Source organism: Bos indicus x Bos taurus, chromosome 14 (assembly GCF_003369695.1).
Source record: "Bos indicus x Bos taurus breed Angus x Brahman F1 hybrid chromosome 14, Bos_hybrid_MaternalHap_v2.0, whole genome shotgun sequence".
Taxonomy (NCBI): domain Eukaryota; kingdom Metazoa; phylum Chordata; class Mammalia; order Artiodactyla; family Bovidae; genus Bos; species Bos indicus x Bos taurus.
The window spans coordinates 21,769,023-21,913,201 of NC_040089.1; the positions used below are offsets into that span (position 1 = coordinate 21,769,023).

General features: G+C 42.9%; 3 protein-coding genes, 1 long non-coding RNA gene and 1 other non-coding gene across 6 annotated transcripts in view; 3 read left to right on the top strand and 2 right to left on the bottom strand.

The window, feature by feature from the left end:
- Nucleotides 1–2,176, bottom strand: part of ALKAL1 (ALK and LTK ligand 1) — a 12,601-nt gene extending 10,425 nt beyond the window's left edge. The window contains exon 1 of the mRNA XM_027560619.1: nt 2,017–2,176. Coding sequence (XP_027416420.1) covers nt 2,017–2,176 — 160 coding nt within the window. The remainder of the gene's footprint in view (nt 1–2,016) is intronic.
- A 31,896-nt stretch (nt 2,177–34,072) lies between these two features.
- On the bottom strand, nt 34,073–74,328 carry RB1CC1 (RB1 inducible coiled-coil 1). Of its 2 annotated transcripts, XM_027560970.1 has the most exons (24): nt 73,995–74,328; nt 64,366–64,472; nt 63,321–63,441; nt 62,269–62,395; nt 61,953–62,123; nt 59,470–59,672; nt 57,662–58,088; nt 54,482–54,652; nt 51,643–51,827; nt 51,294–51,480; nt 51,131–51,212; nt 50,947–51,008; nt 49,591–49,694; nt 49,072–49,198; nt 47,083–48,983; nt 43,490–43,655; nt 42,825–42,933; nt 42,515–42,743; nt 41,898–41,952; nt 40,988–41,035; nt 39,761–39,819; nt 38,035–38,171; nt 36,187–36,257; nt 34,073–35,468 (listed from the first exon to the last, which is right to left on the bottom strand). In XM_027560970.1, exons 3-24 carry the CDS (start codon nt 63,389–63,391, stop codon nt 35,391–35,393), a joined length of 4,770 nt encoding a protein of 1,589 aa, XP_027416771.1. In that variant the 5' UTR covers nt 63,392–63,441; nt 64,366–64,472; nt 73,995–74,328; the 3' UTR covers nt 34,073–35,390. The 2 variants fall into 2 exon arrangements, with proteins under 2 accessions (XP_027416771.1, XP_027416773.1); XM_027560972.1 differs by lacking the exons at nt 64,366–64,472; nt 73,995–74,328 and having other exon boundaries at nt 35,192–35,468; nt 63,266–63,331.
- LOC113903996 (serine/arginine repetitive matrix protein 1-like) lies at nt 72,283–74,266 on the top strand. The gene is made up of 2 exons (XM_027560644.1): nt 72,283–72,342; nt 73,310–74,266. Exons 1-2 carry the CDS (start codon nt 72,283–72,285, stop codon nt 74,264–74,266), a joined length of 1,017 nt encoding a protein of 338 aa, XP_027416445.1.
- Nucleotides 74,321–94,935, top strand: LOC113904166. Its single transcript, XR_003514431.1, has 2 exons — nt 74,321–74,562; nt 94,748–94,935. It is a non-coding gene; the product is annotated as an uncharacterized LOC113904166 (long non-coding RNA).
- Nucleotides 94,936–141,208: 46,273 nt separating this feature from the next.
- Nucleotides 141,209–141,315, top strand: LOC113904525. Its single transcript, XR_003514545.1, has one exon. It is a non-coding gene; the product is annotated as a U6 spliceosomal RNA (small nuclear RNA).
- Nucleotides 141,316–144,179: the final 2,864 nt, after the last annotated feature.

Genomic DNA, 144,179 nt, shown 5'->3' on the forward strand with positions numbered 1-144,179 from the left:
GACATCACAGAGGAAAAGGGCCTGTGAGAGGAGGTGAATTCTGACAGTCAGAGGCAAGAGAAGTGTTTCCTGGGGCTGGTGGCAAGGCAGAGGCAGCAGCTGCCAGTCTGTGAGGAGCAGGACCAACCCATGCAACCTGAATCCTGTGAGAACCCCAGAAAGGAAGAGAGGGCAGGTCACAGGGGACTTAATGTCCTGCCATCAAGAGAAGTTAGGACTTCCCTGGAAAACCCAGAGAAACCGCTGCTTATCTGTGACAGGAGGAAATAGTCTGGTGCTACAAAGAATATTCATTTGTAATTGTTCATAAATGGCCTTTACATCCCTGCTGTAAGCCTCATGCCAGCAAGGTTTTATACTAAAAAAAAAGTAGTAACACAAATCTGGTTCCATCAGTCTGCAGAAGAATGTACTGTCACCTCTTGAAAAGGCAAAGCCTTTCTATCAAACTCTCAAAAAGCCCCTCATACTTCTGTTTCCCGTGTGTGTGCATGTATGCATGCATACTAAGTCGCTTCAGTCGTGTCCGACTCTTATACGACCCTGTGGCCTGTAGCCCACCAGGCTCCTCTCTCCATGGGATTCTCCAGGCAAGAACACTGGAGTGGGTTGCCATGCCCTCCTCCAGGGGATCTTCCTGACCCAGGGATCGAACCTTTGTCTCTTATGTCTCCTGCCTTGGCAGGTGGGCTCTTTACCACTAGCGCCACCTGTTACACATTGCACACCAATTCCTTCTCCCAAGTTCCTCCAAACTCCCTCTAGTCCCACAACTGCCCACTTTCTCAGTCAGCCAACCCTGTCTTTATTTCAGTAGAGGATACCCCAGTGCTCCCCTTCTCCTGCAGAATTCTGGGCATGATGCTTTGCTCCATTCTGCTGGTGTGATGGTGGAACAGTGGAGAAGCCAGGATGCCAGTAATGAAAGCCCACCGTCTATTCTGAGGCCCCAGCAGGGGGCACTCCTGGCGCTAGGCAGACAGCCTGTCTTGAACCAGGGTGACTGATGGGCAGGACAAGACAAAGGCAGGACCAGACTGCTGAGACATTCGGGGTGGACAAGTCTAACACGAGTTCCTTCAGCACGAGAACCAATCATGTTGGTTCATTGTGTTCCCACACCCATCAAAGTACGTCCGGTGTGTGCTGAGCGGCTAAATGACAGCAAGACTGCCGCCCTGTGCTCCGACCTCTCAGGGGGTACAACCCCCAGGGGCGCCTCTGCTCCCAGCCTAGGCGGGCATCTCCACGTGCGCACAGGCTCCAGAGACACCTCTGAGGGGCTTCCTCTTCCTCCCCAACCCCCCACCTACCCCCTCACTCCCACACACCCCCGCCTTCCTGCCCTGCGCGCGCCCTGCACCCCAGCGCCCGGTCAGTCCTCCTAGTCTCAGGCTTCTCACGTCTCCTGCTCTTTCACCCGCCATCCTCTCCACCTCGGTGTCCCCCGACGTTGGCTGCTACTTCTCCTTCCCCATCCACCCCTTCTACTCCATCACTCGTTGGGCAACTAAGTGGTCAGGATCCTGAGCGCCCAGAGCTGATTCGGGAGCCGTGGGCAGCGTGGGAGCCGGGAGGGGGACTCAGCTAAGCATCCCCAACCAGCCCCCTCGCCAGCTCCAAGGGGCTCAGAAGAGCGTCGGGGCTCCAGACGCCGGTGATCTGACTTTATTCCCAAACTCGGAGAGGCCGGCACGAGGCACTGCGAGGTGCTGACCTGTCCTCCGGCCTCTGCCTCTGGGACGCAAAGGCAGGTCCTCAGGCTGCGAGCCCGCACCCCCAAGGCCTCCCACACCGGGAAGGGCAGCTTCGGGCTGGTTCTTCTGCCAGATGGGTTTCTGGTCACTAAAGTCTCGGCTGCGGTACATCTAATAATCTCATGACCTCCTTCCCTGAGCGCCAGGTACCGGCAGCGACGCCTATTCTCCGAGGTGCACTATCAGGCTGCCCCAACCCAGCGCCGCTCGGGGTCGTCGGAGCCCCCCCGCCCCAGGCTCGGCGCGCGGGGCTACTCACCTGCGCTTCGAGAGGCCGCGGGGAGGGACGGCTTCGGCTCCTCGCCCGCGACGTGCGCGCCCCTGCTGCCCCCGGGCCTCCCCTGCGTCCCTCGCAGGGCCAGGACGAGCGCCAGCAGGAGCAGCGCCGGCACCGGGGCGCCTGGCCTCGCCGGTCGCATGGGCGCGCGGGAGCGGCCGGAGAGCAGGCGGGTGCCGGGCGGAGGGTCCGCTCCCAGAGGACAGACGGCGGGCGACACCTGCGCGCCTCGGGGAGGGACGCAGGGCGCCGACGCAGGACGAGGACTCGGGGCTGCCGAGGGGAACAGGGCAAGTCCCAGAGCGCGGATGCTCACGGGTACGCGCAGCCTCTCCGACGACCCAGCCTTGGCTCTGCGGGTGTCCGGGCTCCCTGCGCAAGGCCCACTCTGTCTACCGCCGCGTCCAGCCCACCCGGCTCGGGACAACCGGCAACTTCCCGGTCTGGACCGCGGAGAGTAGCGCGGGAGCGGAGCGCGGCGGCAGAGACGCGGCTCCCAGTCTGAAAGGTGTGGGTCCCCGGAGCTTGAGCCCCGCCCCCAGCCCCGCCCCCAGCCCGGAGCCCCGCCCGCTCCCCCGACCTGGGCCTGGGTTGTGAGAGGGTGGAGGACAGCGGCTCCTTCCCGCCCACCGCAGACCCGGGCCCTCGGCCCAGCATGGTACCCCTTGCCGCCACCTAACCGTGCGCTCGGGAGCGCAGTCCGCCGGGGTGGTCTCCTTAAGACAAAGACCTCCTTTCCAGCCTCTGGTGGATGCCCACGAGAGAGAATGAGATTAAGTCCAGCTGTTTTTATTAAAATAAAATGGGCATCTCTCATCAAGGCGTGTCCCGTGAATTATAGAGGTTCTAGACATTTCATTAGCCCTCTTTATTGCTTTATATTATGTATGTTAAAAAGTTTTGAAATCGCTGGCTAATTAGTTGGTTGCTTATTGTCTCCTCAGACGCAAAGTGCACACAACTGGTGGAAGAGGGGAAGAGTAACATTAAACATTCCTACAAAGACATCTTGTCACTCACAAATCCCCAAAAGTAATCCCAACTTTTTCAAGTGGTTTTTCTAGACTTGGTGTTGCCAAAATGTCCGGAAAATCATGAAAACAAAGCAAGCCTTACAGTTCAGTTCAGTTTAGTCCAGTTCAGTTGCTCAGTCGTGTCCGACTCTTTGCGACCCCATGAATCGCAGCACACCAGGCCCCCCTGTCCATCACCAACTCCCGGAGTTCACCCAGACTCTCTATAAAATCGTGGCTTTGAGTGAAACTCTTGAGAGCACAGTGTGTTTTCCACTGGGCTCCATCTCTGGATGGGGAAGATCCCCTGGAGGAGGAAAGGGCAACCCACTCCAGTATTCTTGCCTGGAAAATCCCTTGGACAGAGGAGTCTGGTGGGCTACAGTCCACGGGGTGGCAAAGATTTGAACACGACTGAGTGACTGAGCAGGCATGCACACACGTGTTCCAGGTGACGACTGATGCTTCCTGTCACTTTACTAGTAAAGAGGCACAAGAATCTGGTATTTTCACAGCAAACACAGCAGCGAGAGAATCCACCGTGGGACACATGGCCACAGGATCTCAGTGAAAAAAAAAAAAAAGAAAAAACAGGGTGTGGTCAGGCCCTGGTGAAGAGGAATAAACTCACAGCTCTACTCAAGGGAAATAAGACAACATTAGCAGTGCAGAGATATTGACAGGTGTTAATATTGCAAAAATTAATTTTAATCAGAAATACAAGTTGAGAATGACTGTGAAAATAGTGGGAAAACTACAGTGTGAAATGACGCTGGTGGAAGAAGGGACACAGAACCAACAGTGAGACAGGGAACCCATCACCTATTTGTCAGTGTAAAATCACTCTCCAACCTGGTTCATCTTGTAGCTGAAAGTTTGTACCCTTTTCCCCAACCTGTCTCTATTTCCCCCAGCCCCCAACCCCTGGCAACAACTTTTCTACTCCCTGTTTTATGTGTTTGACTTTTTAAAAAATTCCACATGTAAGTGATATCATGCAATTTTATCTTTCTCTGCCTGGCTTATCTGACCTAGTGTAATGCCCTGCAGATCCATCTATGTTGTCATAAATGACAGGGTTTCCTGCTTTTTCATCTTCCTTATCCGTTCATCTGTTGTTGATGGACACTTAGGAGGCTCCAGATCTTGGCTATTGTGATTAATGCTGCAGTGAATATGGCAGTGCAGACCTGTCTTTGAGATACAGCTTCATTTCCTTTGAGCGTATACCCAGAAGCGAGACTGCTGCGTCACATGGTAGTTCCATTTTCCATGCTGGCTGCACTTATTTTGAACCAACTGTGAACCAACGGTGCACAAGGATTCCCTTTTCTTCATATCCTCACCGACACAGTTTATTGCCCTTCTTCCCTGATAGCTCAGTTGGTAAAGAATCCGCCTGCAATGCAAGAGACCCCGGTTCGATTCCTGGGTTGGGAAGATCCCCTGGAGAAGGGAAAGGCTACCCACTCCAGTATTCTGGCCTGGATAATTCCATGAACTGTATAGTACATGGGGTCACAAAGAGTCGGACACAACTGAGCAACTTTCACTCACCCTATCACAGCCATACTCACAGCTGTGAGATGATCTTTCACTGTGGTTGTGATGTTAAAATTTTCCCTGATGATCAACAATGAGCATCTTTTCATGTATGTGCTGACCATTTGTATGTCTTCTTTGAAAAATGTCTATTCAGTTCCTCTGCCCATTTTTAAATCAGGTTGTTTGGGGAGCAGGGGGCGTTGGTATTGAATCATGTGAATTTTTAATGTATTATGGATATTAACCCCTTACCAGATATATAGTTTGCAAGTGTTTTCTCCCATTCCATAGATTGCCTTTTCATTTGGGGGGTGGTTTCCTTTGCTGTGCAGAGCTTTTATATTTATATAGTCCCATTTGCTTAATTTCCTATTTTGTTGCACTTCCTTTTGGTGTCAAATCTAAAAAATCATTGCAAAGACCAATGTCAAGAGATTTTTTTGCTATGCTTTCTTTTAGGAGTTTTATGCTTCCAGATCTTACATTCAGGTCTTCAATCCATTCTGAACTGATTTTTGTATATGGTGTAAGACGGTAATCTAATTTCATTCTTTTTGAACATGGCTGTCCAGTTTTCCCAACACTATTTATTGGAGAGAACATCCTTTCCCTAGTGTATATTTTTTGCCTCTGTACCATAAATTAACTGACCACATATTACTAACGACCCTTTATTTATAGGTTCTCTATTCTGTTTCATTGACTTGTGTGTCTGTTTTTATGTCACCACACACTGTTCTGATGACTATAGCTCATAATAAAGTTTTACATCACATCAGGAAATGCGATGCTTCCATTTTGTTTTCCTTTCTTTATCTTGTTTTGGCTATTCATGCTCTCAAACATTTTTAAAAGATAGATTTCTAAAGGCACTAGTTGTCCAGTGGTTAGGACTCAGAGCTTTCACTGCCAAGGGTCCAGGTTCAATCTCTAGTTAGGGAAGTAAGATCCCACCTGCAAGCCATACACTATGACCAAAATAAAAGAAAAAAGATTAAGTAAAAGGCACAATTGAAAAACTCATTGCTACACTTTCCCAAAATGATCAATAATGTAAACTTAAAATCATCATCTCTATATGTATTTTGTACCTTCTTTTATAACAAGGTTGTTTTTTTGACCAAAGTGAATAGAAGTCCTACTTCTGGTCAGCTGACATTACCGATTCAGGGTTGTCTGTTAGAAATTCAGGACCTCAATTCAGTTTTGAATTCAGGGAACACAAAAATCTGGGAGAACTTCCAAGACAAAGCATGTCATGGAGTTTGTGGACCCAGTGAAGTGAAAGTCGCTAAGTCATATCCAACTCTTTGCAATCCCATGGACTATACAATCCATGGAATTCTCTAGGCCAGAATACTGGAGTGGGTAGCCTATCCTTCCCCAGGAAATCTTCCCAACCCAGGAATTGAACCAGAGTCTCTTGTATTGCAGGCAGATTCTTTACCAGCTGAAAAGAAAAGGCTACTAGGGAAGCCTTATGGACCCAAGCCCCTTCCTATAGAAATAAAAGCTTTCAAGCTCATTTCTCTCTAGAACGAGGTGTATTACATTTCATACTCACCTTTCTCTTTTTAACTATAATCCCTTATACAACTCAATTTCTTTCATAGCTTTTTTTCCTGCCTATATTAATGGAATTCTGTACACACACATACTCTAGACTTTAAGACTGTTACATAATATTTTACTGTCTGACTTGACCTAAACTTCATTCAATATAAATATAGTTTGAATTGAGTAATAGCATATTCTGTAAATATGATGGAAGTATGCTCCTGCAATGCAGGAGACCCAGGTTTGATCCCTGGCTTGGGAAAATCCCCTGGAGAAGGGAATGGCAATCCACTCTAGTATTCTTGCCTGGAAGATTCCTTGGACAGTGGAGCCTGGTGGGCTACAGTCCATGGAGTTGCAAAGAATCAGACATGACTGAGAGAATAACACATACACACACGCACACGTGCACTTTTGCCTATCTGTGTGAGCAACATTAAGAATTCACGATAATCTTCACAAAATGATTGATTTATTTATCTGATGCTCGAACAACACAACTTGGTCAGCTGCAAGTATGTCAGCAGTCTCCTTTCCCCTCACTCTCCACGAACACCTGTGACAGCACTGAGCATCCTTGTTTACCAGCACCAGCGAAGGTGCCCTGACACATCTTAAGTTCTCTGATCCTTCTGTGTCAGGGAGAGACCTGGAACCAGCTGTTTCCCAGGAGGCTTTGATGGACATGAGCCATCTTGCTCCACATGAGCAAGCATGGCGGGTGGGATGACACAAGCTGAGTATCAAAAACCTAAGTTTCAGAGGTCAGAAGTTCAGGTTGTTGTTTCCACTCTAGCTATAGTAACTTTAATAAGTTCCTTAAACTTATTCTTCAAATGTGTGCTTAATTTTGACTTTTCATCTACCAACCCTTCAGAGTTTTTGCTGTGGTTCATGCAATTATATAACAGGACAAGGAAGACAAAAAGGAGAATATCAGTAAGGTGATTTATACCAAATGAGTAAGTAAGAGGCATATTTATGACTAAATTTCCTGTAACAAACTAGTCTTGTGACAACATGCAGTTTCTATCAACCATTTAAGCAATGTTTATAATTAACAAGCTTTGGCATTAATGAGTTAAATTATGGACAAAGACTCTCCCTTCAGTTCAGTTCAGTTGCTCAGTCGTGTCCGACTCTGCGATCCCATGGACTGCAGCATGCCAGGCTTCCCTGTCCATCACCAACTCCCGGAGTTCACCCAAACTCATGTGCATTGAGTCGGTGATGCCATCCAGCCATCTCATCCTCTGTCGTCCCCTTCTCCTCCCTCCTTATCTCTACACAAAATATCAGGAAAGTAAGACAAAGAATCCATAGCCTGTGATAACTGTGACAGCCAATCTCATTTACCATCACAGAGTCAGATGAGCAGACAGGTAACAGCAGGCTTTTTGTCCATCTGCTGAGTGGCAAGTATTCCGTATTTCTTATCATCTTTGGAACAAAAACAACTTACAGCCTAGCACATAGCACAGCAACAAAATAAAGAAAAGACATATAGGTCTAGGGATATTGGAAAATTGCTTTCTCTCTGTGATTTCTCTCAGGTCTCTCTACATACCTTGCCCATACATACCTTTATTTTTATTATTACTAATTTTTTTGTTGCGCTCACTCTCTGTTGCTCCACACAGCATTCTCTAAGGGCTACTCTTCCTTGCAGTGTGCGGGCTTCTCAATGCTGTGGCTTCCTAGTTGCAGAACACAGGTTCTATGTGTGCGGGCTTCAGTAGTTGTGGCTCTCAGGCTCTAGAGCACAGGCTCAGTAGCTGTGGTACATGGGCTTTGTTGCTGCACGGCATGTGGGATCTTCCCGGACCAGAAATCGAACCATGTCCCCTGCATTGCAAGGTGGATTCTTAACCACTGGACCCCCATGGAAGTCCCATGCTGCTGCCGCTGCTGCTAAGTCACTTCAGTCGTGTCCGACTCTGTGCGACCCCATAGACGGCAGCCCATCAGGCTCCCTCGTCCCTGGGATTCTCCAGGCAAGAATACTGGAGTGGGTTGCCATTTCCTTCTCCAATGATTAAAGTGAAAAGTGAAAGCAAAGTTGCTCAGTCGTGTCCAACCCTTAGCGACCCCATGGACTGCAGCCCACCAAGCTCCTCTGTCCATGGGATTTTCCAGGCAAGAGTACTGGAGTGGGGTGCCATTGCCTTCTCCGGGAAGTCCCCATACATACCTTTAAAATCAAGGCAAGGCCAGAAGAGAATTATCCAGTATATTGGTACCACGTGATTCTCCTGGGTGATATAGGCTTCCTGACTGCCCGCAAATGGTCTCCACTGAAGAGTGGACCTCACAAGATGTTGCTTTGAGGACATACAAACACATGTGACTGTGCTGTCCTAAGTGGCCACCACTCTGGACACATGGGGCTCTTTAAAGATGTTACTAAATGATGTCAGAATTATGAAAAGCTTAATTTGTGTGACTCCTCTCACAAGTGTTTAGTCTGAGCCACCTTTATGTCACTTTTATGATTCTGAATCAGCTAAGTGGCATACTTAAATAAAGTGGGAGGACAAAGATAGTACTTGTAATTCTCTAGCAAGGGCATCATCATGAGCTCTGTTCATACTTTTGAGCTGAGATACACAGATACAAAGACACAGAAACAAACTGCGATGCTCTTAGGCGAACATTTGAAGCATTACAAACTCTGAAACTGTTTATGTCCTGTGCTGCGTGCACATAAACCATCCAAGTGATTGGGGATAATTCAAACCAAGTAAAAGATTGGAATTTGAAAGCATTTAATAAACTTTTATAATGTGCAATGTCACACAGAGCAAAATGAATTACAAGACAGTGCTCTGATCGTGAAGGAGAAGCAACATAGTATCTGTTAGACTGGACTTGAAGCAATAAACATTAGTCACGGGTCATGCATGGTACCAGCAGGGAGTAGCTGCAGTTAACTGAAGTAAAACTTAGTTGGTGGAACGGTGGATAAGACTCCACCAGCCAATGTGGGATGACAGGTCTGATCCCTGATCTGGGAAGATCCCACATACCTCAGAGCAGCTAAGCCCCGCAGGCCACAACTACTGAGCCTGTGTTCTAGGGCCCAGGAGTGACAACTACCGAGCCTACACACTGTAGGCTCAGCCCACACACAGTAAGCTCAGCCCACACGCCCTAGGGCCCGTAATCTGCAACTAGAGAAGCCTGCACACTGCAGCAAAGAGCAGCCCCCACGTGCCACAACTAGAGAAACCCGTGCAGCAACAAAGACCTAGTGCGACCAAAAATAAATAGAAAAAATTTTAAAAACTGTTAGAGCTTAAAAAAAAAAAAAAAAGAAGAAGTAGACTATAAGATAGAGTCTAACGTGGCATTTCTAGGAAATGGGCTCCCCAGGGAATCTACCTGGATGTATATCCCAGCTCTACACTTCATAGCCGGGTGACCTTTAGGGTACCTCACTCTCTCCAAGCCTCTGGTTCCTCCCTGCATAACAGGAACAACCCACTCACACACTCACCCACCCACAATTAACTCAATTTAATTTTAGTCTCCTTTAAAATAAATACAAATGTAGAAATCCCAGGATGGCCAGAGGCCAGCTGCCACGTGATCCTGTAGTTCAGCAAGAACAATTTTCAGTCCTCTGCTGGCGATGTGAACGATGTTTTCATTTCTTTGGATGAGACTGATCTCCTTTTGAGGAAGTGGCCATAGCAGGCTCTTGACGGCAAATAATGTCTGCTGGGCTTCCCAGGTGGCTCAGACAGTAAAGAATCTGCCTGCAATGTGGGAGACCCAGGTTCAATCCCTGGGCCTGGAAGATCCCCTGGAGAAGGAAATGGCAACGCACTTCAGTATTCTTGCCTGGAAAATCCCATGGACGGGAACCATGGTGGGTTACAGTCAAGGGGGTCACAAAGGGTCGGAAATAACTGAGCGACTGACACTTTACAGAAGGGAGAGGTTGGTTCCTCTCCTTAAGATTCCTCAATTAACTCTCAAACCTGTGTGTTAGAAATGCCACTGACATGTGAGGCTGACGGCTGTCTTGGGCACACTGGACCTGGGAGCCCCTCTTCAGACCCCGTGTAAAGCTTCCTCTGTGTGTGTGTCATTTTTGTGTGGACCACCTACCACCACCATCTCAGCCAGTGACAAGCTAAATTCAGTTCAGTTCAGTTCAGTTCAGTCGCTCAGTCCTGTCCGACTCTTTGCGACCCCATGAATCGCAGCACGCCAGGCCTCCCTGTCTATCACCAACTCCCAGAGTTCACCCAAACTCATGTCCATTGACACAGTGATGCCACCCAGCCATCTCATCCTCTGTCGTCCCCTTCTCCTCTTGCCCCCAATCCCTACCAGCATCACAGTCTTTTCCAATGAGTCAACTCTTCACATGAGGTGGCCAAAGTACTGGAGTTTCAGCTTTAGCATCATTCCTTCCAAAGAACACCCAGGACCGATGTCATTTAGAATGGACAGGTTGGATCTCCTTGCAGTCCAAGGGACTCTCAAGAGTCTTCTCCAACACCACAGTTCAAAAACATCAATTCTTCGGTACTCAACTTTCTTCACAGTCCAACTCTCACATCCATACATGACCAATGGAAAAACCATAGCCTTGACTAGACAGACCTTTGTTGGCAAAGTAATGTCTCTGCTTTTGAATATGCTATCTAAGTTGGTCATAACTTTCCTTCCAAGGAATAAGCATCTTTTAATTTAATGGCTGCAGTCACCACCTGCAGTGATTTTGGAGCCCAAAAAAATAAAGTCTGACACTGTTTCCACTGTTTCCCCATCTATTTCCCATGAAGTGATGGGACCAGATGCCATGATCTTCGTTTTCTGAATATTGAGCTTTAAGCCAACTTTTTCACTCTCCTCTTTCACTTTCATTAACAGGCTTTTTCGGAGAAGGCAATGGCATCCCACTCCAGTACTCTTGCCTGGAAAATCCCATGGATGGAGGACCCTGGTAGGCTGCAGTCATGGGGTCGCTAAGAGTCGGAAACGACTGAGCGACTTCACTTTCACTTTTGGCTTTCATGCATTGGAGAAGGAAATGGCAACCCACTCCAGTGTTCTTGCCTGGAGAATCCCAGGGACGAGGGAGCCTGGTGGGCTGCTGTCTATGGGGTCGCACAGAGTCGGACACGACTGAAGCGACTTAGCAGCAGCAGCAGCAGCAACAGGCTTTATAGTTCCTCTTCACTTTCTGCCATAAGGGTGGTCTCATCTGCATATCTGAGGTTGATTCCAGCTTGTGCTTGATTCCAGCTTGTGCTTCTTCCAGCCCAGCATTTCTCATGATGTACTCTGCATATAAGTTAAATAAGCAGACAAGCTAAATTAGTCCCTTCCAATTCTCCTCCTAGGACCTCACGTTGCATTGAAACAGGTGAGCAGTCAGCTGTCTTGCGTATAGTATCTTTTAAACCATATCTTCAATTTTTCCAGCCTGAAGACAGGGCATTTACTTTTTACTCCCCTGGTTACTCTGAATGGAGCTCAATACATATTTGGGGGTGGGCTGATTGGAGCAAGTGAGAAAGATCAACAGGATTCCTCCCAGTCTGTTTCTGTGCAGGACGAGGTTAGAATGGGCAGCTTATTCACCATTAGGTGGCAGTGGTGACTTAATTTCTGGACAGATGATTAGACCAGAAAGGCAATAAATTGCCAAAAATGCCTGATTTCACTTTTCATCCCTTTATTGTGTTTTCCTTCAGCCTCCAAGGCCCTCCCCAGCTCTCTGAGCTCTCTATGCCGCTTTCACAACTGTTGTAGTTGAAGGAGCTCCCTCAGCTAGAATTCTCTGACTCTTCCAACTCTGGGGTTTCTCCGAAATCATGTCCATCAGGACTTCAGTGGTGGCTGAGACGTTAAAGAAACTGCCTGCAATGAGGGAGACTGGGTTTGATCCCTGGGTCAGGAAGAACCCCTGGAGAAGGGAATGGCAACCCACTCCAGTATTCTTGCCTGGGAAATCCCGTGGACAGAGGAGCCTGGTGGGCTACAGTCCATAGAGTCGCAAAGAGTCAAACACAGCTGAGCGACTAACATGTCACACTTTCACATTCATAGAGGCTATAAACTGGAAGAGGTCTCTGAAATCAAGATACAGGGGAGCAATTTTATTTCAACCAAAAGAATTCATATAAATTCTCTTTGTTATTACGAGTCATAAACAAACTCATTGATTGTCATCCTTAGCAATGAAGGAGATTCATTCTTGTTACTTGAGTCTCCTGAAGAAAATACTACCTTCTATTTAAATTAAAATGCTTAAAAATGACAGGAACAATGGGGGAAATGACTTTTACTGCCTCAAAGGACTATCAATTTACTTGCTGTTTCTAGTTTTATTCTATTTCGCAGCAGAAAGAATACTCATTTACCTTAAAAAAACTGAAAAATATTATTTGTGGTATATAGATAGAAATATTATTTATGGCTTTAAATAAACCATTCACGGGATGGTTTATTTCTTATGAATGGACTCAGTGCCACCAGTTAAATTAATGAATGTTTTCTGAGTGAGGTCGATGGTTGGGCTGAGAACACGCTTAGGGGGAAAATCTCCAGCCCTCCGGGGATGCTGTGCTCGTTAAACCTACTGTAAAAGTTTGTTTAAAGTTCCATCTTCTATCTTCTTAAGCAGTCTTAACTATAAAACCAATCCAAACCCTTTAAGGAAAAAAGGGACCTTATGTATCTGCTAATCTCCATGTAAATCTCACAAGGGTGATTAATATGATTACTTAAACCCAACTGTCCCAAAAAGGGGTTTTTGACAGTTTTACGAGGGAATTAGTTACTCTCTATTTTACAGCCAGTCTTGTCCTCCCAGCTGCTCAGTGTCTTTCTGGGGTGTCTGCGGGCTGGTCCTTCCCTCCCAGCCCGGGGCCAGAACCTGAGCTGCAAGTCCCCCACAGAGGACACCTTCACCCCAGCCTCGTCTCCCAAGGTCATGCCAGGGACATCTCACCTGAGAAGAATTTCCTTCTCTGCTCTGCTTCTCATCTGCAATTCTCTGGGCAGATAAAACATGTATGGAGTGAGGACAGTGTTTCTGTCCCTTGCGCTGTGTTACTGCTGAAGAGCCTTATTCCTTTCATCACCCTGGACAGGTGTTCCTGCATCTCTCACCCTGCCTGGAAGCCTCAGCACTGAGGGTTGAGACATTCATTCCTCTGATCTGTTCAGACATCACTTTCAGAGTAAAGATTTACACATTTTCAACTCTGTCCTGAGTGGTAGTAACTTTTTCCTTCTCTGGAGCAATCCAAACATCAGGTTGATAGCCCTAGGAAATTCGTATACACTACAGAAAAGAAGCATTGTTTCAGGTTTTCATGATGATGGCTATGGCAACCTCTGATAGCTTATGATTTTATACAACTCTATGGATGCTTTTGAACTGTGGTGTTTGAGAAGACTCTTGAGAGTGCCTTGGACTACAAGGAGATCAGACCAGTCAATCCTAAAGGAAATCAACCCTGAATATTCATTGGAGGGACTGTTGCTGAAGCTGAAGCTCCAATACTTTGGCCACCTGATGTGAAAAGTGGACTAATTGGAAAAGACCCTGATGCTGGGAAAGATTGAGGACAGGAGGAGAAGGGGGTGATGGAGGATGAGATGGTTGGATGGCATCACCGACTCAATGGACATGAATTTAAGCAAATTGCGGGAGATAGTGAAGGACAGAGGAGACTGGTCTGCTGCAGTCCATGAGGTCACAAAGAGTTGGACGTGACTGAGCCACTGAACAACAACATTGATGATTAATAATAGGCTTGAATTTTAGAACACTGGAGCCAAGCAAATGTTTGAATTCATGCTTTGTATCCAAATCACAATGGAAAAACTTATATGCTATTCAAAGAAATCATCTATTAAATTTTGACTTTCCGAGGAAGTGGCCTGCTAATGAAGAGAATAGATTTTAAGTCATTCATTGCAGGAAGAACTCTGTCAAATATCTATTGCATGAATAAAATCTGCAGAGTTGAAAAAATTACGTGTTTGTATTAGATTTTTCATACATTATTCCTCAGGTCAAAGAGATTTGAATTTAGATGTAGGATAGAGGCTTGCTGCACTCTGCATGTAAATAGTAGCCAAATTCAAAGAAACAAGGTTAATTTCGTATGCTCTTTTGGTGACCTAATTATTAAAGCAATTGCTACCTTTGTAACCGGTACTCATTGATATCAAGCAGATGATAGGAAACAGCATCTTCAACTTGGTTACCCATCATGGAAACACCACACTCACTTTGGCAAGATGGTGATTGTTGTTTTCAGTGGGACCATCCCTGACAATTCTGAGACTGTGCCTAGTCTCACCTTCTGCCACTAGGAAACACGTCCAGGCATATTTTACAGGAGCAGATGGTCAGTAGTAATATTCGTTTCCTAAGTGTGTCACTCAAAATCGAAATGTCCTTTCACTTATCTGTGCCCTTATTGTACGATTAGAGGAGTTTAGACTGCTGGGTTAGGGCTAGGGTTAGGGTTTGGGTGTGAAATCCATCATTGAAAGCACCTCTCAGTCATGGGATATTGTTTCCCCTGCTAATACCTGAGCTTTTTATTTTTTCTGACATCGTCAGCAATTTGTGTTGAGGCCTTTTTGTACCTCCAGATTAACACACCTCAGAATGTTAATAATGTTAATAAGGCCTTTTTTATAAATTGATCTCCAGGCATTTAGGAGAAATTAGAATTTTTAAAAAAAAACACCAGTCTTGGAACTAAATATAATCTTCTTGTATGAAAATATCATCCAACTGTGATGTTATCCTTGTACACTAGATGTTTAGCCATTATTACTACTACCATTACAACTAAGCCCATGCGCTACAGCTACAGAAGCCCGCGCACCCTAGAGCTTGCGCTCCAAAACAAGAAAGCGCCCCACTCACTGAAACTACGGAAAAGCCCTCGCAGCAACAGAGACCCAGCACAGCCAGAAATAAGAAAAATAATAAATAAAATTACTTTATAAGGAACTTTAGTCTTAAACATAAGGTAATTTAAAAATTGCTCATGAACAACACAGGACATGTAGAAAACAGACGTTCCTTGGATGCGTTCAATGTTAGCCTTGCACACACACGGCCTGCTTTGGCCACAGAAGATAAGCGCAGGCGTCTGTGATGTTTAAACTCAGGGACCCCTTTCTGGAGGTGCGGCCCATGGCCACAGTGAGCTGGACCATAGGAAAAGTGAAAGAAAGTGAAGTCGCTCAGTTGTGTCTGACTCTTTTGAGACCCATGGACTGTAACCCACCAGGCTCCTCCATCCATGGGATTCTCCAGGCAAGAATACTGGAGTGGGTTGCCATTTCTTCTCCAGGGCATCTTCCCAATCCAGGGATTGAATCTGGGTCTCCTGCATTGCAGGCAGATGCTTTATCATCTGAGCCACCAGGGAAGTCCTAGACCATAGGGGCAGGCTGCAAACCATCTCTGCCTTCCAGGCTTCCTTCCTCAGGGAGGTGGCAGCCAGTGAGCTCACGGAGACAAGATGAATTTGGAAGAAGACACCGAGGACTAAATTTCCAAGGACAGAGCAAACAGGGCAGCCTGGGCGGAGTCACCCAGGACATCTACTACAGTGCCTGACACCCGGGAGAGTCAGTCACAGGAGCTCAGCACACAGGCCTGCAATGGCTGTTCCTGTAAGTTCAGAACATTGGATGCTTGAAAAAGGCTAGTTTCCCGAAACTCCTCAAGGGCTCTGCCCAAACAACTGGTCCTGGACAGATTAATCCAAATTTGAGGAGGAAATTCCCTGACGATCCTGTGGTTAGGATGCCATGCTTCCACTCATGGGAAGTGGGTTCGATTCCTGGTTGGGAAACTAAGATTCCTCGTGCCATATCATGTGGCCAAAAAAAAAGAAAAGAAAGAAACCCAAGTTTGACAATATTGACCCAAAACTATTGAATTTATTAAGATACTTAATTATACTTTTTTTAATATAAAGAAGGCTGAGCATCAAAGAACTGATGCTTTCGAACTGTGGTGTTGGAGAAGACTCTTGAGAGTCCCTTGGATAGCAAGGAGATCAAACCAGTCAATCCTAAAGAAAAATCTACCCTGAATATTCATTCGAAGGACTGATGCTGAAGTTCCAATACTTTGGCTACCTGATGCAAAGAGCCGACTCATTGTAAAAGACTCTGATGCTGGGAAAGATTGAGGGCAGGAGGAGAAAAGGGTGACAAATGATGAGATGATTGGATGGCATCACCGACTCAATGGACATGAGTTTGAGCAAACTCTGGAAGATAGTGAAGGACAGGGAAGCCTGGTATGCTGCAGTCCATGAGGTCACAAAGGGTCAGACATGACTGAGTGACTGAATAACAGCAGTTACACTTTTTGCTCTCCAAATTCAGGGTTGGAGCCCTGAGAGTTCCCACAAGCATCCACATGTGATGTGACTACCATGTTCATGCAGTAGGTAGCTCTAAAACACTAAACACTAAACAGAAACACACAGAGCAGAAGGAGGAAATGAGAAAGAAAATGGTAGGTGAAGGGCAGGCTTGGATCCATCTATAACAAAGAATGATTATCAAAGGTTTCAAAGTCACAAGCAGAAATAAAACTAAACTTTGTGATAGAACAATTTCAATGCTTCTGAAAAGCTGAATTCTCCTGGAAGACAAATTAAAATCCACCAAGAAGTGGATGGAATTAAACTATTAAGTAGGTGGAATTAAACTATTAAGGCAACTGGTAGAGGCCGTCTATGGGGTCACACAGAGTCGGACATCATTGAAGTGACTTAGCAAGCAGCAGCAGCAAAGGAAATAATCTGTAATTTAGGCCAGAGAATAAACAGCCTGCCTGCCAATGCAGGCACATAATGAGATGTGGGTTCAATCCCTGACTTGGGAAGATCCCCTGGAGAAGGGAATGGCTACCCACTCCAGTATTCTTGCCTCAAAAATCCCATGGAGAGAGAAGCCTGGTGGGCTATCATGCATAGGGTTGTAAAGAGTTGGACACGAATGAAGCAACTTAGCATACACACGAACAGTTTTAGTTTCACCTTTCTCATTTAATACCCTCTTTGCAAAACTTAAAAAATAAAACAGGTTCCAATTTGTTTAAAAAATTTCTTGGCATCTGTTGTAGTAATTGAGCTCAGTCATGTGATGATCTTAGAAACTTTCTTATTAATTTGTAATTATTTTTAATTGTATAAAATAGTAAGCCTTCATCATAGTTGTAGAAATATTTCTTTGTGAGCTGTTGGCCATTTTATTTTGGTTATTCCATTCACTGAAGAGACTTTTTCATTAGCACAGACAAGTTTATCTTTTTCTCTTCCTTTTATAATTTCTTTTTTGTAAGATTAGAAAGTCTCCCCCTTCTGGGTGGTGACAAACATTTAACTGCTTCACTGGGCTTGTTTTTAAATGGCATTTGCATTTTCTATTGGAGAAGGAAATGGCAACCCACTCCAGTGTTCTTGCCTGGAGAATCCCAGGGACAGAGGAGCCTGGTGGGCTGCCGTCTATGGGGTTGCACAGAGTCGGACACGACTGAAGCGACTTAACAGCAGCACATTTTCTATCCTCAGTTCATCTAGATGTTATTTTGGGTGAGAAACAAGGTTGATTTTTTTTTTTTTCAAGCAAGCTAGCTGTCTCCTCTGACTACATGTATGAAGTGTGTTGGTTTGGCTAAACTGGCCTGTTTCCTCTGCTGCTTTAGAAAGATCTGGGATTCCGCTCGTCCCTGGGGTGTGTTGCGGGCTTGGGTGATGGGTTTAGCTGAGGGCAGGGAGAGATGCTAGAGGTCTTGTCCAGGGTTGAGACAGGAGATGCCAGCGAGGGGCACTTTGTGGGCTTCCAACAGTGCTACCAGGCACCCGGACAGTGACCAAGGAGGCCCCTCAATGTGGGGAGGGGGCTGCTTTAAAAATGCAGATTAAACCACCCCAACTTCTTGTCCTTTCTCCATCATCAAAGACATGGATCTGCCGTTCTCTTTCATGCACACACCTCCTAGGCTACACACTACATCATTTAAGTTTCAAAATTGGACAGATCATCTGTCCTGAACCCCAAGTTTTTCTGGCATGTTGTTAACCACGGGCTGCACACTTTAAAGTGCCAGCAATAAGAAAGCAGAGCCTTCCCATTTTCTTGCTTTGAGTTCCCCTCTTCAAGCATGTTTATCTTGTAAGAAGACAGGGACCAAGAGTTCTGTTGTCTAAAACTGCATCAGACTTCATACCAAAGGCCAACAGGCACATGAAAAGATGTTCTACATCGCTAATAAATAGCAAAGTGTGAATCAAAACTACAACGAAGTATCAGTTTGCACCAGTCAGAATGGCCAGGAACACTTCTACACTGTAGGTGGGAATGTAAACCAATGTAGGTGGTACAACCACAGTGGAGAATAGTATGGAGGTTCCTTAAAAACTAAAAATACAGTTACCACAGGATCCAGCAATCCCACTCCAGGGCATATATCCAGAGATACACGGTCATCCCATCCCTTTTAAATAAAACAGTGTATGCCGGGAGCCGGCAGATTGCATATTGAGTCGCATATTGCATATTGAGTGCAGCACTTTGCACAGCATCATCTTTCAGGATCTGGAATAGCTCAACTGGAATTCTATCACTGCCAGCGTGAGGAACTCCGCCCGCGTGGCAAAGGTCATGAGGAAGGAGGCTCGTCATACGCAAAGGCGGGATCGAGCCTCAGGAGTCCCCCTGGAAATTCTCGAGTATCTACCCCCCCAAACCAGAGTCTACCTACTTTCTGCTTTGTGCTCTCACCTGCACCTCTGACTTTACGGGGGGCTGTCCCCCACTACCTCTCTCTGAAAAAAGTTAGCTTACAGCTCCAGTTAATAATTCCTGGGTGTGACAGTGTTTCAACCTACAAACTCCTTTGGAAATCCTCTAGCCTGCCTGAATAGGTTTTTCCGGCCACATGTGATTGTTCAGAGCCTCCCAACTGTGAGAGGCAGATGTTCTAAACTGTCTAAACACAGATTCCTTTGAGTAGTTAAAAGACTGATTAGAAATTGTATTGGTGAAGGGTTTTTCACTTATTGGGCCAATGTTTGCTGCTAAGTCTCCATACTCCTTACCTACTGTGTCCTTGGCAGTGTATTGATTGATATAATGGGTGTATAGAAATGTAAATAGTAGCCTCAATGTTTGTAACCTTGGACCCTTGAGTTAATTCTTTTCTTGATTGAGCCCACCACATCTTTGCCCTATAAGAATGCAGCTTTGTCCAATGCTTTTTTGGAGGCTGGTGCCTGACTTTGGAATAATCACCTTTAGAGAAAAATAAGTTTCTTAAAATGTTAACAGGCCTCCTGGCCAGAAGATGATGTAAATCACCTGAACTTTTGCATACGATAAGTTTGAAAGTCTGGCTTCGATTAGAACCAGGAACTGCCATCCTTGCATGACTCCACCCCTTCCCCCATTATCCTCTATGCATAACTTAAGCTATAAAAACTACTTTGGAGTGTGGGCCTTGTTCACCGAAACTTGGTCTCCCCATGTCGCGCTCTCTGTCTCACTCTGGCTGTCTCCATCTGGAGCGCGGAACCCACCATGCTTACTAATTATGCCTGGGCTTCTAAGATCCGACTGGGGAGGCCTCAGTGTCTCCCCTCCTTCGGGACAACGGAAGGACACCTGCGGCCTACGTAAGTGGTGCAAACTTCTTGTCTTGAAGTTTTATTGGTCTCCCGCGTAAACCAAGCTACTCAGCCTCTTTTCTCCACTGAAATTCCTCACTGAGCTATCCTCATTCTATTACTCTTTATATCCTTAATTAATGTTTAATTAAGCAGTTGTTTCCTGATCCTCGCCGATGCTGTCTCTCCTTCGAATACCCTGGATCAGCCGGGGCTGGTCCCCGGCAAGTGTGTATATTTTAATTTGGTCATACTTGAACTTCATTTAAATGGAATCACTCATATGTAATCTTTTATATCTGTTGTTTTAATTCATTGTTATTTCTATGATATTTCTTTATGTTATGTGTACCAACAGCTCATTCTTTTAAGATGCTATGTAATATACCACTGTGGGCTTCTTGGGTAACTCAGCTGATAAAGAATCTGTCTGCAATGCAGGAGACCCTGGTTCAATTTCTGGGTCAGGAAGTTCCCCTGGAGAAGGGATAGGCTACCCAATGCAGTATTCTTGAGCTTCTCTGGGGCTCAGACAGTAAAGAATCCACTTGCAATGAGAGAGACCTGGGTTCAATCTCCAGGTTGGGAAAACCCCCTGGAGGAGAGCATGGCAACCCACTTCAGTACTGTTGCCTGGAGAATCCCCTGGGACAGAGGACCCTGCTGGGCACATACCACTGTGTGAATATACCTTGATTGATTTATCCATTTTTTATTGAAAAATAGGTAAATGTTGAAAAATGTTTATGGAAAAACATTTTGATTGTTTCCAGGTTTTATCTATTTACATTATCTTGTGCATCTTTGAATAAATGTACACACTCATTATTCTTGGATAAATCCTAAGGGTGAGATTGGGCTTCCCTGGTGGCTCAGACAGTAATATCAGCCTGCCAATGCAGGAGACCCAGGTTCAATCCCTCAGTCACAAAGATCCCAGGAGTAGGAAATGGCAACCCACTTCAGTATTCTTGCCTCGGAAATCCCATGGACAGAGGAACCAGGTGGGCTACAGTCCATGGGGTTTCAGAGTCAGACATGACTGAGCGACTAACACACACAAGGGTGAGATTGCTATGCCAGTAAGGAAGAGTGTACTTTCAAAGGATCCTGCCATGTTTTCAAACCCCTTCCCCACTTCTCCCCCCAACAGGGTTGTTGCTGTTGTTCAGTTGTGACCCCATGGACTGAAGCATACCAGGATTCCCTGTCCTTCACCATCTCCCAGAGCTTTCTGAGACTCATATCCATTGAGTTGGTGATGTCCTCCAACCATTTTGTCCTCTGTTGTCCCCTTCTCCTCCTGCCTTTAATCTTTCCCAGCATCAGGGTCTTCTCCAATGAGTTGGCTCTTCTTTTCAAATCAGGTGGCCAAAGTATTGGAGCTTCAGCTTCAGCATCAGTCCCTCCAATGAATATTCAGGACTGATTTCCTTTAGGACTGACTGGTTTGATCTCCTTGAAGTCCAAGGGACTCTCAAGAGTTTTCTTCAACACCACAGTTCAAAAAGCACCAATTCTTCAGTGCTCAGCTTTCTTTATGGTCCAACTCTCACATTCATACATGACTTCTGGAAAAACCATAGATTTGACTAGATGAACATTTGTCCACAAAGTAATGTCTCTGTTTTTTAATATGCTGTCTAGGTGGGTCATAACTTTTCTTTCAAGGAGCCTGCAGTCACCATCTGCAGTGATTTTGGAGCCCAAGAAAATAAATGATCTTACTGTTTCCATTATTTCCCCATCTGTTTGCCATGAAGTGATGGGACTGGCTGCCATGATCTTCGTTGTTTGAATGTTGAGTTTTAAGATGGCTCTTCCACTCTCCTCTTTCATCAAGAGACTCTTTAGTTCCTCTTTGCTTTCTGCCATAAGAGTGGTATCATCTGCATATCTGAGGTTATTGATATTTCTCTTGGCAATCTTGATTCCAGCTTGTGCTTCATCCAGCCCAGCATTTCTCATGATGCACTCTGCATAGAAGTTAAATAAGCAGGGCAACAATATACAGCCTTGATGTACTCCTTTCCCAATTTGGAACCAGTTCGTTGTTCCATGTCCAGTTTTAACTGTTGCTTCTTGACCTGCATACAAGTTTCTCAGGAGGCGGATAAGGTGGTCTGGTATTCCCATCTCTTGAAGAATTTTCCACAGTTTGTTGTGATCCACAGTCAAAGGCTTGGCATAATCAATAAAGCAGAAGTAGATGCTTTTCTGGAGCTCTCTTGCTTTTTCTATGATCCAATGGATGCTCACAATTTGATCTCTGGTTCCTCTGCCTTTTCTAAAATCCAGCTTGAACATCTGGAAGTTCACGGTTCTTGTATTGTTGAAGCCTGGCTTGGAGAATTTTAAGCGTTACCTTGCTAGAGTGTGAGATGAGTGCAATTGTGCGGTAGTTTGAACATTTTTTGTCATTGTTTTCTTGGGACTGGAATGAAAACTGACCTTTTCAAGTCCTATGGCTACTGCTGAGTTTCCCAGATTTGCTGGCATACTGAGTGCAGCACTTTAACAGCTCAGCCGGAATTCCATCACCTCCACTAGCTTTGTTCATAGTGATGCTTCCTAAGGCCCACTTGACTTTGGATTCCAGGATGTCTGGCGTTAGTGAGTGATCACACCATTGTGGTTATCTGGGTCATTAAGATTTTTTTGTATAGCTCTTCTGTGTATTCTTGCCACCTCTTCTTAATTTCTTCTGCTTCTGTTAGGCCCATACCATTTCTGTCCTTTATTGTGCCCATCTTTGCATGAAACGTTCCCTTGGTATCTCTAATTTTCTTGAAGAGATCTCTAGTCTTCCCCATTCTATTGTTTTCCATCTATTTCTTGCATTATTGGCAAGATGGTAAAGTAGAAGGATGTGTGCTCATCTTCTGTGAAAACTCCAAAATTACAACTCGCTGATAAACAACCATCAACAGGATAATGTTGGATCCCACCAAAAAAAGATACCTGACATCCAAGCCCAAAGGAGAAGCCCCAGCAAGACAGTAGAAGGGGAAAAATCATATTTAGAATCAAACTCATACCTGCCAGAGATGCTTGGAAGGCTCAAACAAAACCTTGTGCACACCAGGACACAGAGACCACACAGAGACTGAGTCAGACCTGTGTTTGAGTCTCCTGTGAAGAAGTTTAAGCATCAGCAGTGGCCTGCCGCAGGGGCAGGGGCTCTGGGTGAAGGTATCTGGCCACACAGCCTGTGGCATAAGCCCTCTTGGAGGTCGCCATTAACCCCACCATAGAGCTGCCGAGCAGATGATCCAGAAACTGCAGAACAATTATACTAAAGAAATTCTTGCACTGTTAAGAAAGTTCTAGGACCCATAACAAATTTCCCAACCTGGGAATCTGGCAAAAGGACTGTGAACTCCCAGAGAATTTGACTTTGGAGGCCAATGGGATTTGATTACAGAACTTATACAGGACTGGGGAAACAGACTCTTGGAGGGCACAAACAAAACCTTGTGAGCACCAGGACCCAGGAGAAAGGAGCAGTGACCCCACAAGAGACTAACCCAAACTTGCCTGTGAATGTCCAGGAGTCTCTGGTGGAGGCGTGGGTCGGTGGTGGCCTACTGCTGGGTCAGGAGCACTGAGTATGGCAGTGCATGCAGGGGGCCTTTTGAAGGAGGTCCTCATTATCTTCATTAACTCAACCATAGTTTGGTCTCAGGTCAAACAACAGGGAGGGAACAGACTCCACCCATCAACAGAAACTTGGACTAAAGATTTACCGAGCATAACCTTGCCCATCAAAACAAGACCCGGGTTCCCCCACAGTCAGTCTCTCCCATCAGGAAGCTTCCATAAGCCTCTTATCCTTCTCCATCAGAGGGCAGACAGACTGAAAACCACAATCACAGAAAACTAACCAATCTGATTACATGGACCACAGCCTTGTCTAACTCAGTGAAACTATGAGCCATGCTGTGTAAGGCCACCCAAGACAGACAGGTCATGGTGGAGAGTTCTGAAAAAACATGGAGAAGGGAATGGCAAACCACTTCAGTATTCTTGCCTTGAGAACTCCATGAACAGTATGAAAAGGCAAAAAGATATGACACTGAAAGATGAACTCCCCCAGCCGGTAGGTGCCCAATATGCTACTGGAGAAAAGTGGAGAAATAACTCCAGAAAGAATGAAGAGGTGGAGCCAAAGTGAAAACAATGCCCAGTTGTGGATGTGACGGGTGATGGAAGTAAAGTCCGATGCTGTAAATAGCAATATTGCATAGGAACCCAGAATGTTAGGTCCATGAATCAAGGTAAACTAGAAGTAGTCAAACAAGAGACGGCAAGAATGAACATCGCCATTTTAGTAATTACTGAACTAAAATGGACTGGAATGGGTGAATTTAATTCAGATGACTATGATATCTACTACTGTGGCCAAGCATCCCTTAAAAGAAACGGAGTAGCCCTCATAGTCAAAAAAGAGTCTGAAATGCAATCTTGGTGCAATCTCAAAAATGACAGAATGATCTCTGTTCGTTTCCAAGGCAAACCATTCAATATCACAGTAATCCCAGTCTATAACCCAACCAGAAATGCTGAAGAAGCTGAACAGTTCTATGAAGATCTACAAGACCTTCTAGAACTAACACCCCCAAAAAGATGTCCTTTTCATTATAGGGGGCTGGAATGCAAAAGTAGGAAGTCAAGAGATACAGTAACAGGCAAATTTGGCCCTGGAGTACAAAATGAAGCAGGGCAAAGACTAACAGAGTTTTGCCTAGAGAAACGCACTGGTCATAGCAAATACCCTCTTCCAACAACATAAAAGAAGACTCTACACATGGACATTACCAGATGGTCAATACTGAAATCAGATTGATTATATACTTTGCAGCCAAAGATGGAGAAGTGGTAACTCCAGTCATGAAATTAAAAGAATGCTTGCTCCTTGGAAGGAAAGCTGACAAACCTAGACAGCATATTAAAAAGCAGAGACATTACTTTGTTGACAAAGGTCCATCTAGTCAAGGCTATGGCTTTTCCAGTGGTCAGGTATGGATGTGAGAGTTGGACCATAAAGAAAGCTGAGTGCTAAAGAATCAATGCTTTTGAACTGTGGTGTTGAAGAAGACTCTTGAGAGTCCCTTGGACTGCAGGGAGATCAAATCAGTCAGTCCTAAAGGAAATCAGTCCTGAATATTCATCAGAAGGACTGATGCTGAAGCTGAAGCCCCAATACTTTGGCCACCTGACCCAAAGAACTGACTCACTAGAAAATACCCTGATGCTGGGAAAGACTAAAGGCAGGAGGAGAAGGGGGCGACAGAGGATGAGACGGTTGGATGGCATCACCAACTCTATGGACATGAGTTTGAGCAAGCTCCGGAAGTTGGTGATGGACAGGGAAGCCTGGCGTGTTGCAGTCCATGGTGTTGCAAAGAGTAGGACACGACTGAGTGACTGAACTGATTTCTTTGCATTGATTACTGAGGAAGGTTTTCTTATCATCTCCTTGCTATTCCCTGGAACTCTGCATTCAGATGGGTATATCTTTCCTTTTCTCCTTTGCCTTTCACTTCTCTTTTCTCAGCTATTTGTTAGGCCTCCTCAGACAACCATTTTGCCTTTTTGCATTCCTTTTTCTTGGGGATGGTTTTGATCACCGCCTCCTGTACAATGTTAGGAATCTCCGTCCATAGTTCTTCAGACACTCTATCAGATCTAATCCCTTGAATCTATCTGTCACTTCCACTGTGTAATCATAAGGGATTTGATTTAGGTCATATCTGAATGGTCCAGTAGTTTTCCCTACTTTCTTCAATTTAAGTCTGAATTTTGCAATAAGGAGTTCATGATCTGAGCCAGGGTATGAGTTCCAATTGTCCCACTTCTTTGTAAACACTTCTTAGTCTTTTGAATTTAAGCCAGTGGACTGGGTGTGCAGTGGCACTTCATTGTGGTTTTGGCTTGCATTTTCCTGATAGTTAATAATTTAAGCACTTTTTTAGTCACTTATTGGCCACTGGTTATCCTCTTTTTATTTTTTATTTATTTTTTTGTTTTTATTTTTTTTGGTTATCCTCTTGTGATGATCCCATCTAGTCTTTTGTTAACTTTTACATCAGTTTTTTTTTAATTGCTCTGTAGTTCTTTATATAATTTAGATATGAGTCTTTTGTTAGATGTAGGTATTGTAAATACCTTCTCCCAGTCTATGACTTGCCTTTTTACTCTAATTAAGAGTTTTGTTTGTTTTTTCATGAACAGTAGTTCTTAGTTTCAATGAAATCCAATGTCTCAGTCTCTTAATTGGTTTTTTTCAGTCCTTCCCCAGAGGAGATAAGATATTTTTCTATAGTGTTTTTCCTAAAAGTTTTATTGTTTTGCCTTTTACATTTATGATCCATTTCAAATATGTTTTTTATGCTTCAAATAAATTTTGTGCATCATCTGCAGTCAAGGCCATGATGCATCTATTTTCCATGCAGGATCTTTTGTTAAGAAGACCACGCACAACTGTAAGAAGGAACTTACAGTGACCTGGGATAGTTAGGGAGTTTGGGGTGGATATGTACACACTGCTGTATTTAAACTGAATAACCAATAAAGACCTACTGTACAGCACGGGGAACTCTGCTCAGTGTTGTGTGGCCACCTGGATGGGAGGGGCGTTTGGGAGAGAATGGATGCATGTGTGTGTGTGGCTGAGTCCCTTTGCTGTGCACCTGAAACATCGCAACACTGTTAATCAGCTGCAATCCAATACGAAACCAACAGCCTAAAAAAGAAGACCGTCCTTTCCGCACTGAGCGGCAACGGCGCCTTTGTTGTAAATCAGGTGACTGTATACATGTGCGTCTATTTCTGGGCTCTGTTTCTTTTCCACTTTATCCTGTGAGCAGAAACCAGGACTAAATTTGTGAGGCCAGAGACAGGCATTTCCCAAGATGCTATTTTTAGGAGAAGACGTGAATGCTTTTGCTTTGGTAGAATTCTTTGGATTCTTTTCCCCAACTTACTTTCCATCTCTTTATAAGGACAAAGGTGGCAGTGAGCTCCAGGCCAGGCACTGGCAGGCATTTTTTATTATGAATTTTATTACGTCTACTTTTTCTAACAGAAAAAAAAAATTAACAATATAAAGTTTAATATGTCCCTTAACCCAATATCCAGAAAGCAAAATGAAATTACACAAATGCCTGTGGAACTTGTATTTTGCATTATTCATAACTCATTTTCTATATTCCTGATAGCGGTGGATCAGACGTTAAAGAAATCTGCCTGCAATGCAGGAGACCTGGGTTCCATCCCTGGGTTGGGAAGATCCCCTGGAGAAGGAAATGGCAACCCACTCCAGTATTCTAGCCTGGAGAATCCCATGGACAGAAGGGCCTGGTGGGCTACAGTCCATGGGGTTGCAGAGTCAGACATGCCAGACTAACCGTTTCACTAGAAATGCTGTAAAAATGTCTTGAAACCTCAGAGAGAAAACAGCTAGTGCTATAACCTGGGATTTAAACTTTTCCTGTTTTTTTATGAGTAAAAATATCACTACATCAGTTTATCTTTAATCCTGGCATTTAATACAGTGTTATAGACAGTCACGCTATCTCTGTTTGCAAATTATCTTTTAATGAGAAAAGCACACTTTAAGCTCTTGCTTGTGAATGGCAACATTAGCTACAAGAAATATTTGTATGTATTTTGATTGTGACATATATATTTTGTGAAATATTTGTAAGAAATAAAATTCCATGCACTTTGTAAGATGAAAATTAAAAAAAAAATTGCATGATGCTCACAATTTCTCTGGTGCACCCAGTGGAACTAGTCTATCAAGTTCAATTTTCTACAAGTTGTGGGTCACTCACACTTCATATCTCGTGAAAATGTCCAAGTCCTTCTCAGAATGTGCCAAGTTCCAGAGTAGGTTCAGCAGTATGCGCAGCTTTAATGGAGAAATGACGGATTTCTTTTTTCCTCCTCTCCCTGTGTTTAATTGAGACTCCCTGTAGCAGGACAGTTCTTCCTGTTAGAAGAGGCTCACTAAGCAGGCAACAGTGAACACACTCCTTGCCTGACAATCCCTACGCTCACACATGGTCTGCCTGCACTGTCTCTTACACAGATCAAAATCCAGGATTCAAAATATGGCTTTTACTGAATCACAGGGGAGTCCAAAAGTTGAACCATTGTAAATCAAGGCCCATCTGTATACTCTGCCACTACAAATCAGCATGGGTTTTGCTTTATACCAGAACCACATCTGCTCTCTGCCTTTATTTATGAACATGGAAGAACCGTGACTATGGATTTTTTTTTTTTTTTTTTTGCCATACCTCGAGGCTTTCAAGATTTTAGTTCCCCAGCCAAGGATTGAACCCACATTCTTGGCAGTGAAAGCGTGGAGTCCTAACCACTGGACCACCAGGGACTTCCCTTAGGAAAAAGCTTTGTGAGAAGTTATTTAGAAAACAGAGCAGCACTGACACACCTGTATTAAACAGAAGGAAAGTGACAGTTCAATAAGAAGGCGGCATTTATGCTTGAAAGTTGAGAAGCTTTTTCAACATTTGTTATATCCACAAGTCTGCTCCTTGTGGGTGTGCTCAGTAGTGTGCGACTCTGCAACCCCATGGACTGTAGCCCACCAGGCTCCTCTGATCGTGGGATTGCCCAGGCAAGAATACTGGACTGAGCTGCCATTTCCTTCTCCAGGGGACCTTCCTGACCCAGGGATTGAACATGCGTCTCGCATTTCCTGCTTGGCACCACATGGGAATTCCCACTCTACTCACTAGGAATTATCATTTCATTCATGTTGTGAAGTCTCAGCTATCTCAGCTAATACTCTGATCACTGATGACAGTAAACGGCCTGTTAGTTTTTCAAGAAATCAAAACTTTGTAAGTTTGAAAGCCTTCTGCTGTTACAAGGAGTGCGTGGTGTCTTGTGTTATAATGCGTCAATGTAGAAATGCTTTGTGGAATATCAGGTACTACAGTTAGAAGGTGACCTCTAATGTTCTTACTTATTACATGATGATACTTATTTATAAGGCATCTCAAAGTATTTTTAAATTATGCACAATTGCTTTTAGTTCTAATTGGTAACAAAAAGAACCATCTGTCTGGTAAGATTTTGAGTGTCACAGAAGACAATGGCTCATTGCTCTTCCATGTTCCCATGTACTCCTCAATGTTACAAGCTAAATCTGAGGGATATTCATGACAATGTTATTATTTTTTTAAAAAAAGGATCTAATTAAGTGTACGGTGGCATGAAAATAAAGGGGAAAGTATGCACTTTTGCTGACCATGAGTTGTCATCGCTAAGTTGTATCTTACTCTTTGCAACCACATGGGCTGCAGCATGACAGGCTTCCCTGTCCTTCACCATCTCCCAGAGTTTGCTCAAACTCATGTCCATTGAGTCAGTAATACCATCCAATCGTCTCATCCTCTGTCACCCTCTTCTCCTCCTGCCTTCAATCTTTCCCAGCGTCAGCGTCTTTTCCAATGAGTTGGCTCATCGCATCAAGTGGCCAAAGTATCAGAGCTTCAGCTTCAGATGAGTCCTTCCAATGAATATTCAGGTTTGATTTCCTTTAGGATTGACTGGTTTAGATAGACGATGTACAACTTGTTTTAAAAGTGATACCTATTAATACATAGGTGGTGACATCTCCATACTTCCCAAACAGTGAGGAAGAAGAGAGAAGCCTGGAGCTTAAAATTTTGACTGAAATTGCGGAAAACTCAGGCATCACATAAGATTGTGAGATTAGGCTTTCCAGTTCCATAAGAGTTCACTTTAAGAACTCATTCTTTAGGAAACCAAACTCATGGAAGATGCCTGGGCTGGTTAAGGAGACACCTACTGGCCAAACAGAATTCCAAAGAGATTACAAATGACAGCCAAATTAATTATCCACTATGGCCAGTACAGGAGTTAGTTGGGGGCATTTCTAAACTAGCCTGAGAGAAAAGCATTACAATATGGGTTTGGAATCAGACCATCAGAGAAGCATCTGTACCATTAGGGTCCACAACACTGCAGAGACCCCTCTGAAGCAACACTTGACATTTGTCAAAGTGAAGTGAAGTCGCTCAGTCTGACTCTTTGTGACTCCATGGACTGTAGCCCACCACACTCCTCCATCCATGGAATTTTCTAGGCAAGAGTACTGGAGTGGGTTGCCATTTCCTTCTCTAGGGGATCTTCCCAATCCAGGGATCGAACCCGGGTCTCCTGCATTGCAGGCAGACGCTTTACTGGAGTTCCCCAAAGTACTGACACTTCCTAAACTGCCTTAAACCCTAGTGATGGTGAAAACCCTAGGACTTCCCTGGTGGCTCAGACGGTAAAGCATCTGCCTACAATGTGGGAGATCTGGGTACATTAGAGAGGACTGGTTGTGTATATGTGTATATGTACATGTCATATGGAGGTTTGTTTCCGCCAACACTGGAAGTGATGCTGCTATGAAGCCTCACCTATTTTAAAGTGAGACACAAACAGGTGGGGCTCAACCTCCCTGGCATCAGAAGCACCTAAGAAGTCTATAAACCACATAGCTTCTAGCTGATAGCGTGTCTCACCAGTGATACGCCAGGAACCATTTGAATTTCCATTTTACCCATGAACACTGTAAACTGTGTAAAGTGTTCTCACAAATTGGCCAAAGATGGCTGGTTTATATTCTAAGAGGATGGCTAACATAAAAGCTGTCAATTAATGGACATTAGTAACAGTTTAAACTGCTTCCCAGTTATTAATAGTAAGTAAAAGGGCACATTTATGAAAATTAGATTTTAAAATCATGTGCTTTAAAAAAAATCAAGGATATTTACACCTAAACATTAATGGCCAATAGCTACTTCAGTCCTAACTTCAAAAATACATGTGATGCTTTAAAGATTGTATGTAAAATACATGCATAGAGAAAAAATATATATATATCTCCAAGTCACTGAGCCAACTTGAAGCACAGGAGTAGCTACACACACACACACAACTTCCTGATGGCTCAGCAGGCAACGAATCAGCTTGCAACTTGAAGCACAGGAGTAGCTACACACACATACACACACACACCTTGAAGCACAGGAGTAGCTACACACACACACACAAACTTGAAGCACAGGAGTAGCTACACACACACACACACACAAACTTGAAGCACAGAAGTAGCTACACACACACACACACACACACACACTTCCCGATGGCTCAGCATGTAACGAATCTGCTTGCAACTTGAAGCACACACACACACACACACACACACACAACTTGAAGCACAGGAGTAGCTACACACATACACACACACATTTTGGGCTTCCCGATGTTTCAGCAGGTAACGAATCTGCTTACAATGCAGGAACCACAGATTTGTGTTCAATCCCTGGGTCAGAAAAACCTCCTGGAGAAGGAAATGGCAATCCACTCCAGTATTCTTGCCTGGAAAATCTCAAGGACAGAGCAACTGTTAAGCCAACGGTTCACAAAGAGTTGGACATGACTGAGTGACTATTATTAATGTATGTGGACATATATTTACATATAAACTTATTTTTGTAGTATATATATTTTGCATATTACAAAATAGTTATATACTATACTAATTTTGAAGTATATAAATATATAAGTACATACTTTGAATTTACACTTAGTTACATATATATGTACTTATTTTATACTTAAGTATACATACACTTACTTACATAAATATATATTCATACTTGTTTTTAAAGCATACATGTGGCGCTTTAAAGAGTGTATATAAAAATATTTTTATTAAATTTAATTGGAGGTTAATTACAATATTGTATTGATTTTGCCATACATCAACATGAATCCACCACGGGTGTACACGTTCTCCCCATCCTGAACCCCCCTCCCACCTTCCTCCCCGTACCATCCCTCTGGGTCATTTATATATGTCATTGGCCCAACTTGAAGCACAGGACTAGCTGTGCACGTGCACACACACACACACACACACACACATATATATATATCAAATATCTATAAACATACATGGATATTATATCTATGCAGCTACTTCTGTGTTGATTGGCTCAGTGACTCAGGGTGACCAAAAGACTGGTAGAAGTGATGTGAAGTCTTCTAAGCCTCTGACTCTGCTGCCTGCCCCCTGCCACTTTTAGGAATTCTGTGGCCACTGCTCAGAAACAAGGGTACTCTGACAGGACATATAAGGAAGTAAAGCACCTGGAGGGCCTGAGCAATGTCATGGAGCTCCCAACCCAAGGTGAGCTGACAGATGAGCACACCCACGTGAAGCAAATCAATGTTATCATAAGCCACTGTTCTGGGTGAGCGGTCACCAAATACTTGACACAGCAACCAGCAGCCAGAGTGAGGGGCAGAGCACTTGGCACTGCTGCCTGACGAGGCTGGGAGAACAGGGAAGTGCCTGAGAAGGCTGGAAAAGAAAAACTGCTACTGGAACAGAAGATGGAAAGATGCTGACTGACGTCTTTTAGCAGCAAGGTAACTGGCAAAACTAACAAACACGTTTTTGGCTAGGAAAGCTTTCCAAGAAACGTTTGCAAGTGTCCACTGATTTCCTTCAGTTGTGCCCTGGAAGAGAGATGAAATAGAGAAGCAGTTCCTTTGCAGGAACAGTTCAACAGAGATACAGGCAACTCAGGCTCTGTAAGGGGTGGTGGTGGTGGTGGGTTCCACTTTCTCCAGAGCTCAAAAGTCTCAAAGTGAGAACAGGTTTCAGAGCCATTCTAGCTGTGCATCAAAGGAGATTTTCAAGAAACTGACAAGATGACCTACCAAATGGGAGAAAATATTTATAAATCATCTAAATGTAGAATCCAGTATATATGAAGAACTCTTACAATAATAAAAAGAAAACAAACAAACAAAAATGGACAAGAGTGCTTGAACTGGTATTTCTTCAACAAAAACACAGAAATTCCCCACAAGCACATAAAACACCCACTTAGAATGGCTACTTAAAAAGAAGTCATGATAACGTAAATGCTAACCAACTAAAAAGTAATGTACTACACAGGAATGACAGCAGAAAAGGTTCTTGTAAAGTAACTACATCTTCCTTTCATATGAGAAAGTAAACTGACATTATAAAAATGCTTTATCCAGAAATACCAATTTAGTCATATAGCTTAGCACATCAAAGTGGCCAAACAAGCAAAATTACCTCTACCTGGCAAAGTTGGGAAACAGAACTTAAGGGCTTCCCTAGTGTCTCAGACAGTAAAGAATCAATCTGGAATGTGGGAGATCCAGGTTCGATCCCTAGGTCAGGAGGATCTCCTGGAGAAGGGAACAGTAACCCACTCCAGTATTCGTGGCTGAGAAATCCCATGGACAGAGGACTTGCCTAGCAGGCTACACAGTCCATGGTGTCACAGACAGTCAGACATGAGTAAGCGACTTTCACTTTTTTCACTTTAAGGGCATATTAATTTTTTTTGAAAGCATGTGCATGTTTTACACCATGATGATTTTTAATAAAAATAAAATTTGTGTAATTTTTGCTCATTCTGGTCTTAGTATATCCAGGTACCTTTGCAAAAATAAAACCATCCACATAATTCTTATGTGCTTGAAATATACTGGCATCTAAATGTGACTTAAACTTTCATTCTTACAATAAAGCTACATTTCTATTCAAGTTTGCATAGTGAATTTGCAGGTTCTGATTAGACAAAGAAGAAATCTTTATAATAGCTAACATATATAAGTACTTAGTCTGTTTATGTGAAATTGTTCAAAGCCCTTTACATTTATCATTTTCACCACTTAATTTTCTAAAATAACCCTCTGAGGCAGGTTCAGAGTTTATGCAGCTTGCCTAGATAAAGTCAGACCTGGGACAGAAGCTTGGGCACTCTGATGTCATGGCTGGCCTCACCCACCCAAAGAGGGTGGAAACCCAACCAGGCTTCATTTCTCTTCTTTGTAACTAAGAAAACCATACTTTCTTTTTGTTTGCTTTATGAAGGCATAGGTAACCGCTGATAGCATGGATAAAGAATAGGATGTAAGAAAAATGATAAGCAACAAAAGTTGACATTAAAGAGTGCCACTCAGGAGAGATCAGGTTCAGCCCGCATTCCACAGCAAGACTCTGAAATTTGAAGTCAAAAAAGCCCACCGGGCAGATTCACTCAGACCCAAGAACACCTTGCTCAGCAGACCCACCCTTACACAGAGCTCTTTGCTGGTGATGCTGTCTGCGTGAGGATGCAATGGAAGGACTGAAGAGAAACGTGAAATCATTTGTCCATTTATTCATTAATATGTTGTCAAATTCAGTTTTCTATACACTATGGTGTTTATTCCATTTTCTGTACTATTAGATATACATATTTAAAAAAATATTTAACTTATTTTTATGAAGAAATTAAATACTTTCTGGAAAAAAAAAAAAAGCCATTTTATTATTGTTCTCTAGCAACAAACCTGAAACAAGTCCCAATCCACTCAGGCAGCTCACTTAGATGCCTCTGTTCGCGGCATTTATCTGAAGACCGGGTTTACACAATTCTACTCTACAGAAGGCTGTTTGACCCTGTTACATAGCATACAGTTAAAGAACATTTTTGTAATAAACATGTTTCTCTTCGATATGATACAGAACAAGTTTTTCACACTTCCCAGCAGTCACTCAAATATATTAAAAATGTTTCCATCTTTAAAAGGCACACACATTTACAGGTTCAAATCTTTATTGTTTTAAAATTCTACATGTCTTTTACAATACAACATTTTGTTATTTAAATGACCTCTAAATGGTTAATGTACAATGACTATGCTTTTTCTGAAACTGAACCATGAATTACGACCTCGTCGATATGATTCTTCTAAACAGAGTACAAAAGTGTTGGGAGGGGCTGTGTGCCACTTGGAGACCACCCCCAGCACACACCTCCTTGGAAAACCCAGGCGACCATCTGCTCAAAGTGCTTCTCAAGACTGTAGATATGCCTGATCTTAAAGTCAGTCAATTGAATTAGAGTTCCTTTTTGTTTTGAAACATCAAAGGGCATTTAAAAAAATAAATGAAACAATTTGCTTTAGTAATCTACAGAGGCAAACAAAACCATGATTATCTGCATGCAGGAACACTCCTCTTTAAATAGTTCTGAAGGATGTATACATTTTATAAAGAATGTGTTAAAGAGTGCAAGTCTTCTGATATTGGCTTCACAAAAAGACAAATGCTGGTACAGTAACTAACACGGACTATCTAAGTTCAAGCTAATGTATATGTAACAGGCAATTAGCATGGCTAATCGTAGGCCACAATGCACAGGGTATGCCCTTTGAGATAATGAACTAGTTTGGTCCCCATTTCTAGAGTTACTTGGGTAGAAAAAAACAAAACCATTTTAATTCAGCTCAGAGTTTTGATGAATTTATTGTTCCTAAAGTGTAGCCAGGTAAAAAGTAAATGATATACACCAATGAAGTACATTGTCCTGTTGACTTTTATATAAAAAGATGGCCTGCTGTTTTTGGAGTGATGAAAGAGCACTGTTGGACAAACCAGGAAAACGTCACAGAAGGTCTCAATTTCTTCCGCAAATTATACTTTCTTATTCCATGACACAGCTTTCACTCTGTAAAACTTTGTCCCCAAAGGAACTTTAAATCTGTTTTGTGCCTAAGACAGAAAGAAAAGGGTGATTAAACCAAAGTGCCTAAGTTCCGTCCCATCACACTACTCAAAGCTGAATTACTGGGGGGGTCTTTATTAGAGGACACCTGCCTCCTCCCCATATGAGTGGAGACTCAGCCACTAATACTGAGGCAAGAGTCAGTGATCACTGATAAAGATACGGTGCCAAGTGAGCCGTATGTTATTACTATGAGCATCAAAGAGAAGTCCAGCACCACCCGGCTCGAGCCCTGCTGGTACACGGGGCACAGAGGAGGGTCGGGAAGCTGCTCACTGGAGGTCACTGAGCCCACAGCACCGACACTGCCCACATCACAGTCAGGCACATGCTGAGCCAGCAACACTTCACTTGTCTCTCCTCAGTGAGGGGCACTGAGAGTCAAGACGCATCAGCTCTGCCGGCAGACAGATTTCATCACCAGCTCCTTTACTGCACAAGAAGCACCAGCAACTCAACACAGAACAGTAACTTGCTGTAGTTTTCCTATACAGGTTGACCGTTTGTTGGTAATCTAGCTCTATTTTCAGAAGGCAACTAACACAAATATTCATAAAACTGCTGGTGCAAACTCACATTCACGAAATTCAAGGCCTGACTCAAGTGAACTAAAAGGCCAGGACTAGCACTGCTCCTGACTTCTACATGACACAGCCAGAGAACCTTCTTTCAACTCCAGGGTCTGCATCCCACCAAGAAGCTTACCTTTTTGGCCTGGCAGTACTCCTTTTCCATCACTTTCCCAAGGACCCATGGTCTTCGAGACGCACCTGAAGCTATGGAATCAAATCATTAATTTCTTTTTGAAAGTACTATTATAATTACTCATGAAAAACCAAACTGCCAGAATTATAACAGACTAAGGACCTTCTCCCAAGTGAAATCACAGAAATGCAAAATGACTTATAAAACAAAACTGGATTCATTTTCCTTTAAGTGCAGATGGTAAGTAAATCAGAAGCAAACAATCTGAGTACAAACCAGGAACAAATAAATCCAGGTATTCTAAGCAGCTCAGCAGTGCCACCTACTGTAAGTGCAGACACATGACCTGTTCTGCTGCTGAAAAGAAAACTGATTTTCTAGCTTCAAAGCAAAGCACTGCATTTTTATTTCTGGCACCACAACACAAACAGTCAGTGCAAAATAAATACCTAAGAATGAAAGAACATCTGAAGGGACTACTTTTGTGAAGGGAAGGAAAAAAATGTGGAAGGAAACAGGATGAAAAAACTCATGTCACAAGCTGAGAGATGCAAGCTCATTCTCTTAAAATTCATCAGAAGTTGTCATTAAAAAAGTTGATTCCAAAAATATTTGACCAATAATTTATCTGTTTAGAGTAAAACCTCTGAAATTCCCAAGAGAAGATAAAACTGATTTTATTCTATAAACATTACTTGGCAAGACGTAAATTAACAGATCTCCTGAATAAACCATCAGAAACAAACACAGACACAGGGACTGGTTTACTGGAAGACAATTTTTCCACAGACAGCGGTGCAGATGGTTTCGGATGATTCAAGCACGTTACATTTACTGTGCACTTTATTTCTATTATTACTGTACCAGCTCCACCTCAGATCAACAGGCATTAGATCCCAGAGGCTGGGGACCCCTGGTCTGACACTAAAGTCCAAGGAGTGACAAGTACCCCTGGTCAAGGCCATAATACCCTGGTCAAAAACCACAAAAAAAAAAAAAAAAAAAAAGAAAGAAAGAAAAAACGTAAGTTCACGGTTTTCCACGTATAAAACTAGTAAACTAAACTGCAACTGCCTTGTCTCACTTTCTGTGGTTACACTCTATATAACCCACCAACAACAGGCACAGAGGCAGTGGCCAAGTTAGAGAACTGACATCTGACCGCTCCAAACAGGAAGGGAAGGGAAGTGAAGTGAAAGTTGCTCAGTCCTGTCTGACTTTTTGTGACCCCATGAACTATACAGTCCATGGAATTCTCCAGGCCAAACAGGAACATCAAACCAAATGGATACAGTCTTTCTATTCAGGCAAAGTATTTCAGGGTGTCTATTATGTTCTTTTTGAGTTCTTTTAAAGGCCAATGTACCAGATAATTGTACATTATACCAGACGATGTACCAGATACTAACTGCAACTTGGTATGTTTTAACAAAGCTCATTGCTTTGAAAAGAAAATGAAAGTACTGACAATAACGAAAAAGAAGGTAGAAACACAGAATGATATATTGCACAGAAGAGACATTTTATAATTTAAAAGAATTTATTGTCGCCAAAACAAGCAAAGTGCCCTTATAAACCAATGAACACGTTATATTCAAGCTCACATAGGTATGAGCATTTTAACAGTACAATCCTGCTGTCGCCAGGGCATGAGATAACTGACCCGACTGCGTTAGCTGCACTCAGGCTGAACTGTCAACAGAACCCAGAAAAATAATCTGGATAATGCAGACCGAATACAAACAAACAAACAAAAAAGCAGATGGAAGCAGAGCTCTGTCTTGCCTGTGTAACTCGGACACAGTTAGACAAGCACACACTGGGTTTATGTCTCAGTGTGACACTTACCGCCCTCTCCCGGCCTGAGGTCCAGGGCGGGCAGGGACTCCGCGTGCAGGAAGTACAGGGTGGGGCTCACCGTGAAGAGCACATAGTTGTCGTGGCGCTCGTCCAGGATGATGAGCACCAGGTCGCCCACCTGGAAACTGAGCAGAGGAAAGCTTCAGTCACCTGAGAAGCCACCACCTCCCCCTCAATGCTCTGCTCGCGGACTCTGCAGGGCCCAACCAGTTCAGCTATCAATGCAACAGCAGATGTCTCAGCTACATGACTGCTCACACAGCTGCTCACAGGAGTGCTGGACATACACATATGTTCAAAGGGTAACACGAGCAACTGTCAGAGACCAACATAATCTACTGGTTAAGAAAACAGCCACACACCCACCCACACACACACACACACACTCTCTCACACACACACACACACACACACACACACACACACACAGCTTGGGTGAGGAGGAAAAAAAATACCCAAGTTCACCTAGTTATAGGAAGAAGGTACTCATCCAAACCCACCATTTTACAACAACGCACACAAATAGAGGGAGCAAACGCACAGTCACGTAAGGAGGGAAGCGCAACTTGTCCAGCAGTGCTGCTCCAGGCTCTGAGGAGAGTCCCCTCAGTCTGGAAGGAGAGGCAAGGAAACCAGGTGTGACGGCCTGAGGTTTCAGATGGCTTCTGTCTGTCTCCTCAGGGTCCTTCAGAATTGTCTTCGCAATACCAGTTCAAAGTTAATCTGGATCTCAGACAATAGTGGTCCTGAACCTGATAAATCATTAACATCACTAGGGAAACTCTACAAAGATAACAGTCTCTCCTTCATTAACTGTTTATCTCACAATTAACTGCCTGCCTAAAAGAATAGGACCAGATACGTTCTGGACAAACATCAGAAGACAACGCCTCAAAAGGGAAGGTGGGCTTCTCGGAGATGGTTTTTGTGTTAAGCTCATCTCTCTCATTTTTGAAAGACTGTAAGTTGATTTGACTTGACATACAGCTGGTAGGGAAAGACAGATACACCCAGCCCTTTCAAATCACTCGGTTTAATGTCAGTAACCCAGACACTTGGTTGATAGATCCATTACAGAGAAAGTCTTGTTTATTTTTTAAGTCAATGCTGATAAGCAGTGCATTATTGATGTGTAGCATATCAATAAAACAAAGTCTGAGAAATAAGCAGAAGAAGAAACACCGCAACTTAAAAAATCAAGAGTTTCCCATCTAAAATGAAAAAGATGAAGGTGGTAAAAGGGATTTAAAAGAGGTGGCAGCAACTGAAGAGGCTTCAGGAATGCAATGTAAGTGACAATTAAAGCTAGGACAGGAAGGACTTCCAATACGATCCCAATGTCCTCAAATCCCAATGCAGGAGACACAGGAGACCCAGGTTTGATCCCTGGGTGGGGATGATCCCCTGGAGATGGAATCCAATATTCTTGTCTTGGGAAAGCCCATGGACAGAGGAGCTTGGTGGACTACAGTCCAAAGGATCAAGAAGTGTTGGACATGACTGGGCACAACAACATCCCCAAAATAACACAGAAAAACCTTGCTTTTCAATTAAAAAAATATTAATTATGAATGAATGTATAACACTCTGCTGACTAAAACTGAGGTTGAAGGGCTACAGTCACTGAAACACATTTTCATGAACAATTCAGTACTATTCAATTTGGCAATTTTTTTCACAGAAAAAAATCATAAAAAACAAAAACAATACTTACTCTCTAATGGCTATCTTCTCAGAATGCCTCGAGGATACGGAAGACATGCTCTGAGACATCTGGAAGAGAACAGTTCAAAGGTTATATGAGTCATGTGCTCTCTCCGGGCACTTTCTAGGCCTGACTGCAGACACTTCTTCCACTATGATGTGTGGTCACGTCTGCATCCCAGCTTTCAGGGCCCAAACTCCCACGCTTCATTAACGTAATGCCTTTCCTTTAACAGTTACTCTCAGTGTACAAATTTATCTACACTTCTACTTATGCTATTCTTAATCAAATTTGGCTGGATTAAAAACTGGATATAGAATTATTTTATCAATAAACAGACACTTAACCCTAACAAATATCAGAAGGAAGGAGCTGATGATTTCAGTAAGAGTTTACAGCCCACGATTCTGAGCGACCAGCAGCCCAGGAAGGGCTGCCGACCATCCTCCCCTGCAAGCATCCAGGTGGGAGAGGGCGGGGCTAACCGGTCTCAGTCAGGCTTCAGCCCACTTCTCACACTGTTACTTGATACAGGGGATGTGGGTCCCAAGGTCTGGGGGCCAGAAAGGATGGCAGGGATACCTAACTCTCCCAAGCAGAGTGACCCAACTCTAGTCACACAAACCAAGGACAGATAAATGGCTTTCCGTCTTAAACACGTAACAGCACCTACAGTGTCCTATGCACTGCCGACTGCTCTGGGAGCACAGTGCACGGTGACAACGCCCTCCAAGCAGAGCGTCCTCCCCCAGGGAGGCAGCCCAGAGCACATGGGGAGCCACTGTGGCAGCAACTTCTCCATGTCTTCCTGAAAGGATGTGCTTCACTTACAAACAGCAAATAGCCTTAGAGCTGCTGTGGTCATAAGTTCAGGACTGACAGTTTGCAAGTTGTGGAAATAACGTGGAAGTTTTGCTGCTCAAGTTAAGATAGGCACATGCAAGAAACTGGATGCCTCCTTACAAGACACTTTACTTTAAAATAACTCCACTCTAATCAGTGCCTTAAGGTTTTCAACACAGGCCTCAAAACTGCTCCCACTTCCTCATAAATCGTAATCATTAGAGTATGAAAAATGAAGCAACTGGTTTATGAAAGCATGTAAGACTGACATGTAAAACTGATTAGTCAACAAAACCTACCAGGCATGAATTAATAAACCACACAACTTTCTGATCTTCTTAATGAAATGTGACCCAGTTTAAATGTCAAGATCAACTGGGCGAGAAACCTTACCAGTCTCTGATTTAACCGCTTGTTCTCTTCTTCTTTCAACTGTAGTGTCTGCAGAGAAGAGAAAAAGAGATGATGGTTTATGCTCATAAATACTCAAATCCAAACATAATGGACTAACGCTGATCTCTAGTATAAAAAGATCTTGGGGACATTCTTTTCTAGGGAATCTCTCCAACTGTTTTATTTACTGGCATAAAAGACAATTGGAATAATTTTTAGGTATACTTCCTTAAGTCAGGTGTTCTCAAAGCTTAATCTGCATTAGAAGCCCTTGAGGACTTGCAAATACACACTATCGAGATCTGTCCCCAGAGGCTGTGTTAGGAGGTGTGGCCCAGGAGGTGGGACCCACAGTTACTACACACAGGCAAGCAGACGTGATGGCCCTTCACTAACAATAGCACAGGGGAGACCCGAGCAGCAAGAGTACATGTCTGTACAGTTCAGACTCCGAATCCTCAGCAGTTATCTTGTGGAGAGCAAAAGAGACTGTAAAAATCTTCAAAGCCTAAGCAATGAAAAGTGCTCTATGAACAAAGAAAGGCAAGTCTGCAATTAAGAAGGAACCCCTATTGCCATTTTTTTTTCTCTTCACCTCAATCAATCCCTATAAAAAACCTAACTTTTCTTCATTATTCACATATTCTATTTTTGCCCCATTTTGGAAAATACTTAATTTTTGAAAATTAGTATGCAGAATTCACACTTAAACTTTGTTGCTGAATCCTGAACTGTTACCAGCCACTAGGATCAGAGATGACAGAGCTTCTCAAAAATAACCACAAAATAACCATTAAAAAGATCTAATATATAAACACAACAAATCCTGTTCTCATGTAAGGTTGCTTCACTGCGATCCAGAGTGAAGGCCTTTACCCACTATGCTTCAACACAGACAAAATGCACTTACTCGTTCCAACAGCATTATCCGCTGTCTTTCTTCAGAGAGCACGTGGACGTTTTCTCTAAGAGAAAATGACTTACTTTAGCCATATTGACAAATAAAACTGTAACATACTTAGAATGCACAATGAGGTGGTCTGAGACACGTGTACTGTGCACCGCTAATCCACACCCCCCTCACCTCACATGACTACCTCCTCCCTGCGCCCACAGTCCTGGGGAAACCATGCTCTTCCTCTCCACTTCTACCTGTATGACTTTCATTTCAGATTTTGTGTGTTAAGTGACCACTCCATCTACCACGGCCTCAGCCCCATGAACACACCTGAGCCTCTGGTAACCCCTGCTCCCCGAGGCCATGGGCTCAACCCTGGAACCCCTGCAGACACCAGTCCAGCAGCCCTTCCTGGCTACCCGTGGACGCTGCAGGGACACCAAGGCACCTCATGAAACACGCCCATATGGGCTCCCACAGATAACCAGTGATGTTAACACTCACTGTGCTATAAACAATCCACCGGGTCCAGCTCTCAGGTCCGTGGGCTGCAGTCACCACCGGGGCTGCCCAGCCCTCCCACCCTCAGTGCTGGCTGGCCATTCTGAACAGGAGGATGGAGCACTCACTGGACAGACATCGTGCTGGTCTCCATGGCTGAGTCTGGCCTCCCCTCGGCAAAGGTGTCCAGGGCCTCCACCGGGGGCTCGGGTGCACAGGCCCCATATAACTCCGGGGCTGCAGCCACGCCCGGGGAGGGCACGAAGGCGCCGCCCCGCAGCCGGCTGACTTCCTCCTCCAGTCGCTTCTTCTCCTCCAGCAGACGCGCGCGGTCCTCAGACAGAGACTCGATCAAATCTGCAGCCGGGGTTGGGACAGAGTTAGCCATGGCGCGCGTCGGTCAGAGCCAAAGGTGCCGCACTCCTGAGGCCCGCTCACCTTTGTCCCGCTCCTGCTGCTGCATTGTGCTCTTGAGCTTATCACTGAGATCATTGATTATGTTTTCTTTCCTCATTTTCTCTCTCGTTAAAACAGTGTTAAAATTGGTCTGGAACAACAGAACAAGAACCACTCACATGATCTGTACACACAGCGCAGTGGCAGACACAAAAAACACACTGCATCTATTTCTGGTGGTACGTCTCAACATGGAGAAGAAAAGTATCATACACAAGGTGACATTTACTTTTAAATAAAAATGCCAGCTCATCACATGGATAAGAATTAACAGCACATAAATTAGAAGAAAATTTCACAGCTTAGAGAAAAGAAACTCAAATGTTACCCATGTAGTAGTATCAACACTTTCATTTGCAAAAATTAATGTGATGTGAAGACATTAAATGATTTTGACAAGATCAGGGAGGAAGCTAGGAAGTCAGGAACAGAATTTACATTTCTTCATTTCTAAACTAGGACTGTTTTCTTTTTGAAGTACTCATGTGAAATAATGACTATGACTGTTAAAAAGAACATGCTTTTAAATATGAAGATACGTAGCAAATACTACCAGGATCAATGTAGGAAAAGTCACACTTAAAACAGCAAAAACCTCAGCTACACAGACACACTTGTTAACCTTCTCAGTCCGGGAACCCACACACCTGCTGCTCAGCGATCAAAGATGTTCGAACATTCTGCATCTCCTCATTCTTCCTTTTCTCCTGCTCTTCAAGTTGTTCTAGAAACTTAGCTTTTTCTTCCTGGAGCTTTTCTTGAAGTTCAGCAACTAGGCTTGAAGAATCTTCTCTGGCAGATTCCATGGCATGACTTTAAAAATTAAATACAGTATTACATTTTCCCCCCAGTATTACAGATATAATCACAAGTATACCAAGTATCATAATTAGATGACACCAGAAATGCTAAACATCTTCCTTTAACCTAACAGTAGTTAACTGGTGTTAAAAGATCTTTCTATGTCAACTCTCGCTTTTTATCCACCAGCAAAAGAGAAACAAGTGCCAGGGAAAAGCCTAATACAGACCACATCCTCCCAGCAGTGGGGTTGAGTGGTTATAATCCGATATTCAAGATAATCAGTTTCTACAGCAAAAGGCAACATTGTCAATATAAAAATCAATATACTTCAAGAGCTCAGCTTCAAATTCTAGTTTTACCTTTCCTGTAACTGCCAGACACAGGACTGAGAGTTGAATTAAAAATACACCTGCAGAACACATCTGTTGAAGAGCTTTCATTTTTTAAACAGGCTTTGGTTCATTTTGTTAGCTAATGAATAGGTAACCTTAAACTAAAGTGAAACTTAAATGTGTACACAGCAAACTGACATACGCCTAAATTCAGGTTCACTTCTCTCAGAACCTGCTCACCTCCAAGGGGTGCTGAGGGGCTGAGAGGCGAGGTCAACGAGAAAGCACAAGCCCAGGCTGCTGCTTATTTTATCTGCTTTCAACCTCACAATCCTCTACATCCGAATGCTTGTCAAGAAGTAGATAATCTCATCCAAGGTGTTAAAATATCCCCAGCTCAGGAGAAAGACTGTAAACATTCCCACACTATCTGAGCAACCAAGTCAGTGAAGGGTTTTAAATGTACATTTATTCAATTTAAAAGGACACTTCAATGTTTTTCAATGTTTCTCCTTCGGGGCTGGGGAGGGGGGGATTAAAAATCACAGGCAGCGTCATTTCAAGGTCACTGAGGAACCAGGATGAAGCCAGGGACTTTGCTCACTAAGAAAACGGACTTAGGATAAAATAAGCCGAACGCAGGGCTTACATGTGAGCAACTCTTCATACTGTCTGCCTAATGTCTACTTTGTGCAGGTTTAAGTGACACGCCTTGAAGAAGTACCCCCTACAGTTACAGGGTAAGCCAACTACTGTGGGGAAAACAAAAAGCCAAGTTCCAGGCAAGTAGGCAGGGCAGAGGGAAGAGAATGAGGTTACAGGCGAGGGGGCAGCAGGTCACAAAAGTCTAACTGGACTACTGTAATATACAAGATGAAGAAGCAATAAGGTCCTGTTGTACAGGGAACTCTATTCAATATCCTGGGAAATGCCTTAATGGAGAAGAATATACATATGTTTAACTGCATCACTTTGCCACACAGCAGAAATTAGGATAACAATGTACATCAACTATTAAAATGCTAACTGTGTCCGACTCTTTGTGACTCCATGGACTGCAGCCTGCCAGGCTCCTCTATCCATGGAATTCTCCAGGCAAGAATACTAGAGTGGGTAGCCAATCCCTTCTCCAGGGGATCTTCCCGTTACTGTAGGCAGATCCTTTACGGTCTGAGCCATGGGGCTTCAGATTATACTTGTGTCAATGAAATACATTTTTTAAAGTTAAAAACAAAGTAAGTCCCTGGCAATCCAGTGGTTAAAACGCCATGCTTCCAAAGTAGGGAGCATAGGTTTGATCCTTGATTAGAGAACTAAGATCTCACATGTGCTGGCATGACCAAAAATAAATTTATTTTTAAAATTAAAAAAAAAAAAAAGGAATTAGCAACTACTTGAGCTATCAGGGCAAGACACAGTGGGTGAGCTATCAGGGGCATGAGCCATGATAACCCACAGCTTGTCTGTCAGTACAATAAGATTTCTAAGTGTACAGCAGTTCAGGCACACGGGACAGCCTGTCCAAGGTGAGGGTCAGGATTTCTGAGACCCAGAGGCAGGACAGAGCATATCTGAGTTGCTGCTCCAGCTACTCCACCGAATACCTGTGCAGCCCCTGCTGTGGGAGCACTCCCCGCCTACCCTACCCCACCACCACCCCCCACCGTGAACCCATGCAGCTGCTCTACCAAAATGGACACTGAATGGAGCTTTGGCAAGTCCTACGGGAGAACCATGGTTAAGGCCCTTCGGATTCTGAAGCAGGGAACCTGGCTTTAGGCTTTTGTACCTGGTCTGTGGAGACTTGACCCCTGCCATGGTCTCCTCAGTTACCATAGAGTGGACACAGCCTCACTCCTGGAGCTAGGACACTCAGGTGACACAGTGGACACAAGGTGTGGTCCACACGAGTCCTGACAGCACTGGGCAGGTACGGAGGGGCTTCCATTCCCCCACGGCAGCCACGGCGAGCCTGCAGGAAGGATGCTGCAGGAGGGCCCGGTGTCCAGAGGATTCTCAGAGGGCTCCAAAGCACGATGAGAAGGGGTAGGATGAGAGGGGGTGCAATGTCTGGGCAGGACCCCGCAAGGACCACAATCTCTGACCGAACACTGTGCACCATACCCATCACTGGCCCCTGGAGGACCCTGGTGCCGCCGGCCTACCTGGCCTTCTGCAGTGACTGCCTCGACCTCTGCATCCCCCAGGCTCTAAGGACACTCAGAGGTCCAGTTCCTCTAAGAGCCTCCAATCCCTCCAGAAAACATTCTGTTTTCAAAACAGACTTGGAGGTTCAATTGTGCGCCAGGTTATGAACAGTATACAGCAGATAGTCAATCACAAGAGGCTGGGTAAAAGTGATAAGCAGCAGCTGGAGGTTAAATTACATAAAGCACATACACCTATACAGATACTCTCTTGGAAGAATTAATGATAGAACCAACTAATGATGCTCTAGAAATTGTTTATTAGGCCACAAACCCCCTCAATAAATTTTAATGAGTAGGAATACCAAAGTCCATTTTCTCCGATCAAAGGCAGTAACATCAGACAACAACAATAAAAAAGCAAAAAAACCCACCACTGTATAAAACCCAGAATTTAACATTATCTTTTGAATCACAGAGGAAATAACTGAGATTGTAATATCAGAAAATAACAACCAGGAAGCTGGAGTCCTAAACGTTACTAACTGCTGCTCTTTTATACATTGTACATGATTTTAAAAGAATGAAAATCAGTAACTTTCAAATGAAGAATTCAGGGAACAAACTACAAATAAACCGAAAGGAAATTTATATGTTAAAAAAGGGGGAAAACGATCCTGAAAACATTTGAAATTTTCAAAACTTATCTGTCTTGAAATCCAAAATATGAATCCATTTTTAGAGGCCATCCCAGTGGATTTACAGTCTGTTATTTCTTTCAAATGTTTTTAAGTAACATGGACTATTTTAAAAAGGACATTTTTACTTCACAAATATCTCAATGGTTACTTTTACCTGAGGTAAATGAGGAAATTAAGGTACTGTGATTACAAACACAATTAAAATTTGAATCACCAGACTTTAATTTTATGATTACAGACTGAAGTTCTTTCTTACCTTTTTGCTAATTGACTCTCAAGATGTTTAACTTTCTCTAACAACTCTTTCTCAACAGCTTCTCTTTCCAAGTGCATTTCTTTTCTGGCAGTCTCAATAGCAGCTTCTTTTTCACAATTAAGCCTCTGAACTAGCTGTTCTCGGTCCTGTTCCTGTCTCATGACAAATTCCTCTTTGTCTTTCTCTAGCTTCTGGATAATAGCTTTGTACATATCCTCTTGCTGGGAGATTTTCTCATCTTTTTGTTTTTCAAGAGCACTCAATTCTGAGTCCAATTTACTCTGCAGTTCAGCTAATTCTTCTTTCAGGCCTTTTTCTATTTCAAATGCTTGCTGATACAATGATGTCATTTTGTTTAAATCAGTTGTAAGCCTATCAGATTCTTCTTCGTGTCTACTAATTAACTCGGAAATGCACTGATCTTTTTCAACTGTCATTAAAGTTCTCAGCTCTGCCAAGCCCACCTGATAATTTTCATTATTGTCGTGAATCTTTTGGTTTAGTTTACTGATCTCTGCTCTCAACTGTTCAGTCTCTTTTTCGAAGAGAGACTGCAAGGTCTTCTTCTCCTGGGTTCTGCTTTCTTCCAGCAACATTTTTATCTCATCAGTTTCTGCTTCCTTCAGAGCCAGCTCCACCTCTAACTTACACCTCATGTCCGACAAATCTGAAACCTTGAGCTTTAACTCCTGGAGCTGCTGCTCCTTCTCCTGGATGACTGCAGCATGAGAATCTTGGATCTGCTCGATCCTCTGCTGGTTTTCCATCTCTAGTTTCTCCAAGCAGAGCCTGTGCTCGTTCATGGCCTTCTCCAACTCCTGTGTGTGACGGACCTGCAGTGTGTCCTCCAGCTCCTTCAGATGACTCTGCTCCAGGCGCTGGAGCTCTGCCCGCAGTAGCTGGAGCTTCTCGTCATTCTCCACGTGGAGCTTCCTCAAGTCCTCCAGGGCAACCTCACGCGACTGCCGAAGTGCTTCCATCTCACAGTGCTGGGCGTGCACTGTGCACTCCATCTCGAGCAGCTTCTGGTCCTTCTCTTTCTGCAGGCAGATGACAGCTTCCTTCTCATGCTTGACCAGAGCAAACTCATTATCCTTATTCTGCAGCACTTCCTCCAGGCATACCAGGTCCCCCCGCAGCTTGGTGATCTTGCTCTTGTTCTCTTCACTCTCCTTCACCAGGGTAGCGAGCCTGCCCTCGTACTCGCTTTTTAAAGACTCTAGTTCTTTTTGATGTTTTTCATATAGTGTTATTTCCAAAGAGTGCTTTACTTTGTCGATAATGCTTCTTATTTCTACTGCTGTACACTGCAAGGAATTGGCAAAGTCGCACTGTTCCTTCTGCACGAACGTCCGGAAGTGGCAGAAGTCCTCCTTCAGGGTCTGAATGCTGAGGTGCGAGTCGTGGGCGGACGTGCGGCACCTCCCCAGCTGGACACTGAGGGACGCGCGGTCGCCCGGGTCCTCCTGACCAGGGGCACTGGTGTCCTGCATCCGCCTGCTGTCAATGGCGTTGATGACAGAGGAGTAGAGGGACTCCACCATCATCTCTGGGCTCTGCGGGTCACTGATGGGGTTTGGAGACGATAGCTGCTCCTCTATGACAAACTCGTTCACCGCAGACATAAAGTCCGACTCAGGACTTTCTGCTAGTGAATCCAAGTCTAAGGAGGCCTGGTGGAGAGTATGCTCTATATTTGGATGGGGGATAGTCTCAAAGTCGAACGTGTGGGCATCAATGCTGTCTGGTGACAGCTCCTCTAAGGGGCAGACTGCAGGACACAGGGGATCCTGCACGGCGAGTGGAGGCGGTGTCCTGGGTGAGGTAGTGGTTGTGATTCCTGTCGCGCTTTCCAGCCGGGGCGAGGAAGCCGACTGCGGGGACGTCTGACTCGCAGAGGCCTGGAAGAGAGAGGGACAGGCTGACCGAGCTGCGACACCACAGGCATGCATGCTAACGGGGCGAACCACTGCAAAGAACTGGATTTGCCTTTTGTTCACTCAGCAGGTCTGTAATGGTCTGTGACATTTCATCCAAACTTTGTGCTGCTTTTACCAAATTATGCAGAGCAAGTACATGCTGGTGGAGAGGTTCAAAGTCACAAAGTAAGGGAACCCTGAAACAGAGCGCAACCAAATTAGACTTCTAATTTCTTAATGAGAAAGGGATAACTACAACCAAACATTGTAATCTGTGCCCAAAATGATTCTCTATCAATCAATACCAAACAAGCTGAAGAAGACTAACACATACCATGCAACAACACAGATTACTATCAGAAAAAACTAATTTCATGTAAGGCATTACTTTTCTTCTACTTTATCATCTTCATTTTCTGATCCTTATTTTCTAATCATTTTTATATTCCCTGCAAGCTTCCCAAAGCAGCCATGGAAGAACCAGACTATCATGAAATCCTCCTGTTCTGGAGTACCCTGCAAGCACTGGTGCTCTTCCCACCACCCAGGGCAGCAAGAACATCCCAAAGTGGGAACTACAGGCATTTACCTGAGGAATGGCTGAACTTCAGAAGGACAAAATGATTGCAGAAACTGTAAATCTTTTAATGAAATATCTGGAAGTTCACAGTCAAACTTTCGAGGCTTCTGTGTCTATATATAAAAAAAAAAATTACCAAAAAATATACAGGATAATTTTGTATATGATTTCTTACTATATATTGACTATACTTACTATATTTCTTGTTATAAATACTGTATTTCTTACTATATAATTCAATACAATAAGTAATTAAAAATGCTTCAAGTGATCTACTCATCCCATAGAAACAGAGTAAGATAATCAACTACAAATGAAAGACTGCTCAATGAGAAGACCATCTCCCAAGTCTGAAACAACAGGGATGCCGGGCTTGCTCCCTCTCTTCTCTGCTCTCAGCATCTTTTCACAGGAACACTGCTGTTCCCAACCTACATTAAAGGAACCCATCTGTCTCGCTACCACACAGGCTGGTCCCAAATTTCCACGTGCCCGACTGCTCGGTCAGCACAGTCCTGAGGCCCACCCTGGCCCTCCATCTACTTTTGTCACCACTGGTGTGTGGTGCTGTTTTAAGGCAGCAAAGACTTTCTTTCTAACATAAAACTTCCTTCCATACCCTTGACTCCAACTTTTCATTACATTTTCCAAAGTATGAAATCTTAGTCAATTGCAGCTTCTTAAAAAAAAAACAAACATCACCTACCATTCTTTTTATTATTGCTGAGAAATGCAGCTTTTAAGACAAGGCCATGGCCTTAGTCATGACTTATGCAGGGTTCCCCAGTAAAGGTGTGTGTGTAGGAAACCCTGCCTGTTTGCAGACACACAAAAACACGTCTATAGCCCTAAGGAATCCTGTAGCACGAAACACGTGTGACCGTGAAACAGCGTGTGTGAAGAGAAAACGTGTGTGAGGAGAAAACAAACAGACAGCACTTCTAAAACTTATTTGACCACGGAATCGTTTTTTGGTTTTTTTTCATATAATAAAACTAGTGGTCCCATTCTGGTTTAGAAATACAGGGACCTTGTATTTCATGGCTTCGATGAAGATGACCTGATTGGGGATTGTCCAACATGAATGAAAGAAAGAGAAGGAGGAGGGGGAGGGGAGGGCGGGAAGGAGAGGAGGAGGGAGACAGATCCAGTGAGGGGAAGAGACTCCGTTCCCACCCATCTCAACAGTGTCCTACGACGTCACCGTTCTGAGCAGAGAAGACTCCGGACCAAAAACTATGAATTCATCTTAGAGTCAAAAACACCGTAATTTTGATTAAAAATCTGTTTCTGATAAGTATCTCCACTTCTGAAATAAAGGTCTGAACACACAGGACTTAGTCAAGTTAGAAAATAAATACGTACACAAAAGGATGGGGGCCAGGAGTCCAATCCCCTGAACAGACGATTTCTTAGAAAAGACTTCCCTGTGTAAAGAGATTAACATGCAGTTACTCTACAACTTCAGCTGCATGATGTACTCATAACTACAAAATAAAACCAGCACTTTTTCTTAAAAAATGTTAAGTTATTAATAAAGAACACTTACTAAATAATTTCCCAAAGGATTCCCTTTTTGACTTCTCAGCCTCATACAATTGCTTTCCGTCCTTGACTAAAGCACCGGCCCACTGAGGAAAGGAGAGCACGTATTAGCATCAGCACCAACTCACTGAGGCCCAGACACAGTAAACACAGCTCAGCCTGCGTACCTCCCTGTAGTGTTTTATGAACATTTTTCTCCTGACAACCTCAACAACAGCTAAGCAGTACATCTGAGGAACTGTGCTCAGAGCTTCTACGATCTTGACTCTTTCTAAGAGCTCGATAACCAGGCGGAGCAAAGCCTGCAACTTCTCTCCATCCTGATCTGCGTGGAGCATCACAAAGCAACACCACCTGCAGAATGAAATCGAGATGCAGAGACTCTGAAAAACCATCCATGCCCATGGTCGTCAACTGACAAAGAGTCAGTATGGTAATAAAATCACACCATCACTTGGGAGAAATACAAAGCATCAACTCTCAACACCCCAAACCAGCTGCCTGAGAACGACTTACTTGAGTCTGACATGAAGGTTATTTGCGAGCTCCTGTTTGGCAGTGGTGCACTTCTGTTTAATGTCCAACAGCTTTCTATGGTTTTGCAACATAATCATCAACTGATTTGCATGACTCAGACACAAATCAGGTAGCACAGATGCATCCTTCAAGTTTTCAGCTCTCATCTGATTAGCTAAAAATCCCTTTGAGAGAAAACATTTTAAAGGATATAAACTTTCATTAAAAACATGAACATTCGTTTAAGAGGAACAGCTTCATATTAGACACAAACTGTTCTCCTCTCAAATAAGATTTTAAAATCTCCTACTTTTCCGAATGTAGTAGATGGGTCCATAGCAAAAGATTCAGTTTTTAAGAAATTTATGCTTATCTAATTCTGTTCAATTTTCATGCTTTAAAAAAAAAAAAGAGAGAGAGAGAGATCCAGGAAGATAAAGTAACCTGTCCAAGGACACAGCAGGCAGATGAGAACCAGAACCTGTGTGACTGTAAACACCTGCTAGGCCGCTGTGCAGTCAGAGTGCAAGGAAGTCACACAGGGCCACTGACTTTACAACAGATTTAATCTAATCAGTGATACTCAACAGTATACACTTCTCCCAATAAAGTAACAATCTTTGATGTTGACTACATCACTCACTGAAAAGCCATTCCCCACTCCAGTAATCCTGGGCTGTTGTACCTTATTCCACTGACCTGTGTGCATGTCTTCAGAACAATGATTTCCACAGTATTATTTTGTAGGAAAAATAATGATTAGACTCTTTTCTTAGCTATCCTTATTTATTTCCACAAGGGAGCCTTGCATCTTTTTGTTAGGTAAGGATTGTGCTTAGGCTGTAGATTAATTCAGACACACGTGTCAAATCCAACAGCAAACAATTAAAAAAAATAAGTCTAAAGACATCTTGATGAGTCAGTATAGTGACAGCTTTCTTCTTGCTCTATTTACTGAAAAGTTAACATGCTAAGGAAGTTTTGGGGTATGCACATCCATGTTACTATCACACCTGCCGCCGTACACAATCGCATTTGTAGGGCTCAGGCTAGGACAGCACACGTAGCTTCTTTCTGTAGTTCTCTCTCTTTACTATTTGATGTTTTTCTAAACATCATGAAGGTAAATTTAGGTTTAAATGATTTGTTAAAGTCAAGACGGTTCAATATCTGAAAATAAGACAATTTTAATAATAATAATGTTATATGTTATTTTTCTTCCAATATGTTGCATGATGCTTTTTCTGTAATTTAGATAAAAAAAAAAACAAACTTACTGCTTTAATCTCCTTTGATAAAATCTTAAGAGGTTTTCAATGCTTTTTACTGAATCCAAGGAAAATACTGCATCAATCCACAATCCATGGAGTGCAAGCTCAACGCAGGAGAAATACAAAGAAAGCCACAACTCGCCACGTCACAAACTGCTAAAACCCAAACCAAAGGCAAACAGCTACAAGTGAATTACTAACAGCCTAGAATTCCCTATCAAGAGAAAATATCCTTGAGAAACAAAGGATTTTCCAGTGACAAAACCTGAATTTACCACAAGCTAGAAAACACTAAAGAATACTTTACTGTAGAAAAGTAGTGTAAGTTGCTCAGTCATATCTGACTCTGAGACCCCATGGACTGTAGCCTGTCAAGCTCCATGGGGATTCTCCAGGCCAGAATACTGCAGTGGGTAGCCTTTCCCTTCTCCAGGGGATCTTCCCAACCCAGGGATCTAACCCAGGTCTCCCACATTACAGACAGATTCTGTACTAGCTGAGCCACCAGGGAAGCCCATTTTTAATGTATGATAGACTTTAATACATCAAAGATAAATGTGTCATTTAAAGGGAAGACTGCTAATACATTAAAAAGACTATATTATGATGTATTCCAAGAATCCAAGGATGGTCAAGATTAGAAATAGATTGTACCTTCCTTAACCTTATAAGACTTTCTAATAAAACAAGGGGAAAAAAAAAAAACCAACCTACTACAAACACTGTAATGGTGAAATGTCAACCATTTCCCACAGATCAGGAATTAACCAAGGATGGCCAGTATAACATCTATCAATACTCAGCACTGCACAGGGTGGGGGTGCCGTCGGGTGGGGACCCACTCAGTGCAAACACAAGATGGAGAAATCAGTTAAGGAGGCTGGATCCAAAATTAAGGGAAAGGAAAAGAGAATCTGGTAGTTACAAGATGAATTCAGTCTGTAAACTATAAAAACATTATAAATATTTCAAACATGTTGAAAACTTACAGAACGTCACCACATGGAGAAAACTTCCAGGTCAGTCACTCTCCACAATCCCACCACCTTCTCATGGTTATAAATCTAATCTGGTACCAGAGTTCTTGGAAATGAAAGTAGCTCAGTCGTGTCCAACTTTTTGCGACCCCCATGGACTATACAGTCCATGGAATTCTCCAGGCCAGAATACTGGAGTAAGTAGCCTTTCCCTTCTCCAGGGGATCTTTCCAACACAGGGATCGATCTCCCACATTGCAGGAGGATTCTTTACCTGATTTCTTGGAACACGGCATTGAACTAGACCTCCTAAGGCTCCCCATTTTCCTGAGGCGGGAGCAGGAGGTGCTCAGGGATCACGGACAGGGGCTGTGGGCGTGTGCAGGGCTCCCTACCGCCCAGTGCAGCCTTAGCTCAAACCTCTGAACATGAGGAACCGGCCTCCTCCTGTCCTACCAGAACCAGTAATACCACAGTTAACACTACTCACGGGTGACGTGGAAACACAGGGCACAGCAAACGAACAGTGCATATAAAAGACTAGTCTAGAAACCACAAATCCCCTTCCCGAGAGAGGTCTGCAGTAAGCACCTGAGCGAGTTCTTTCTGCTCATTGACCAGTCGGCCGCAGCTGGCAATCATCTGGTCCAGGGCGTACAGCCGGTCCTCCAGGCCCTTGATGGCTTTCATGTTCTGATTATCGAGATTGGCAATAGTCTGACGGCATTCGGCCATAAAGGGTCGAATGATCCGGGGATCAAGCTGAGTGACATGGAAATATGTATGAATGAAATTTTCAGCCAAGAGCTTAAAATACATTTCACACTATTTTGATCTACAACTTCAAAAAAAAATAAAAAAGTGATAGTAAAAATTATAGAAAAGTGGAAAGATGAGAAATCAAGATTATATTTTCATAAGGTTAAGAACAGGGTAATTACAATGTTATAAAACCACAATTATTACTGATTATGTTGGGATACTTAAGCAATCTAGTTCCAGGCATACACCTTTCAACTCAAGCCACAATTCATTCAATTCTCAACAGCCCACCGAAAATGCTATTTTCAAGATCTTATGCAGTAGGGCAAAATTAGTAACAAAAACATATTCTTTGGTCATTTCCTGTCTAGTCAATCCAACCTCCCCCCTAAAACATATCAACATCTTCAAACCTCCCTCCCCTTGGCAATATCTTTATTTTCAGGTTGTACTCCTCCAGCAATCTGTTTCATCACCTATACTTTCTTGCTGTGTAATCTCCCCTGTTGCTGGACTTTAATTCTGCAAGTTTCCTGGAATTTATGTAATTCAAGGAACCCAAACACTTCTCTCCACCTGCTCCTCTCGCCTTGGAATAACACTGCACACTGGTGTCTTCCATGTAGACAGCCCTGCACTGGCTGCTCTCAGGGCTCACACGTGGCCCACTGGAGACCACCTTCTCCGGGACCCTGCTCCTCTTCTGCCTCCTCCATAAACAGGTGATCCCAGGGGGTTCTGTGCTGTGGCATATTTCTACTGCTTCTCACAGGGTTTCAGCAGTAGCTGTAACCAGAATAAGTTAACTCCCAACCTTTTCAACCCTTTATCTTCCCACCAGTGTCCAGTTCATGTTTCTGCCTGTCTGCTACCATCTCCACGTGGACATCAGCCACGATCACTGGCTCATTAGAGCTGTCCTCTGCTCAAGTTCCTAAACAACTTCCTTCTGCCCAGAGACACAGAACTGCAGATGAATGAATCCTGAGTTTCTCCAGCTAGGTCTCTGTTCATGCTGACTGACCTACCAGCTACTGAAGCACACCTCTGCTTACTGTGAGCAGTCCCGTCAAACACATCTTCCCAGAACGCTACCAGCTGAGGGACCATAAATTATTTATTTTTGGTACAGTGTTCAGCACGCTGACAACACATGTAAGCAATTAAAAATGAACTATTCCACAGTTACCGAGAATTCAGCTGCACTTCTAAGATCATGCAGATGTCAATAGCCAAACACGGGAGGCACCTGCCTTGTATGACAGCTAACTAAAATGTGTGCATATGTGAACATTTTCTATTTTCATGGTGAGTCCAGTGCACACATTTCCAAAGTACTGACTAGCTATAAATTATTAGGGTGACAAAAGGCTATAGAAGATGACTAAAACAGATTTCATCTTGGGCAAAATTATGACACATAAAACAGCAGTGACTTAAGGAAGAAAAAAACTCCGGACCATATGCTGTTACGATGTTCCTGTATTTCCTAACTCACTGAGAGAACAACACAACTATACAGACGAACATGGAAAAGTGTCTTGAGACTCACTCAATTCTGTAGGTGTAAATGAATATGAATTTTCATCAAGCCAGACAAGGACTACTGTTTCTTCTCCCTTGTCATATAAAGTGAATAAAACTTGAGGCTTTGCTAGATTTCATTCAAACATGCAAACACACAGCCATCTGTAAGCCCTTTAAAAAGAGGTTCCCATGGCCTAGAGGCCTGTTCTCTGAATGATGTAAAACTACAATAAATGACACTTCACTCACTCTATCACAAGCACATGACTGATTTTCCATAAACATAATTTTCAGGCTACTAAAACGTCAATAGTTTGAATAGAACACTAGCTTTCATTCATTTCTGGCAGTAATCTTTGCATAATATATTCCACACTTCTCTACCCAGGCAAATGTCTTAACTGAAGATTTCTTTGACAACAAATAATGAACGGCCAAAATGAAAGCCACGCCCACAGGATGTCATCAAGGATGCGGGTACTGAGAGAATGGCGACTCAGACTGCACTCCGCCTTCAGCAAGAACAGAACGCTGCTGTTTCCAGGCACCCAGACCCGTGTGGCCTTTCTCCCAACAGCCAACCACAGACCAAGCCTCTGTCCAACCAACTGAGAAGTTCACCTTCACACTGTTTCATCTGGTCTGTCTCATTGACACACGTGCCCCACCAACTTCCTCTCAGGCAGCCAAGATTTTCTACCACTTACTGATCAGGTCTGAAGAGCTTTATTCCAGATTTATGCCCCAGGTTTAAAAGCTTTTATAAGTGTACTTGGGGAGAGCATAACCCTAAGCACAAGTCACTATGATTACAAAATACGACTAAAAAACAATGTCTAAGTTCTGACTTTTATCTCAGGTGAATCTAAAATCACTTCTTTCAAACATCAGAGGCCAGTTGCGAAGGTAGGGTGGGGACCCGATTAGAAAGAGGCCCACAGGGTTTTCTGGGAGGTAGAAAGGTTCAATGTTGTCCTCCTCTGGAAGCTGGTTCCTAACCACTCAAGACTTGTGTACTTCACTGAATGTAAATAATTTTCAGAGTAAAACAATTTAACTGTTAAAGATATAAGCAAAATTATATCTACAGCATAGCTGCAGAGACAAATTACAGGAGCTATTAAAAAGTCCAAGTGATACTACAGGACCATGAAAAAAAAAATTCTAAGTACCACCACCACCACCCAAACCATCCCCATTGGAATGGACACTTCAAGGCTCAGCCCTGCATAGAGATTTTACCTGTATTACCTCTAGTAATCTTCCCAAATTTGCTGTCAGTTTCCTAAGTATGGTTACATTACCCGTTAAATGATTTGGTTTGTCCAAGGTCCTTCCTACACGTGGTTATGAAGTTTCACTCCAAGGCTCAAGGCACCCTTTCTCCCATTACTGTACAGGAAATACTTAGTGTAGGCAATGTAACTTCAATTGGCGAAAACAACACAGTGACACAAGAAAGATCAGACTAAGACTCCTCACCCTGCTCATGGAATCAAAGCACTTCCTGACCAAGGACTCGACATCATTAGGCCTGTCCTGCACGTTGATCCAGTCCAACAGAGAAACATTAAAGAAAGGCAGGTCCCCCTCTTTAGCCTCTATTGCAGCTGCGTCCTGCTGGGCAGGGCTTGGACAAGGCTCCCTCACATCTTTTCCACTTTCAGCATCTGCGGCGTCTGAGGCTACGTGCTCCACAGACATGTGAAATGAGGTGAACGAGGGTTTGCTCGTTGCTGCAGGCGTATCAGGAGAGAGCACCAGTTCAGTGGAGGTCTTTGTCTCAGACTTTTCTGAGCCTTCGCGTTCAGGCAAGGAATCCACTCTCCCCAGACATTCCCTGTAACTGTGTCTGGTGAGGCACTCCAACAGTGGAATCTTGGCCATGACTGAAACCGCAGTTCCTAAACTTAAAGTACAAAAGACCTGTCAGTAAATCACGGACTGCTCAAGTTAGAGGTTAGCATTTTGAAAGGAAGAGGTTATCACGAAATCTCACCCCCTCTCTCTTAGGCTACATGCATCTGAGCAGTCCACGAGGTGTCCGTTAAAGAAAGCAGAGAGGAGAGTACCTTTACACACTGAGACCCTCTAAAGTAAAGGTACCAAGTCCACACTATACATATGGACACTCAGTTTTTAACTAAACTTAAGGTATAAAAAATTCAAACTTATAAAAAAGATTTACCATAGCAGTCTCTTAAAGTTTAATGTTTTGTCTCTAAGCTAATCAAAGATTTTAGATATAATGAAAGCAGAGGATAAAATTAACAGTTTTATTAGAGATTAAGGTTAACTCTTGGGTTTATCACACCCTGAAAATACACAGACAGGCAGATAGATATATGTTGTCAAAAAACATGAAGGAAAGATGAAATCTTGACAATTTAACGTCTATAAAAATATATATAAAATCATTCACGCTCCTACATTAACATGCGAGATGACTAGCTCCTGCCTTGTACCCCTGAACAGTTTTACTGGGAAAGGTTATTACAAAAACTTTTAAAAGCTCTTCCCAGTCTTAATCACTCTCTTCCTTCCCAGGATGTGTCCCACTGTCATCTCAAAACCAAAATGTTCCTAAATATTCAGAATACAGAAACCTGAATTAATAAGGCCCACTTGATTTCAAAAAAGAACGTGCTACTTCCCTCCAACTCTAATAAAAAATTTAAGAAAAAACAAACAAAAAATGAATACAAGACACTGAAAGCATACATGTACACACACAACAAAGGGCCACATTTGTGCAGAATTATTGCCATATTTTTTACATTCATTGTAGCCCTTTTAAAAAAGAACCAATGGGTATCAGATGCTTACATGCAAAGAACTTAAAAAAAAAAGAATCTAAATGAAAACTAGAACACAATGGCTCTTTTCCATCTTAGCAAGCCTATATCATATGGCAATATTAAAAAAAAAATTTTCTTTGACTACCATTTGAAAACTTTTCATTTGCATTTTGCCTCACTTTATTGGTAGCAAGGCAAGAAACAAAGATTCTTGGGTTTCTAAATAATTTCAAAGTATAGAGTCTTTTACATAAAGAAAATACAAGAAAACAAAATGTGGTAAATCTATATAATATGTGGAAGATAAAACTAACCATAGTTTTACAAATTTTACACTCCATGAAAGTCATTATAAAAGTCTCAAAAAAATAAACCTCAATTATAATAAATATGTGGCCTACTAGAAATGAAGTGACCATTACTAAAAGTACTGATAAACTGCAAAGGTATTTTAAACAAACATGTTATTATCCATTTTAATGGCAAACATACTGAGTAAGTTTTAATTTGATGTCTTCTACGGATTGCAGATAATTTGAATAAATACTTTCAAATTTGAAAAGCAGCTTTTGGTAGGAATTTGAGCAATCTTCCAGATTGGCCATAATTGCAGCCCAGCCTTGGTGCTGAAGATGTTCATCATGGACCAGACCTTCACAGAAAGAGCAGAGTTTCTTGGCAACTTCATACATTTCCTATGTTGGAAAAGAAGAAATAAATGGTAAGAGAAGGTAATGCCTATGCACACGTCTGCACACGTGTACTTAAGTGCATGCATGAATGTGCTCTGAACTCATGTCAAAGGGAGCACTGTTCTGGACTGTTCCAGGTTATGGCTCCTGCCTGCTGCCATGGTAATAAGGAGGAACTCACACCTGGGGGAGGATAAGGGGCTGGAGATCCGTGCAGAGTCAGGCAACAATAACCATCAAAAATAAAACTGTGAATTCACACAAGGGAATACTACATGGCAGTTAATACAAACCTGCAACTACACAACCGAGTCTCAGGAACATTGCACTGACTCAGGTCAGTCACAAAAGGAGTCAGGACACTGATCAACTTCACAGAAGAGAAAAATGGGGACTGAAAGCAAGGGAACACAAAGGACGGCTGTGGCTGATGCCATATTTTAAAATCTGTTCACTTTGTAAAAATACGATGACAATGAATATCTAATTGTGATACATGCATTTTCAAATATGTATGTTAATAAACAAAACTCTATTATTAATTTTACTAATAGTAAAGACAAAAGTCTAAGGTCACACAAGTAACTGGGAAATGTGACTCTGGAGATGGCGCTCTGGATGGTTAGAAGACAGAGCCTGGCGGTCCGGGGATGAGGAGTATAGGCTCTCACTGTTGGGAGCCCAGGTTCCATCCCTGGGTAACCAACTAAGATCCCACAGAATGGCCCAAAACACAAGTCTCTAATTGCTGATGCAGTGGACAGTCTGAGCCGCAGGTCACAGTCTTGGTTTCGTATAGCAGCTTTTGGGGGAATGCTACAACCTGAGGTACTTTCTTCCCTCCACTTCCCATTCTTATTTCTCCTTATTTTCTTACCTATACCTAGACAGTGATCTTTCCAAGCAAAACAAATAAAACCCCCCAAACTCTCATTCCCCAGAAGCAAAAATGCTTCATCACAGCAATTAACTAATTAAGTTAGTGAACACTGTGATTAGAATATGATCAAGAACATCTTTCCATTTGTTTATAATGTTTTATGTTCTAGAATTGTATAGGCTTTTGTTGATACTGTTATTGAAAATGCAATATATTTCCCATTTCTATTCTAAAGGAGAACCAATAAGGGAAATATGAATAATGTCTACACATTTTTATCACATACTCCAATCAACCTTACAATTCCTGCTGATGGATTTTTATTAAATTCTCTCAAATTTACCAAATATGCAATCACCTAAAATGGATGTTTTTAAATGGCATGCAACTGTATAACCTATCTTTATTTATTTGTAGACCAATAATCAGAAAACATATCTAAAGAACTTTAGTAAATAAATTCAGTTGACAGATTTGCCTTTTTAAAAATAATGGTGCCTTCTAAAAATCATTTCCAGACCCTTTAATGTTTATTAAACATATTTCATAAAGATGAGAGATGAGGTTCTCTTTTTTATGTTGCATCTCATGTGAATGAGCCAGTTTCACAAATGCATGTACTGCATTAAAACAGACTGCTAAGAAATATATTTTAGAAAGCAAGTATTCATACTTATTAGTAGTTTAATATTTTACTAGTTTATCTTCATAAAAGGTAAATACTTTGGGTTGATTCTAAGACCTTTTTTATGTCTGAAAGCAAAATGTGTCCCCCTGCTGATAGCTTACAGCTAGTATTACAGCAAAGTACTAGCAAGTCAAAAACAAACACAAATAAACAAAAACAAAACCAAATGACTGGGAAACAACCCATAGGGTTTACAAGCAGCAATATGAGTATGTATCAGGAAGAAACTGGGTTCTCCTCCAGGACCTGACCATGGATACAAGAAAGAACCACACTCTAAGAGCTCCTTAAGCTCTCTGCCTGTGTCTGTCTACCTGAACACAGGAACTTCACTGATCCAAGCAATGTTCTAAAATTATCATCTGCATATCATCCTCTAAGAAAGATGGTAAAAACATGTTTCAGATAGTTGTTCTGCGCTAAGGTCCTGGAACTGTAGAATGACTAACAAAGTGTGCACCTGAAATTATAAATCAGACAGAGTCATCACAAAAGTATCTTTTTAAAAAGTTTGCTATTTTTCATGTTTTGGGCATGCTTCTTCTATAATTTAGACTGCTATGCTATTTAGATTTGAATGCTTTTACAAGTAATCAGTTTTTTAGATCACTTGCTGTTGCCTAATTGTCCATAAAAACATTACCAATCATTGTTTTGTTAAATACACCAGTTTTAAATTTTAAACTGTACTAAGTATAAATAATATTACAATTACCACTGCAAGTTGTGTCCTTGAAGCAACAGTGTGAAAAACGGCAGGCATCATAAGGGACTCTTCAACTTTTATTTCCATGTCATTTTCTGTTGAAAAGGTAGTTTTAGGAATAGCAGGTAGACGCTCAGACAAGATCATTTCCTTGTTAAAAAGAAAAATTGGATTTGTGTCCTAGAGAAGTAAAAAACAAAAAGAAGAACCGAAGTAAACTGTTACAGACACAGAATATGCACACTGCCCTCTGTAGGAGTCAGACCCCAGTTCCCAGCTGCCGGAGAGCTGGAGCCCACCCGCATGGAGGAGGTCGGGCACCTACCGTCCCAGCGCTGTAGGTGCACACCCTGCGGTCGGCAGCCATGCACTCGCCCCCGTTGACCACCAGCACCTGGTGCTGAATGGCGATCTTGTACTTGCTGTGGATCGCATGCTTCAGGTCAGCCACACTTCAGAGAGGGAGGGGGGCAAAATCCGTTATTTACATTTGCCTGAGGATGGCCTTTCTCATTATCAAAGTCACTCTGTGTAAAAATATCTGACAAATGAACTTCAATTAAAAAGTTTCCCCCCAAACGGTAGTAAAATATATAAGCTTATTGTTTCTGCAACTGGATTCCACAATCAACAAGCCAATCATACATAACTACAAGGTCAGTAAACCACCCGTGTCACATCTAACACTGAGCCTATGAAGTGCAGCCAGCAGAAATATTTATTTCTGTGATCTTTACATAAGTAGCAAAGCTGCTTATATTAGCATTTGTTAAAATCCTCATGTGATGGAGATTTTAATATATATCCCGTTACATAAAACACATTAAGTGGATACCATGTGAAAACTCCCATTTTCTCATCTGTCAAAAAACCATTCAATTACAAGTCAAATCATATTTTATAAAAAACAGAACTCTCAAAAAGTAATTTCATCCATTAAAAAAGATAAGGTTTATCCCCAATTTTACTCTATCATTAACAAAACAAACACTACTGGCTTTATTCATTAAAATAATAAAAACAATGATGAAAAACCATAGGACTGGAATATGCTGGTTTATACAGCTAGCAACAATACCCTCAGCAGTGCACTGTGAAATTCAGGAGAACAATCAGCTATGAAAACTATTAGACTGCTTTGGTTTGAAATCAGTTTGTTTACTGTGAAAACAGTCACACAAACAACAAAGCACAACTTAACAAATTTAATGTTAACATTTTAGAGGAAGATGACAATTGTACATGTGAACAATGATTTAAGACTTTCCATATTGCCACTCTTATTTAACAAAGGAACAGTATTCTCAAAATAAAATCTTCACCTTTCTACATGTACAAAATGCAAAACTGATGAGAATCAAGGAAAACACAGCTCACGTTTGCACTGTAAGTTCAGTGTCAAATGTCAGGGTGGTTCCAGTGTTCACCAGAAATACATACAACTTCATGATGGTTTCCTGGATTCTGTAAGCTTACACCTCACACTCTGATACGGTTACTGAAAGAAACAGACAAGAGAAGTCATCAATTTACAAACACATGTATAAATGTGGTTATGTTCCCATAAGACAGAGCACAGTTATAATACACAAGCAACAAAAAAATAATAGGATTTGATGTCTAACATGGCTAACTGGACAATTCAGTAAACCTGGTGCTTAAAAAATAATAATGAACAGTAATGAGGCTAATGAGAAGTATAACTTCTATCATGAAAAAAAAATAATTGATTTCAGGAAGAAAGAGGCCAGGAGTTAGAACAGTTAGGTGTATATTTCACACTGTTCTCATGTACCACACAACATTAAGAATAAAAATTAAAAATGTGGTCAAACATTTTTCTAACTCCAAAACTTCCCCCCACTTTTTCCTTGGAACAACAGCAACAAAAAAAAAAATAGTTTTAAACTTACTAACAGCAAATAAGAGCCACCACTTGCAACAGGAGGGACAGACTTGGTTAATCCAAGTTCCACCTCCACGCTGAGCTAGAAACACTCCACACAAGAAACTCTGGCCGTAAGAGCTCATCACTTTGTGGAACAGCAGAAAGTGCATAGGATATCTGAATATTTAAAACAACTCTGCCATTACCCAGTTATCCAAGTCAAAATCCTACATATAAATAAAGCTTCCTCATCTATGAATAAAGGGGCAGATGTCAAGAGCTAGTATTTTATTTTTTAACAACCAGAGGTAAAAACCCCCAAGATCAATGTAAGTGATGAAAGATGACAAAAACTAAATTTTCAGAAACTAGTAGCTATCTTTCTTTATGCTCTTTCCACATGAGCTTAGAGTAGAATTATGAGGGAAGAAGGGAAAAGAAAGGAAGCAGGGCTTTAAAATTAACGTTTCCAAAATCACTATTTTAAATGCATTACATCAAAACTCCGTTATAAAGGCAGGAACTGTGACTCACCGGCAGGCACTGTTAAAAAGGACTACCACTGTTCTTAAGAAGCAGATTACAAGTGGCTTATGTTTGCTTTGCTTGATATTGGCAACTGAATGGCATTACTGGTTAAACTAGAAAAGAAAAATTTCTGATTATAGAGAGAAATAATTCAACAATAACAACAGCATGCTCTTCCAAAAGAGTGGTCTCTACTCTTCTTCACTGAACCACAAGCACATGACCTTAACCTAGACCATCCCATTAAAAAGATATCAAAGTCCCCAGAGAGCTCCCCAACACTGTCGAAGCCTACAGTCCCTTTTGTCTTTAACACACAATGGTCCCCATTACTTGTATATTTAATACTTACAGTTTCTTCTGTAAAACAGGAATAAAAGGGTATCATAGCCCCAAGCCTCAAAGCCAGCCCCTTGGACATGGGCAGGGCCTGGGATCTGTCAGAACCACTGAAACTCGGCCAGGGTAACAGGAGGTCATTTACACGATAGCACTTCCTCAACTTAACCTCTACCTTGCCAGGTGACTGTTCCCGCCCGCCAGCTTCACAGGACATGCTGTCATATGGAGAGGCCCACGTGGCAAGAAATGGAAGCCAGAGGCAGCAAGAAGCCTCCATTCAAGAACCTGCAAGGAGCTGGTTCTTGACAAGCACGGCAATTCCTGCTGAACCTCAGACAAGACTCCACTCCTGCCAGAGACCATCACCGAGTCTACTGAGACAGAGCACCCAGCAAATGTGAAATAATATGTCTGTGTGTTTCCAACAGCTAGGACTGTGTACTTCTCACATACAGTACCAGCATCGCAGGGGCACCGCGGGAACACAGTGAGTAGAGACCATCAAATCGCTGGACAGATAGGAAGCACCCTTGCTGGGCGGCTGCTCCTCCTCCTCCTGGGCCTCCTCCCCAGTGTCTGGCTGGGACCCCACCACCTCCCGTGGCACCATTGCTGATGACCAAACCTGCCGGCATGCCTCCCTAGGCGTTCTCTATATAACCCCACCCCCATCTGCTCCGCCACCTAAAACCTAAAACCTCTCTTTACTGATGGAACCAACAAACCCCCTCTCTCACTTGCTGTCTTACAGACCCCCCTGTCTTCCTCACAGGTAGGTTAACAGCAGTAACAATCCAGTTAATAGTATTCTTATTGCCTACTGACCACCGACTTTGACTCCTGAGGCTCCTGTGTTCATCAAACCCTCACTTGTCTCTGATCTCCACAGTCTCTCAACCTGCTCCCTGCATCCTTGACCCCTCACCTCCCTCAGCGTTCTCCCACTGTCCTCAGGGAGGATGGGGGTGGTGGTGTGTGTGTAAGATGGTTCCGCTCCTGAACACCAACCACCATCAGGATGACCTTCATAGCAGCAGCCACCATTCATAAGTATTTACTATGCTCTAGGTCACTGTTCTAATAAACGCTTCACTAAATGAAATGTTTCATTTGATCCTCACATGAATCCTTTAAGCTGAGCTTCCCTGGCGGCTCAGATGGTAAAGAATCTGCCTGTTAATGCAGGAGACCTGGGTTCGATCCCTGGGTCAGGAAGATTCCCCTGGAGACAGGGTATGGTAGCCTGCTCCAGTATTCTTGCCTGGAGAATCCCATGGAGAGAGGAGCCTGATGGGCTACAGTCCACGGGGTCGCAAAGAGTCAGACATGATTGAGCAACTAATACTCACACACGCACAGAACCCTTTAAGAGGGATACTATCATCATTCTCACCTCACAGATAAGGAAACTAAGAAATCAGGGCTTCAGTAATATCACAGGATCCAAGCCCAGACAGTGCAGTAAAACGGCAGACACTGTACGGCTTCTTCCTCTCCTGCCCTCCCCAGGTTTCACTCCCAAACACCATACGGCTTAGCTCTCTGAACAAAATGAGCTACTTCAAGTCTCTGAGGCTCTTCCCCAGCCTGGACCCTCCTTCCTCTGCCCACTGTGATCATCACCCACCATGATCTACTGCAACCCCCCCCCCCGCCCCCGCTGCTCCAACACACACACACACACACACACACACACACACACACACACATATTCTCTTTCATGGAGTTAATCACACAATCCTGCCATTCGCTGTGCTGACTTTATATCCACGTGTGCTTCTCTGCTGCAGCTACTGGGATGTTTCTGCACACAGTTCTCACCTCTCCTGAATAACAAGCTTCTTTAAAGCAAGCATACTGCATTCCTGGAAACCAGCTCTAAAATACTTTCTCAATAAAATGAATGAATAATCCCACACTAGCGAAGAATTATCCCATATGCCTGTGAAGACTGCGGAGAAGTCACATGAGTAACACTGACCACAGGATTTCTCAGCTTGTTCCCAAAGGAAAATCTCTAAGGTTTTCAACGTTGTCATCTCCACCAAGGATAAGTAAGGCTCCACTTCACCTACAATCACCCCACTACTGATTATGGGGCACGCAGTTACTTTCCAAATGCACCCCAATGGCTCTACACTAACACTGAGACGTGTTCCTGTCCCACTGCAGATCAGAACCAAATCTTTTAATGAATGAAGGGCAAGAAGCCAGCAGACTGAAGTGATAGCTGACCGTCAGGAGCTCCCAAGTGGCAGAGCCGGTCCTGGGTGAGTAATGTCAGTGCAGACTCCTGCCCACCCTGGAGGGCTTGTGGTGTGAGAGAAAAACTGAACAATCACAAAAACTCTAGTTGAGGATTTCGTACTAGAGCATCATCCAGTACATCCTGACTCATCAATTACTTGTCCACTAATAACTGTCTCTCCACATTATTACAGATACTTCATAAACAGCATTACTGGCGCCCAAAATGCACTCCACATACGAGTGTGCAGTGGTTTCAGTCAAACCCAGATTTAGAGGCACCAAGCTCCACAAGACCACTCTCCGCCTGGGATCCCAGCCACAAGTCTGGTGGTGCCCAGGATCACCCTCACTTCAGACCAGCGGACTACAAATTGAGGCGTCACCTAAGCTCACAGAGTTCAGGAAAGTGCTGTACTTTGGATTACCGTTTTATTATAGTGAAAGGATACATGTTAAAGGTAAAAGCAGACAAAGGAAGATTTGCATGGCAGGGAGTCTGGAGTGCTCCAGGTGCAGGGCTCTGGGGGTCCTCTCTGGGGTCAGGAGGGACAGTCTTACCTCCTCCTGGTGGGGATGTGTGGCCCACCCACGTTTTATTGTGTTTTAAATGTGTTTAAAATGTTCATTAAATCCATACCTATAGATAAGTGACGTATTTATCATCATTCAGCTACAGAATGTACCATGTGATTCTATTTGTGGGTTTTAGTTTATTAACTAATACTGAGGGATGTATACGAAGACACAAGCATTAAAAAGTCTGGAACAATGTAACGTCAATTTTTTTAAAAAGGCTCTCTCTGGATGCTGGACTTCGGTCTCTCTAAAAATTACAATTGGGGGTTAAAAATACTTGTTTCCATTTGTGAAAAAGAAAAAAAGAACATCACACAGTTACAAAGAAATAAAGGACCTGAAAACCCACCATCTCAGCTGGTGCAGCTAAGGGATGGACAAGGCTCCTCACCTGCTGGTCCTAGGCTGGCCCCCATCAGGCTCCCAGTAAGAACTACCCCCTCACTCCACACACTTCCCTAGATACACACGTAAGAGGGAGGAGAGCACTGTGAAAAGAAGGTGGATCCTGCGTCAGAAGACCTATATTCAAGTCCTGTCCCTACTACTGACTGTGTGACTGATGGACCTCAACTAACCTAAATTATTCTGATACAACAAAGCAGGAGACTTCCCAAGTCACAGGGCTGTGAGAACACAGAGAATGTACACATGCAGAGAAGGGCTATGCCAACCAAAAGCAAGATGACCGCCACATGAACCCTCCCAGATCTCTGCCCTCAGCTCAGGACTGGTGCTCAGCCACTGCACTTATCTCCAACCAGAAATCACACTGTCTCTCAAACTCAGCAGGTCTACACTTCAATTTGGTACTTTCCCTTTAAAACTGTTCCCTAACTTCCTCTGTGAACAAAACTATCGCTCTGTTGCTACCCAAGACGTCAGTTATTTCTGTCTGCATCCTATCCCTTTTTTCCTATATAATCCAACCCCTGATTTTCCAATGACATAATCCTTATTTTAGAGACTGGAAACTCTCCTCTATCCTGCTCCAGCCCTTCCTGAACACGCCCACCACTTACAAGCACCAGACGCTCCGCCCCCCTGGAGCCTCACTGTGGCCACCGCAGGCCACAAACCTGTCATCTGTTTCTTCACAGCCACTGCCCCGCTGACCTCAGGACAGGACCCACTCGGTACACAGTCTCCTTGAACTCCATCGTCTGCCTGCCCCTTTAAAGAGAAACCACCAACTCTGGCTTAAGGCTAGATGAGCACTGAAATGGCGAGTCACCTGTATTTGAATGCGACTCTCCCACGGAGACTCAGATGACCTCTGCACATCAAGAACTGAAATAATACCTCTGCAGAGAAGGACAGCAATAATGCATCTCACATTACCACACGGTGCAAGGAATATAATAACAACTCTAAAAATGGTGACAACCATAACTTTACCAACATTTCAGAACTTCATAATCAACCCGTTTGCCTTTCCAAAAGTATCTCCAGCTATTTCCCTACATGAAACCCATCCTCTCACTTTACACAGTCTTCCCATACTTGCCATTTCTGCTCATTTGACAGTTACTCATTCAAGCGTGGTCAGAAAGCCCTTCTGGGTCCATCAGCCCTTTTAGAAGTCGCCCCTGGTCACAGATGGCCCTCGGCCTTTTCTCTCCGACTCTGAACTTACAGAGCTCTCTCGAGCTGTCAAGTCATATGAAGGATCTCATTTGGGGAGAACAATCTCACATCGTGAAAGGACATCTGTTCCTCCTGGGTCCTGGGATACAGTAAGCTATAAATGAGGGGGTATTTTTAAAAACACTGATTCCAATGCATTTACTCCCAGAGATACAGGTGTTACAATTGTACTTTAATGCTTGTAAAAACAAGAAAGCATCTCCCATATTCACACAAGTGTCTATCGTTTATTACTGGATATCTGCAATTTGTTCTTTGAGGCCTTACCACCACAACAGTCAGGTTTGTCACTCTAGCTTACTGTCATCCTGTCTGATCCATTCAAAACTCAGAAGCAGCTTCCTTACACGGGGAGACAAAGGGAAAGCCCCAGGCAACAACTGACCTCCCAAATGGCACACTGCTGGTCATTATTCACCCTATGTTTACTGAACACCTTTTGGCTCAGATGGTAAAAAAGAATCTGCGTGCAAGGCAGAAGACTCAGGTTTGATCCCTGGTTGGGAAGATCCCCTGGAGAAGGGAACGGCTACCCACTCCAGTATTCTTACTTGGAGAATCCCATGGACAGAGGAGCCTGGCGGCTTAAAGTCCATGAGGTCGCAAAGAGTTGGACATAACTAAGCAACTAATACTTCTATGCCAGGTGTTGGGAGTCCAAAGACCCTCGAGTTGCTCTCAGGTCTAGCAGGCCACATTAAATGTGGATGATGCTGGACAAGGCGGACGAAGAGCTTCAGAGAAAGAATAAGGAGTAGGAAAACTTCTGTCTGATTTGCAATTTTGCAAACTGTAACTCAGCAACTGAACCTGAGGGCCACGGGTGCTGCATCAATGAAACTAGTGGTGTTCACCACAAATGGGAGTGTCCAGGTCATCCAGGACTGAAACTGGGCTTCAGCCTCTCCAGATCAGATTTATTCCCATCTGATCCTCCTCTTTCTCTGCCAAGAAAAGAAAAAAGAAGGAAAGAAGAGTAGGTCAGGCATCTTCCTGACACTCTCCAGAGAGCCTTTCCAGAAAGATCCAGGGTGTCTGTAAACAGACCTGATGGGAGGACAGCAGGACAGGAATGGAGCGAGAGGGAGACCCCTGACAGTGTGGATAGAGCTGGGCCTTTGGGGTCTTCCTCCAGATACAGGAAGTACACCTGGACAAAGTAGTTTCTCAAAAATGAGATAACAGCATGCATACATGCAATCTGTTTTGAGATGAATAGCATAATAACATGGGAGTCTCTCCATATCAGTACATATAAACGTGTTCCACACTGTGGTGTCCTGACATTCATAAAAGCTGTGTAAAACACATGACTTTACATACACAGTCTAAAATATGTGTCCCAATAAAGATTATTATTACTTTATCCTTAATGCAATTTGAAAATTTGCATGTCCTATGGCTGATTCATGTTGATGTTTGACAGAAAACAAAATTCTGTAAAGCAACTGTCTTTCAATTTAAAAAATAAAGTTTTTTAAAAATTTGCATGTCATCTGATAGATTCTCAGAATAACTGTTAAAAGATGCTACATCAGGGCTGCGCACGATAGTTTTTAAAACAATCGCAAATATGAGCTTCCCAGGTGTCTCAGTGGTAAAGAATCTGCCTGCCAAGGGAGGAGACCCAGGTTTGATCCCTGTGTCGGCAAGATCTCCCGGAGGAGGCATGGCTACCCACTCCAGTATTCTTGCCTGGAGAATTATATGGACAGAAGATCCTGGTGGGCTACAGTCCACAGGGTTGCAGGAGTCGGTCACGACTTAGTGACAAAACAAGGTATGACACTGTCCTTCAATGTAAATGTGAATTCTGCTTGTTTAAAGTCTAACATCTCACACAATAGTATCTACAACAAGATTTTCTAATCTTTCATAGCATGTAAATACACAGCAATATCAAAAAAGGATGTGCACTGCTGGAATTTGCAGTATAATGGTTAAGAACACAGTCATGGAAATATTAACTGCACTGATTGACTAATATTTCAGTATTCTGATGATTACTAGCCAATTATGTGAAGCATACAAAAGAAAAATATAACCTAGGTAGTCCTAAACCAGTCACGTTTATGTCCATCTCTAAGCACAATTAAAAGCCAATAAAGTGAGAATTTAGGGACTTCCCTGGTGATCCAGTAGTTAAGAATCCACACTTCCACTGCAGGGAGCAAGGGTTCCATCCCTGGTCTTCCAGGGAACTAAGACCCCACAGGCTGCATGGGAGGACCAAAAAAACATTAAAATAAAAAAATTTTAAAGGAGAATTCAACAGAGAGCAAAATTGGAGGAAAATCCCATAACCCTCAGGGCAGCCAATAAATAGCTGGAAGAAGGGGTGTATAGAGGTACTCAAGCACTGTGCCTGCAAAGAGTCACTTAAGAGAACAGCAGCTTCACTGAGGGATAGAAAAAGGCCAACCTCCCAGGGCCCTGCACAAGAAGCCCAGGTTACAGGTTGCTCAGGACCACAATAATGGAAAAACCACAGCAGTGTAATCATGACATGCATAGCAAGTATGGATCTTCAACCCAGCACTCCACAATCTGCTCCTCCAGCACTGTGTCTATTTCAGCACATCTCAACGTAGTGTGAACTTGCAACTGATCTTCCTTAAAATTACCAGTGTGTCACCGCCACTTTCTACAACATCATACAAAGCTTACATATAAAGTTACCCTTGTTCACTGCTCATTGCTAGAGTTAAAACTGGGTCTTGCTAGGGTTTAACATTTCATGAAAAAATGAATGACTCTCAATCCAAACTGCTTCCCAGATTCACCAGGTTTACTGAACAAATCACTGTGCCTTTGAACATGGCAGTTTACAGGACGCTACTCTCCTCTAAGTATCTGTTGAGCCTCCAGGACACCACCTCTTCCTACTGCTCTCCCCTCACTCCTGTCCACCCACCTTTTAGTGATCTTTTCCCCTATATATGCCAAGGACCTCAAAGCTGCTGCAGTTTCCTTCTATTCCGAGATGGTCAGAAATAGTCAGCTTCCTCACTTCTCTTGGGTCTTTCCTTCAGATTTCAGACAATGCTTAAATAGTAGTTGACTGTATACAGGACTTCAATCTCCCTTCTCTTACTGGGCAAAAACAACATGGTACACATTCCTGTATTCCCTGCAGAGCCTGGCTCCATGGTCTACCTCCGTAAGGAAGTAACAACCATCTGAGGGAGTGAGTGTGGAAGGGGGCTGCTAGACTTTCACTGGAGGTGCCTGAGCCAGTGTTTTCTGAATACAAAAAGCTTACTGGGGTTACCAAAAAGTACTATCTGGATGAGAACATTTTACTACCCACTGCTTTTTTTTGAAAAGTTACACACATCTGCAAAGTAAAGCATAAAGCAGGTGTTCAAACATTTGCTGAATGCAGGAGAGTTTAAAGACAGTCTCAAAATCAGAGGCCCAATAAGAGCTCCTCTCAAGCTTCTGACTGAAATGAACAAGCTTACATAATAAAAATTTAGGTTCAAAAGTGTGGGGTTTTTTGTTTGTTTTTCCTCCCCAAAATACAAAGGTCTTGTGCCCTCTGCCCCTTCAATGAGTTTCATTTGTTGGAAGTAAACCTGCCCTCTATTCTGACCGTGTGTGTGTTCAGCATGGGCCAGAAAAACGCGGTCCTCCTCTCCTATCATCCAACATCTCCACACAAGAATCAGGCCAGAAACAATCCTAACTGTGACAAACATAAAGCATTCCAAACAGACGAAATTAAATTACTCTTTTGAAAACCGTGTCTGAGTCCATATCTGATTTCCATCACCAGGCATTTACCAACACAACCGTTTATCAACATAAAGCACCCTGTTTTCTAAAACTCTAGGTTTTAGACACAATGTTAAACACAAATGTTGAGAAAATATGCTCATTCAGACCATATTCTGTTGTTAAAACATTAAAAACAGAAAGGAGAAAACCATCTTCAGATCCCCAGCAGGGCCTGCTGACGGATCCAATCAGCCGCCTTCCTCGACGGCCCCTTGCGTCTTTCCACAGAAACACCGGACCTGGAAGAACCCTGTGTCTATCAAACATGGAAACGCACCAACGACACTCATCACACAGGCTGTCTACCTCAAATTGAGTACCCCTCCTAAGCTGCTAACCTCCCCACCCTGCGAAGAAACCACACACACACAAGCACCACCCACACAAGACAACCGACAAACTGTACAATACGGCGGCTAGCAAAGCAGGCCGGTCCTCCTGCGGCCCCCATCGGGCCTCCCCTCTCCGGCTTGAGGTCTCTCAGCCTCCGTATCCACCGCGAGCACCTCGGCCCGCCCCGGCCCGCAGGCCCCGCGCTGTGACCACACGGCAGGAGCACGGTGCGGGGACTAGGTTACCAAACAACCCCCGGCGCCGCGGCGCGTCCAGCCGGGAGCCCGCGGAGATGCGCCGCCCGGCTCCGGCCGGGGAAGTTGTGAAATCCGCACACACGCCCCGGCCCGCACCCACCCGCGAGCCGGCGGAGGCTGAGTCATTCCCAGGAGTAACTTTATCCGGACGCTGCCCTCGGGGAGCCTCGAGCTCCGGGGTCCGGACAGAGCCGCGTCTGCGACCCTCGCCCCGGCCGGCTCGCCGTCTGACACCTCGGGGCCCGACCGGGCGGCGGCAGGAGAGGCCGGCGGCGAAGGTGCGTCTCGGACCCCGGCGCTCCCGACGCCGGGTGGGAGCACCAGGAGGTCGGGGGTGCACTGGGAGGTCGGGGGGCACCTTAGAGTCCGGGCCGCACAGGCCCAGCGCAGCCGCCCGCCTCCGCCTCCCGCCCGGGGACCCGCGCCCGAGGGGCCCGACGCCGCGCTTACCGGGCAGCGCCTCCTCCTCCGCCGGCGGCAGCAGCAGGGCCCGCGGCCCCCGGCACCATCTTCCGCCGCCGCCTTGTCCTCGGCGGCGGCTACCAACCGCCCATCCGCGCCGCCAACCGACACAACCGCCGGCGCCGCCGAGGCAGCCACCTCCAGGCACGGGGACGGGCAGGCCCCTCGGCTCTGCGTCAGGGGCCGGGGAAGGGCGAGCCGCGGCCGGTCAGAGCCGAGGGGCCGGGCGACGGAACCAGAGGCAGCGCCGGGCTCGGTAGGGCCGCGGACACGGCCGCCACGGGTTTGTTATTGTCGACTCCGGCCCTTCCTCCGCGGGGCACGCCGGGAAGCGGGCGGGGGAGGGGCGGGCGCGCTCAGCGCACCTCCGCGCAGGCCCGGAAGTCAGAGGGCTGCCGGAAGTCGGCGTGCTTCCGGGTAGGGCCGGTTCCAATTGCCCCGCCACCTGCGGCTGCAGATGCCGGGGCTGGTGACCTGGGAGTCCTCTGGTGACCTCGGAGACTCCGCCGGGCAGTCTGGGACGGTGCTGGCTGCCGTCCGGCTCGAGTGCCTCAAGGTGAGCCTGACCTTCTCCACTACAGCGAGTGGCCCTGCGCCCGCCTACCCGCCGAATCCTGAGTTAGCCTGGGCGAAAGAGCTCGACCTGTCGAGGTGGAGGGCAGCCGAGGGACCGCGACCTCGTTTGAGACCGGACCAGGGCCTGTGAGGGGACTGGGCGCCGGGAGGGCTGTCCCATGCCGGGTCCCACAGTGCGGGCGGCGCTCTCAGACCAGGAACGGGGAAGAAGGGAGCTAAGGGTGGGTCGGGTGGAAGAGGTCGAAAGCGCCGCACCCACCTCTTTCAGCTCTACCCTGAATTCTGTAGCAATCCCCGCGAGAGCTCTTGATTCTGTGAAGGTGACCAATCATAGGCAATGGCATGAAGCCGCAACTTTTAAGTATTAAGTTGTGTTTGCGTAAAAATGGGTATTAACACCCTTTTCAACGGCTGCCAAGCCGAACACACGCTACTGGGAAGCAGTCTTCGAACCTTTACTTGTCATGTTGGGAACTGATAAGCACTAAACGGCTGGTTAGCGTTACGAATTTTCAATTTCCGTCTCACTGACCCGGTATCCGAAAGGTGGAGAAGGACCTACAGGGTACGACTTTATTTATTTTTTGTTTGTTTGTTTTAACACTCCTACAGATCCCACAGAAGCAAGTCATTTTACTTTTTTTTTGAAGTGGAGTCTTATTACACCACGCCAACGCTGTACAGCAGGGAACTGAAAACTAAGAGGCTAAATTGTTGTTATGCCTTGGGGGAAGGTGGAAAGACTGAAGAAAGGAGCTAATTCTATCAGGCACAGCATAGTAATAGGCACAAAGAGAGTAAGCGGTAAGAAAGAATTCAGCCAGAAAATTGGTAAGCAAAGCACAGTCTTAGGCCTTTAAAGAATATATTGGTACTTGACCTTCCTCTTAGACATCAGTGACACTCATCATTACAAATTAAATACACCTTAGTGTGTAAAAGCATGACTGGAATATGCCGGTGACAAATGTAGTGAATAAAATGTTTTAAATGTTTGTTGTCTGACTTCTTTCTTTGGGGAGGGAAGGAGAATAAAACTAATTCAGTCCTCATCTTCGCCTTTTCCAGAGTGTAAATAGTAGGAACTTATATATCCAGTATTCTTTCCTAGTGATAAGTGAAAATGTATCAAGATCAGTTTTTTGACATATGCACATATCTAGAGAAAGACCCTGATCCTGGGAAAGATAGAGGGCAAGAGGAGAAGGGCATGACAGAGGATGAGATGGTTGGAGGGCATCACTGACTTGATGGACATGAGTTTGAGCAAACTCTGGTATATGGTGAAGGACAGGGAAGCCTGGCATGCTACAGTCCCTGGGGTCACAAAAAGTTGGACATGACTTAGCAACTGAACAATAACAACAGAGAAAACACTACTGCAGTTTCCTGATACTTCATGTGTCTATAATAAGTCTCAGCAAGTTATATTTCCCTTAAAGCCAAGGATATTGACAACCCTGTGCACTCTCCCTTCCTTAATAAATGAAAACAAGAACAAACAAAAAATCCAAGGACCAGCCCCCCAAGTTACTCTATTAAATGGACAATGCTGAGACTTAATTTGAACTTTCTAAACCATTGCTCCTTTATGTTTTTAAATCTTTTTCTCTCCCTGCTGCCCTCTGTAGTGTCTCCCTCTTTGCTCTTAAATCTGTTATTTAGGCCTCTTCCAAATTCTTAAAAGTAATTATAATACAGATACAAATGGTAAAAACATGAGGTGCTGGAGGAGCAGAGAAGAAACTGAATCTTGGCCTCATAACATTATTTCATTAATAAACATTTTAGGTCCTTCTGTAAATTTCCCATGCGGGCAAAAGATAGTGTTTCTTTTTAGGAATCCTTAAGAGGCTACTATTAAAACACCCTAAGTACTTCAGGTCAGTCCCGTTGTTAAAGCTTTTTTCCCCCACCAGGTCTCAACTTGAGTGTCACCTTCTCAGGAGTCCTTCCCTGACATGCCCAGAGTTCACCTAGATCCTTCTGTTGGGTTGGCCAAATGTTCATTCAGGTTTTTCCATGACATCTTACAGAAAAACCCAAACAAACTTTTTGGCCAACCCAGTACCTTTTAGTATCTGTCTGACCTGCCAAAATGGAAATCCTCTAATAAAGCTATTTGCCCAGTGCCTGCTGGACACTCACATTTGTTAACAGCACCCAAAACGTTTTTCAGTTTATTGCTCAGCTTACCTCCCAACTCATCTTTTGTTAAATACTTTATCTCAGACCATTCTGATCCTATCTCTTACCTGCCTATAAATGACCTTCGCTGATTTTGTTTTGTGTGTTAGATACAACTTCTCAGCCTAAGAATCTCCTAGGTACCAGCACACCTCTAGGTTATCTTCTGGCACTTCTCACCTCTACACATGCCTGGTATGAGTTTCATCATCCAGAAACGTTCTTCGATCTTGTTCATCTTTCAAAGTCATCTTTCAAAGCAGAACTGGCACCTCAGCCAGCCTCCAGCTTCTAGATAGTGACTGCTCTCCCTTCCACCACCTCTGCTTCATGTTACACAAGTAAACTGTCATCTCCCCATCTAAATCTAAAACCGTTAAGGAACTATGAATGACTCGTTTCTAAACTCCTAGAACTTTGTAGAGAGCTTGGCACTTAGTAAAATGTTGAAAGTAATGAATTATTCAAGTTGAAAGTTGACTAGGTAAGGTACTGTGGAAAACTTCTGCCCTCTGCCCTTAAATATGTAAAAAATTTGGATGGGGGACCATTCAAAAATCACTCTAGTGACAAGTTTATGACATCTTTTAACCAAAAATGCATCACATTATCGGGAAGATCACAGTACACGGCTTGATTTTGTTAACTCTACCTGATTGGGGATTTCATTCCCCATCTGCATTAGATATTTCTCAAACTTCTTAAGATTATGTTCAAACAGCCAGCAACCACGACTGACATGACTTTACTCACAGTATGAATCATAATTTCCCATTTTTAAAAGTTAACTCCTTTTAAAAGCCTTAGACTTTGTCTTGAAGATCATAGCTAGTTTAGTGTGTAACGTGTGGTCATGTGCTACTTAGAGGCTGCTGGCACGTGATTATCAAGTTAATTAGTCCGGTACTATTTACAGACCTTACAGCTGCCCTACTCAGCTGGCCTGTTGTTATTCACACATATTATTAATGATAATGGTGATAGTTATGAGTGACTGTCTTCAAAGCTAATGAGCTTGACGAGCTGGTGAGCAACACTGTTTCTAGTGCTGCAACACAAAATGCAGCACGCTTCATTTTCCAACAGATTTACACCAGTAGATCGAGACAAAACAGTCATCTTTCATGTCAGTTCCTGTCTCATTATTTTGAAAATGTGCTTAAAATGTCAAAAAGTAGAACTGGGATGTCTGGAAGCAGAAACTACTTCTTCCACTCCTCCATTTCTTTCAGTAAGCCCTCCCTGCCGCCATGCAGGCAGAATACCTCCCAGATGTGTAGTTGCTAAGCCATGCCTGACTCTTTTGCAACCCCATGGACTGTAGCCACCAGGCTCCTCTGTCCATGGGGTTCTCCAGGCAAGTATACTGGGGTGGATTGCCTTTTCTGTCTCTTGGGCATCTTCCTCACTCAGGGATCGAACCTGTGTCTCCTGTGTTGGCAAGCAGGTTATTTATCACTGAACCACCAGGCATCCTTTTTAATGTGGTTTATTAAGAGATGCACTGAACTGGGTGTCTTACTGGTGTCTAGTCCTGCCTCAGTCTACTGTGCTGTGTTTCCCTAGTCAGCTCTCAACCCTCCATCAGATTGCTCTTAAATCCCTAAGCCCCACCTCTTTCCAATCCCTCTTTCTTGGTCAATAATCTCACCTCCTACATCACAAGGAAGTTGTGGGAAAGAATTCCTCCACCCTTCCTTGCCTTCCTTCATCTGCAGAGCTATCCACGCCTCCTGTTGGTTCCCCCTCCAGGCACTCGGCCCCTTCCAGTGAGGGGCTCATGGCTCTTGACTCGGTCATCTGTCAGTCCTTCTGTGAGACCACTTGACACATGCCAAATTCAGTGCATATGCAGAACATTTTACAGAATTTAAAGCATCTTTTAAAACGAATTTATCCTTAATTGCTTATTGTTCCACTTAAGATTAATAAAGCATTACATCAGCAGTATGATTTAGTACGAAGGTAAATTTGGCTCTTTCAGGTTTATTAAAATTGATTTATTAATTGCTAGACAATTATTTACATGAAATCTCATGTTGATCTCTTAACAAAAGATTAGAATTAAAACTCTTAGGTAGATACAAAAACTATAGAGAGATTGTTTCCCATTTTGTTTCTGTAATGTTTATGCTACTTTTAACTTAGTTTTGACTGCTTTGATTATGTGACTTTTCAATAAAAATTTTCAGTCTTTATTTTTTGGCCATTAGTGCATGATTGTTACTTAAATCAATTTCATTGTATAGAAGAATGGACTATTGGAAATTTATCCACTTTTTAGTGTGTCAAGTACACTGGATATATACCATTGACGGCCCAGGACTCTTAACACGTTGTAAAGGGAATTCTGCTCAGTGGTAAAGAATCTCCTGCCAAGAAGGAGATGTGAATTCAATCCCTGGGTTGGGAAGATACCCTGGAGAAAGAAATGGCAACCCACTCCAGTATTCTTGCCTGAAGAATCCCATGGATAGAGGAGCCTGGCGGGCTATAGTCTGTGGGGGTGGCAGAGAGTCGGACACGACTTAGCAACTAAACAGCAGCAAGGGAATTCTAATACAGATGATGGCCTTGTGAAACAAAGGACTAAATCTTTGCAGATCTTACCGTCCTCCTAAATCTTCCTTCTCCTTTTCATCTGTACTGCTATCCTCTCTCTCAAGGTGAATTTATCAGATAAGTCCTAATCCATTCACAACTTTATATATCTTTGTACTTTTAAAGGAATTTATTTGAAATCATTTGTTATTCTCAAATGTGCCCTAATTTTTAAAAATATGTATACTTATATGTAACTAGACCATAAGTTGTTAGCATTTAGGAAAACCAGAGGTCTCATTTGGATTTGGAAAATCTATGATTTCAAATTCCTCCTGTTAAAATGGTAGCTGTTGTAGCTACCTCACATCATTCTCTAGGTTAGGATAAAAAGTACCATGGAGGGACTACCCTAGCGGTCCAGTGATTGAGGCTCTGCATTTTCGCTGCTGAGCACCTGGTTTCAATCTTAGGTCAGAGGAACTAAGATCCCACAAGCCAGGAGGCATGGCCAGAAAAGAAAAAAAAAGCATGTAAAATACACTACGACTCAGACATTTTGTGTGGTCCCAGAACAATTATTGGCCACTCAAAATACTTTTTTTTGAAAAATGAAACTCCATCAGTTCTTGAAATTAATGAAGTGTTAGTATGTATTTCAGTACACACATTTAGCTACATTTAAAACATAAAAGAATTTCAAAATTTTTGTAGTTTTACATCTTTTTTATCACATTCATATTACAGGCTTTTTATCTTTTCCTCTTTCCCCCTTCATTCCTTTTTGCCCCTAAATTTCTAGAAACCTACCCAACAGAGATCTTTTTGTGAAATGCTTTTCTTCTTTCTATACAAGTCTCCCCAAAACACTCCTATTTCAAGGAGATTATCTTTTTGAAAAATGTCCAACATCATCAAGGAATAAACTGAGAATCACAGGTTTCCTGAAAGGAAGTTCATGCAACCTTTTAAAAAAGTTATGGAATGGATGCCTTCAACAGAGCAGATAGTACAGATTCAAACAATAAATAATTAACAGCAAAAGTCCACACCAAGTGATTTCCTACTTCATGAGTCTGCTTCAGTGGTGGTGTTTACTTAAAGCATTTTTATTAGAGATCTGTAATGTAGCGATAAATTTAAAATGTGAAAATTTAAGAAATGAAAACAACTCCTTTAACAGCATCCATCTTAAAAGCCCATACTAGGAGTAAGCTTAGCCAAAGAATTGTAGGACTTGTACACTGAAAATTACAAATGTTGAAAGAAATTAAAGACATTCCCTGTGCATGAACTGGAAGACTTACTAAGATAGCAATGCTTTCCAAACTGATCTACAGATTCAACATAAGCCCTCCAAAGATCCTAGGTAGGTTTTTTCGTTTTTTGTTTTTTTTGCAGAAACTGGCAAGTTCATCATAAAATTCATATGGAAATCCAAGGGACCAGAATAGCCAAAACAATCTTGAAAAAGAACAAATGTGGAGCATTTGCACTTCCCAAATTCAAAACTTAGCACAAGGCTACAGTAATCCAGACAGTGTATGGGGAAGGAAAAAGCAACCCACTCCAGTATTCTTGCCAGGAAAATCCCATGGACAGAGGAGCCTCACAGGCTACAGTCCGTGGGGTTGCAAAAGAGCCAGCCACAACTTAGCAATTAAACAACAACAGCAACAATACCAAGTTTGGCAGAAGCAAAGAGGTTTTGATGAAGTTGAAAGAGGAGAGGGGAAAAACTGGCTTAAAACTTAACATTCAAGAAACTAAGATCATGGCATCCAGTCCCATCACATCATGGCAAATGATGGGGAAACAATGGAAACAGTGACAGACTTTATCTTCTTGGGCTCCAAAATCACTGTGGATGGTGACTGCAGCCATGAAATTAAAAGGTGCTTAATCCTTGAAAGAAAAGCAATGACAAATGTAGACAGCATATTAAAAAGCAGAGACACTACTTTGCCTGCAAAGGCCCATCTAGTCAAAGCTGTGGTTTTTCCAGTAGTCATGTATGGATGTGAGAGTTGGACAATTAAAAAAAGGCTGAGCCCTGATGAATTGATGCTTTTGAATTATGGTATTGGAGAAGACTCTTGAGTCTCTTGGATAGCAAGGAGATCAAACCAGTCAATCCTAAAGGAAATCAACCCTGAATATTCACTGGAAGGACTGATGCTGAAGCTGAAGCTCCAATACTTTGGCCACCTGATGTGAAGAGCCGACTCATTGGAAAAGATCCCGATGCTGGGAAGGATTGAAGGAAGGGGAAGGGGACAACAGAGAATGAAGTGCTTGGATGGCATTGCTGACTCAGTGGACATGCATTTCAGCAAACTGGGAGGACAGGGAAGCCTGGCATGCTGCAGTCCATGGGGACACAGAGTCAGACATGACTGAGTGAACAACCACCAACTTTGGGACAATGACCAAATATTTATTTAAAAAAAAAAGACAGTGTGGTACTGACTATATTATATTGATTAAAGGAAAGGAATTGAGAGTCCAGAAATGAAGTGTTAAAGTTAATTGATTTTCAAGAAGGGCATCAAGATGCTTCAATGGAGAAAGAATAGCCTTCTTAACCAATGGTGTTGGAACAACTGGGTATCTACATTGAAAAGATGAAGCTGGGCTACCACCTCATACCACTTAAATAGCTCAAACTGGATCAAAGACTTACAGCTAAGTCTTCGGAATTCCAGCTTCTGGAAGAGCTAGAAGGTAAAACTCTCAGGAGAATGCATAGGAGAAGATCTTTGTGACCTTGCATTAGGCAGCGGTTTCTTACGTATGCCGTTTCAGTCATGTCCAACTCTTTGAGACCCCATGGACCATATGCCACCAGACTCTTCTGTCCATGGTATTTCCCAGGCAAAAATACTGGAGTGGGTTGTCATTTCCTTCTCCAGGGGATCTTCCCAACCCAGGGATCAAACCCACATCTTCTGTGTCTCCTGCATTACACTTGAATTCTTTGTCACTGAGCCACCAAGGAAGCTCTTTCTTAGGTGTAATACCAGGCAATTCATACAAATTAGATAAATTGGACCTCATCAAAATTAAAAACTGCTTCAAAGGACACTATCATAAATGGAAAAGATTACACAGAAGGTGAGAACATAAGAACAAGTACCCAGACTATATAGTGAACTCCTATGACTCAATAAAAAAGAACCCAGTGTTGTAAGTAGGCTGAGATTTGAATGTACATTTCAACAAAAATATTCACTTATCCAATAAGCATGTGAATATATGTTCAATTTCATTAGTTATTAGGGAAATGCAAATCAAAATTGCAACAAGATACCAGTTCACATCAGTTAGAATGGCTAAAATCAAAAATAATAACAAAGGTATGGAGAAATTTGGAACTCTTAATATGTTGCTGGTGGGGATCTTAAAATGATGCAGCCACTTTGGAAAACCGTATGGAGGTGTCTCAAAAAACTAAAAACAGAAGCATTATATGACCCAGCAATTCCACTCCGGGGTACATAACCCCTGCAAAAAAAAAGACCCGAATTCAAAAAGATATATGCACCCGCATGTCCATAACAGCATTATTTATAATTGCCAAGGTACAGAAGCAACCTAAACATACACCAATAGATGAAGGGACAAAGACGTGGTATATAGATATATGGTATAGAGAAGACTATATGGTATACAGAAGACTACCCAGCCATTAAAAAGAATGAAATTTTGCCATTTGTAGCAACAAGGCTCAGGTATCAGGCTAAGTGAAATAATTCAGACAGGGAAAGACAAATACTGTATGATATCACTTATATGCAGAATCAAAAATACAACAAACTAGTGAATATAACAAAGAAGCAGCAGACACAGATGTAGTGACTAGTTGTTACCAGGAGGAGCAGGAAGGGAGGAGGGACAGTATAGGAGTAGGGAAATAAAAGGCACAAATTACTACATATAAAATAAACTACAAGGATATATTGTACAATAGAAGGAATATAGCCAATATTTCATAATAACTATAAATGAAGTATGTTGTGAGTCACCATGCTGTACACATGTAACAATGTAAAATTGTACATCCATTATAATTCAAAATAAAAAATAATTCGTAAAAAAAATGTTTTTAATAGATACACCCCTGATTTCAGAAAAAGGGAGCTGATAAAATGGAATAAGCATGTATGAGGTATCACACTGAGTGCTTTATATATAGGTGTAGGCTTAAGTGGCTGTTTTTCCTCAAATTCTGTTTAAAATTCTAAATAGCATGAAAAATTTGTATTGGCACATTTTTGCTGTCTCAGTCTTGGGCTGATTATTGCTCTCTCAAAACCAATGTAATAGCATACTATTTATATAATTAGTTAGCTTTTAAACTTTTGTTAGTTCTTGATAAGAATACCTTTCCAGGACACTAGTACAAGCCATGGCAAGACAACGGTCTCAAGACAAAGGGAATTATTAGTAGATGCATATTCTTTAAAAGGAAACTTTTTAGGGACTTCCCTGGTCCAGCTGTCAAAACTCTGCATTTCCAATGCAGGGGGCACAGGTTTGATGTCTGGTCAGGGAACTAAGATCCTGCATGCTTTGCAGTGTGGCCAAAAGAAGAAATGATAATGTATTAAATTTGTAGCTTTGTAGCTTGCCTAGTCAACATGAGCTCAGCTCAAAGAAAAATTGTCCAGAAATGCTTCTATCAGCAAAGCCTTGGTGTATAATTTTATTTTGAAAGGTAAATAATAAAAGGAGATAGAGTCATTAAGATAAGGTCCATGTCTAAAATATAGGACAGGAGAGAAACAAACCTATTGTCTTTAAACACATTCATAAAATGTTCTCTCTTGTCTGCAATTGAAAGCCTTTAGGGTGAGGATGTAGAAGCTGGATACCAGGAGAAAGTATTGTGGCATTTTGCCAAAAATCAGAAATTTCTAATCATGGTTTCAGTCAACCACATTTCAGCATTGCTTTGTCCCAGCCACAAAATGCATCATCCCCAGATATTAAATAATGAATGTCCTATGCCAAAACTTTGCCATCACTGCATAGTCAGTGTTGTCAAGTTCTTACATGGAAGCTGCCCTCTGTCACAATATGAAAACCAACTGAGGAATCAGAGTATCTGAACTCAAACTTGAGCATTAAATAACTGGTCTCCTTGTAACAACAAAGCAGCCTAGGCAGATTTATTCTTGACTCAGTAAATATAGGCCACACTCAGGTTGTGATGGCCTGTAGCCAGCCAGCTGGGTGTGTCCCTACAATTCGAAAGGTGGCTAACAGAGTGCTTTTTGAATTCAAAAGTAGAAAGATCATCCTTGAGATGTACTGTTTCTTCAGCTGAGAGATAATTGAAGATATTAATGCCAATTATGAAAACTGAAAAACTATATTATACAGAGCTTGAAAGCAGTAAAAGGCTATTCTTTCCCAACCCTGTCTATCTGCCTCTAAGATCATGAAAACAAAGCAAGGGGCTGGGCTTGGCGCTTCCTGGGCATCCTTTTGACACTGCAATTTCTAGTAGTGATTCTCAACTACAGTCCATACCAGAAGTCTAACATGCTTCACAGTAAGCTTGTTACTCATGGATGATTCATTTAGTTTATTCATTCACTCAGCAACATTTATCAGGGACCGGGCACTCTGACATGACTAAGCGACTAAACAACAACAGACACTCTGACAAGGATAAAGTGATACGGAAAAAGCATAATTGCCCACTAGTGGGGATGCAGATAAGTTAAGTAGCAGTATACTCAAGTTATACAACTGAAGACTACCCAATAGTTTAAAGTACATGAACTAGAGCTATGTATGTCTCCAAAATGTGTGTGCATGTGCATACTAAGTTGCTTCATTCATGTCCAACTCTGTGCGACCCCATGTACCGTAGTCCACCAGGCTCCTCTGTCCAAGGAATTCTCCAGACAAGAATACCGGAGTGGGTTGCCATACCCTCCTCTTGCCATACTCTGGATCTTCCTGACCCAGGAATCTAATCTATGTCTCTTCAGGCAGGCAGATTCTTTAGCACTGAGCCACCTGGGAAGCCCCAGCTAACATCAGTGGATGGTCTTAAAGATGAGATAATAGCAAGCTGCATGTTTTTCAAAACAACACCAGGGGTCACTATAAGCTGCTGCTGCTGCTAAATCACTTCAGTCAGTCGTGTCTGACTCTGTGCAACCCCATAGACGTCAGCCCACCAGGCTCCCCCGTCCCTGGGATTCTCCAGGCAAGAACACTGGAGTGGGTTGCCATTTCCTTCTCCAATGCATGAAAGTGAAAAGTGAAAGTGAAGTCGCTCAGTCGTGTCCGACTCTTAGCAACCCCATGGACCACAGCCTACCAGGCTCCTCCATCCATGGGATTTTCCAGGCAAAAGTACTGGAGTGGGGTGCCATTGCCTTCTCCACACTATAAGCTAGAAACCTTTAAATGTTTTTAAATGTTGAGTTAATATCAATCACATGGTTTTATTTGAATACTAAGCAACAACAAAATTAATTCAGTATTTATTATTCAAAATAGGCAGATGAAGGATAAAGACCTAAATGCAGGTTGAAGTTTAGGTAAAAAACTTTCAATTTTCTGGTCGGGTGGGACACCCTGTATCTACAGAGATAGAGTTCCTGTTAAAAACTCTAGATTTTACCATTTTAAGAAATCATTCCCTCCTTCCAGAATTTGTTTATAGCTACAGACACTCTGACCCAGAAAAATGCACAAAATTCAGTGTTTACCAATAAAGAAGCAAGGATCTCAAGTTGAGAAACTCTACCAAAGACATTTCAGTCTGTTTTCTCTTATTTTACAGGATAAGTGAGGCTAAGCTGTGTTTCAGGCTTGCTTTCAGCTACAGTTAGGTCTGTGCTGGCCTAGTTCAGCATGCAGCAAACCTGCCCTGCAGAAGCCATTAGCCAGTCCTGTTAAGTGCAGTTCTGCTTAGCAGCAGCCTAATGGCAACCCACTCTGGTATTCTCGCCTGGGAAATCCCAAGGACAGAGGTGCCTGCAGGCTGCATACAGTTCATGGGGTCACAGAGAGTCGGACGCAACTGAGCAGGCAAGCAACCACTACCTGCATCAGTACTTTCACCCAAGAGCCCTTCTTGCTGGGGTCGAAGGCTTGACCTCATCCTTTGAAATATTTGTGAATTGCCCCTCTAGAGTTTGTAAGTTAGGGGGCAACAAAATTATAAACAAAAATGTGTGCAGTTTTCAGTCACAAATAATCTTTACCATGAAGTTCATTCTAAGAATGTGACTTTATTTCATTTGACTTGCTACGTGGTTGTGCGTGCGGAGGCTCCAGTGGTAAAGAACCTGCCTGCAGATGCAGGAGACATAGGAGACGGGGGTTTGATCCCTGGGTTGGGAAGATCCTCTGGAGGAGGGAATGGCAACCCACTCCGGTATTCTTGCCTGGAGAATCCCATGGACAGAGGAGCTTGGAGGGCTACGGTCCATTGGGTCATATAGAGTTGGACAAGACTGAAGCGACTTAGCACACATGCATGTGGAAAGAATTTTAAAAGACACTGTAGGAAATTTCCTCATCCAATGTTTAGGACTCAATGCTTTCACTGCCTAGGGTTTGGATTCCATCCCAGGTGGGGGAACTAAGATCCCAGAAGCCACGTGGCATGGCAAAACCAAAAGAAAATAACTGAACTCATAGAAACAGTGGTGGTAGCCAGTGGCTCCTGGGTGGAGGAAATAGGGAGAGGTTGGTCAGAGGGTACAAAGTCTTAGTTATAAGATGGATAAGTTGCATCTCTAACTAATGTAGATGCATGTAGAACATCTAATGGAGAGCATGGTGACTACAGTTAACAGTATTACGTACTTGAAAGTTGACAAGTGAACTTAAGTTTTCTCATGGAACTACTATCAAAAAAGATATTGGATGAATTTCTACATCTGGCCATGACTGAATAAAGGGAATTGGATTTGCTCTCAAACCCACTTTTTTTTTTTTAAAGGTATTTGGTTATAATTGAAGTCAGATTAAACAGACTATTTAGCTACTTACACTGATAGAGCTATAAGCCTCAAAAAGATCAAATGGATTTCAAACAATTTAACTGCATTTTAGAACTGAAACCCAAACATATTTAAAGAAATTTTTAAAAATTCGAACATCCAATAGCACATAATTGACAGCACTGGTGTCTGATCATGAATTACCAGACAAACAATTAGGCAATAAAACATGTTGTCTCAGTACCAATAGGAAGAAAACAAAGATGCAGATGCAGAAATGACATAGTCAGTAGATAAGACATTAAAACAACTGTTAAAAATATACTTAATATGCTCAAGAAGACTGCAGAAAAGAAATGTAAATTGTAGAAAGAACCAAGTTAAATTGCTAGATGTGAGAAATACTACATCTGAGATGAAAAAAATATATATATATAATATATGAGATTAACAGTGGTAAGACATCACAGTGTGCATGTATGCTCAGTCGCTTACTCAGACTCTTTGGGACCCCATGGACTAGCCCACCAGGCTCCTCTACCCATGGGATTCTCCAGGCAAAAATAGTGGAGTGAGTTGCCATTTCCTCCTCCAGGGGATCTTTCTGACCCAGGCATCAAACCCATGTCTCCTGCATTGCAGGCAGATTCTTTACCTCTGAGCCACCTGGGAAGGCCAGAAGCCCTTTGGGGAACAGTTAATAAGCTAAGAATAATTCTAAGATTACTGTTTTTGACAAATTAGAGATCTAACTCACAACAGTTATTCTTCTGGAATAATCGTTTCTTGTAGAACTCTCTTAAGTATTGACTTTCACAGAAGTTTCCAAATCAGACATGCCTGTTTATGTTACATTTACCCAGACAGACAAATTGCCAAGGCTAAGAAATTGCATAACCAAGACAAACAGGAAATTTTTAAAGTATGTGTTCTTATCACAGATAATGTCTTTCAATTGTCAAAAATCTTACATTTCTCAACTGCATGCATACATACCTTAGCACATTTCCGCTAAAAGCTGTTCCTCTCTAATTAGCAAATTTTCACTTTGCTTTACTTCCAGGTTTGTTCAAAGACTGAAGAATTTTATTTTGAAAATGTTTTTGGTTTGAGTAGGCTTTGATCAAGAAGTTTCACTCAAAGAATAGTTTTATTTAAAAATTATCTAATTCACAGTTCAATAGAACCTACAAGGTAGAATGTTTGTAAAGTATTTGCTTTTTTTTTTTTTTCAAATTCATCTGTCTTACTGGCAAACTAAATGTTCATAAAACAAGTATTTTCACTATTTAAGCTGGCAAAAAAAATCAGTGCTTTTTGTTTAGTACTTGAAGTATATATTTTTAAAAAGCAATTAGAAAAACCATGTTATTTACAATTTAAAAACTTGGTCTCACTCACCTTCTCCTGGTTGACCCGTACAGGCAGAAGAAAGCAGATATTGTGGAAAGGTTAATGTCAATTCACAGATAATCTCTGAAATCTCTTGGGGTATTTATACTTATGCCCCTCCCCTAACCATCTAATTTAAATTTAAAAGAAGACTGAGGAGACTTTTAGTCTTCAGGTAGGAATTACCTCTGTCCTTGACGAGCTGAAAAGTAGAATTATCCCTGGAGGTGAGGAGGCTGTGAATCTTTGTGGCAGAGTTTCAACTTTCAGGCTGGAAGAGATGATGAGATTGAGTCACTGGTTCAGTTAGCAGTTGTTGGACCCCTCCTGTGTTCCAGGCAGCACTAAGTACAAGAAAGTTAAAAAAAAAAAAATTCCTATCAGACTAAGTCTTGTCCTTAGAGGACTTAAGATTTCTGAAAAGGAGTGAGAAGAAAGCCCTCGGGTGCAATTTCACCTCAGTTTTGTGATCACTGCCTTGATCCAGAAACTGAGCTGGACAGCAGGACTTCACAGAGGGACACTGACCTTCAGGTGACACAAAGGGAAGGGAAATGAGAGTCAGAGAAGGGTCTGGAAAGCAAAAGTATCCTCTATGCAAATGAAAAGTGAGCAGGAGCTTCTGGCCTAGAAGGAAGAAGGGCCCCTCCCCTTCCCATGCTCCAAACTAAGAACCATAATCTGAAACTGCCCAGGCTGGAAAGACAGAAAGAGTAAGGTATCCTTGAAGTTTGGGTTTCGAGGGTATAGTATCTGTGGGTTGAGATTAAAGAAGAAGAAGTACATTAAATCAAGATTGTGAATTTACTCATGACAAGCTAAAGATGCTGAATTTTACTAGGTGAACCCTTGAAGGTTTTTTAACTTATTGGTTCCCAACCCTTTTTTGGCACCAGAGACCAGTTTCATGGAAGACAATTTTCTCAGGGATGGGGGAGGGGAGTGTTTGATTTTGTCAACTACGAATTGGCACTTGCCAAGAGCATTTGCCAACTACTAAACAACCGTGACAACAAGGGCATTTGCCATCTGCCTCCGTGGAGATTGAACCCTGTGCTGCTGCAGCTGTTGACCTTTAACACCCCCCTGAAGGAGTTCAGGGTAAAGTGAGGTGCTCTGTACTCCAGGGAATCTGATGGGACAGGTCTTTCAGTTCCGTTCAGTCGCTCAGTCGTGTCTCTTTGCGACCCCATGAATCACAGCATGCCAGGCTTCCCTGTCCATCACTAACTCCCGGAGTTCACTCAGACTCACATCCATCGAGTCAGTGATGCCATCCAGCATCTCATCCTCTGTCGTCCCCTTCTCCTTCTGCCCCCGATGAATCAACTCTTTGCATGAGGTGGACAAAGTACTGGAGTTTCAGCTTTAGCATCAGTCCTTCCAAAGAACACCCAGGACTGATCTCCTTTAGAATGGACTGGTTGGATCTCCTCGCAGTCCATGGGACTCTGAAGAGTCTTCTCCAACACCGCAGTTCAAAAGCATCAAAACAGGTCTTTAGATAGCTGGATATTTTTAGGAACAGATTTTATGATCTCAATCCCTGCATCTCCTCATATCTAGAAAAGCACTAAATCTGTTCATGGTGACATCAGATCCTCATGACTAGGAGAAGGCTTCTTGTAAAGGAAGCTTGATTACATTTGACAGGTAGTTAGAATAGGAAAAAGGAGTCCAGAATGGCGGTGGCTAAAAGACAAGGAAGGGAAAAGTCAATGAAAATAGAACAAAGGAAGGTCTAAGGACTGGAGTGAGGACCTCAGGTAAAGCAAACAGCACTCCTGACTAGCCCAATTTACATAGGGCAGGCCCAGGGGGAGGAGAAAAAACATATAAAAAGAGGAGCCAAAATTGAGCCCAGGGCCTCTCTTCTCTTTGTGTCTTTTGGGTCGGCTTGCCCTCACACCTCGAGGATGTATTTTCCTTTACTTTCTAAATAAAACTGAGCTGTAACACAGAGCTGTAACAGTGGTCGTCAGAGGGCTGTTAACACTGGTCTGTCTGAAGGCTGTAACGCTGGTCTGTCACTTCAACTTTTTGTTGTGACGAGACAGAACCTAGGAAATTACACACCCCCACACATTGAACTCCCTCTTCACCAAAACCTTATACATTGACCTTTCCACACTACCTCTTTGGAGCCATCTCTCAGAGCTATCTGAGGTGCTGCCTCCCTGAGTACAGTCCTCATTTTGCCGCAAATAAAACTTCAGTCTCAACTTTCAAGTTGTACATCATTTTTAGTCAACAATTACACCCACTGCTCACCTCCTGCCACGCAGCCTGGTTCCTACCAGATCAGGTATTGTTTTAATTTGGCTGATGGCATAATCAGACTAATACTTCAGGAAGATCACACCTCAGTTCTGATCCTCAGAGAGAGCTTGGATTAGAAGGAGAACACTGAAAATTCACAACATGGAAGAACTCCATGTTGTTGCAGGAAAGAGTAGAGTGTGAGTGGAGGATCAGGCCCCGGGTGTCAGGCGAGCCCCTCAGATGGGGTGGGCTGCCAAGTGGGGTCCATGGCTTCTAAAGTAAATAATTCAAGAGCCAGCCCTGGTAAAGTGAAAGCAGGTTTATTTAGACAGATATGAGATGGGAATACCAGACCACCTGATCTGCCTCTTGAGAAATTTGTATGCAGGTCAGGAAGCAACAGTTAGAACTGGACATGGAACAACAGACTGATTCCAAATAGGAAAAGGAGTTAGTCAAGGCTGTATATTGTCACCCTGTTTATTTAACTTATACGCAGAGTACATCATGAGAAACGCTGGACTGGAAGAAACACAAACTGGAATCAAGATTGCCTGGAGAAATATCAATAACCTCAGCTATGCAGATGACACCACCCTTATGGCAGAAAGTGAAGAGGAACTCAAAAGCCTCTTGATGAAAGTTAAAGTGGAGAGTGAAAAAGTTGGCTTAAAGCTCAACATTCAGAAAACAAAGATCATGGCATCTGGTCCCACCACTTCATGGGAAATAGATGGGGAAACAGTGGAAACAGTGTCAGACTTTATTTTTTGGGGCTCCAAAATCACTGCAGATGGTGACTGCAGCCATGAAATTAAAAGACGCTTACTCCTTGGAAGGAAACTTATGACCAACCTAGATAGCATACTGAAAAGCAGAGACATTACTTTGCCAACAAAGGTCTGTCTAGTCAAGACTATGGTTTTTCCAGTGGTCATGTATAGATGTGAGAGTTGGACTGTGAAGAAAGCTGAGTGCCAAAGAATTGATGCTTTTGAACTGTGGTGTTGGAGAAGACTCTTGAGAGTCCCTTGGACTGCAAGGAGATCCAACTAGTCCATTCTGAAGGAGATCAGCCCTGGGATTTCTTTGGAAGGAATGATGCTAAAGCTGAAACTCCAGTCCTTTGGCCACCTCATGCAAAGAGTTGACTCATTGGAAAAGACCCTGATGCTGGGAGGGATTGGGGGCAGGAAGAGAAGGGGACGACAGAGGATGAGGTGGCTGGATGGCATCACTGACTCGATGGACATGCGTTTGAGTGAACTCCGGGAATTAGTGATAGACAGGGAGGCCTGGCATGCTGTGATTCATGGGGTCACAAAGAGTCGGACAGGACTGAGTGACTGAACTGAACTGAACTGAAGAAAGTGAAAGTGAAGTAGCTCAGTCGTGTCTGACTCTTTGCCACCCCCATGAACTGTAGTCTACCAGGCTCCTCTGTCCATGGGATTCTCCAGGCAAGAATACTGGAGTGGGTTGCCATTTCTTTCTCCAGGGATCTTCCCGACCCAGGGATCGAACCTGGGTCTCCCGCATTGCAGGCAGAGGCTTTACTATCTGAGCCACCAGGGAACCCCTAAGGTGGTCTCAGGAAGGATAAAAAAACTGCTGTAAGTCCCACCTTGGGGGACTCTTTACCCCCTCTTAGTGTCTAGGCTGGGAGCTTTGTACTTTCCTCCTCTTTCAGTTCAGTTCAGTCACTCAGTTGTGTCTGACTCTTTGCAACCCCATGGACTGCAGCACACCAGGCCTCCCTGTCCATCAGCAACTCCTGGAGTTTACTCAAAGTCATGTCCTTTGAGTCAGTGATGCCATCCAACCATCTCATTCTCTGTCGTCCTCTTTATTCAATTACTACCATGAGTGTCTGCATGTTTATGGATTCCATTATTCTGCTCCACCAACAAGAACTCCTATACCTGTCTGAAGAGCAGCCCTGAAATACACACTGGGAAGTTTTTATGGGCTGGGTTATTTCATATGCTAATGAGTGGGAGGGTTATTTTACTATTTGGGGTAAGGGCTCCCCTGGTGGCTCAGTCCGTAAAGAATCTACCTGCAGCATGGGAGACTTGGGTTTGATCCCTGGGTTGAGAAGATCCCCTGGAGGAGGGAATGGCAACCCACTCCAGTATTCTTGCCTGGAATATCCCATGGACAGAGGAGCCTGGAGGGCTGCAGTCCATGGGGTCACAAAGAATCGGATACAATTGAGCGACTAAGCGTGGAGATTTCCTGGAATTGGGCCACCACCCACTTTTTGGTCTTTGGACAGTGCCTTGGAAATGTTATGGCACCTCTAGGTATGTCATTTAGCTTGCTGATGGAGGATCAAGGTCTAGTCTCAGAAGTTGATTTGTCTGCCATTTTTGACTCATATGATTCTAATCAGTTTATGTTTCATCCTCAGGCTATGTCATTCTTTCAAAGGTTGTGCCCTGCCCCTTTCCCTCCTATTTCAGAACCACCATAATGCTGGCAGGAGTTGGGAAGGAAAGGCAGATTATGAGTCAAAGTGTTCAAGTAATCATAACAACAACAGTTAATAAGAATGGAGCCTTTGCTGTATGCTTGGCACTGTGCTAAGAACTTTATTAAGATTGCTATCTAATCCCCAGAACCCTCCATAGATGGTGGACATAATGAGGAAATCTACACTTAACTGTTTAGAAGAAGTAATAAGCACTAGACTCACTTGCCCAGGACAGCAAACAGACATTTGATTTCAATTTCAATCCCTCCCAGACCTCTGTAACAGTCCATGTGAAATTTCCTGGTTCACCAGAAAGACAGTCTACATGACAAAGACTCTGCTGTTCCCTCCTCCCAAAATAAACTGGCCCACCCTATCCTTTCTTTTCTTTTACTAACACCTTCTTGCCCGACACTCCTCCTATTTATAAAATCCTCCCCTTTTGTACAACCCCTCAGTGTGCCTCAGCTTCCCCAGTAGCTCAGACAGTTAAAAATCTTCCTGCACTGCAGGAGAAATGGGTTCAATTCCTGAATGGGGAAGATCCTCTGGAGAAGGAAATAGCTACCCACTCCAGTATTCTTGCCTGGAGAATCCCATGAACAGAGGAGGCTGGCAGGTTACAATCTATGGTGTCTCACAGAATTGGGCAGGATTGAACAACTAACACACACTTTCAGAGTGCCTTAAAGCTGGGTGAGATGGTGCCTGACTCATGAGTCATTTAGAATAACCAATTAGGTCTTCAAATTTATTCAGTTGAATTTCTGATTTTTAATAGCAATAAAACTAGGAGTTGTGGAGTGGCTGGAGATTTTAAGTTTTTTGAATGTGGAAGCAGTTAATGATCTAAGAACAATTTAGGGAAGAGATGCTGCTTTCTGACCCTGTGATGTCTAAACTTAGCAGGCAGACCTTAGCAGCAACCCCAAGCCAAATTCTTGCTACAGTAGTTAGCTGAATAACGACTGTGTGTCATGATCTGTGTGGCTCAAAACTAACATTAGCACAAAATAAGGCATATGCTTAGGGGCACACATTAACTGGCTGCTCCATCAAATCTGTTTAGGAAAAGGTGGAACATAAATGATTCATGATCTGTCAATGCTTTATTTTCACCATGTACTCTTAAATTGATGGAACAACCACCAAAATTATTATGACTAGTCATAGCGCTGGTCTCTCCAGCAGGGCTAGGTGGTGACACAGAAACCAGGGTGCAGATATGCACAACAACTCCTGCAGAGAAGTGCAATCATTTTCTTGATCTTTTAACTTTGTTTGCAGCATACACACAATCATTCTAAAAATATCATTTTCTCTTGTGTTTGCAGAGCTGAAATGCCACCTTCCGAAGGACCTGTGTGTTGTTCTGCTGCTGGTGGATGGGGAAGACTGGTACCCTCCAGTCTCCTGGGGAATGCAGAGTCCCACACGTCCTCAACTGGAAGGGGAGATCCTGACAAAGTGTTGAGTATCAGAAAAGAATTTGTCAAAGATAAAACACTTCCTTCTGTCTGAACCTCTCAGTTCATCATTTATCTCTGCCGGTGATGTGTGAATGGACCCAGTCAAAATAACCTTTGTGTGTTGTTTGGTCGCTGATTCATGTCCAACTCTTTGTGACCCCATGGACTGTAGCCCACCAGGCTTCTCGGTCCATGGTGTTCTTGTCCATTCAAGAATACTGCAGTGGGTTGCCATTTCCTTCTCCAGGGGATCTTCCTGATTCAGGGATTGAACCTGCATCTCCTGCATTAGCAGGCAAATTCTTTACCACTGAGCCACCTGGGAAGCCCCCAGGAGATCGTATCTCCATACATTTGGCTGTCATGTCTCTGTTGAGTTTCTCTCATGTCTTTGTTTTTGGTAGTCTTGACAATTTCAAGGAGCAGTGGACAGGTATTTCATAGAATGCCCCTCAGGTGAGATGTGTCCCATGTTTTTCTCTTCATTCAAGTGGAATTCTATGTTTTGCGAGGACTGACAAGGTACAGTTTGTTCTTATCATCTGTAACCAGGATACACACCACCAACACAACTCACCACCGCCAGGGCTCACCTGGATTGACTGACTGAGATGGAATTGCTCAGATCCCCTGAAGTACAGCTCAGTCATGTCTGAATCTTTGTGACCCCATGGACTGCAGCACGCCAGGCCTCCCCGTCCATCACCAACTCCCAGAGTTTACACAAACTCACGTCCTTTGAGTCGGTGATGCCATCCAGCCGTCTCACCCTCTGTCATCTCCTTCTCCTCCCGCCTTCAATCTTTGCCAGCATCAGGGTCGTTTCAAATGAGTCAGTTCTTCACATCAGGTGAAATTTAGCATCAATCCTTCCAATGAATATTCAGGACTGATTTCTTCTGGTTGGATCTCCCTGCAGTCCAAGGGACAACGCTCGGGTCTTCTTCAACACCACAGTTCAAAAGCATCAATTCTTTGGCTCTCAGCTTTCTTTATAGCCCAACTCTCACATACATACATGACTATTAGAAAAACCATAGCTTTGACTAGATGGACCTTTGTTGGAAAAGTATTGTCTCTGCTTTTTAATATGCTGTCTAGGTTGGTCATAATTTTTCTTTTAAGGAGCAAGCATCTTTTAATTTCATGGCTGCAGTCACCATCTGCAGTGATTTTGGAGCCCCCAGAAATAAAGTCTGTCACTGTTTCTATTGTTTTCCCATCTGTTTGCCATGAAGTGATGGGACCAGATGCCATGATCTTAGTTTTCTGAATGTTGAGTTTTAAGATGACTTTTCCACTCTTCTCTTTCACTTTTATCAAGAGGCTCTTTAGTTCTTCACTTTTTGCCACGAGTGGTGTCATCTGCATATCTGAGGTTATTGATATTTCTCCTGGCAATCTTGATTCCAGCTTGTGCTTCTTCCAGCCCAGCATTTCTCATGATGTACTCTCCATATAAGTTAAATAAGCAGGGTGACAATATGCAGCCTTGACATACTCTTTTCCCAATTTGGAACTAGGCTGTTGTTCCATGTCCAGTTCTAACTGTTGCTTCCTGACCTGCATATAGGTTTCTCAAGAGGCAGGTCAGGTGGTCTGATATTCCCATCTCTTTCAGAATTTTCCAATTTGTGTGGTCCACACAATCAAAGGCTTTGGCATAGTCAATAAAGCCGAAGTAGGTGTTTTTCTGAAACTCTCTTGCTTTTTCAATGGTCTAATGGATGTTGGCAATTTGATCTCTGGTTCCTCTGCTTTTTCTAAATCCACCTTGAACATCTGGAAGTTCACGGTTCACGTATTGCTGAAGCCTGGCTTGGAGAATTTTGAGCATTACTTTACTAGTGTCTGAGATGAGTGCAACAGTGCAGTCAGTAGTTTGAGCATTCTTTGAAAATGCCTTTCTTTGGGATTGGAATGAAACCTGACCTTTTCCAGTCCTGTGGCCACTGTGGATCAGGAAGAAAGTGGGCCAGGGGCTTTAGTAAGCACAGAGTAAGTTGCCCCAGTATCTAAAAGGAAATCAACGGATTGGCCCCCCACAGTTATTGATACCCAGGGTTCCTCAGGTGAAATTAGGACAGGAGCTTGTGTGGGGACCCCCAGGCACCTTCAGTCCTGATTGTCTTGAGTCCGACCCCTGAAACCTATGCCCCTGGGGGCAGTCTCTCTTCCAGAGTGGTCCTTTGCAGACCCGACATGGAGCCGGGGGTGGCTTAGATGCCTGAGGGCAATTCTGCTTGAAATGCCCCTCCTTTCCACAGTAATAGCAACCCCATCCCTTTTCATCTGGGTCCCTGTGGGCATTTTTCTCAGGCTGTTTAAGAACGGTTCTCATAGCCACTGCGAGGGCTTCCGCCTGTTCCTTTGTCTTTTTCTGCCTTTCTTTCTTTTTCTCATATTCCCTACTATAATAGATTGTTTGAGCCAGTTGTAACAGAGTATCTAAAGACTGATTTGGTCCGTATGCCTATTTTAATAGTTTACGGAGCATATCTGGAGCCGACTGAGTGAGAAATCTATCCTTTAAGATCCCTTTTCCCTCTTCACTTTCAGGATCAATCTCAGTGAATCTGCGAAGGGCTTCTCGCAGTCTATCTAGGAATTTACCAGGAGCTTCCTTCTCCTCCTGTTCTGTGTTTGCCAGTTTGCCATAGTTTAGAGGCGTAGAACGCGCCTGCCTGAGTCCTTCAAGAATACATCTGATATGGAAGCAACCTAGATGTCCATCAGCAGACGAATGGACAAGAAAGCTGTGGTACATAGACATAGTGGAGTATTACTCAGCCATTAAAAAGAATACATTTGAATCAGTTCTAATGAGGTGGATGAAACTGAAGCCTATTATACAGAGTGAAGTAAGCCAGAAAGAAAAACATCAATACAGAAAGATGGTAACGATAACCCTGTATGCGAGACAGCAAAAGAGACACAGATGTATATAACATACATATGTCTTTTGGACTATGTGGGAGAGGGCAAGGGTGGGATGATTTGGGAGAATGGCAATGAAATATGTATATTATCATATGTGAAATGAATCACCAGTCCAGGTTCAAAGCATGATACAGGATATTCGGGGCTGGTGCACTGGGATGACCCAGAGGGATGGTATGGGGAGGGAGGTGGGAGTAGGGTTCAGGATGGGGGGAAGAAAAAAAAAGAATACATCTGACAAAATGATTCTGATCCTATCTTCCTTTAGCTGTGTTGTAGTCCCATTCTGGTTCTGTAATTGGGACCTCCCGATTCCCAGTGGGGAGGGCGGTTATCTCGTCCTCCGTCTTCCCTGCTGATTTATTACCAAACCATTCATCTCCATAAGCAACCACTTTTCCCCAAACTTGAGTTTTTAAGTTGGGAGTCAGCGTTTGCCCCAAGATATACATCACATCCTTCCAAGTAAGGTCATAAAGCAGAGTAAACACCTTTAAAGCTCTAATGTATTTTTCTGGGTCCTCTAAATAGTCTCCCAGATCCTCCTTGATTCTTTGTATTTGTTGATAAGAAAAAGGCTTATTAACTCTCATAGACTGATTATTTCTCCCGGAGGGTGCTTCATGAAGAGGCAACAGCTTGTGTGGCTGTTCCTCAGTCTCTCTGGCTGCTCTGCACATATGATCCCAGGGATAGATTGGAAAAACCTGCTTTTCTTTATCTCTTTGTCTCCTGTCCTCCATCTCATCTAGCAAAGTAGGAGGACAGGAGGGAGCTGAAAGAGTTACACCCAAATCTATACCTTTAGGATGTAAGTCTGGCATATTTCACAGAGAGAAAAAGGGCAACACATATGCTACTTCTACCCATTTCCCTTGTTTTCTACAGAACCAGTCTAATTGTAAAACAGTATTATACTTAAGAGACCCTCCAACCGGCCACCATTCGCCATCCTCCAATGGATACCGTAGCCATGCAGTATCACATAGGAAGACCAGGTGTGTCTTCTTTAAACCCTGGGGATCAAATCTATCCCAGTTGTTCAGGATACAGTTCAAAGGAGTGAGGCTGGAATTGTTAGCTCCCATCTTGTCCTCAAGAATCCCAGACAAGCCCGCAGGATGAAAAGTTGTTGCTGAACCACGCAAAGACGCCGGGATTCTTGGCCTCTAGAGGAGAAGAATTCAATCCGGGGCCAGAGACGAGGCTTGATCGCTCAGAGCTTTGTGTAATAAAGTTTTATTAAAGTATAAAAAAGATGGAGAAAGCTTCTGACATAGGCATCAGAAGGCATCAGAGTATCCCTTGGGGATGGTCTTGATCCCTGCCTCCTGTACAATGTCACAAGCCTCCAGAGTTCTTCAGGCACTCTATCAGATTTAATCCCTTCAATCTATTTGTCACTACCATTGTATAATTATAAGGGATTTGATTTAGGTCATACCTGAATGGTCTAGTGGTTTTCCCTATTTTCTTCAATTTAAGTCTGAATTTGGCAATGAGGAGTTCATGATCTGAGCCACAGTCTGCTCCCGGTCTTGTTTCTGCTGACTGTATAGAGCTTCCCCATCTTTGGCTGCAAAGAATATAATCAATCTGACTTTGGTATTGACCATCTGGTGATGTCCATGTGTAGAGTCTTCTCTTGTGTTGTTGAAAGAGAGTGTTTGCTATGACCAATGTGTTCTCTTGGCAAAACTCTATTAGACTTTGCCCTGCTTCATTCTGTACTCCAAGGCCAAATTTGCCTGTTAATCCAGATGTTTCTTGACTTCCTACTTTTGCATTCCAGTCCCCTATAATGAAAAGGACGTCTGTTTTGGGTGTTAGTTCTAGAAAGTCTTGTAGGTCTTCAGAGAACTGTTCAACTTCAGCTTCTTCAGCATCACTGGTCAGGTATAGACTTGGATTGCTGTGATATTGAATGGTTTGGCTTGGAAACAAACAGATCATTTTGTCGTTTTTGAGACTGCATCCAAGTACTGCATTTTGTACTCTTTTGTTGACTATGATGGCTACTCCACTTCTAAGGAATTCTTGCCCACAGTGGTAGATAAAATGGTCATCTGAGTTAATTTCACCCATTCCAGTCCATTTTAGTTTACTGATTCCTAAAATGTCGATGTTCACTCTTGCCATATCCTGTCTGACCACTTCCAATTTCTCCTGATTCATGGACCTAACATTCCAGGTTCCTATGCAATATTGCTCTTTACAGCATCAGACCTTACTTCCATCACCAGTTACATCCACAACTGGATGTTGTTTTTGCTTTGGCTCCATCTTTTCATTCTTTCTGGAGTTATTTCTCCACTGATCTCCAGTAGCATATTGGGCACCTACCAAATTGGGGAATTCATCTTTCAGTGTTCTATCTTTTCGCCTTTTCATACGGTTCATGGGATTCTCAAGTGGTTTGCCATTCCCTTCTCCAGTGGACAACATTTTGTCAGAATTCTCCACCATGACACGTCTGTCTTGGGTGTCGCTATACCACATGGCTCATAGTTTCATTGAGATTGACAAGGCTGTGGTTCATGTGATCAGATTGGTTAGTTTTCTGTGATTGTGGTTTTCAGTCTGTCTGCCCTCTGATGGAGAAGGATAAGAGGCTTATGGAAGCTTCTTGATGGGAGAGACTGATTGAGGGGGAAACTGGGTCTTATTCTAATGGGCAGGGCCATGCTCAGTAAATCTTTAATCCAATTTTGTGTTGATGGGTGGGGCTGTATTCCCCACCTGTTATTTACCTGGGACCAAACTATGGTGGAGGTAATGAAGATAATGGCGACCTCCTTCAAAAGGTCCCGTGCAGGCACTGCTACACTCAGTGTCCCCAACCCTGCAGCAGGCCACTGCCAACCCATGCCTCTGCTGGAGACTGCTGGACACTCACAGGCAAGTCTGGGTCAGTCTCTTGTGGGGTACCTGTTCCTTTATCCTGGGTCCTGCACACAAGGTTCTGTTTGTGCCCTCAAGTGTCTGTGTCTCCAGTCCTGTGTAAGTTCTGGTGGCTCTATGGTGGGGTTAATGGCAACCTACTCCAAGAGGGCTTATGCCATACCCAGGTCTGCTGCACCCAGAGCCCCTGCCCCTGCAGCAGTCCACTGCTGACCCGTACCTCTGCAGGAGACACTCAAACACAGTTCTGTCTCAGTCTCTCTGGGGTCTCTGGGTCCTGGTGCGCACAAGGTTTGTTTGAGCCCTCTGAGCGTCTCTGGCAGGTACAGAGTTCGATTCTAAGCACAATTTTGCCCCTCCTACCATCTTGCTAGGGCTTCTCTTGCTTTGCCCCTCTCTTTCTCGAAGGTCAAAGGCCCTTCGACGTGGGGTATCTCCTCACAGCCATTCCAGCACTGCGTAGCCACCACTCCAGCACCTACCCTCTTGCTGGGGCTTCTCTGCCCTTGGACGTCGGGTATTTCCTCACAGTTGCTCCAGTGCAGATTTGTGCATTCTTCTTCATTAAAAAATTCAGTTGCTGATTTATGAATATATTCATGGATATAGAGTCTTGGATATTTGCCAACATAGAGTATAGACTCATGGGTATTTACTTTATATTTTAAGGTTTTATCCAATACTATGTTGTTTAGATAGTTCCAGCTGTGACCATTTGGAGCTCTTCCAGGGTACTCCGTGTCACACTGACACACCCCAGTCACTGTGAGTGTATGTGTATACTTTATTACTTTCTGGCACCACAACACACTCTGGCTACACCTTCCCCTGAGCCCCCTTCCCTTGGGAAATGTTAGTTATAAGTTCTGTCATGGCCTTGGCCCCTCTGTGTAGTAACTCAGGCACCTCCATATACTCTAATCCTATAGAAATGTGTTTGGGAAAGATGCAATACACCAGCATATAGGCCTTAGTGGTTTAATACACATACATACATAGTTCTTTATTGCAAAATTTTGGAGAATTTAGCTATATTGTTAAATAAGGAAAAAGTGCAAAAACAAACAAACAAACAAACAGATTAACTTGACCTATGAAGTTAGAATTTTTGAATAACACAGTAGAAAAAGACAAGATTATTAAGACATATTTGCAGAAACTTTAATGCTTCCCAAGCTACCATTCAAAGGACAAAGGAAATTAAATGTTATAGTAAACGTCAAACTTAAAGTAGAAATGATAAAGAAAAGTTGTGTGTGTGCTTGTGTGTGTTTGATTTTAGAAATCTAGCCAATCACAATTATATTTTTGAAACAAAAGTATGAAACCACCTAACTACAGGGAAAGAAGTTACTGGAATTTGGTTCACAGTGGAAAATTTTCAAGGCTGTCTGTAAGATTACTGATCATGGAATGCTTTTTGTGAGAAACATTTAAAATTGACTAACATCATCTCAAGGCCATGTCTGTTCACACTAAGTTTGTAAGTGAAAGGTTGTTGTTGAATCACGCAGACACCAGGATTCTTGGCCCCCGGAGGAGATGAATTCAATCCAGGGCCAGAGACGAGGCTTAATCGCTCAGAGCTTTTGTGTAATAAAGTTTTCTTAAAGTATAAAGGGATAGAGAAAGCTTCTGACATAGGCATCAGAAGGGGGCAGAAGAGTACCCCCCTGCTAGTCTTCAGCTGGATGTTATATAGTCACTAGCAGTCTGTTAATGAAAGAAAGGAATATCTTAAAATTCAGAATGGCACCAGGCCCCTCACCCATAAGATGCATTTTGGGATAATCTTGGCACCAAATGGTCTATCCTGGGCCATAAAATGATTAACTTGAATCTTGAAGAAGGGCAGTGAAGTGAGGGAAGTCGCTCAGTCGTGTCCGACTCTTTGCGACCCCATGGAGTGTAGCCTACCAGGCTCCTCTGTCCATGGGATTTTCCAAGCAATAGTACTGGAGTGGATTGCCATTTCCTTCTCCAGGGGATCTTCCCGACCCAGGGATCGAACCCAGGTCTCCCACATTGTAGACAGAGGCTTTACCGTCTGAGCCACCAGGGAAGGGCAGAAGAAGGGCAGACCACCATACAAATAGTTTCATTTACATAGATTAGGGGAACAATGTCTGAGTATAACATACTGGTTTGTCAAGTAGGTTCCGAGCCAAGAGGGGGAACCGACTTGAAGACAGAGTTTGGGGTAAATGCATAGTACATTAGCATAGCTTAAGACAAACATTTCCATAAGAAAAAGGCATTGGTTATCTCTAGGTTTGAGAATAGTTAACTTCAGGCGAAACCAGGTGTCATTATGGCAACACAGTATTTTAAGAGAAACCTCTTTAAATTTGTATAGAGAAGGAAAAAATAATGCTAGTTTGTTTCCTCCTGCCGCTTAAGAGAGATAAAATTGTGTGACACTTGCAAGCTATTTCCTCTGTTTGGAGACCCCTGGCCTTCCTGCCTGTTACCCTCTCATAAGTGTTTTGAAATTAATCACCCACATTACACCTACACTCAGGGTGACCATGTGTATTAGTGTGATTATTAATATCACCTCCTCTTGCTCTCAGAAGTGTGCTGGTTTGGACAGAAAATTACAACAAATTACACATCTGTCTAACCCTCACTTATCCCAGAGCTGAACTTTTTTTTTTTTTTTTAGCATGTAATAAAAGGCACTTGTACTGAAAGAATGTTGATCTAAAGTGTTTACCCTGAAGTGTGGTGCTATGTGCTCTGTCGCCTCAGTCGTGTCGACTCTGTGTGACCACCAGACTGTAGCCCGCCAGGGTCCTCTGTCCATGGGTTTTCCAAGGCAAGAATACTGGAGTGGGTTGCCCTTTCCTCCTCCAGGGGAACTTCCCAAAAGACCTACAGTAAATCCTCTAAACCATTGCTTAATGTAAATAGTTCTTAAAATTGATAAAAAAAAAAATTGCAGACATATATTATCAATAGTCACTAAATATTATTACCATCGTCAGGCCTGTTTTCTTTTTTAATTGAAGTATAGTTGACTTACAATACTGTGTTAGTTTTAGATGTGCAGCAAAATGATTCAGTTATACACATACATTTTTTTTTTAGATTTTTTTCATTAAAAGTTATTATAAGATATTGCATATAATTCCCTGTGCTCAACAGTAAATCGTTGTTTTTATATTTTAACTAATCTCAAACTCCACATTTATTCCTTCCCCCTTTTCCCCTTTGGTAGACACAAGTTTGTTTTCTATGTCTGTGAATCTATTTCCATTTTCTTAGTGAATTCCTTTGTATCATATTTTAGATTCTACATATAAATGATATCATATAATATTTGTCTCTGACTCCTTCACTTAGTATGACAATCTCTCGATCCATCCATATTGCTTTGTGAATGTGTGCTAAGTCGCTTCAGTTGTGTCTGACTCTTTGTGACTCTATGGACTCAAGCCTACCAGGCTCCTCTGGTCATGAAATTCTTAAGGGAGGAATACTGCAGTGGGTTGCCATGCCCTCCTCCAGGGGATCTTCCCAACCCAGGGATTGAACCTGTGTCTCTTAGGTCTCCTGCATTGTCAGCAAGGTTCTTTACCCCTAGTGCCACCTGGGAAGCCCCTCATGTTGGTGCAAATGGCATTATTTCATTCTTTTTGATGGTTGAGTAATATTCCACTATATACATGTACCATTTCTTCTTTATCCATTCATCTGTTGATGGAAATTTGGGTTGCTTCCATGTCTTCATCAAGCCTGTTTCCTTGATATTGTTTTTTGGCTGTGCCATGTAGCATGTGGGATCTTAGCTGCCCAACCAGGGCTGGAACCCACGCCCCCTGCAGTGGAAGTGTGAAGTCCTAATCACTGGACTACCAAGGAATTCCTGTTTTCCTGATTTTACTTGTAGGTTAACTTCAGTACCTTTGAACTGCAATCAGATTTTTATTATCTAGAAGATGCTTTTAAGACATCTGTAAGCCTATAGAACTCTAGGGACAAAGGGGTCAGTAAAATGTGAATGATTTTGTGCTCAGAAATGTGCTAAAGGTAAATCAAACCAGCTAAAATTTTTCACGGAACATCGTGTCCCCAACACCTCAAGGATACTAACAATGGCTGATTTTGACATGTTTTTGATATTTTGATATGTTATTCAGCATATATCCTGTCTGCAGTCTCCTCTTTGTCCAGAACATCCCCTAGTTCAGCCTCAGATTAATCCTCCCCAAAGCCCACCCAATCCTGGCATCTTCCTTCCTTCCTTCCCCCTAACTCCCTAAAGTGAAGTCGCTCAGTTGTGTCCGACTCTTTGTGACCCCATAGACTGTAGCCTACCAGGCTTCTCTGTCCATGGGATTTTCCAGGCAAGAGTACTGGAGTGGGTTGCCATTTCTTTCTCTGGAGGATCTTCCTGACCCAGGTATCGAACCAGGGTCTCCCGCATTGTAGGCAGATGCTTTACTGTCTGAGCTACCAGGGAAGCCTTTAAAGCCTTTAGTCACCTAGTCGTGTCCATCTCTTTGTGACCCTATGGACTATAGCCAGGCTGCTCTGTCCATGGGCTTCTCCAGAGAAGAATACTGGAGTGGATTGACATTCCTTCTCCAGGGCATCTTCCTGACCTAGGGATCGAACATGGGTCTCCTGCATTGCAGGGGGATTCTTTACCATCTGAGCCACCAGGGAAGCTCTAGAGGTGACAAATTCCACAAGGACCTGTTCCCCACCCCCCACTGCCCCCAGCCTGCCCTGCTGCTCCTCCATCCCGGAGTCTCTTCACTTCAGGCACGCTGACCAGAGCAGCTCTCCAAAATGGAGAGCCTCAGTCTTCATGGTTTCTCTTTATTGGCATCGCTGAAGCACCAAAATCATGGAGGAATTTACATTACTGAGAGGTATTCATTTAAAATTTTTATTTGGTAAACTTCCTAGGAAAGTGAAAAACAATCACTTCTTTCCCCTGTTTTCCCTGCCTAGAGGCAATTTACTGTTACCCCATCTTCATCACTGAGGCCAGCAATGGGGTTCGTGTAAGCCTGTCCTTGGAGGAGTGGGCCTAAACCCCGCCATGCAGAGAGCAGTAAGTCTGAATCCACATTCAAAAACATCTTTGCAAGACCAGAGTATGGAGAAGGTGGGAATCTTCTAAGGAAAGCTCCTGGTCATTAATAAGATAACCCTTCAACATGATAAAATTCCAGAAAATGGCCTTACAGAACTGAAAAGATGACAGTGGCGGTTTAATCCTCAGTTTCATTGTTGTACTCCCTCCTCCTCTCCTGTCTGAGTTTCTTTCCATGCATGTCTGTTCACCTAGGAATCTTGGTGACACCTGGCTGTTGGCATTCAGACCATTTAGTTCCTTGTAATCACAGCCTTCGTGGGCCACAAACATCCAACCTTCTAAGCACACAGATATCCTACTGTGCTTTACAAGAGGAAATGTATTCCTATAAATAATTCCTATTATTCCACAATTAACCATTGGAATAATATTTATATTTTCTGAATGAGTTGCATGAAGGCAAACTTTTCCCCTTACCTGTTCTCTTTTTCTTTTTAAAATGATATTAAGATAACTTAAATCACTGGAGGGAGCTTTGTGAAGTCAGAAAGCCTGGGTTTCTCTCTTCATTTTACCTCTGACTAGTTGTGATACTGTAAGCACGCCGTGTAATAGTCTCATTAGAAGATCCTATGGAGAAAGGCAGGAGCAGGAAGCCATTTGGTGTGTAAGGCACCTGCTGGTTGAAAAAGTTATGCAGTCAAAAATAATCTCAGTAGGACGACTCTTGAAATTAGGCATCTGGGCAAACACGCTGCCTAGTGGCCAGCCCAGGAGAGGGCTATATTCCCAGCCTCTGCACAAAGATCAGGACAGGGTAAAAAGCCATGGAAACCACAGCTCTGGTGTGGGGCTGATAGGAGAGGATTGACAGGTTTGGTTTCAAAATGACCTAAAGATAGAGGAATGATCAATAATTGTCATGATGCCTCTTGACAGATTTGAACAGAGTGTGGAGCGTGGGGGTGGGATGAAGAACCGTGCATGTATAAAAAGGGGTGCCTGGGTGAGAACATGATTGGCAATGCCAGCTATGGCCCAGGATCTGGAAGATGTAGACAATCCCAGATGGATGTTAATAATATAGTGCTGTGTTCATTCCAAACTACAAGAAGTATAAAAAAAAGCTTTCAAGTTCATTTTTCCCATCATTTAACTACAGAAAGTTTTAAATATACATAAAAGTTGAAAGAATTTTACAGTATAAACTTGTATACCCACAACCTAGGTTTTACCATTAACATATGATTATGCCTGCTTTATTGATGCCTCTACCATCCGTCAACCCATCTTATTTTTCGATGCATTTCAAAGTAAGTTACAGGAATCAGTACACTTTCCCTAAATTCAATATTGTTTACAGTTTTTTTAAGGTAGAATGTACACACAATGAAATGAACACTTCTGAAGTTCTATGAATTTTGACAAATGCATACACCTAGGCATTCCAGGGTGTGGAATATTTTCTTCACCTGAGAAACTCCCCTTACTCATCTGCAGTCAGTCTTTGTCCCTGCCCACCCAGAGGCAGTCACTATCTTTATTTCTACTTCCAGGTTATTCTTCCCTGTTCCAGAACTTCATGTAAAAGGAATCATACAATTTGTACTCTTCTGTGTCACTCACCATAATATTTTTGAGATCCGCACCACACCCCCACCAACTCCACCAGTAGTTGTGTGTATTCCTAGCTTGTTCTTTGTTGTTGTTGTTGATTAATGTTCCATTTTATGAAAACATTAAGCTTGTTTTCCATTCTCTTATGGATAGACACTTGGCTGTTTTGGGTTATCCTGAATAAAACCACTAGGATATACAAGTATTTTGAGGATGTGCATTTTCATTTCTCTTGGGTTATATGCAGGAGGAGAATTGCTAGAGTAATTCTGAAGGATACATGGAATCATTTTACAAAGTGGTTGCTCCAATTTCACATTCCCACAGCAAGGTCTGAGGGCTCCAGTTACTCCTCATGCTTGCTAGCATTCGCAGTGATACCTTGTGGTATGTGCTTCGTTCAGTCGTGTCCGACTCCTTGCGAACCCATGGGCTGTAGCCCACCAGGCTCTGTCCATGGGATTCTTCAGGCAAGAATACTGGAGTGGGTTGCCATTTCCTTCTTCCAGGGATCTTTCCAATCCAGAGATCAAACCCAGGTCTCCTGCATTGCAGGTGGATTCTTTACAGTCTGAGCTACCAGAGAAGCCCAAGAATGCTAGAGTAGGTAGTCTATTACTTCTCCAGGGGAATCTTCCCAACCTAGGAATCAAACCAGGGTCTCCTGCTTTGCAGCTCTTTACCAGCTGAGCTACCAGGGAAGCACCACAGGGACACCTTACATGATTTTAATTTACATATTCCTAATGACTAGTGAGGAGAAGGCAATGGCACCCCACTCCAGTACTCTTGCCTGGAAAATCCCATGGATGGAGGAGCCTGGTAGGCTGCAGTCCATGGGGTCGCTAAGAGTCGGACACGACTGAATGACTTCACTTGCACTTTTCACTTTCATGCATTGGAGAAGGAAATGGCAACCCATTCCAGTGTTCTTGCCTGGAGAATCCCAGGGATGGGGGAGCCTGGTGGGCTGCCGTCTATGGGGTCGCACAGGGTCGGACACGACTGAAGCGACTTAGCAGCACCAGCAGCAATGACTAGTGACACTGGGCAGCTTTTAATGAGATTACTAACCAATCATATCTTCGTGACATATGTATTCAAACCTTCTATCTGTTTATTCACTGAGATATTTATATCCCAGTTGTAGATATAAATATGGAGTCCTTCCTTTATCCTTAATACCAGTCCATCCTCTGATTGATATGCTTCCTCAGTTGGTGGTTTGCTTATTCATTTTTTTAAAATATATTCATTTATTTGTCTGCCTTGGGTCTTAGTTGCAGCATGTGGGATCTAGTTCCCCAATTAGGGGATCACACCTGGGCCTCCTGAATTGGGAGTTCAGAGTCCCAGCCACTGGACCAACAGGGAAGTCCTGCTTATTCATTTTTAAAAGGTGTCTTTTAATAAGAAATTTTTTATTATAATTAAGTCCAGGTTATCAGTTTTCCTTTTAACATTTTGTTTTTAATGATTACTTTTTTCCTATTATTATTATTGTTTCTTTTTTTTTTTTTAGGAAACATTTATCTACCCTCAAGTCAGAAAACTAGCCTCCTATGTTTCCTCCTGAAAATTTCATGGTTTGAGCTTTTACATTTTGGTGTATGGTCCACCTCAAAATAATGTTTGTATATGGTGTGAGATAGGGATCACGCTTTATTTCCACCACCACCCCCCACCAAATATCAAGTTGTTTTAGTACCATTTGATGAAAAGATTGTCCATTTTTCCAATGTTTTTGTTTTCTTTGCTGAAAATCAAATAAGCCTATAAGCTTGGGTCTGTTTTTCTTCTCTGTATTCTGCCCTGTTGGTATATTTATTGATCCTTATTTGAGTACTACACTCTTTTGAAAGCTGTAGGTTTGCAGTATGTATTGAAGTCAGGTGGTGTAAGTTCTCCAGTTTTAGTCTTCTTCAGACTCTTCTAGGTCCTTTGATTTCCATATAAACTTAAGAACTTGCTGGTCAATTCCTATAAAAAAGACTATGAGATTATAATTAGGGTTGTCATGAATTTCATTTACTTTTTAATGCAAACATGTTGGATTTTTTTGAGTATTTGATTTTATTCTGACTTTGCTTTTAACTAGAACATAAAGAAAATAGAATATAAAATTTTAGAAAGGATCAAAGTGATTAAATGGCTTCACACTAAGAAAGAGAACAGAGTATAGGAATGGTTTGGGTTGTGTCCCTAAGATGCACATTTTCTCTCAATTTTTGCCTAGTAATTTGCTAACTGCTTGGTGATTCTTATATACATATTATACAAGGCACAAAACAACCACCCAGCTCAGTCTGACTTTGCTTCTAATATTGTTTACCAATTCTCCCCTGGTTCTTATGCTAGGGATAATAATAGAGTGTATACCTACATGATTCAAACATAAATGGAAGGACTTCCCTGCTGGTACAGTGGATAGGAATCTGCCTGCCAATGCACAGGACCCAGATTCAATCCCTGGTCCAGGAAGATTCCATGGAGTCACAGAGTCAGACAGGACTGAGCGACTTTCACTTACACTTTCATTACAGGCCAGGGATTTTTTTTGTTGGTGTTGTTGAGTCACTAAGCTGTTTCCAACTCTTTTTGATCCCATGGACTGCAGCATTCCAGGCCTCCCTGTCCTTCACTTTCTCACAGAATTTGCTCAAACTCATGTCCATTGAGTCAGTGATGCCATCCAACCATCTTGTCCTCTGTCGTCCTCTTCTCCTCCTGCCCTCAATCTTTCCCAACATCAGGGTCTTTTCCAGTGAGTCGCCTCTTTACACCAGGTAGCCAGAGTAGCCAGAGTATTTGGAGAAGGCGATGGCACCCCCCTCCAGTACTCTTGCCTGGAAAATCCCATGGATGGAGGAGCCTGGTAGGCTGCAGTCTATGGGGTCGCTAAGAGTCAGACACGACTGAGCGACTTCACTTTCACTTTTCACTTTTATGCATTGGAGAAGAAAATGGCAACCCACTCCAGTGTTCTTGCCTGGAGAATCCCAGGGATGGGGGAGCCTGGTGGGCTGCTGTCTATGGGGTCACACAGAGTTGGACACGACTGAAGCAACTTAGCAGCAGCAGCAGCAGCCAGAGTATTGGAGCTTCAGCTTCAGCATCAGTCCTTTCAGTGAATATTCATGGTTGATTTCCTTTAGGATTGACTGGTTTGATCTCCTTGCAGTCCAAGGGACTCTCAAGAGTCTTTGCCAGCACCACAATTCAAAAGCATCAATTCTTTGGCTCTCAGCCTTCTTTATGGTCCAACTCTCACATCCATACACGACTACTGGAAAAACTAAAGTTTTGACGAGATGGAACTTTGTTGGCAAAGTGATGTCTCTGCTTTTTAATATGCAGTTTAAGTTTGTCATAACTTTCCTCTTTTCATGGCTTCAGTCACCTTCCACAGTGATGTTAGAGCCCAAGAAAATGAACTCTGCTACTATTTCTATTTTTTCCCCATCTATTTTCCATGAAGCAATGGGACCGAATGCCATGATCTTATTTTTCTGGATGTTGAGTTTTAAGCCAGCTTTTTCACTCTCCTTTCTCACTGTCATCAAGAGGCTCTTCAGTTCTTCCTTGCTTCCTGTCATTAGGGTGGTGTCATCTGCGTATCTCAGGCTGTTGAGGAATTTTGGCATATACGTTTTTGCCTCATTTGACCTGCTGAGGATCATGTGGTGTCAGCATGATTATGAAACCCATTTTCCATTATAGGAAGCTGAGGTTCAGATATGAAGTGATTCACCCCTGGAATTTGAATCTCAGCTTGTTTGACTTCAGAGCCTGAGTGCTGTCTATTCCATCACCCAATACAAAGAGGTTCTGTTCACAGAAGACCCTATCTCACAATATTATATGCAGGGCTCTCCAGCCTTCCAGGACCCCAAGCTTTGAGGAAAGACTCAACTTCTGTCTGAGATCTTGGAAACTGAATTTACCATCCCTCCTGCCTCCCACTAGATATCTTCTTTCTTTCTTAGCTACCTCCTCTCTCTGGTGAGTTTGGATCAGAGTTAGGGGGATCAGAGTTAGCAACAAGAGATAAATGAAATGATGCCAGGCAAGGGCAACCTTCAGGGTAGAAAACTGTTGTGTTTTGGAGGCAGTATCTAAGCCTCCAAAGCTGTTGGCCGGATCCCCGAGCATGAGGAGCACCGTGGCAGTGTGTTTCTCCCTCCTGCCCAGAGGAGCCCCTTGTCTTTCTGCTGGGCTGGGGCACCCTGGAGCATCCACAAGCCTACACGGAGGTGTCCAATTAGTCTTACTCAGTGTAGCTGGCATGGATCATCCAGAATTATTCCGCTTTGCTCAGCTATGGAATTACCATTTCTATTTCAACTGGCAGCAGCTTGTCTCCCTTCCCAGATACATTTCCATCTTAACAAAGCTCTTAATCTGCCAGGCCTTTGCCTAGCATTTTCCAACCTTCTCCCACTATAGGTAGAATAAAGCCCTACTCCTTGCCAGGGCCCTGCAGGCCTCCCGGAATCTGATCCAGCCCTCCCGTCCCCTGGCCCCTTCCTTCCCTCACTCTTTTTCATTTTCTGTGATCTGGCTCCTTCTCATCATTGGAGCTCAGCTTATCTGAATCTCAGCGGGCCTTTGCTCTCTCTCAGCCTTGCACAGCTTCCTCCCACCCTCTCTGGCTCCCATTTTATCACATTGCCCTTTCTAGTTTTCCCAGAGAAAGAACATTTCACAGGCAGAAATCATGCTTTAGATTGATGTGTTCATTTGTTCATTTTGTTTTCTGACTCTCTCCTGCCATCAAAACATAATCATTATTAATATTTGGGAGAGTGTTTTCCAGGATTTTTCTTCTTGGCCTCGAGGCAGGTGGGATCTTCTTAGCTCCCTGACAAGGGATCCAACCCACCATCCACTGCATTGCTGCATTGGAAGGCAAAGTCTTTTTTTTATGGTCTCTTATTATGAGTCTTTGGTTTATTTAATTCCAGATATTCTTATTTTAACATACGAGAGTCCTTAAAAAGATGGAATTTTTTATTATTGCAGGCATTTTTACCCAGATGAGTATTTTATAGTAGAAAAATGACCACTTGCACAGAGAGTTTAGCAGTTTAGAGTTTAGTAGTAGATAATAGGAGTACAATTGCTTCTAGTTAAACAGATAACTATAATACAATAGACTTACTTGTGAAGCTAAACTCATAATTGGTCTCAACTGTAGGGAACTCAATTGTTGCCCTTACGGATGTGCTCTTTAGTCATCTGTTATATTTCTTCCTCTGGGAAATGGACTCCATGAGTTTATTACTGGGATCTCCGATACTAGAACTGGAATGAGACCATTCTGGGAATTTGATGAAATCTATAAAAATTCTTCAGGAAAAATGTGCACATATAAATGCATTCATTTATATAAATATAAAATATATTTATATTCATTTCTAAATATAATTGGAAGGCAAAGTCAACCTGTGGACCTCCAGGGAAGTCCCCGGGTTTTTTTCTATGCATATATTTTAATGAAATTCAGAGTATTCTGTACATATTTTTACACTGGAAAATTATTTTTACTCAAAATGTTATGTAGATGTTTAGATATATCACAGAAATGATGAATGATCTGAAAAGGAAAGAACCAATACATGTGTGTGCATGGGATGAAGCAAGTACCTATCAAGTGGGGAGTTGGTTTCATTAACCATCCAAGATAGTTTTACTGGAAATCTCATGCTGTTGGTAGGAGTGAAAATTGGATCAGTCTTTCCAGAAAATACTTTTTTAAAATTGATTAATCTATTTTAATTGGAGGCTAACTACTTTACAATATTGTGGTGGTTTTTGCTATACATCTACATGAATCAGCCATGGGTGTACATGTGTCCCCCAGCCTGAACCCCCCTCCCATTCCCCTCCCCACCCTAACTCTCTGGGCTGTCCCAGTGCACCAGCTTTGAGTCCCCTGCTTCATGAATTGAACTTGGACTGACCATCTATTTCACATATGGTAATTCCGGGAGCCGGCCTATTGCATATTGAGTGCATATTGCGTATTGAGTGCAGCACTTTGCACAGCATGATCTTTCAGGGTCTGGAATAGCTCAACTGAAAGTCTATCACTGCCAGGAGCCAGTGTGAGGAGCTCCACCCATGACAAAGGTCATGAGGAAGGAGGCTCAGCATACGCAAAGGCGGGATTGAGCCTCAGGAGTCCCCCTGGAAATTCTCGAGCATCTACCCCCAAAACCAGAGTCTGCCTACTTTCTGCTTTGTGCTTTCACCTACACCTCTGACTTTACAGGGGGCTGTCCCCCACTACCTCTCTCTGAAAAAAGAGTTAACTTACAACTCCAGTTAATAATTCCTGGGTGTGACAGTGTTTCAACCTACAAACTCCTTTGGAAGTCCTCTAGCCTGCCGGAATAGGTTTTTCCGGCCACATGTGATTGTCCAGAGCCTCCCAACTGTGAGAGGCATGAGATGTTCTAAACTGTCTAAATACAGATTCCTTTGAGCAGTTAAAAGATTGATTAGAAATTGTATTGGTGAAGGGATTTTCACTTGTCGGGCCAATGTTTGCTGCTAAATTTCCATATCCCTTACCTGCTGTGTCCCTGGCAGTGTATTGATTAATGTAATTGGTGTAAGTAGTAGCTTTAATGTTTGTAACCTGGGACCCTTGAGTTAATTCTTTTTCTTGTTATAGCCCACCACACCTTTGCTCTGTAGGAATGCAACTTTATCTAATGCTTTTGGAGGGTGGCTCCTGACCAATCACCTTTAGAGAAAAATAAGTTTTCTGAAGAAAGGGTCTTAAAATGTTAACAGGCTTCCGGGCCAGAAGATGATGCAAATCACCTAAGCTTTTGCGTATGATAAGTTTGCAGGAAGAAAGCCTGGCTTGCTGCATGACTCTACCCCCTTCCCCCATTATGCTCTATACATAACTTAAGGTATAAAAACTACTTTGGAAAATAAAGTGCGGGCCTTGTTCACCGAAACTTGGTCTCCCCATGTCGTTCTTTCTCTCACCTTCTGGCTGAATTATTCAGCCTCTTTTCTCCACTGAATTTCCTCACTGAGCTATCCTTATTTCAGCCTCTTTTCTTCACTGAATTTCCTCACTGAGCTATCCTTATTTCAGCCTCTTTTCTTCACTGAATTTTCCTACTGAGCTATCCTTATTCTATTACTCTTTATATCCTTAATTAATGTTTAATTAAGCAATTGTTTCCTGATCCTCGCCGACGCTGTCCCCGCTTCAAATTCCCTGGATCCACCGGGGCTGGACCCCAGCATGGTAATATACATGTTTCAATGCTATTCTCTCAAATTATCCCACCCTTGCCTTCTCCCACAAAGTACAAAAGTCTGTTCTTTACATGTGTGTCTCTTTTCCTATCTTACATACAGGGTCGTTGTTACCATCTTTCTAAATTCCATATATATGCATTAATACACTGTATTGGTGTTTCTCTTTCTGACTTACTTCACTCTGTGTAACAGGCTCCGGTTTCATCCACATCATAAGAACTGACTCAAATGCATTCTTTTTTATAGCTGAGTAATATTTCTTTGTGTATATGTACCACAACTTCCTTATCCATTCATCTGCTGATGGACATCTAGGTTGCTTCCATGTCATAGCTATTGTAAACAGTGCTGCAGTAAACACTGGGGTACATGTGTCTCTTTCAAATTTGATTTTCTTGGTGTGTATGCCCAGCCGTGGGATTGCTGGATCATATGGCAGTTCTATTTCCAGTTTTTTAAGGAATCTCCACACTGTTTTCCATAATAGCTGTACTAGTTTGCATTCCACCAACAGTGTAACAGTGTAAGAGGGTTCCCTTTTCTCCATACCCTCTCCGGATATTTATTGTTTGTAGACTTTTTGATGGCAGCCATTCTGACCAGCGTGAGATGGTACCTCATTGTGGTTTTGATTTGCATTTCTCTAGAGAATAATTTGAACTTGTATCAAAATTTCAAAAATTGACATCCTTTGAACCAGGGTAAACTCAAGCCTAGGAATTTAACCATAGGAAATAATGGGAAAATTACAAAATTACTCATCGTGTCTTGGTTTATGAGAGTGAAAATAAGAAACAACAACTTATTTACTTCACAATAAAGGATCAATCTGGAAAATTTTAATCTAGGTCTGTGTGTGTGTTCAGTCTTGTGTCTTGTCCGGCTTTTTACAACCCTATGGATTGTAACCCACCAGGCTTCTCTGTCCATGGGATTCTCCAGGCAAGAATACTGGAGAGGGTAGCCATGCCTTCCTTCAGGGGACCTTCCTGACCCAGTGATCGAACCTGCGTCTCTTGCGTTTCCTGCTTGGCAGGCAGATTCTTTACCACTAGAGCCACCTGGGACATCCGCTAGACAAAGCAGTGGGTTTTTGTTTTTGCTCATGAGTATCTTCTGACACCTAACGAGAACTTGAAAGCCAACATTGTTCTTTCTTCAGACTTTTATTGTCCAAGAGTGCTGATTTGCATTTCTGTTATTTATTATTTTCTCAAACCTATTTCATAAGAAAAATGAATGCTTATAAGCCAAGCATCTTCATTTTGTGACTTATTTCTGGAAGGCAAAGATATCTTCATCTAACCCTTGCCTTTCCTTATGAGTTTTTTGTTTCATTTTATTTTCTTTCAGTTCTGCTACATCAATAGACAAAGCTTGAAATATTAGATTCAGGATCTCTTTGTTGGAGAAGCAAACTAAACATCTCCTTTAGCGCCATAGCCCATGAAGCCCCTTGGGGGACAATGTCACCATCTTCCTGCTCATGACTGTTGAGGGCAATAGTCGTATGTTATTACTAAATCTTCTGAGTTGACTGGTTCTGGGGAGGAAGAGAAAGGTGTAAATATTTGAATCTTCCCTGCATCTAATGATCCAACAGTGTCACATCAGCTCAGTGCATCCATGAGTCAGTCCATTTGAATAGAGAATGGGGTTCTGGGAATTAAAGCTGTTGGGAGCGTCAAGTTTGTACATGAGAATAATCTTCTGAACTTAAAAATATGTCTAGAGGAATGGAGTTCACTTGTATATATCCTTGATGATTGCACTGAATGACAATCACATTTTCATGCTGGTATAGACTTGTGGGGACTTCCCTGGTGGCTCAGTTGGTAAAGAATCCACCTACCAATGCAGATTTGGGTTCAATCTCTGGGTTGGGAAGATACCCTGGAGGAAGAAATGGCAACCATTTCCTGATTATCCAGGTTGGAGGTCACCCAGGGCTTCTGCTTCTCCTCCTGGTTCTGCCTCTGTTTTAAAGCATTTGCCAGTTGTACCTAAGATCACTGGAAGGTGACTCATCAGCCAGTCAGTTTTGTCCTCTTTACTGGATTTAGAAGAGTCAGTGGGAAGGAGTTTGTTTGTTTTCCTCTCAAGTTAATTTATAATATTTCAATGTATATGTGTCTCTTCTCTATCTCACCAGCATAGATTCATAGCAATATATTACCAGAAATCTCATAATAATCTGATTCTAAATAATATTATTCATTACTGTTCTTCCTCCTATGAAATAAGTGAAAGAAATAGAAGATAGTATGCTGCAAGCTTGTTCATAAGTATATGAAATTGCTTTGCACCACCACAGCCTGGGGTTGGGAAGATTCCCTGGAGGAGGGCATGGCAACCCACTCCAGTATTCTTGCCTGGAGAATTCCATGGACAGAGGAGTCCATGGGGTTGCAAAGAGTCAGACACAACTGAGTGGCTAAGCAAAGCACAGCACAGCACCACAGCCTGGAGACTGTTTTTATCACTGTGCCCAGTAACTGCACGACTCAACAGATATGAGTATGAGCAAACTCCAGGAGATAGTGAAAGACAGAGGAGTCTGGTATGCTTCAAGCTATGGGGTCACAGAGAGTCAGACGGGACCGAGCAACTGAACAACAGCAATAGCTGCAGGATGCGAAACCAGTGGCCCTTCTCTGCCCTTCACGTTCTAACATCGGATGAGGATGCTTGGTCACCTCCTTTCTGTGAAGCCCCTTCTTCCCCTGCACTTTCAGGATGTCATGTCTTCCTCTCATCTCTTCTGCTGTCCCTCTTCGTCTCTCTGAACTTGAATCACACCTCTGTCACACCCAGGCTCATTGGCATCAGACACCAGTTCCACAGTCCCATTCCCAAATCTTTATTTTTAGCTCAGACTTTTGTTCTAAAGTCTAATCATATATTCAATGTTTTTGTTTTGTTTTAAATCTTGGTGTCACCCTTTTTCTAAAATTAGTTAACCAATTTATTTTGACTGTGCCACAAGGCATGCAGGATCTTAGTTCCCCGACCAGGGATCAAACCTGCTCCCTACATTGGAAGAGCATAATCCTAACCACTGGACCACCAGGGCAGTTCCCTATATTCAGTGTTTTATGTGAATTCTCCAAAATGTGCCCAAACACACTCTTGGTCCTCCAAAACCCCTGCACCCACCAACTTAATCTTCCAGTTGACTTTTCCCCAGACTCCTCTGATCCTCTATTCTTTTTTTACTGTCACCCCTCAGATTCAATCACCAGGAGATTCTCTTGGTGCTATCTTCAAAAGATCGAGAATCTGACTGCTTCTCATCCCTCCCTTCCTATACTCTGGTCCAAGACACCACCATCTTCTTCATGAGACTACTGATGCTTAACTCTTCTGCCTGCTTGCTCTCCCCTGCTCCCCCAACCAATCTACTATTGATGCAGCAATTGAGTGTCATTTTATAGTTCTACTCTAAGTACCTGGTTCCTCTGCTCAGAGCCTCCAATATCATTTGTCTCAGAGTGAACTCTTCTCCGGCAAAACCCACACCACAAGATTCAGGTTAAAAAATATGTCACAATATGGACCCAAACCTTAATCCTGGGGTGGGTAGGGAGGATGAATGTGTCAGAGAGTGGAAAGTAGTGCTGGGTTAAAACACAGCTTCCAGCTGTTTGAAATATTTTTTAAGATTGAATTTTTAAAAATTGGATGATAATTGCTTTACAATGTTGTGTTGGTTTCTCCCATACATCAATATGAATCAGCCACAAGTATACATATGCTACCTCCCTCTTGGACCTCCCGCCCCACGCCATCCTACCCCTCTAGGTTGTTTAACTCTTTGATGGTAGAGTTTTTATATTTCTAGCCAATGATTTTAAGTTTCCACCTGTTCTAGAACTGGGAATCATGATGACTTCCTCATCCCTTTGCTTCTTTTTCTTGAATTTGTCCTTTAGTGACCTAAACACATAGTAAGTCCTTGGAGCCAACCATTGGGTCAGACAGCCCATCAGAACCTGTGTCTGGGAGGCATGGCCATGGTTGATGGAGTCACAGAGATTTGCTGTGGATTCTGCTGCCCTCTCTGGGATGGAAATGTTTCTGACTTTGTACGTGTTATTTATTTAATTTGGAATAACTCAGATTTTGCTAAATATGGTGGCAGCTTGCTGCAGTGATGGAGAGGCATCGAGGAAATGGAGCAGTCTTCTATTAGGGTCTTTGGACCTAAAATTACACTGGTGTGAAGTTTCTTTTTTTGAAAATGTACCTTCTGAAAGTAGAAGTGATATTATAAGTCTTTTCAAAAATACATACTCCATATATAAACTTTATGACATTTCTGTATAATTAAACGCAAAACGTACTGTTTGCATCTACTCTGTTTAAAATATCATGTAATGGGTGAAAGTCTTGCTTTGTGTGTATCTACAAATGTTCCCCTACTTGTCAGAGCAATCTTTTTTTTCTTTTTTAACTACAAAAGATGGGGAGAATGGAATGAGAGGTTAGGGTTAGCAGATGTAAGCAATTATTATAGAATACATAAACAATAAGGTCCTACTGTAGAGCATGGGAAACTATATTCAATATCCTGTGATAAAGTACAATGGAAAAAATATGAAAAACAATGTATATATGTGTATAACTGAGTCACTTTGCTATACAGCAGAAAGTAACACAACATTGTAAATCAACTATAATTAAAAAAACTATGAAAGAAATAACTGTTCTCAACATTTCTAGCAACATGAGAGCATGTATAAAGGACTGTGAAGAAAGCTGAGTCCCGAAGAACTGATGCTCTTGAACTGTGGTGTTGGAAAAGACTCTTGAGAGTCCCTTGGACTGCAAGGAGATCCAACCAGTCCATTCTGAAGGAGATCAGCCCTGGGATTTCTTTGGAAGGAATGATGCTAAAGCTGAAAGTCCAGTCCTTTGGCCACCTCATGCGAAGAGTTGACTCATTGGAAAAGACTCTGATGCTGGGAGGGATTGGGGGCAGGAGGAGAAGGGGATGACAGAGGATGAGATGGCTGGATGGCATCACTGACTCGATGGACGTGAGTCTGAGTGAACTCTGGGAGTTGGTGATGGACAGGGAGGCCTGGCGTGCTGCTATTCATGGGGTCACAAAGAGTCGGACACGACTGAGCGACTGATCTGATCTGATACTTTATATATGTAGTAAAAGTACATATATATAGTAAAATTATACATACATATAGTAAAGTATATATATAGTAATATATAAGTGTATATATATATATAAGTATATATATATAGTAAAAGCATATATGTATGTGTGTATATATATGTGTATTTAATCTGTTTCCTTTTTCCCCCCTCTTATTTCAGAGCTCCAGAAGTGACCTCTATTTTCAGCTGAGTGCGTACATTCGTAACACCCTTACTTGTTAGTATGAGTCAGCTGCAGAGTCTGTAACACACACCACAGTCCGGGCGGCTTAAACAACAGAAACTTATTTTCTCACAGTTCTGGAGGCTGGAAGTCCAAGATCAAGGTGACAGCAGGTCTGGCCTCTCTCCTTGCCCTGCAGATGGCCGTCTTCTGGCTGTGTCCTCACATGCCCCTTCTTCCCCCGGGAATCTTTGTGTGTCCACATTTTGTCTTCTTACAGGAACACTGGTCAGATTGGACTGGGACTCACACTAGCAGCCTTATTTTATAATAACTTATCTCTTCAAGGCCCTGACTCCAATACAGGTGGAGTCCAGTGTGCTGGGGGGCGGGGCTCCAGCACATGCATTTGGGGACACCAGTCAGTCCATGAAACTGCGTGTAGACTGAGTGTCTTTTTCCAACATGGGTAGGAGTACAGCCCACACAATCTCACTTAACAACGTACCATGAATCTCTTTCGATGTCTACAGTTTGTCCTTGGCACCGTCTCCAAGTATAGATGATCAGTAACTTGCTTAACCATCAGGCTGTCAGTGAACACTTAGGTTGCCTCCAGTTACATGGTGTCATATATACTACTGTGTTGAATATCTTTGTAAACATACCTATTTTTTCACTTATGTGATTTATTTCTTTTGTTGTTGTTCAGTCACCATGTTGTGTCTGACTCTTTGCAACCCCACAGACTGCAGCACTCCAGGCTTCCCCATCCTTCACTATCTCCTGGAATTTGCTCAAACTCATGTCCATTGAGTCGGTGATGCCATCCAACCATCCTGTCTTCTGTCATCCCTTTCTCTTCCTGCCCTCAATCTTTCCCATCTTCAGGGTCTTTTCCAGTGAGTTGTCTCTTTGCATCAGGTGGCCAAAGTATTGGAGCTTCAGCTTCAGCATCAGTCCTTCCAATGAATATTCAGGGTTAAGCTCCTTTAGGATTGACTGGTTTGATCTCCTTGCAGTCCAAAGGACTCTCAAGAGTCTTCTCCAGCATCACAGTTTGAAAGCATCAATCCTTTGGCACTCAGCATTCTTTATGGCCCAACTCTCACATCCATACATGACTACTGGAAAAACCATAGCTTTGACTAGATGGACCTTTGTTGGCAAACTGATATCTTTGCTTTTTAATATGCTGTCTAGGTTTGTCATAGCTTTCTTTCCAAGGACCAATCGTCTTTTAATTTCAGGGCTGCAGTCACCATCTGCAGTGATTTTGGAGCCCAAGAAAATAAAGTCTGTCCCTGCTTCCACTTTTTCCCCATCTATTTGCCATAAAGTGATGGGACCAGACGCCATGATCTTAGTTTTCTGAATGTTGAGTTTCAAGCCAACTTTTTCACCCTCCTCCTTCACCTTCATCAAGAGGGTCTTTAATTCCTCTTCACTTTCTGTCATTAAAATTGTATAATCTGCATATCTGAGGTTATTGATATTTCTCCTGGCAGTCTTGATTCCAACTTGTGATTTATGCAGCCTGGCATTTTACATGATGTACTCTGCATATAAGTTAAATAAGCAGGGTGACAGTATACAGCCCTGTTGCACTCCTTTCCCAATTTTGAACCAGTCCGTTGTTCCATGTTCTGTTCTAACTGTTGCTTCTCGACCTGCATACAGGTTTCTCAGGAGACAGGTAAGGTGGTCTGGTAGTCCCATCTCTTTAAGAATTTTCCAGTTTGTTGTGATCCCCACAGCCAAAGGCTTTAGCATAGTCAATGAAGCAGAAGTAGATGTTTTCCTGGAACTCCCTTGCTTTCTCCAAGATTCAGTGAATATTGGCAATTTGACCTCTGGTTCCTCTGCCTTTTCAAAACCCAGCCTGTACATCTGAAGTTCTCAGTTGATGTACTGCTGAAGTCTAGCTTGAAGAATTTTGAGCATAAACTTGCTAGCATGTGAAATGAGCACAATTGTACAGGAGTCTGAAATTTTCATTCCAATCCCAAAATTGGAATGAAAACCAACCTTTTCCAGTCCTGTGGCTATTGCTGAATTTTTCAAATTTGCTGACCTATTGGGTGCAGCACTTTAACAGCATTATCTTTTAGAATTTGAAATACCTCAGTCGGAAATTCATCACCTCCACTAACTTTTTTCTTAGTAATGCTTCCTAAGGCCTTCTTGATATCCTGCTCCAGATGAGTGACCACACCATTGTGGTTATTGGGGTCATTAAGACCTTGTTTGTATAGTTCTTCTGTGTATTCTTGCCAACCTGTCTTAATCTTTTCTGTGTCTCATCATAGAATCTTAAATGAGATCAAGGTTGATGTCTGCTCATTCCACTGGGTTTTTCCATGCAGCAAAATGTCTTAGAAACTTTAAATGTCAGTACAAATAAATCTACTTTATTCTTTTTTAATTTCTTGGAAACTTTAAATGTCAGTACAAAGAAATGTATCTTACTCTTTCTGGTGGTGAAGGTTGTGGCATAGTGTTACACTGTACTTTATTAACTGTTTCTTTGGTGACAAATGTGCAGTGCTTTTCAAATTATTTTACCTTTACCGTAATTTCAAAAAGTTGAATTGTTAGCTTTGTTTTTAATTTTTAGATTTTAATCTATCTGATATTTATTTTTATGTTTAGTATAATACGCTTACTCAGCCATACATTAAACAGCATGTCTTTTCTTTATCAGTTGAAATGCTACTTTATTATATTTTATAATAGTATGCCTAGTTCTTCTCATTTTCTTGTTTTTCTATTGCTATTCCAAGACAACACTATTTTAATGACTAAATAATTATTAAATGTTTGATTATCTGCTGTAGCAAGTTTTCCCTAAAAGTATTCAGATTGTTCTTGCCAGTTGTTTCATATCCTTAATGAGCTAGACATCACTTGTCAAAATATGGAGTCATTTGAGAGTCTTTAGTTTGAGAGATTAATTTGTTAGAAGCATCGACTTTTTAGAGTATTGAGCCTCCTATAATAATACTGGTGTGTATTTTTTTTCTGGTTTTCTTTGCTGTCCTTCAATAAAGTTTTCTTTATAATGGCCTTGCAAGTTTATTTTTAGTTACATTCCTAGGTATACTCCTGTTTTGCTCTCATAAGTAGGGTTCTCTTCCTATTACTTTTCATAGTAGGCTATAACTGTTACATGGGTTTACCACATAGCTCAGCTTGTTAAGAACCCTCTTACAAAGTAGGAGACCCCAGTTCAGTTCCTGGGTCTGGAAGTTCCTCTGGAGAAGGGATATGTTACCCACTCCAGTATTCTTGGGCTTCCCTGGTAGCTCAGATGGTATAGAATCTGACTGCAATGCAGGAGACCTGAATTCAATCCCTGGATTGGGAAGATCCCCTGGAGGAGAGCATGACAACCCACTTCCGTATTCTTGCCTGGAGAATTCCATGGACAGAGAAGCCTGGTGGCTGCAGTCCATGAGATCACAAAGAGTCAGACATGACTGAGCGACTAAGCACAGCACAGCATGGCTGTTATATAGGAGGGTTACTGTTTTCTTTGCATGTCTATTTTACTTCTCATTAAGAAACAGACCTGTTCCAAAGAACTTCCTAATTATATGCAAAAAATTATATGGGTCACAAAGAGTTGAACACAACTGAGCAACTTTCACTTTCACTTTGTGTGATCTACTCTATAAATTACTTTCAAAGCTTTAAAAGTTTCAAGAAAGCTTATCATGGTCATTAGGGATCATCAATGGAGCAACTTCACGTGGTCCTTTAAGGAGAGGCAGCTCTCTAAAAATTGTTAGTTATTGTGACTGTTAAGGGACTTCCCAGGTGGCGCTAGTGGTAAAGGATCTGCCTGCCAATGCAGGAGACTCAAGAGATGCAGGTTCAATCCCTGGTGGGGAAGATCCCCTGGAGTAGGGAATGGCAAGTCACTCTAGTATTCCTGCCACATCCGGAGACACTGCGGATGAGATTGCATGCTAGGGGATTTCCTGAAGCTTCTGACAAGTCCAGGAGCTGCACTCACTATGTAGAAGGCCCTTCCCACTTCTCATCTTCTGCTTTCATCACTCCATCCCAACTTACTCTCTCCCTCTTTTTTCTTTTCTTTTTTTTCATTAATTTTTACAGGAGCATTCTTGCTTTACAATGCTGTGTTAATTTCTGTGGTACAGCAAAGTGAATCAGTCATATGTGTTTATATATATATTCTCTCCTTTTTGGATTTCCTTCCCGTTTAGGTTGCCACAGAGCATTGAGTAGAGTTCACTGTGCTATACAGAAGGTTTCATAAGTTATTTATTTTATACATAGTATCAATAGCATACATGTGTCAATCCCAATCTCCCAATTCATCCCACCTCCCCTTCCCCACCTTGGTATCCAGACATTTGTTCTCTATGTCTGTGTCTCTATTTCTGCTTTGTAAATAAGATCATCTAAATCACTTTTCCAGATTCCACATATACATGTTAATATATGATATTTGTTTTTCTCTTTCTGATTTATACTTGCTCTGTATAACTCTAGGTCCATCCACGTTTCTACAAGTGACCCAGTTTTGTTCCTTTTATAGCCGAGTAATATTCTGTTGTATATATGTACCACATCTTCTTTATCCATCTCTCCCTCCCTTTAGGATTCAGCTTACAAGTGCTGCCTTATGGGAAGCCCTCGTGGTATTTCCAGAACTGAAGGGGTCAGCTGTCTTCTTTTGCACATACTAAGGAATTTATACACTGTCCATTCCTGATCATCACCTTCTGTAAGAGCTGGTGAGCTCCCACAAGCCTGCCTTTGCTTAGTGAATCTTCTGATCTTGACATTTTCAAAAGAATAACAGTGCTGTACCAGCTGTTATGTAAGTGCCATCTCCTAGCATAATGAACCTCAGAGATGGCATGGCAAATTCCTTCCACTGTTATGTTCAGTGGAATTCCTAGGGCAGTTGCCTTTACCTTTGGTTATCCATCAGTTTGGCTTTACGTAGGGAGAAAAATGGAAACTTTCCCCCAAAGTTCAGTACTGAGCTCAGAATTAACTAACTTTCAACAAGAACTTCCAGGGGAAGGAAGTTAATTTCACTCATTAAGTAGATGAGTTTCCTGTAACTATATTTTAAAAATGGAAGACTTCTTTTCCCATGGTACCTAAATAAGGATGAAATGAAGCTCTTCGATCATTTAGGGTTGTCTGTGTGTTTGTTTGCAGGTTTCTGTTGAAAGAAGGATGCACTCTGACAAGCACTGAAAGCTATTGGCAATAGCATGAAAACGATGATTAGTTTTTGAGCTTTCAGGCAAGAATATTGTTGAATTAAAAAACCCAATGCATCACTGTGAGGAAATCTGATTGTTGGAATAATTAGAATAGGCTGAGCTGCCACCCAGCCTCTCAGATGTCCAGGGAAGAAGTGATTTTCCCTCCAGCCTAATTTTTGAATTGTTTTCATTTTTTTCCCCCATAAAACAAGAAACAATTGTGTGACTCAGTTCCAACATTCTTGTATTTATTATCAACATATTTCACCCAGTCTTACCTGGCAGTGTGTCAGATTTGTGTAATCAGCGACTGTCAACTCGTGTCAACTTGTGGAGCTTAGAACCCACAGTCTTCACTTGGTGTCCCCCCAGGGCACACGCAGCTTATTGCTTCCTATGTGTTATTGTTGGGTGCAAGAGAACTTGAACTGTGCTGTTGATTGGATTTTAATGAAAAAAAAATACAATTGGAGGAAAAGGAGTGACTAAATGCACCACTGGGATTGTATGGGAACAGTCCCTATCCTGATTTGATTTCGTTTATTGCCCCAAATGTGCCACATCTCAAGCACATTCTGCTCAGATATGATTTATGAGGTCTCTTTTCATGCAGGGTCCTATCTTGGTGATTTCTTCCAAAGCATTCTTGTTTAATGGATTAAGAAGAATCATTGGCACTTAACATCCTCCTCTAGAGTTCGTGTAGACACACTAGGCTGCTACTGCTGCTAAGTCGCTTCAGTTGTGTCTGACTCTGTGTGACCCCATGGACGGCAGCCCACCAGGCTCCCCTATCCCTGGGATTCTCCAGACAAGAACACTGGAGTGGGTTGCCATTTCCTTCTCCAATGCATGAAAGTGAAAAGTGAAAAGTGAAAGTGAAGTCGCTCAGTCGTGTCCGACTCCTAGTGACCCCATGGACTGCAGCCTACCAGGCTCCTCCGTCCATGGGATTTTCCAGGCAAGAGTACTGGAGTGGGGTGCCATTGCCTTCTCAATATTTTCTGTCAAAAATGCACAGGAGGTGTTTAGCATTATATGTGGTGACTGTGTACTGCCTTCAGGGCAATACATGCCCAATACATGCCCCGTGCATGAGTTCACCATGATGCTGGGCAGTATTCAGTGTCCATACAGGACCTGGAACCAGGCTGACAGCTAACGGTATAATGAGATGCCTTCAAGTGTATTGTAGGTGCTCTGTTTCTCTCTCAGCTACCCCATCCCTTCCCATATCCTATAGACCAGAGTCCCTGGAGGTCCCCTGAGCCCATCACCATGGTAACCCTTGGGGACCCAATTGCTCCAACTTATTCTATCTGTGTGACCTCCTGTTTCCTCCCCAAGAAGGTGCAGGCAGCCTAAGTTGTGTGTTTTCAGCTCACTTGATGCTTCTTCACACTTCTGTAACTCTGAAGTAGAGGACAGAGGGTTGTTGGTAATTCAGTGGGAGGGACCTATTCTATTTCCTCATGTTTTTATTTATTTTTATTTTTTTAGGCCAAGAAACATTTTTAATACTTAACCCCATATTGTTATATAGTAGCAACAATGGTAAAGTGAAATATATGAAAATATATGTTTTACAATAACTTAAAAAAACATCTAATGCCACATAGTGAGAAATTTCCTTCTGTTCCTTAGGCTACACATCCTTCTACATTTGGAATCTTTTTTTTTTTTTTTGGCATCCTCACGGTACTAAGGGTACCAGCAAGTGAATACTCATCTTCTGTGAGAATATACCTGACTCTGTTCACATGGAGATGGTTCCATAAATGACAGACAATGAAAGTTTTTAGGTGCATGTATTAACTCTAACCTTCAAATTAGCTCACCTACGTTTTGGCACAGATATCTTGATCTAGGGATCAAAAAGAACCTTGGATGTAGTTACCTAGCAACAAGCTTTAAATTAGAATTAGGCTAAGTAGTTTGCTCAGAATCCAAATGGTATCAGGAAGAGACACTTGGCCAGGATTAAACCAAAACCCAATAGCTTGAAAAGTCCCATAAGTCTAGATTGCTTTCTTGTGTGCAAATAAACATAATGCTTCAAAGAGGATACATCATGTTGATGCCTGCGCCTTTACTCCATTTGAAACCTTCTCTGTGGTTGACTGTGTTTCTTTTTCTCATTGTCTCCAGTCTACCTGACCCACTCTTCCCTCTGATTCTTACTCCCTCCTCTCACATTGGTTCATCCTTCCAGCTTTGTCCTCAGTCCCTCTCATTTATGCTGCCACCACCTCTCAGCACACTGTCCTCCGTATCTTTAAAAATCAGTCCACAAAGATAAAGTGTAAGCTAACTTGGCTTAGACTTTTAAGTTCCTATTTCCAGTTCTCCACACATTGACATTTCCAGTGAATGTAATTCTCAGGTTCCTAAAGTTCATGGTTAAGACCACAGTGCCACCAGGAGCTCAGTGGGATTGAGAGGACAGGATTCATGAACATAGTCATAAGCTCGTCTGGTCACCTGTGACCTGGAACAAGTCATAAGCTCGTCTGCTCACCTGTGACCTGGAACATGTGTTTCCTGAGAGCTGTTGAGGTAGGATGCCCTCTTCTCCCACGTTTCTGCCTGTGCTGGGTACCCAGGTGTGTGCAGGCAGACATGCAGGAAGAGGCTGCAACCTTCCTTTTCCTCTGAATTGTTCTCAGCACCAGCAGGGGTACCTGTTCCTTGTGAGAACTGGGGAAACATGATCACTGATTCCTTCTGAAGGTGCAAAATTGGAGTTCTGGTTATTTGACCATGTTCTTTGCCCTGTTAATGGAGTGATCTAGTGTTCTCATTGGAAAAGAGCCTGATGTTGGGAAAGATTGAGGGCAAAAGGAGAAGAGGGCGGCAGAGGATGAGACGGTTGGATGGAATCACTGATTTGATGGACACGAACCTGGACAAACTCCAGGAGATAATAAGGGTCAGGGAGGCCTGGTGTGCTGCAGTCCATGGGGTCACAGAGAGTCAGACACAACTGAGAGACTGAACAGCAACAACAGGATTTCATTTAGGCTTCCCGAGTGGCTCGATGGCAAAGAATCCGCCTGCCAATGCAGGAGACACAGGAGATCTGGGTTGGGAAGATCCCCTGGAGAAGGGAATGCCAACCCACTCCAGTATTCCTGCCTGGAGAATCCCATGGACAGAAGAGCCTTGTTGGCTATAGTCCATGGAGTCGCAAAGAATTGGACACAACTGAGCGACTTCAAATACACACAGGTTTTCCATTGTATAGGTGTACCACTGCTTCACCCACTGACGGACATCTAGATCATTACCAGGTTTGGGCTTCTGCAAATCCAGCTGCCACAAATACCTGTGTACAGCTTTGGTTTGAGCACGATTTTCTGTTTCTCTGGGATAAATACTCAGAAGTGCAATTGCTAGACTCTACGATTGTGGAATGTTTTGTTTTTAAACTTCCAAACTGTGTTTCAGAGTAGCTGTACAATTTTACATCACCCCTGCCCCCCAGCAATGTATGAATGATCCAGTTTCCCCACATCCACATCAGCATTTGGTGTTGTCATTATTATTTATTTAAGCCATTCTGTGTGGTGCGTAGAGATATCTCATTGTGGTTTTAATTTGCATTTCCTAATGGCTAATGATGGTGAACACATTTCCATGTGATGATTTGCCATCTGTGTATTCTTTTCAGTGAAGTGTCTCTTCATGTCTTTAAACCATTTAAAAATAAATTGTTCTAATTTTATTTTCTTTATTTTTTGGCTGCACCTTGCAGCATGCAGGATCTTAGTTCCCCAACCAGGGAGCGAACCTGTGTTCCTTACATTGGAAGCTCAGAGTCTTAACTGCTGGACCACTCAGGAAGTCCCTCAATCATTTTCTGACTCAGTTGTTTATTTTACTGTTGAGTTTTGAGAGGGCTTTATATATTTTAGGTACTTGTCCTTTGTTAAATACGTAGTATACAAATATTTTCTCCCCATCTATAGTAGCTTTCATTCATTCCTTTCATTCTCCTGATGCAGCAAAAATTTTGATTTTTATGAAGTCCAGTTTATTAGTTTTTCTTTTTTTTTTTTAAGTATTGTGCTTTTGGTGTCTTAGAACTCTTTTTGCCACTGTATCCCAAGATGTTCTGCTACTTTTTTTCCTAAAACGTTTATAGTGTTATGCTTGACTTTAAGAAATCAGTGATCCATTTTGAGTTAATTTTTGGTAGGAAGTGAAGTTTAAGTAAAGGTTCATTTTCTTTTGCCCATGGATGTTCAGTTTTTTTTAGTGGAATGGTAACTGTAGGTTTTTTCTAGATGCTTGGACTAAAGTAGACTCTTTCCCATATAGGCCATTACAGAGTTTTGAGTAGAGTTCCCTGTGCTCTACGGTAGTTCCTCATTATCTGTTTTATATATAGTAGTGTGTATATGTCAGTCCCAATCTCCCAGTTTCTCCCTCACCTCTCCTTTACCCTTGGTAACCATAAGCTTGTTTTCTACTCTATTTCTGTTTTATAAAAGTTCAATTGTACCATTTTTTAAAAATTCTGCATATATCATATATTTACCTTTATTTGACTTACTTCACTCAATAAGACAACCTCTAGGTCCATCCATATTGCTTCAAATGACATTATTTTGTTCTTTTTTATGACTGAGACGTATTCCACTGTGTATATGTACCACATCTTTACCCATTCCTCTGTTGATGGACACTTAGGTTGCTTCCCTGTCTTGGCTATTGTGAATAGTGCTGCAATGAACATTACGGTACATGTATCTTTTCAAATTATTTTTTTAGAGTTTTTAAAGTAAGATATAAATTTCATTAATCATTCTAGGCTATTCAAATTATTTTTCTATATTGAGTGAACTTAATCATTCCAGGCTATTCAAATAATTTTTCCATATTGAGTGAGCTGTGATAATTTGTTTTTGAGGAAGTTTCATCTAAGTTGTCAACGGTCTATCTGTCTGTCTACAGAGTTGTTTGCAGTATTTCCTTATTACCCTCTCCGTGTCTTAAGAGTCTGTACTAATGTCTCCTGCTTCATTCATGAAAGTTGTTTGTGTCTTTTCTCTTTTTATTTTGTCTGTCCTGCTAGAGGTTTTTATTGATTTTTTAATGAACCAACTGTTTTTTTTTTTCATTAATTTTCTCTTTTTCTGCTTTCAATTTCACCAGTTCCTGTTTATTACTTACTTCCTTAAGCACCCTTTATGCTTATTTTATCCCTCTTTTTCTAGGTTCTAGAGGTGGAATCTTAGATGCTCAATTTGAGACACTTACTCTAATGTAAGCATTTTGTGCTATTTCTCTCTGTACTAATTTAGGTGTGTCTTATGAATTAAAATATAGTGTTTTCATTTTTATCCAATTTAATGTATTTTTTAATTCACTTAGACGTCTCCTTTGACCCACGGATCATTTAGAAATTCACTGTTTACTTTCCACAGGCTTCCCAGGTGGCACTGCCGCTGCTGCTGCTGCGTCACGTCAGTCGTGTCCGACTCTTTGCGACCCCATAGACGGCAGCCCACCAGGCTCCACCATCCATGGGATTCTCCAGGCAAGAGCACTGGAGTGGGTTGCCATTTCCTTCTCCAGTGCATGAAAGTGAAAAGTGAAAGTGAAGTCGCTCAGTCGTGTCCTACTCTTAAAGACCCCATGGACTGCAGCCCACTAGGCTCCTCCATCCATGGGATTTGCCAGGCAAGAGTACTGGAGTGGGGTGCCATTGCCTTCTCCCCCAGGTGACACTAGTGGTTAAGAATCCACTTGTCAATTCAGGAGATGTAGAATACTTGGGTTCAATCTCTGGGTCAGGAAGATCCCCTGGAGGAGGGCACGGAACACACTTCAGTATTCTTGCCTGGGAAATCCCATGGACAGAGGAGCCTGGTGGGCTACAGTCCATGGGGTTGCAAGAGTCAGACACAACTGAGCAACTAAGCATACACACATTTGCCACATATTTGGAGAGTTTCCTGTTATCCATCTCATTGATTCTGTTGTAGTCAGAGAATACATTGTATGGTTTCAATTCTTTTAAATATATTGAGGTCTGTCCTATGGCTCATGGCGTCACCTCATGTTCATAGATGTTTCATGGATACTTTAAAAGAACGTGTCTTCTTATCTTACGGAGTTGGATGTGACCCAGACCAATATTTGCTTTGCAGCAGTCCCAACAGTTACTTCATGGCCTCACAAACTGAAGTCCTTGGAAATGTTGGAAAGAAAAGTACATATAACACAATCTCTGATTTGGATGTAAGCTGGCTATAAGACATAATTAACTAACATACACATGGGAAATTTTATGAGTATTTTTAATAATTTTATAAGGAATTCATTTAACTTTCAAGCAAATCAAATTTATTTTAAAATGTGGTCTATCTATACAATGGAATATTGCTCAGTCTTAACAAGGAAGAAAATTATTTATTCACTATAAATTTATTTATGGCTGTACTGAGTCTTTATGGCTGTATGTGGGCTTTCTCTAGTTGTGGTAGGTGCATTTCTCATTCTGGTGGCTCCTCTTGTCTTGGAGTATGGACTCTAGAGCCCACAGGCTCAATAGTTGTGGTGAACCAGCTTAGTTGCCCCTCAGCACGTGGGATCGTCCCAGACCAGGGACCAAACCATATCCCCTGCATTGGTAGGCAGATTCTGAATCACTGGACCACCAGGAAAGTCCTCAAACAAATCAAATTTAAAGACAAAAAGCAAAAGGATGCAACTACATGACTCAGAAGGCATATTATCTATTTATATCAGAACTAAAATAAATCCATCAATAATTGTGCATTAAATTCATGCTTAGCACACAGAAAGGTGAAAGAAATATATGTTTGGAAACTCAGATTGAACGAGTAGATTGTTGAATGATGCACAGTAAATTGACATTTCAAGCTGTTGCCTGGATACAGACAGCACTCTAAATTAATGGTGACTATCCGCCGACAACTCAGAAAACTTAAATAAAAACTGAATCAAACAAATTTAGCCAATTTGAGATTATACCTTCTCCCAAAACATTGGTCACTTGTTTATTAAGACATCAATCCTCTGGCTGTCCTTTCTCCTTCCATAGAAATTAATCCTCGAAGCAACTCCAGCCTGGTCTCCCACTGCCAGGGACTGCTCGTGTCTACAATGCATGCCCTTTCCTCACTGTCCTTTCTGCAAATTCTACCCATCCTAATGCTCCCTCCCCATGAAAACTTCTGCACCACCTGTCATTCTGTGATGTCCTCAGATTTGTGGGCTGCTACCTACTCCTCTCATCTCCAGGCACCAGGAGATGCTTCTCATCAGGTGCCCAGGGCTTGCCTCTTGAAGGAAATTCTCTGTTACCTAGTACAGTGATGCTGTGTTTCTCTGACTGTTCTCTGCACTTCCAGGGGGACATGCACATGGTTCTCATCTTCTTTCAAGGACTATAAGATCTTGGAGAGCAGATCTATTTGTTCTTATATTCATGAACACAGCAGGAAGCACAACTTGGGGAGGAGACTGGTGTGAAACAGATTGAGGGGGGAGCCTGTTTGGTTAGAAGTCTCTCCCAGTAAGACTCATCTGGGTTTGTGGTGAGGAGCTGGGATTTCCAGAAGAGTCCCCTAGACTGTCACCTTGTGTAGACATTCAGTTCACCATGACACTTCCAGCCTTGCAGAGAGCAGGTAGCTTACTAAATATTTCTTACATGAATGAATCCATGAGGCAAAAAGCACATGGGTTGTAAACTGCAAGCTTTTCTGTGGTTCATTTTACAGGTGGGAAGCCGTAAAATGACATGAGTGATGGGGTGGTTCCGGTCAAGGCGGTGATACCTGCCAGGAAGCTGGCTGGCATGAAGGAAGGATGGCTGAGGACAATGGAGTAGGGGCAGAAGTTGGGGCAGAGGTGGAGTCATACTGATGACCTGGCATTTGCACCAAGGCCAGAGTCTAGCAGGGCAAGTCTAACGGCAGCAAGAAGCAGCAGAAAGCCATTACAATAGACCCAGCCCGAGAATGGGCAGGTGGTTGGAGAGAAGGTAGGAAATTTGAGAAAATCAGTATGTTTTGATAATTGATTAGATATAGATGGGGAAGGGGGACTGAAATAAACAATGATCACTTAAAAAAAATTACTTCGTTGAAGTATAGTTGATTTACAAAGTTGTTCTAATTTCTGCTGTATAGTAAAGTGACTCAGTTACACATATATGTATTCTTATTCAAATTTTTTCCACTATGCTTTATTAAAAAATAGTGAATATACATTGATATATGTATATTCAATACACAATATTGAATATATTGTGCTATACTGTAGGACCTTCTTGTTTATCTATTTTTTCTGGGGGCCACTGTGCAAGGCATGTGGGATCTTAGTTCCCTGATCAAGGGATGGAAGTCCTCTGCACTGGAAGCATGGAGTCTTAACCATTGGGCCACCAAGGAAGACCCTATTCATTCTTTTATCTCATATGGAAATATAATTAAGAATGTTTTATTAGTTTCAGGTGCACAGCAAAGTGATTCAGCTATATATAGACATGTATCTATTCTTTTTCAAGTTCTTTCCCTGTTTAGGTTATTACAGAATACTGAGCAAAGTTCTCCACGCTATACAATAGGTCCTTGTTTATCCATTCTTTATGTAACAGTTTGCATCTGCTAGTCCCAAACTCCCAATACATCTCTCCCCATCCTTTACCTTGGCAACTGCATGTCTGTTCTCTATGTCTGTGAGTCTAAAACAATGATCATTTACATGGTGGTTTCATTAAGTTAAGAGGAGAAAAAAGGAGCACTTTGATGGGGGCAGATGGTGACAGGTATAGCGGAGTTGGAGAAAGACCTCCCTGGACTGAGGCTACAACAGTGTATGCTGCGTAAATGGTCGCTGGCTTGAATTAAACATTAAAGAAGTCAGATGTTCTCTATCTTTTCTTCATCTATGAGTCACTGGAAGCAGTGAAGTGCTGGATGCCAAGGCCAATGTGTGCCCATTTAAATAAGCCCTTTAGAGCAGGTTTTGATCAAATGAGCAACAGGATGATGTGGTGTGATGTGTTTGACATCTTTAAGGTAAATGTATAAGCTTGAATGTAGTCACTTGATGGATCAGAGATGAAGGTTCTGCTTGATACAGGCTCCCTGCCTGCCTCAGAGCTCCTAGACAGCAGGTAGCAGCAGGTAGCCAGTCAAAGCCTGTCTGATGAGGGAAGCATATGGTTTTTAACATCCTTGTACAGGGCAGCCAGACCATCATTAAGCTATGGACAATCTCAGTTTCCTTTCGGAGCCCCAGAAGACAGACTCATTAACTTTTCAAGAACTTTTCTCCTTTGTAACCTTCAGAGAAATGCCAGCAGTTATAGAAAAGGTGAGCCCACAGACCCAACGATCTGAAGACAGACGTGGCACCAAGAGCCTTTGGAGAGAGAGAATTTGTTGAAACTTAACATAAGAATTTTAATATATTTCTTTTTAAAACTGAAGTATAGTTGATTCACAATATTATAGTTTTAAGAACACACTGCTTTGATCTTTTGAGAGATTATACTCCATTTAAAGTTATTATAAAATATTGGCTGTATCCCCTGTGCTGTACAATACACTCTTGGGGTTTATTTATTTTATCCCTAGTAGTTTGTGCCTCTTGATCCCCTTCTCCTATCTTGCTCCTAATGCCACTCTTTTCCCCATTGGTAACCCCTAGTTCTTATCCCACAGGGACAAGGGCCCTGAGGCTCTGTTTATTTTTTCGTCACTAAGCAGCATATTGGATCTTAGCTCTCCAACCAAGGATCAAACCCCTGCCCCCAACAGTGAAATCTCAGAGTCTTAACCACTGGACCACGAGGGAAGTCCCTCTTTTTTTATTTTATTTTATTGGGGTGTAGTTGTTATGCAATGTTGTGTTAGTTTCGGATATACAGCAAAGTGATTCAGTTCCACACGTGAAGTGAAAGTGAAGTCGCTCAGTCGTGTCCGACTCTTTGCGACCCCATAGACTGTAGCCTATCACGATCCTCCATCCATGGGATTTTCCAGGCAAGAGTGCTGGAGTGGATTGCCATTTCCTTCTCCAGGGGATCTTCCCCACCTCCCGCATTGCAGGCAGACACTTTACCGTCTGAGCCACCAGGGAAGCCCCCAGTCTACATGAATATATGTATATATACATTCTTTTTTAGATTATTTTCTCATATAAGTTATCACAGAATATTCAGTAGTGTTCTCTGTCCTATACAGTAGGTCCTTATTGGTTATCTACCTTATGTGTGGTAGTGTGCATGTGTGTTCATCCCAAGCTTCTGATTCACCCCTTCCTCTGTTTGCTTATTTATTTATTTTACATTGTATTTACTTATTTTGACTGTGCTGGGTCTTCATTCCTGTGCGGGCTTTTCTCCAATTGCGGCGAGCATGGGCTACTCTTGCTGCAGTGCCATGGGCTTCTCATCGTGGTGGCTCCTCTTGTTGCAGAGCACAGGCTCTAGGGTGCCTGGGCTTCAGCAGTTGCAGCACGAGGGCTCAGTAGTAGCAGTTCCGGGACTCTAGAGCACACGCCCAGTAGTTGTGGCGCACGGGCTTAGTTGCTCTGGGGCATGTGGCATCTCCCTGAATCAGGGCTGGAACCTACATCTCCTGCCTTGGCAGGTGGATTCTTTACCACTGAGCCACCAGGGAAGCCCTGTTTGTTTATTTTAAAACCTCTTTTCTCTCTTTTGTTCAGATTAGAAATTTCCTATTTTTCCCTTTTTCCATGTACCGATTCTTTGTCCCCTCCTGCCTGTTGTTGAGCCCATCCACAGAGCTTTTTTTTTTCCCCCTCAGTTAATATTCAAGTTTAATATAGAAGTATAAAGTTAGCAAGGCAGTTTTTTGGCTATTGAAAACAATAAAATTATCCCAAAGTTGAGTGGTATCAGTTAAGCAGATTTTCTTTTTTAAAAAAATTCATTCATTTTTTAATTGAAGGATAATTATTTTACAGAATGTTGTTGTTTTTTGTCAAACCTCAGCATGAATCAGCCATAGGTACACATATGTCCCCTCCCTCTTGAACCTTCCCCTCATCTCCCTCCCCATCCCACCCCTCCAGGTTGATACAGAGCCCCTGTTTGAGTTTCCTGAGACATACAGCAAATTCCCTTTTTCTATCATTTTACATATGGTAATGTAAGTTTCATGGGGTCACAAAGAGTTGGACATGACTGAGCGATTGAACTGAACTGAACTGAATGTAAGTTTCAAGTTACTCTTTCCATTCGTCTTACCCTCTCCTCCCCTGTCCCTGTGTCCATAGTCTATTCTGTATGTCTGTTTCTCCATTGCTGCCCTGCAAATATATTCTTCAGTGCCATCTTTCTAAATTCCATATATATGCATTCACTGCAGTTCAGTCGCTCAGTCGTGTCCGACTCTTTGCGACCCCATGAATCACAGCACGCCAGGCCTCCCTGTCCATCACCAACTCCCAGAGTTCACTCAGACTCATGTCCATCGAGTCAGTGATGCCATCCAGCAATCTCATCTGTCGGCCCCTTCTCCTCCTGCCCTCAATCCCTCTCAGCATCAGAGTATTTTCCAATGAGTCAACTCTTCGCATGAGCTGGCCATTAGTATATGATATTTATCTTTCTCTTTCTGACTTACTTCACCTTGTATAATAGACTCTAGGTCCGTCCCCTGAGCTTTTAGTTTCCATTATTGTATTTATTTCAGTTCTAAAATTCGCATTGGGCTGCTTTTCTTTGCCAAGGCTTTCTGTTTATCACTTAATTCAAGTGTTTTGTGATTGCTCACGGAACTATTTTTATCACCACCGCTTGTATCTTTGCAGGATAATTCTAACATTGCTGTCATTGTGCTGCTGGCTTCATTTATTGTCTTTCATTCTTTCAGCCCAGGTCTTCTTGTTCTTGGTGTGACAGGTAATTTTCTATTCAAAGCTGGACATTTTTGCCTTCTATTATGAAACTTTGCATCTTAATTAAACTGTATATTTTAACTTTTTTTTTTTTTTTCTGGCGCTTCTCCAGCAAAAGAAGGGGCACAAGCCCATGACACTGCCAGCAGAGGTGGAAGTCCACGCTGACTCCCCAGGGCTTTTGGTCTCCTGGTTCCTGGTGGGTGGAGGTGAAAGCCGTCTCCGCTGTGGGGTCTGGTGTCACTGTGTGGGATCTCCTCACTGCATGTGGTCACAAAAGTCCCTGGTTCTTCCTTCCACTGTGGAGATTTGGGGTGACCATCATAGGCTGGTGCTGGGGGGTGGCTGGGGTCCTCACTTTCCTTTGCTGGTGTGTGTGTGGTGGGACGCAGTGTTTTCTGTGGCATTTGGCTGCAGTATTGTGGCTATTGTCTATAAACTTCTGTCCTTACAGATTATGGTTGTCCTTGTCCTTTGGCTAGAGAGCACAGATTTTTTTGGCAGTGGGAGGACTGTTTGGATCTGCACCTGCTGGTGTTTCCAGGTTGCCCGCTCCTTTGGCTCCACATCCAGGCTGAGAGAGGCAAGAAGAAAAGCTGAGGAACTTCCCCATGTCCCTCAGGCAGCAGGGTCCCTAGCTGGCCTGCTTGCTCTCTACCCCTTTGAGTTTTCTTTTCTTTATTTTTGGCTGCGTTGGGTCTTTGTTGCTTTCCTCTAGTTGTGGTGAGCAGGGGTTACTCCCTAGTTGCAGCGGGTGGACTTCTCACTGCGGCGGCTTCTCTTGTGGAACGTGGGATCTCGGCACTCTAGCTTCAGCAGTTGTGGTGCATGGGCTTAGTTGCCCCTCGGCATGTGGAATCTTCCTGGACCTGGTGTCAAACCTGTGTTCCCTGCACTGGCACGTGGATTCTTATCCACTGGACCACCAGGGAAGTCACTGTCTCCTCCCTGTGGACTCAAGCTCATGACCTACCACGTTGATTAGGATTCAAGTGTCATTTTACGGCTCAACCAGTCACAGGTTCTTGTGGTTCAGACTGGTTTCTTGGTAAAGTGGGCACTGCCCAGACCTCTGTTTAGAATGGAAGGACTTATTTTCCTGGTAACCTGTAGTGCTGTGGACAGTTGGCCTAGGCATGCATTAGTGGCAGGGAGCCGACTTGCCAAAGTTATGCCCCTTCCTGGGGTAGCCACATCCAGACGGTCTATGCAGGAGTACAAAGCCCTCTACCCCTGCCCCAGGTGGGGACAACTTGACCACATCACACCAGCTTCAGAGCCCCCATGGGCTGGCCACCCCTGAGGCCACCACTGAGGCTACCTCAGAGCTCAACTTCTCTGTGAGTTCCATTTTACTCCCTTCCCTTCCCCCAAGGGGGCTCCAAGGGCTCTGCAAATGCAGTCTGCTTCTCAACGAGCCCCACCTGCAGGTCCCAGCAGGACAGCCTTTTTTAAATCTCCGGAGACTTTGTTTCTGTTTGATAGCTCAGTTGGTAAAGAATCTGCCTGCAATGCAGGAGACCCCAGTTTGATTCCTGGGTTGGGAAGATCTGCTGGGGAAGGGATAGGCTACCCACTCCAGTATTCTTGGGCTTCCCTTCTGGTTCAACTGGTAAAAAATTCACCTGCAATGTGGGAGGCCTGGGTTCTATCCCTAGGTTGGGGAGATACCCCTGGAGAAGGGAACAGGTACCCACTCCAGTATTCTGGCCTGGAGAATTCCATGGACTACAGTTCATGGGGTTGCAAAGAGTCAGACACGACTGAGCAACTTTCACTTTCCAGTCAGTCCTATTTGCTGGTGAGCACACCCTCAGTTCTTCTAGACAGCTGGCCCCAGGCTGGTTTAACTCATTGCTCTCTTTCTCTTTCACCCCCTTGAGCCTCGTGCCCAACTTAAAGGGGGACCTGCACACTGAGTCATTCCTTACAACTTGGAAAACTCAGAGGTTCAGCACTTCAGAGACCCTCTTCCTGCACTGAGGCCAGTTGCAGGATGCATTATTTCTTATTTCTAGCCTATTTTCCAAAGTGTTACCTACACATTTCTTGGTCCTCCTGTTAAGACTCCTCATGCAACTTTTCAAGTTTATTGTGCCTTTTGATTACTGCTGGGCCTGGAACCTGCTCAAAGGTGCATCTCAACAAAAGTCCCTGAGTGGGGTTATGTGGAGTGTGCGCTGACCAAACTTGAGGTGTAGACAGCTCCATTTCTTACTTTTAAAGGGCTTCAAGTTAAAAGAATAGACTAATTATAATGGTGACATTCTATTTCTTTAGAATTATGATCTTGTTACAAATTCATGTACCAGAGTTTATATTTTAACTTCATTTTAATTGGAAATAAACTTTAATTATTTAGAACCTTTGCTAGGAAGATCATAAAATATAAATGTAAAAAATTATTTCACATTATGATGATTATAACTGACCCATATCAGAATGTCTGGCACTCATTTAATATCTACTTATTACATGATCTCCATCCTAAAGGAGATCAGTCCTGGGTGTACATTGGTAGGACTGATGTTGAAGCTGAAACTCCAATACTTTGGCCACCTGATGTGAAGAGCTGACTCATTTGAAAAGACCCTGATGCTGGGAGAGATTGGGGGCAGGAGGAGAAGGGGACGACAGAGGATGAGGTGGTTGGATGGCATCACCGACTCAATGGACATGGGTTTGGGTAGACTCCGGGAGTTGATGATGGACAGGGAGGTCTGGCGTGCCGTGGTTCATGAGGTCGCAGAGTCGGACACGACTGAGCCACTGATCTGAACTGAACTATTATGTGAAGGAGTCATTATTATGTAATACAAAAGTACATATTCTACCTAAATTAAGTGAGTGAAAAGAGTGAAAAATTAAAGTGTTAGTCATTCAGTCGTGTCTGAGTCTTTGCGACCTCAGGGACTATAGACTGAGTGCATCTACAAAAGAAAAATTCTTCAGAAAATTAAGCTTCATCAGAGAGTTGAAAATGTGATATTTTAGAGAGGCTGCCTTATTATACCTGCACCTTATTAGCGGTTGTCCCTGGACTCATAAGAGAAAAGAAAACAGCTGAGCGAGGAGAGGAGAGGACATGAAGGGTCCCCTGGGTTGCTATGACATCACCCTCTTGGTTTATCACAAACTGACCTGAAGTAACCTGGATACATGATGGTTGCACGTCACTAACATACTATCAAGAGTTATTGAGTTATAAATTATTTTTTTAAATCATTTATATACTTTTTATTTTACTTTTGCTGCACTGGGTCTTCACGGCTTTGTGCGGGCTTTCTCTAGTTGCAGTGCTTGGGCTTCTCCTTGCTGCGGCTTCCCTTGTTGCGGAGCGCTGGCTCCAGGTACTCAGGCTTCAGAAGTTGTGGCACACGGGCTTAGTTGCTCCACAGCATGTGGACTCTTTCCGGACCAGGGATCAAACAGGAGTCACCTACACTGGCAGGTGGATTCTAATCCACTGAACCACCAGAGACGTCCTTGAGCGCTATTAAGAACTGAAAATTTAAGTAAAATGTTCTCTGGTAAACAAAAGTGTCTGCAGTTTGTAAAAATATTAGGCAAATCAGACAGCTTAATAGGATGTAATTTCAAGGCTTGCTTGCATGACCTTTTTTTTTTTTTAATACTCAGAATTGTGTTACTTATTTATAAGGGGTCCTGGATATCTTATTTCTTTTCCTGGCCTTCTAAAGCAAAAATCAAAGAAGTGCAGTCTGGGGGAGTAATTAGGAGCAAAGGCTGGTCTGGTTCTAAACTCTCCAGCATCTGCCTACCATTTTGTGACCTTCCACCGTGTTGTCTACGCCTAGCCTTCTCACTGAGAGGATGGCAGGCAGTAACAGCACTGAGCTGAGAATTAGACGAGATGACACAGGTGAACCTGGCCCTTCACACACCTCCAGTAAACCTAAGTTTCTTACCAGAATGAGTTTTCTGCCATTGTCCTTCCAAACACTCCCACTTTCCTTCGGGCTATCATGGAAAGCGACATCCATCTTGATTTCAGTCATCAAAACTGTAAGACTGTGCTCGCTTCGGCAGCACACATACTAAAATTGGAACGATACAGAGAAGATTAGCATGGCCCCTGTGCAAGGATGACACGCAAATTCATGAAGCGTTCCATATTTTTAAAATGGGCCAAAGAACTAAATAGACATTTCTCCAAAGAAGACATACAGATGGCTAACAAACACATGAAAAGATGCTCAACATCACTCATTATCAGAGAAATGCAAATCAAAACCACTATGAGGTACCATTTCACACCAGTCAGAATGGCTGCGATCCAAAAGTCTACAAATAATAAATGCTGGAGAGGGTGTGGAGAAAAGGGAACCCTATTACACTGTTGGTGGGAATGCAAACTAGTACAGCCACTATGGAGAACAGTGTGGAGATTCCTTAAAAAACTGGAAATAGAACTGCCTTATGACCCAGCAATCCCACTGCTGGGCATACACACTGAGGAAACCAGAAGGGAAAGAGACACGTGTACCCCAATGTTCATCGCGGCACTGTTTATAATAGCCAGGACATGGAAGCAACCTAGATGTCCATCAGCAGATGAATGGATAAGAAAGCTGTGGTACATATACACAATGGAGTATTACTCAGCCATTAAAAAGAATACATTTGAATCAGTTCTAATGAGGTGGATGAAACTGGAGCCTATTATACAGAGTGAAGTAAGCCAGAAGGAAAAACACCAATACAGTATACTAACGCATATATATGGAATTTAGAAAGATGGTAACAATAACCCTGTGTACGAGACAGCAAAAGAGACACTGATGTATAGAACAGTCTTATGGACTCTGTGGGAGAGGGAGAGGGTGGGAAGAATTGGGAGAATGGCATTGAAACATGTAAAATATCATGTAAGAAACGATTTGCCAGTCCAGGTTCGATGCACGATACTGGATGCTTGGGGCTAGTGCACTGGGACGACCCAGAGGGATGGTGTGGGGAGGGAGGAGGGAGGAGGGTTCAGGATGGGGAGCACGTGTATACCTGTGGCGGATTCATTTTGATATTTGGCAAAACTAATACAATATTGTAAATTTTAAAAATAAAATAAAATTTTTTAAAAAATGAAAAAAAATTCCTGTATAAAAACAAAACAAACAAAAAAAAAACTGTAAGACTTCTTGACCAGTTCCTTCACAAGAGCTAGTCTTGAAACAAGTAGAACTTTACAGGATTCATAGATTCAGCTTCCCTCAGGCATCTTCAGAATTCCCAGGTGGTGCTAGTGGTAAAGAACGTGTCTGCCAATGCAGGAGATATAAGAGATGCGGGTTCAATCCCTGGGTCAGGAAGATCCCCTGGAGGAGAGCATGGCAACCCACTCCGGTATTCTTGCCTGGAGAATCCCCATGGACAGAGGAGACAGTCCACGTGGTCGCAAAGAGTCGGATATGACTGAAGCGACTAAGCACGCATGCATGCAAGGCATCTACAACTTGGGTGGGAGATGTTTTCCCAAGGAAGCCTTGCAAACAGCGTTGGTTTCTCAGAGCTGCTAGTGCAGTGTGGTCTTGGGTATCACGCTGCGGGGCCCAGAGCTCTTCTGGGGGCAGCCAAGGTGTGTGTCTTTGATTCTTCAGGCCTGTGCAACACTGGGAAGGTACAGGTTATCTGCGGGAGGTGGCCCAGGAACACGGCAGCAGAACTCTTTCAAATCACAGCAAAGAGGGGAAAAGCCCATGTTGTGTAGAGATGTTAAATCCTGAATAGTAAATTACCATACACATACAGGGTTATTATGCCATCTTACATCTTTTCCAGGTCTCAGTATTATATTCTAGGTACCTTAATAAGAACCTCCAAAATTATTAATATTACCTGTGTTTCTCACATAGGGCCATAAAAGAAAGCAGATAAATGATAATAGCCTTTGGTCTTTTATTAAAGTCTTGTGACCTTTAAGTTACAGAAACGTAAGCCATACATACATTGCCTGCCAGCCAACCTGACAGTCAAGCTGTAAATATCGTTAGTTTTACAGGCAGCCTCGCAAGTTACAAGGCTGGCCAAGCGTAACCACAGAGAAACATGGATAATGAACAACAGCCAGGACCACCTCTGCATGTGTGCCATGCAGGCAGCACATAACTGGTTTCATCTGAGGTCATCCTTGCTTGCAGTTTCCTCCACCACCCCGAGCAGTTAACTGAAAATCTGAAGACAACGCTTGGATTGAAACATCTCTGAAATATTTGAAATGACAATATCACTTGAGAAGGTTCATGATGAACTCAGTAGCATCCTTCAATACAGTAATTTGAATGTATTGATTCATCTGTTAAACACTTATTGAGCACCTCCTGTGTGCCTGACAGTCAAAACACAGAGATGAAGGCTGTGTTCGCCTCTTTGAGTTGGCCCTGCAGTCCCAAAGGTCACTGTGCCTGTCACAGCCCATGTGGACATCCTTACATTCAATCATCTTCCGCTGAAAAATCTGCTCCCTAAAGACTAACACGTAAAGTCAACATGCAATGAGGATGAATCTGTTGTCCTCTGTGATAGAACAGAACCAGAGTGACCAACCTGCAACCAGGTAGCTAGTTGTTCCTCCTGGAGAATTGTTCCCTGTTTGGGTCTAAGGCATTTCTCTCTGCTGTTGGCAGATGAGGCAGCAGAGAGCAAGGTCAGCCTTGGTGAAGAGAAGTGTGTGTTGGCAGAAGCCACGAATAGCATCCTTATCACCATGGATACCTTTCTCTTGTCTGTGAAAAGGTACAGGGGGTTGGGGGAGGATGCTGACTGAATCCACAGAGCGCATCAGTGTGTCCCTGGGTCCTGAGAGCCCCCTAGGCCATGGATGCCCTTGGATGAGTATTTACAGGAGAGTGTGGTGGGTGGGCAGCCTTGAATGGTGCTTCCCACTGTCCCTGCCTCCGGGCATTCATATCCCTGTGCGATGCCCTCCCATTGAGCGTGGGCTGGACTCAAGGTCTTGCTTCCAGGAAATGAAATGTGGTCACATGC

Bases quoted from the DNA above. Each gene is read 5' to 3' on its own strand.
- RB1CC1 (XM_027560970.1), bottom strand. From the start codon at position 63,391: ATGAAGTTGTATGTATTTCTGGTGAACACTGGAACCACCCTGACATTT. The intron at 43,656-47,082 runs GTAAGAAAGAAC...TAATTTTTAAAG, and splicing joins GAGAGTCAATTAGCAAAAAG to TCATGCCATGGAATCTGCCA. The intron at 41,953-42,514 runs GTGAGTGCTCCA...ATTTTCTCTTAG, and splicing joins ACCAGCACGATGTCTGTCCA to AGAAAACGTCCACGTGCTCT.
- LOC113903996 (XM_027560644.1), top strand. From the start codon at position 72,283: ATGGTACACATTCCTGTATTCCCTGCAGAGCCTGGCTCCATGGTCTAC. The intron at 72,343-73,309 runs GTAACAACCATC...CACCCTGCGAAG, and splicing joins TGGTCTACCTCCGTAAGGAA to AAACCACACACACACAAGCA.